Source organism: Euleptes europaea, chromosome 14, assembly GCF_029931775.1.
Source record: "Euleptes europaea isolate rEulEur1 chromosome 14, rEulEur1.hap1, whole genome shotgun sequence".
Classification (NCBI taxonomy): Eukaryota; Metazoa; Chordata; class Lepidosauria; order Squamata; family Sphaerodactylidae; genus Euleptes; species Euleptes europaea.
The window spans coordinates 55,255,289-55,369,063 of record NC_079325.1 but is presented as its reverse complement, the minus strand read 5'-3'; the positions used below and the strand labels follow the sequence as shown (position 1 = coordinate 55,369,063).

At 45.8% G+C, this 113,775-nt stretch overlaps 1 protein-coding gene across 1 annotated transcript; it reads right to left on the bottom strand.

Moving 5' to 3' along the window:
- Positions 1-35,619: 35,619 nt before the first annotated feature.
- GPR107 (G protein-coupled receptor 107) lies at positions 35,620-112,009 on the bottom strand. The gene is given in 20 exon segments (XM_056860188.1): positions 35,620-35,916; positions 44,921-45,045; positions 46,639-46,722; positions 48,152-48,201; positions 60,132-60,175; positions 61,094-61,224; positions 62,628-62,745; positions 64,766-64,839; positions 65,765-65,840; positions 70,100-70,233; positions 72,103-72,201; positions 73,491-73,547; positions 76,336-76,376; positions 77,547-77,677; positions 86,858-86,943; positions 87,229-87,279; positions 88,928-89,029; positions 109,850-110,010; positions 110,013-110,074; positions 111,978-112,009. Coding segments are annotated over 20 exon segments (1,755 nt in total). The 3' UTR covers positions 35,620-35,819.
- Positions 112,010-113,775: the final 1,766 nt, after the last annotated feature.

The following is a 113,775-nucleotide window of genomic DNA, read 5'->3' as shown; positions in this document are numbered from 1 at the left end:
AACGTGTCTTGCCAATGTTCTCTCTGGTCTACATACAGTGCAAAAGCAATTTTTAAAAAGGCCTCTGATCTGCATCTCTCCCCCCCCCCCAATTTTGTTCTTGCAGATGGGCTTTCTCGTTGCTTCAGAGAGACAGCGCCCAGGCAGCCATTTTAGGAATTGTCCTTTTCTTCAACAGATACCCCCTCACCATTTAAAAATTAAATGAAAATTGAAAGAAGCGCTTAAGAGTGGCTGAAGCAGCCCCCCACCCCCACTACTATGACAAAAATAACTGTTCTCAATCAAGGATACATAGACCCATCCCAGAAGCAGCAAAACACAACAACCGCAGCAACCAAACATGCAAAAAAACCTATTTCACATGAACACATGAAGCTGCCTTCTACTGAACCAGACCCCCTTTGGTCCATCAAAGTCAGTATTGTCTACTCAGCCCAGCAGCAGCTCTCCAGGGTCTCACGTAGAGGTCTTTCCCATCACCTACTTGCCTGGTCCCTTTAACTCAGTGGTTCCCAACCTTTTTTGACCAGGGACCACTAGGACTTTTTTGTTCGGTGCAGGGACCCCAAGGTTCAAAATAAAATTTCCGAGAATTTGAAAATAAACTTTAATCATAACTGTTAGTTAAACATTAAACTTGTACATTTGAATATATATTTTTATAATAGAGAACTTTTAATTGAAAATATTAATTTATTATGGGTTTATAACTTTGTTTCGTGGACCTTTAGTTCTCGTGGACCCCTGGGGGTCCGCGGACCCCTGGTTGGGAACCAGTGCTTTAACTGGAGAGGCCACTGGGGGTTGAACCTGGGACTTTCTGCATGCTAGGCAGATGCTCTAACACTGAGCCACGGCCCCTCCCCAAGGAACAAAGAAACATAGGCACTACCCTTTCCCATCGTTCCATTTCCAAAATACAATGTAATGATAACATAGCTGAAAAGTAAAATAAAACAGAGGCTCAATTCCCACCCACCCCAAATGTAAGCTGGAGCCAAGCAAGTATGTTGGGCCCATCAGACACCTGGCAGTCTGACTGTTGCTACCCTGAAAGGCAGGGAGGGTGGCCAGCTCCGGGTTGGGAGATACCTGGAGATTTTGGGGGTGGAGCCTCAGGAGGGGCGGGGTTTGGAGAGGGGAGGGACTTCCATGCCATAGAGTCCACCTTCCAAAGCAGCCATTTTCTCCAGGGGAACTGATCTCTGTTGCCTGGAGATCAGTTATAATAGCGGGAGATCTCCAGCCACCATCTGGGGGGTTAGAATTCAAAATATGGCACCAAATAAATGTTTCCAATATAGGAAAATAACCATGCAGTTTTTGCAATTAGAAGAATATATTAAGGATATAGAAACAGATACACTTCTAAAGCAACAAATGTACAACAATGGGTCAATAGGTCCCAAAACAAACACAGTTGTGAAGATATACCGGCGAAAACGCTCAATTCATATCAGTTCGATATCGATAGAGTTCGTAAATATTATATCATATGGCAACGGAAACAAGACGTGGAGCAATGGAGATCCGGTAATATTCCATTTCGTGTAAACTTTCTCAAGCCTTCAATTTTTCCGTGCAATGACGTGGCTTGTTGAGTGAAGTAGACGTCTCACTTTTGTCGTCCCAAGACATAGGAAAGGTACATTCCTTCATTTTTTGAATGGTATGTTCTTTTAATTATTTATTTATATATATATATTATTCTATTTATTAGCACTTTACAACGGATAGCATATTATAGAGCTAGGCATTTCTCCACAGAAATTTGCACGGAAAAATTGAAGGCCCATTGTTGTACATTTGTTGCTTTAGAAGTGTATCCGTTTCTATATCCTTAATATATTCTTCTAATTGCAAAAACTGCGTGGTTATTTTCCTATATTGGAAACATTTATTTGGTGCCATATTTTGAATTCTATACTCCTGCAAGCACTTGTAAAAGCCGTTTGTTTGATTACTACCACCTGGGGGTTGGCAACCCCACAGCCAGGGTTAAGTTCTGAGCCACTTTGTGTGGGCCACAGGCTCAGGCCTTTTAAAGGCAGTCTATACATTCTTAATAAACGCACAAATACATACCAGCAAAAAGGAACAAAGCCCCAAAGAATCGTGGACATTGTAATATGACACAACAGGAAGGTAGGGCAGTCCTGTGCTTCAGCTGCCGTTGTAACTGAGCCCCTCCTCATGTGGGCAGTGGTTCCCCAGGGGGGGCTCAGCCCCCGGCCAAATCCTGGGAGGCTTGAGCCCCTCAGCCCCCACCCCAAAGTGTATGGTTTCATTCCCCCCTCAGGATTTCTTTCTTCCTAGGATTTGTATTCCATTTGGCTCCACCTTCTGAGGCAGCCATTTTGGGTTTGGTTCCACCTCTTGGGGCAGCCATTTTGGGGTGGCACTCACCACCCCCTCTCAAAATCCCATAGCCTAAAAAAGGTTGATCTAGACCAGCATCCTATTTCCTACAGTGGCCAACAGACTTATTTATTTACTTTATCATTCATATCTCCCACCAACTGAACCTTGGGGCTTTGGTCAGGCTCCACAGCAACTTCAAGCTTCTAGTCCTCATTTGCAAGCAGACACGTCGGTGTTTCTGTGTTCCGTGACGGCATTGCGCAACAGGGATTTGGCATCTCGAAACCTCACTTTGAGAAAGCATATTGCTAGGCCTCAAGGAAAGCTTGGAAGTATATGGGGGCAAGAACTAACATACTTGCAGAAGGCTTTCCAGTGGGAGAAACAGCCCCTGCAAGTAGGGTTGCCAACCTCCAGGTACTTAGTCAACAGAGGTTAGCCTGCTGTAGGCTAATTAAGAAAACAGAAACAGCAGAAAATTGCAGAAATTGTTATGCTGTTGTAGAAAAGTAGGGATCTTTAGTATTCATATCAAACTACATATATGTAACATAAAACATATGATACATCAAATAAAGCACAGAATTAATCCTTATACACAGATATACATAAGTGAGTTCATATAAGAACAAGTGCTAGTTGCATTGAATGCAATAACAATGGTCATGTATAAAACATTTGCCAACAAAAAATGCTGTTCAGTGTCTTGTGGTTCCAAGGTTCATAGGGTGTGGTTTCTTGTTACAATGGTCCGGTTATCGCTCTGTTTCGGCTAATGAGCCTTCTTCAGTAGTAACAGCTAGCGTTGGTCCCTGAAGAAGGCTCATTAGCTGAAACAGAGTGATAACCGGACCTCTGTAACAAGAAACCGCAGCCTATGAACCTTGGAACCACAAGACACCGAATAGCATTTTTTGCTGGCAAATGTTTTATACATGACCATTGTTATTGCATTCAGTGCAACTAGCACTTGTTCTTATATGAACTCACTTATGTATATCTGTGTATATACTAAGGATTAATTCTGTGCTTTATTTGATGTATCATATGTTTTATGTTACATATATGTAGTTTGATATGAATACTAAATATCACTACTTTTCTACAACAGCATAACAATTTCTGCAATTTTCTGCTGTTTCTGTTTTCTTAACCTCCAGGTACTAGCTGGAGATCTCCTGCTATTACAACTGATCTCCAGCCAATAGAGATCAGTTCCCCTGGAGAAAATGGCCGCTTTAGCAACTGGACTCTATGGTGTGGAAGTCCCGCCCCTCCCCAAACCCCACCCTTCTCAGGTTCTTTCCCTAAAACCTCCCGCCGGTTGCCAAGAGGGGCCTGGCAACCCTACATGCAAGGGTGGCTTCAGCTTGCTCCCGACTGAAACCTACTACTTCTCCATCCCACATCCCCGATTATGAGATTTTGCAGAGCACTGAAAACCTCCCCCCTGCATGACTGAAAAATCTGACCAGGCCCTCCCCACAAAACCGAGCTCCGGAGATTGTACTGGGTGTTGACCAAGGTATGGCCAGAAGGCCCACAGAGCAGCCAACCTGCTGGAGCAGAGCAGCCTGGACCTAGACAGCGGCTGCACAGCTCTGGAGAACCCCTCTAGGCCATTCTGAGTCTCACATTGGAAGAAATGACAGACAGGCATGCAGGCACAAACTTCCAAGCCTACATTTGCAACCACAACCATTAGAAGCATGCTTTTTGGCTCCAAAAATAACATCTCAGTAAATTACAGTATTTTTGCAGTGGCACTGCAGGACAGTGAAATGCATACAACCTTGACTTGGAGATAGGATTGCCAGCATCCAGGTGGGGCCTGGAGATCTCCTGGCATTACAACTGGTCTCCAGATGTCAGATGTAACTTCCTCTGGAGGAAATGGCTACTTTTGAGGGTGAAGTCTCTGACATTATACCCTGCTGAGGTCCCTCCCCTCCCCAAATCCTGTTCTCCCCAGGCTCCACCCACAAATCTCCAGGAATTTTCCCAACCTGGAACTGGCAACCCTGACTGGGGCATGCATTTCTAACCAAATGGACAGATTCAAGCAACTGTTACCACACACTGTCTGCCAAAATTGGTGCAAAGCAGGTGTGTGATCAAACCGTATCGTAAGTCTTCCGCTTTCAGAAAAAGGCAAGATAGAATTTGCAAGAGCAGGAAAGCACAGACAGGGCGTCACCAGAATCTGTGAGGTCCTTCTCCAGGACATCAGGAGACCGGATGAGGCCTTCCCTCTGCAAAGTCACATTCCCTGAGGTTAGGTGGGCAGGGACTTGGGAGAAGGCCTTCCGAGCTGCCACCCTCTAAGCTGTTGAACCCCCTACCCCAGGAAGTGAGATTCGCACCGTCTCTTCAGGCCTTTTGCAAAGATTAAAAACTTTAATTGTATAGTTAAATTGTGGAACTCCCTGCCCCAGCATGTGATGAAGGCTGCCAACTTGGAAGGCTTTCAGAGGGGAGTGGACATGTTCATGGAGGAGTATTCATGGCTATTAGTAAAAATGGATGCTAGTCATGCAGCATACCTATTCTCTCTAGTATCAGAGGAGCAGGCCTATTATATTGGGTGTGGTGGAACACAGGCAGGATGGTGGTGCTGCAGTCGTCGTTTGGGGGCTTCCTAGAAGCACCTGGTTGGCCACTGTGTGAACAGACTGCTGGACTTGATGGGCCTTGGTCTGATCCAGCAGGGTCTTTCTTATGTTTACTTGCTCAAAGTCCTTCATTGGTGATGGGCCATTCACACATGCAGGCGATCACCAGAACTTGTAAGTCAATCTGTGGAGCTAAGAAAACGAGGATGAGTCCCAAAAGGATGTCCTGCTTCGAATGAGATGTGCATATCAAGATACGTTCAAATGCACAGGCACTAGACCAGGGGTGGGGAATGTCAGGCCAGGGGCGTTTAAGGCCCGTGAAATCATATGGTCTGGCCCTTCGTGGGTCCTGGCAGATCTCTAGCTCAGAAGGATGTAAGACTGGCGATCCACCCGCTCCAGCGGACAGGAATAGCCTCTATTCAAGGTGGATATGAGTTTGTTTTGCCAAGAAAAGGAACCTTCCCCCCCCCGCCCCCTTGCAGAAGAGTCGTTAGCTATGGAGCTGCTAGGACCGCCCAAGAAACTGTGTTAACCCTTTCCCACCCGGGCCGTGAAGAAACGTATTCCCTCTGTACTACAAGAGGGCTGGGGGCAGAAGTGGCGACAATGGAGAGGTTAAAGGGGGCAGGGCCAGAATGCGTGTGGGGGGGAGCGAGTTCTTAGCCAGTGTGTCCTCCTTTCATCCCTGCAGGCGGAGAGGGAAAAAAATCACCCTTCACATATGCTATTTTAGCAGTTTTTACAACAAACCAGTAAGGCAGACAAGTGTTATAACCCCCTTTTGCAAAAGGACTAATATTGCCTTGTCTAAGAACATCTGGTGAGTAAATGGTTGAAGCAACACTAGAAAGGAGGACTTCTTGGTACAAGATTGAGCCCTGAGCCACTACACTCAGCCCGGCTGCTTTTGAGCATATCTTGGCTTCTCACATTTCTCAGCATCTATTCTTACCACGATGGTTTCTCCTTCCACACAGGCAGCAAAGAGGAACTTGGTATTCTCAATGAGTAGCAACAGATCACTCCAAGCTACAAAGAGATATTCGAGCTCTTCTCACGGCTCAGCTTCCTTACCTCACGCCCAGTACGAAGAAACTGTTTGCAACTTAAGTCCACAGACCTTCTGTTCAACATACTGCAAGCTGCTGGTGTGAAAATGCATATGCGCACATTCTGTCAAGACGGGGTACAGCAGAGGGAGAGAACACTGGTGCTTAAAATAAAAACTGCGGGTGCCGCAGAGCTGGTCCCAGGCCCGGTGCGGCAGCAACTGCAGCCTGCCCTTGGCGTTTCTCTGTGGGTCCAGTCTGGGTCCAGGCTCAAGGGGCCTCGGCCACCATCACAGGGACCACTTAACTCTGCTTGCTCCTGGCCATCAGCACCCCACCAGGAATTTCCCCAGTAAGTTAAAGATCTGGTCCAAAATCAAAGAGACACCAGCAGAAAAGAATAAAGCCAGCCAAGCCAAAACAACATGGGAACTCCAGGTCTTACTGTAGTGCCTTAGTAACTTAGTTTATAGGGAAAACATATATGCTGTCACATATATGCATATTCACATAGCATAATACACACACACATATATATATATATTCTTATGTAGAGATCTAGAATCCTTATGCATGATGGGTAAAATACAATTCTTTGGTCAAGAGACATTTACTACTGGGTCAGAGTGACCTGCACACTGTTTGCAGGCAGCTGACTAAGTGAGATCATTATTTCGGATGTGTGTTTGGATGGTACAGTCAGGTTTCTTAATTAAGCCTGGAGCTTTGATTTAAGACAAGAAGTGTCATCCTGGAATGTAAACTTGTGTCTCCTCATTAACCATTAGGCAACGCCTTGAAGAGCATTTTCTATTGGATATGCAAATAATTGCTTATACGTCCAAAAGGTTTATTGGGTAATCGAGTCTTACGTGTGTATTACGCTTTTGTAACCACCCATCATCAAAGTCTACATCCATGCTTGCAATCCTTTGATGTGTGTGGAAATTGCTCTGCGCTTTAGGCAATTTTCACCAGCATTTTGCATATTGGCCAATAAAACAAACTGCTTTGAACCTTCAACTTCCAACTGTTTTATTGTGATTGAATATTGATACAATAAGACAGAGACATTACATTACCAGAAGAGACATTTCTAAGGCCAAGGACTTCTTTTTTGTTTTGTTCAGAAAGTGTTCCATTTGAATCCAGAAAAAACATTAAGGTAAGAATACTATGGAATGAACACTATGGTGCATTCTGGCATTTCATGAAAAGTGAGATGCAAATTACCTTCGTTTGCATGCCCCAACAATCGACAAATGAGCTCTCTCGATAACTTCAGGTACGGTTTGCAGGAGAAAGGCTGAAAGCTGCCATTTTCCCTTGGGGTGTTTATTTTTTTGTTAAGGGTTAGGAGAATTACACAGGACGCTTTAATCCGAGCACAGAAGTCTATTAATTCTGAAACTACATATTTCATTACAGGTATGATGAGAATGCCTGAACAGGAGACCGTCTGAAGGACTCCTTATCATCTCCCTCACACATTTCGCCTCGTTTCAATTTAAATTTTCCTCTGCCAATTCATTATTAACACTTCTACTCATTCATCACAATATTGGATATTCTTCTTTGGCTCTATTAACTTTAATATCACAATACGAATACTGGCAGATGTTGCTTCCTTTATATCAGCACTAAGAACAATTCAGCCCCAATTAAGCATTTCTATCCGTGCAATCCTAAAGAGAATCACTCCGGTCTAAGCACTGTAAGTCCCCAAATTTAAGCGCCCTTTGATCTCAGTGGGGCCTAAAAATGTTTGGCTCTGGCATAGTGCACCCGGATTTTTTGTTAATTTAAAATATTCCAAAATTAAAGCCTGTATTTATTTTTTTAAACGGTGTCTTTGACATTGTATGCAGTTTGCACTGACAAACAGATGAAGTTCTTACAGAGCCAGCGTGGTAATGCGGTTAAGAGCAGTGAACTCTAATCTGGAGAACCAGGTTTGATTCCCCACTCCTCCACATGAGCGGTGGACTCTAATCTGGTAAACCCGATTGGTTTCCCGACTCCTACACATGAAGCCAGCTGGGTGACCTTGGGCTAGTCACAGCTCTCTCTAAACTCTCTCAGCCTCACCTACTTCACAAGGTGTCTGATCTGGGGAGAGGAAGGGAAGGCGATTGATTGTAAGCCTATTTGAGACTCTTTAAAGGTAGAGAAAATCAGGGTATAAAAACCAGCTCTTCTTCTTAGACAATTAATGGGGGAGAGGTCCATTAATAGCAATTTGCCGAGATGGCTGAATGGAACCTTCATGTTCAGAGACAGTCTACCTCTGAATGCCAGTTGCTGGGGGCATCAGCACGGGATGTTTACCCCCTGTGCTCTTGGCTGAGGGCCTTCCTTACCAGAGCATCTTGCCAGGCACTGTAAGAACCAGGATGCCAGACTAGAGGGACATTTGGTCTAATCCAGCAGGGCTTTTCTGATGCTCTTGCAAAGGTTGTGCGCAGTTAAAAAATAGAAAATACATCATTATAATCACTGAAAAGCAGTACTATCAAATACATTAAAAATACCCAATCTCCAAAAATCTTAGTAGCTACCACCCAAAGGCTAATTTTAACACAAGTTCAGAAGTTCACAAGGTTGGAAGAGACCACGAGGGCCATCCACTCCAACCCCCTGCCATGCAGGATCCCACAATCAAAGCACTCCCAACAGATGGCCATCCAGCCTCTGCTTAAAGACCTCCAAAGACGGGGACTCCACCACCCTCCGAGGCAGCGCATTCCACCATCGAACAGCTCTAACCGTCAGAAAGTTCTTCCTAATGTGTAGGTGGAATCACTTTTCTCATAGTTCAAATCCATTACTCCGTGTCCTAGTCTCTGGAGCAACAGAGAACAAGCTAGTTCCCTCATCAACATGACATCCCTTCAAATATTTAAACATGGCTATCATGTCCCCCCTCAACCTTCTCTTCTCCAAACTAAACAAACCCAACTCCCTGTCCTCATAGGGCATGGATTCCAGACCTCTGACCATTCTGGTCGCCCTCCTCTGGACACGCTCCAACTTGTCAACATCCTTCTTAAATTGTGGAGCCCAAAACTGGACACAGTATTCCAAGTGAGGTCTGACCAATGCAGAATACAGTGGTAGTATTACTTCCCTTGATCTAAACACAATTGATGCAGCCCAGAATTGCATTGGCCTTCTTAGCCGCCATATCACACTGTTGACTCATATTCAGTTTGTAGTCCACTAAGACTCCCAGATCTCTTTCACATGTACTGTTGTCAAGCCAACTATCTCCCATCCTGTACCTGTGCCTTATGTTGTTTCTGCCTAGGTGAAGTACCTTACACTTCTCCCTATTGAAATCTATTTTGTTGCTTATGGCCCAGCTCTCCAGTCTATCAAGGTCATTCTGAACTCTGACCCTGTCCTCTGGGGTATTAACTACCCCTCCAAACTTGGTGTCATCTGCAAATTTGATTAGCATTTCCCCTATTCCATCATCCAAGTCATTTATAAAAATATTAAATAGTACCGGTCCCAGGACAGACCCCTGTGGTCTGTGACCCCACTGGTCACTCCTCTCCAGGATGAAGTTGTGCCATTAATGAGCACCCTTTGGGTTTGGTTGGTCAACCAATTACCAATCCACCTAACAGTAGCAGTGTCCAGCTTACATTTTACTAGCTTTGTTTCAAGAAGATCATGGGGGACTTTATCAAAGGCTTTACTGAAATCAAGGTACACTACATCTACAGCATTCCCTTCATCTACCTACTTGTCTATCAAAAAAAGATATGAGATTAGTTTGGCATGACCTGTTTTTGAGAAACCTGTGTTGACTGTCAGTGATCACGGCATTTCTTTCTAAGTGCTTACAGTCTGTTTATTTATCTGCTCTAGTATTTTTCCTGGTATTGATGTCAGGCTGACTGGACGATAATTGTTTGGGATTTCTTGTTTTCCCTTTTTAAAGATGGGGACCACATTTGCCCTCCTCCAGTCTACTGGAACTTCTCCTGTTCTCCAGGAATCCACAAAGATTATTGCCAATGGTTCTGAGATCACTTCTGCCAGTTCTTTTAACACCCTTGGATGCAGTTCATCCGGCCCAAGAGACTTGAATTCATTAAGAGTAGCCAGGTATTCCCGTACCATCCCAGTGTCTATACTATGCTGTAATCCCTCTACTGCATCAGAAAGGTTTTGCTATGTGTCTAGAACAGCATGACAGAGCTTGCCTTCCTCACTTCTTCTAGAGGTTGCTTCCAGAGCGGGAGTATTGCTCCTCCAGAAAAAAGCCTCCTTTTAGCCCTCCCTACACACAAAACTTTGCCTTGCAGAGCAGATATACTGCACCCCCCAGCAGAGTCCTTCATGTAGGGCATCCAATGAGGTTGATGGGCAGTAGATTCAGGGTGAATAAAATGAAATACTTCTTTACTCAACAAGTGTTTAAAATGTAGAATTTGCCACCAGAGGATGTAGTGATGGCCACAGATACAGACAGCTTTAAAAGCACCTTTAAGACAGAGAGGGGGCAAGAAAGCCATATTTTTAAAAGCAGCCCAACCGAAGACCTTTCTCCTCCAACGTGTTAATAGGAGACAAGAAGACAAACATTTAAAAGTATTGCCTTCTGGGTATTGCAAGGGTCTCCAATGTGGTGCCTGTGGGTACCAGGGGACCTGCCATTTCTGGTGCCCGTCAGGTTCTGGTGCCCGTCAGGTTCATGGAGGACAGGTCTATTGGTGGCTACTAGTCATGGTGACTAAAGGGAGCCTCCACATTCAGAGGCAGTCAACCCTCTGAATCCCAGTGCCGGGAGGCAACACCAGGGGAAGGCTGAGCAGGGGCCTAGGACAGCAGTAGGCTATGTGAAACCGAAAGGCCTTGGGGGAGGAGTGCCCTGGTCCAGATGGGTTAGGGAAAGAGCAGAAGGATGGAGTCTGGGGATACCAGAGGAGAGATTGGGCGTTGCAGAGAGCTGCACCCAGTCAGGAACTGTGAAGGAGAATGCAAACATATTGATTTGAATTAAACAGCTGAAGCTCTGGCTGCAACCTCCAATTTTTGGGGTTTTCATGGCAAGAGACTAAGCAGAGGTGGTTTGCCAGTGCCTGCCTCTGCACAGCAACCCTGGTCTTCCTTGGTGGTCTCCCATCCAAATACTAACCAGGGCCGACCCTGCTTAGCTTCTGAGATCTGACGAGATCAGGCTAGCCTGGGCCATCCAGGTCAGGGCAAACTATATCTTAAGGTATTGGTTCTTGTAGGTTATCCGGGCTGTGTAACCGTGGTCTTGGAATTTATCTTGGAATATATCTTATATGGTCTTGGAATATATCTTAACAAGTAGAAACAGCGTCAGCTCCTGGGAGCGGGGGATCAGCCCCACAACTCATCTGGGCTCTCAAGAACAAATTCTGTGTTTAAATGTTTCAAATAATCCTTATCGTTTAAAATTTTTAAAACCTACACCCCATACATATTTTAGACCAAGATGTGTCTCTTGGGAAGACTGCCCATCACAGGCCACACAGGCAAATGACAGATCTGGAAAATACAAAACAGCACACAATTCGAGAGTCACTCGGGACAACAGACCCAAATACGCAAAAGTGAGAACACCTCTTTTCCCCTCTCACACACCCCTTATCTGGGAAAGGGCGACTGGGTCTCTACTGATGCAGCCATCTTGCCAGGGGCAGACTGGGCAAGGGAAGCAGCAAGATGATAGTTAAGGTCATTTGAGCACAGGTACTTGGACTCACGCTCTCCCCATCTGACTCGATTATTCCTTGGAGTTCTGCACAAGTTTTCTGTCCACTTGAAATGACCTCGCTGCCAGACCTCGCAATGTCCGGGTCTTCCCATTCCTCTGTTAACCCAACTCTTCCCTCTCCCCTGAGCAAAGCCCGGGTGAAATCCCCATGCAGAATGCAAAGTGTGGGACACAGAAGCTTGGTTTCTCTCACAGCCAATCACAAAGCAAGGTGCAAACAGACGAGGATTCAAACGCTTCCTGCTTCCTGGGAGCTCTTTCTGAGCAAAAGAAAAGCTATTTAAAAGTGAGGCTTGGATTTCTTACCCTGCCCCTTTCACATTGCTCCCGTTTTTTGGTTTTTGTTCTTAAAATGCTTTTTTAATGCAGCAATTGGGGTTTTTTTTGGGGGGGGGGAATCTTCTCTCACAGTAAGCACTACAAGTAAGCCAATTACAAAGCAGCATTTAAAGGGGCAGGACTTAATTTGAGCTTGGAGGCTGCTGGTGCAGATTCCCAACTGGAAAGTGTAGGTCCAGCCAGCAACGAACCTCAGGTAAAACTCCCATGCATAAATGACCTAAGATTAAACAGCACTGAAAAGCAGATGAACATACGAAACTGCATTATGCAAAGCCACACCTTGGTCCATGCACTAATCTGACTGGCATCGGCTCTCCAGGGTCTCAAGCACAGAAAGAACCCAGCACCTGAGGTACTTTTGCCTGGGTTTGCCAAGGATTGGCTCCAGGACCTTTGGCACTCCGTATACTACGAGTACTGATTCGCACCATTGATCCCTCGGGCCCAGGACACTCTCCTCTGTCCAGAAGTGACTTCTCACCGCATCTGCTAGCAGAGATGCTTTTTAGTTGGAGAGGCTAGGGCCCTGGAGGTCCTTCCCAACTCCATGTTTCTATTATTCTATTTCAGCAGGTCCATCCGCATGCCGAGCAGGCACTTGACTCCTGAACTGTCCCCTGGGCAGCATATAAATAAGACCACTGCTAGCATGTCCTCTTTTAAAACCACCTCATTATCATTCTAGAAACGTTATACAGGCAAGCCAGTTATCTGGCTTTGAGTTATCTAATGAAAAGGGCTTCATGCTTCGGGCAGGCACGGCTGGTACCCAGGGCCTTGGCTTTCCTGGAAGATCAGTTTGAGGCGGGAGGGTGAGAGAGGGGACCAAAACCTGACCTCCTAAGGGCACTGCCAGCGAGTTATGTTGCCGCATCTTCTGCCAACAATTTAGCAACTGGGAAGGAGAGGAAGGAAAGACCAGCTGAAGCTAGACAGTGAGAGATTCAAAACAGATAAAAGGAAGTATTTCTTCACACAATGCATAGTTAACTTGTGGAACTCCCTGCCCCAGGATGTGGTGTTAGCTGCCAACTTGGAAGGCTTTAAGAGGGTACTGGATGTGTCCATGGAGGAGAGGGCTATTCATGGCAACTAGTAAAAATGGATACTAGTCATGATGCATACCTATTCTGTCCAGGATCAGAGGAGCAGGCCTATTATATTTATTTATTCTTTGCATTTATAGCCCGCCCTCATTCCGGGCAAGCCTGGCTCAGAGCAGGTCACAACATTATATTCGGTGCCGATTTTGATAGGAATCACGTAAGTGTGTGCAGAACAGCGGGGGGGGGGGGGACGGGGGGACAGGCGTTGGCTGGTTTCTGGTGGTCTCCTCGGCCCCTTATGGTTGCTGGGATTCAGCTGGCCTGGCACACTCTGCCTCACACATCTGGTCTTTTTATGCCAGGCTGCATCCCCAGGCCCACTGAAACAGCCGAGCTACACAATGCCACAACCTCCGGCTTCACCCTCTCTGCACACGACAGTCAACACAGACATCCCGGACCTTCCTGCTTATCCAGCGCCCTTTCAGACAAGTCCGGCAACCTCCAGATGGTACCCAGGAAGCTTAAAAAGCAGATTAATAGTGAGGACAGGCCTCCCAGAAGTAAGTTCATTGGAAGCACTTGGAGGAACCTCCACTTTCAGGAGCAGCATGCTGGTTGCTGCCCTGTGCTTCCTGGAAGCCTCCACGTGGCCCCTGCTGGAGACAGGATGCCGGATTAGTCAGGCCTACGCCCTGGACCAGAAAGGATCGCCCGGGGCTGCGCAGCTTGGCCCGCCGGCCAGCCCCACGCGCGCAGAAGAGCCGAGCTGCCGGAGGGGCTCTGCAGGTGGAGAACCTGCCCACCCTCTCGAGAGGAAGGAAGGAAGGAAGGACTCCCACAAGGGAGAGAGGAACGACCCCAGCTGTGCCAGCCTCCCAGCTGCAGTGGTTGTGTGTGTGTGTGTGTGTGTGTGTGTGTGTGTGTGACGAACCTCAGGCCCAGGCCCCGCTGGATCCGAGCCAGGCCCACCAAGTCCAGCAGTCCGTTCAACGCAGTGGCCGACCAGGGGCCCCCCAGGCAGCCCCCAGGCAAGACGACCGCGGCAGCCCCCTCCTGCCTGCGTCCCCAGGGCACCCAATGTCATAGGCGTGCTCATAAGAACACAAGGAAAGCCACGCTGGATCAGACCCAGGCCCATCAAGCCCAGCAATCTGTTCACGCCGTGGCCAACCGTTGCAAGCAAATGTGCAAAACTGGAATCCACCACCACCAGCCGTAGCCTGAAGTTGTGCCCACCTCATTCTCCAGGCCGATAATGCATCACAAAAGGAAGCTACAAATAAGTAAGGTTAAAGTCATCAGATCAGAACAATAAAAAAAACTATGATTCTAATCTGTCAGCACTTAAAAAACCAGCACTTTTGGTATTTTTTATTTTAAAGGACATTAAAAGCCAGGCAGCAAAGTCTTAAGGAGCAAGTTGGTGCCATGTGACCATCAAAGTGCAGGACTAGAACCAGGGAAATGCTGGTTCAAATCCTCCCATCTGACTAGCAGCTGTTCTCCCAAATGTTTTTGAGCCTGTGGGCAACTTTAGAATTCGAACACAGGGCGATGGGCACAACCACAAAATGGATGCCCAAAGAGGCAGAGGCAGGCCAAATGTCAGGGAGTGAGGTTACGCACACCTCTAATAGTAACTTCAAAATTTCAGCTTTAAAAATAATTTCCTGCATACAGATTGATTACCTTCAGTCACACCGTGAAGATCCTTGTGTTGCAGTGTCAGCTGCTGCCAAAGCAGTGGTTTTTTAAAATCTGCACAGCCAGTCCGAAGCCCTGAGAGACAAAAGTCCCACCCACATTCTTAAAACACTTAGTGAGCACTTCTCATTGCTGGCCAAGAGATGCTGGGGCTACTGAACCTGGGACCTTCTGCATGCAAAACACATGCTCTGCCACTGAGTTACAGCTACTGCCTACAAGCTGCGCATAGTGAGCAGTGGTCTGTCCCCATAACCTAGGCACGTGCTGCTTTATACTGAGTTTCAGAGCTTTGGTACGCAGCTAGCACAATGCTGTCAACTCTGTGTCAACATCTAGCACCAAAGGTTGTCCCCCCAAATTTGTGATTCAGAGGGGGGGGGGAAAGTGTGGCTCAACCAATCAACTTATACTTTAAAAGATCATAGTAGCCCCACTGCTCTATATCTCTGCCTGAGTCACTGTTCTAGGCATGTGTTCTAACTGGAAGGTGACTTATGCAGAGGTATGAGGGGCAGACTCTTCCAAGAGAAAGTACCAGTAGTTTCTCTACCGCTGGAGTGATTGGATGATCTACTCACAGCTGATACAGGGAACTGGCAAGATTTTAAAATTATATTTTATTAGGTTATTTTGAAGGAAGGTATGCATATAAATGGATGTTCATGTATAAAGCACAGCCCCTTATTATAATAAATAGGCAAAATGGCTTAGACAATCACAACAAATTAAATTCACAGGCCACATTTGCAGATATATTGCGCTTTATATTTGACAATAAATAAAAAATAATTCCAATTATGGACAAGCTGGTTAATAGGTCATTTATATGTTTGATAAGATGGCCTAGGTGTGTAATTTATTTTCTCATTCTGGAAAAGAAGAAGACAGACAAAATTCTTTGATACTTTGCTGAGCAAATTCTAGCAGCTTCCGTCATGTAAGAAAGTCAACTCACCATAATTAAACAGCCTGTTTTTAGTAGAAGAGTTGGTTTTTATATGCCAACTTTCTCTACCGCTTAAGGGAGACTCAAACCGGCTTACAATCACCTTCCCTTCCCCTCCCACCCTGTGAGATAGGTGGGGCTGAGAGAATGTGACTTGCTCAAGGTCACCCAGCTGGCTTTGTGTGTAGGAGTGGGGAAACACATCCAGTTCACCAGATTAGCCTCCGCCACTCATGTGGAGGAGTGGGGAATCAAACCCGGTTCTCCAGATCAGACTCCACTGCTCTTAACCACTACACCACACTGGCTCCCAAGTAACAAGTTTGCATAAATACCTTTGCATAAAGACTGTTCAAAACTCCCTGAAAATAGAAAACCAGCTCAGCAAGCAAGGAGAGGGGATAAGACCTTTTCCTGCTGCACTGGTTAGCTGTTTGCAGGGAGGTTTTTTTTTAATGCAAGGGAATGTTGAAAACTGGAATCCAGCATCTTCAGTCTGAAATGGTGCCATCTCTTCCATCAACTCGGGGCTCTGCCGCCTCAGTCTCCCTGCATGTCAGAGCTAAGCCTGAGACTCAAAGAACACCCTGTTCAAAGAAGAGAGCTGAAGAAACTGTAGTGAGAACTTTAACATTAGGCTGCTTTAACTAAGTTTTTAATTGCTGTCCAAATCTACAAAGTAAACCTTTTGAGCACATTTTCTCGAAAGATTCTAGGCTCTCCAGTAATCCAAAGGTATGCCCAGAACAGTAACTCACACAGAAACACAAAGGTGCGCTCCTCTCTAGGCAGTTTATTTTTGCTCTTAAAACTAACCCTTTACAGGACAAGGGAGGGGTTGTTGGAAAAGGGCCATTACCCCAGGTCATTTATGCATCTGTACTTTCACTCACGTTTGCCCCCGATCTGTCTCGGTTGTTCCTTGGAGTTATGCATGAGTTTTCTGTCCATTAGTCATTAGAGATGACCTTGCAGCCAGCCCGCACAAATCCAGGGACTTCCTGTTCCTCTGTTAACCCAATTCTTCCCTGTCACCTGAGCTCAGCCCGGGTTAAATCCCCATGCAGAAGGCAAAGTGTGGGACACGCAAGCTTGGTTTCTCTCACAGCCAATTACAAAGCAGCATGTAAAGAGGCAGGGATTCAAATGCTTCTTGCTTCCTCGGAGCTCTTTCTGAGCAGAATAAAGGCTTTTTAAAACCAAGGCTTGGATTTCTCCCCCCACCCCTTTCACATTGCTCCGTTTTTTGTTCTTAAAATGCTTTTTAATGCAGCAATTGGGGTTTGGGGGGATTTTCTCTCACAGTGCGCACTACAAGTAAGCAAATTACAAAGCAGCATTTAAAGGGTGGTACTTTGAGTTTGGAGACTGCTGGTGCAGAGATTCCCAACAGGAAAGTGCAGGTCCAGCCAGCAATGAACCTCAGGTAAAACTCCCATGCATCAGCGACCCCAGAGAGTTTTCCCCCTACTGCCTCGAAGCACTGTTGATGGCCAAAACACATTTCTAAAGAATGCAGTTGGATGAAGTAGCCACCCAACTGTTCTTGGACACCATGGCTAGCCTTCCAGTAGACAAAAGTTCCCTTCAGTCTCTGAAGCACAGCCAATCGATCAGCTCTAGAGCGGCAGATGCCAACAACCAAGAGGGTTATTTTAAGATAACCTTGAGGATCCAGTTCCAGCCGGTGGCAGGGTTTCTCGACTACCATGAAGAAGCTGCTAGCAGAGAGGGCCTCTTTTGGAAGGGGATGCCACAGAGTCAAAGTGCTGGTTTTGACTTTTTAAACCCAGAGGATTTGGGGGCCATTCCCTGAAGGATGGCCTTCTCCAGAATCAACCTACACCAGTGATGGCGAACCTTTTAGAGACCGAGTGCCCAAACTGCAACCCAAAACCCACTTATTTATCGCCAAGTGCCAATACGGCAATTTAACCTGAATACTGAGGTTTTAGTTTAGAAAAAACAACTCCTACATTCACATATTTTGCGTTAAAAGAAAAACACAATAACAGAGCTTTCAATGATGCAAACTTTTACCTATCAATAAAAAGTTGTTTGTATTTGGCATGCATCTCTCCAGGACTCATCCTCTGCTCAGCCACTGGACATTATTGCTAGGGTTGCCAGGTCTCCAGCCACCACCTGGAGGTTGGCAGCCCCAGTAGAGGAAGGGAAGGGGGAGGGATGGAGAAAGGAAGGAACTGGGAAAGGAAAGAGAATGAAGGAACTGGGGAAGGAAGAAGGAGAGGAAGGAAGGAAGGAACTGGGGAAGAAAGGATGAAAGGGAGGAAGGATGGAAGGAAGGAAGGATGTAAGGAAGAAAGTGTCCTGGGTCGGGCCTCAAGCCCCACCCAGGACTTGCTCCAGGGCGCACACCCGAAGTTCTCCCCCCCCTTACCAGCAGCTCTGGGGAGGTGGCGAGGCGACGGCGTGGGACGGCAGAGACGTTGGGCCCCGGCGCGGTGGCATCGGGCACCTCCCAGCTTGCTGTTGGGGGCAGGGGAGGAGGGGGCGGTGAGGGCGAGCGCGCCAACACTTGCGACCCTGCCAGCCTGCGGGCGACCTTAGGGGGCGGGGAGGGAGAAGGCAGAGGCCACGCAGGCACGCCCGAGCCGGAGGACTCGAGGGTGGCTCCGGCTACCCCACAAGCTTACCGCAGGAGTCAGGGACGAGCGCGAGTGGGGGAGAGGGGGAGGATGGCGAGAGACGGCAGGCCTTTATCTGGTGGATGCGCGGCTGTTGAGGGGCCGCCTGGCCCTCCACGAGCACCCTAAGAAGGAGGAGGAGGCGGCGGGTGAAAACGGCCGGGGGAGAGGCGCCCGAGGAGGAGGACGATGGCGGCGGCAGCCTGGAGCTGGACTTTTGGGAGCCACCTGAGGGGGACGAGGAGGAGGAAGGTGGCGAGGAGGAGCTACTGCTGGAGCCTGGAGGAGGAGGCCTGGCCTCGTTGCTGCTGGCTTCCCCGCCGCCTGTCAGCTGTTGTGGGGCAAGAGGGGGGGAAGAGGAAGAAGCCAGCCGTGTGCGTGCGAGGCAGGAAGCTGACGCGCCAATGCACGCACGGTGGGGAAGAGCTCAGCTGAGAGAGGGAGGGGCACAGACGACCTGGGAGGCCTTTTGGAGCTCACCCGCGCGTGCCGGCAGAGAGGGCTACGCGTGCCGGAAGTGGAACGCGTGCCATAGGTTCACCAACACAGACCTACACGGACACCAAGCTCATATCACAAGGCGCTGCCTGGCACTCGGCCAACTGACTTGGATGGTGATGCGTGGCAAACCGAGATTACGTAATACTCTCCCCAACCATGCATGACCACCTCCCCACCTTTGCCATTTTCAGAATGACCACCCAAGCCAAGTAATTGGTTTAACCAAGGGCTTTTAAAATGTTAATCGCCGCTTCTTTCTCTGACCACTGTTTTCCGATTTTATTCTGTGCTGTAATAGTATTATATTGTAAGTAATGTATGTCTAGAGTAATTGATAACGACTTTTAAAAAATAACATTCTGAGCTAGAAGTAGGACATGCCAAAAGGTGTAATGGGAATGTTTAAATAACGTGTCGTCGTCTCCTAAGAGCCAGCGTGGTGTAGTGGTTAAGAGTGGTGGTTTGGAGTGGTAGACTGATCTGGAGAACCGGTTTGATTCCCCAGTCCTCCACATGAGCGGCGAAGGCTAATCTGGTGAATTGGATTTGTTTCCCTACTCCTACACATGAAGCCAGCTGGGTGGCCTTGGGCTAGTCACAGCTCTGATAGAGCTCTCTCAGCCCCACATACCTCACAGGGTGTCTGTTGTGAGGAGGGGAAGGGAAGGTGATTGTAAGCCGGTTTGATTCTGCCTTAAGTAGTAGAGAAAGTCAGCATATAAAAACCAACTTGTCGTCTTCTTCGAAAATTTGCCAGGTTTGGCAAGTGACCAGTTTTCAACAAGAGGGACTTGTGATGGAACATGCCGTCCAAGTCAACAGGCTGTACCAGGTGAATTTCCAGTTCTGAGCATTACAGACACAGCTGCCTTTGCTGCTACTGTACTCTGAAGTCAAAAGGGCCTCTTTCTCTTCCTTTAATAAGTTCTGGGAACTTGTGTAGATTGCTGCTTTGTAACAGGGCCATCAAGGTACTTACCAAATTGACAGCCAGCCAAGATTTTAATGCGTCATTTGGGAAATCTGCAATGGTTTTGACCTGTTGCAGTGCCAGGGGTTTCAGTTATATCACATCATGCTAGGAAAAGGGAAACAAAAACATAGCAAAAGAGAATACTTAGTGAAGACGTTTCTGGACTGCTTATGCTGTTGAAGAATCAGCCACCTTGGGCATTTTCAAAATGTACCCTAATAAAAACAGACTTAAAAAAAATTAAAGGCTCAATTAGCAGCAGCAGATAACCTACATTCCAGTTAAAGAAGCAGCAAATGAAACAGTACCAGTTTGATTCAGATAAATCAGAGCGGCAAAATAAAAGTAGCTGCCCTAAAATTATTAAGAAACCACTGGTGAATGATGCAGCAATAGGCAGAATACACCTGGGAATATTTTTAATAATTTTGCCTGGTAGTGCCTAATGCTCAACAAGCAGATTGCCCACAAACCATCGCAGGAAAGGAATTTTCAAATAAAGGTACCACCACCCATCTCTGGTCACACTGCACCACCAACCTCAGCACACAGAGCAAGGCCTCTATGGGAGATCTTAACTGACAGGGCTTTAAAGCACAGGGGATGGCAGATTTCAGCCCTGAGTGTCTTTACACAGTGGGTGTGGCTTTATACGTCCTGCTCTGCTCACAGTGGGAGTTAAAGCCAAGAGGCCGGCAGAATCTTCTTTAAAGAAGGGGCAGTATCCCTTACTCCTGTGAAGATCAGTTCAACTTAGCTTGCTTCCTGTTCCTTATTTCAAGGTATCATTCTTAATTTCAGAAACACAGCAAAGAGATGCACCAAAATGGCAAGAAAAACAACTTTACTACGACGTGTGTATGTGATCTCCCATTAAGTCGTTTCTGACTTATAGCAATTCTATAAATTAATGACCTCCAAAACATCCCATGGTTAACAACTTTCAGGTCTTGCAGACAGGAGGCTGTGGCTTTCTTGATGGAGTCAAATACAAATACAAATGATGGAGTCAATCCATCTCATGTTGGGTCTTCCTCTTTTCCTGCTGCCTTCAGCTTTTCCTTGCATTATTCTCTTTCTGGTCTTCTCATAATTTGATCAAAGCACAATAGCTTCAGATTAGTCATTTTAGCTTCTAGGTGAAGTTCAGGCTTGATTTGATCTATAACCCACTTATTCATCTTTTTGGTGGTCCACAGTATCCCAAAAACGTCTCCAACACATTTCAAATGAATCAACTTTCTCCTGTTGGCTTTCTTCATTGTCCAATTACAATGATGGTATGTTCTAACAAAGGACTGTCAGTGTTCCAATGCACACAATAAATGGGTGGTAGGACCTAGCAGTTGGCGCAAATTGGTAGTTGAAGATTTTAAATGTCTGTTTAGAGTTTTATTGAATGCATTTGAGTTTATATATATGTATATTTTGATGGATGTGAGTTGCTCTGAGCCCAGTTCAGGCTGGGATAGAGAGCAGGGTAGAAATCAAAATAACAACAACAACAAGTTATTTTCTTACCATTTCACAAGGCATTCCTTGTTTTGGAGCCCTTCAGGAAGGAAACCCTGCTGTTAAACATGTCAAGATGTTTTTTTTAATTGTTGTTGTTGGGGAGAGAACCTGCGCAGAAGGTGGTCTGTCCCTGATCTCCTTACTGATATCCCTTTTCAGACCATTCTCTCCCAAAGCAGCTCCAGGGACTCAGGACCTGCTATAGAGCGTGCAAAGCAAAAAAGGAAGCCAAGGGAAGCAGGGAGGAGGGAAGTCAACCTTACAAGGCTTTAGAGCTACTTTGGCAAGTCATCCTGTACTGGTGTGTTTTCTAAGGCTGAGATTGCTTGGAGACTGAGCAGGGACCCTGCAATTCTCGGGCCTCTGATGTCTTGGAGCAACTGACCGTTCTGACATTTTATTTCCTGTAGTTTTGGAACAGCAGATCAAAATAAAATACTGGAAAAGTTTGCCCCAGAGGGGGGGAAAGCCCAAGAAAAAATCATTACCTAATGAGAAATAACTTACCCAAATGCTGAATCCAGGTAACAGTTGCAAAAGCTTGCACACAGAGGAAGATGGCAAGAAATGTAACCCACCTAATAAAAATGTCGTCATGGAGAAACCTTTCTCCACCACCTAAGAAGCCAGTTCTAATGAGCAAGAAGGACCCCTCATCCTATTCCATTTTTAAAAAAGCTTCCTTGGGGAGCTGGGGGAAGATGCTATGGTTCATTAGCAGAGCAGGGGGTGAAGATGTTGGGGTTCTCATGTTACCATGCATGAGTTTTTCCAGATCTGGCCTCTCTCCTAGTTGTCTCTGGCTATGTAACCTGTAAACCCACCCAGACGCCCAAACTGCCAGCACACTCTTTCCGTTGTGAGCCTGTAGACAGATCGCCCGCCTAGGAAGCCAGCACAAGACAAGCAATTGCCAAGTAAATGGATAGCTGGCAGAAAAGGGGGTGTATGACAGAGGTAAATTATAGTGCTGCACTAAGGACATCTGATTAGCTGCTGGCTACAAAATTCTCAAATGGACCATTTTCCCACTCCCCCTTCTCAGCCCCCATAGCCTCTGGAGCACCGTTACTTGTACCTGACACCAGGTAACCTAATTAAGTCTACAACACATCCTATATGTCCTCAACACACTTGTGGGCTCCTCTGTTAGGCTGCAAGACATCCCCCCTCCCCGTCCCGGTTGTGCTAAATTCCCCACAACTCCACATGAGCGGTGGACTCTAATCTGGAGAACCGGGTTCGATTCCCCACTCCTCCGCATGAAGCCTGCTGGGTGACCTTGGGCCAGTAACACTTCTCTCTAAACTCTCTCAGCCCCACCTACCTCACAAGGTGCCTGTTGTGGGGAGGGGAGGGGATCGTAAGCCGCTTTGAGACTCCTTAAAGATAGAGAAAAGCAGGGTATAAAAACCAACTCTTTTTCTTCTTCAAAACATTCAGCCCGGTGAATCCTGGGGAACACGAATTCTCGCCCAATGCTTTGATCTTTTTTTAAATTTGCTTCATTTGTACCCCACCCTTCTCCTCAAGGACCCAAAAGCAGCTTACACCCTTCTCCTCTCTGACATTTTATCACCCTCACAACAACCCTGTGAGGTAGATTAGGGTGAATTTGTGTGACCAGCCCAAGGCAAGCTTCCATGGCAGAGCGGGGAATTGAACCTGGGTTTTCTAGATCTTAGTCTGTCACTCCAACCACTACACTGCATTAGATTTCTCTTGTGGTTGGTCCTGCCAAAATGGTATATATACGACAACAATCTTGGATGGGGAAATAGTTCCAGGGTGTCCCTGTTTTCCCCTGAGAAATGCTGCAGGGTGTGTATTCTGGGGTGAAAAATGCTTACTGGGTTGTTGTTAAGAGCTACAAAAAGAATAAATAGGAAGTGCTATAAGCACTAAGCACAAGTGTTCTGTCAGCGAAGGTTTTCCTCCACCCAAATTATCTACATTACAGGGACAATGATTCTGACCTACCTTACAGGGTTGTCGTAAGGATTAAAAAAAAAACAGAAGTAAAGCGCTTTGAACATTCTAAAAAGCAGTATCAAAAGGTCAGCGTTCTTACTGATACGGTTTGGATTACTGTGATGTTTAATCTAAGGCCTGGCTCCCCCCTATTTGTTCAGCACCCGTTGCTAGGAACATCACATATTTACTTCTGAGAAAGATGACATCTAAATATCCTACTCCAGCCTATTTGTTACAATTTTATTGAAGTGGGAGGGGGGGGAGAAGGAGCCTGCATAAAAGCTGCTTTTTCTCCCAGAGTCTCTGGGGTGATAATTATTATGCAAATACAAAAAGCTCCAGAAGATTGGTTGGAGGGAGTCAGCCGTTTCAAATGCTTGTTTGCAGAGATTGGGTAGGAAACATGGTAGCTAAGGAAGAGTGTCAGATCAGACAGAGGGAGGGGTTTGGGGGAAAAAAAGGTATTTATAGCTGACAAGAGGGGACCCCTCTATCTCCTCCCAGTCCCTAATGGATCAGACACACATTCAGAGAAAGTTGGCCTCGGGGGAGGGGGGGGGAACACTGCTTTGACTCTTCCACGACAGTTATCAGGGCAGAGAATTAGCCAAGCCAGAAAGCGTATCCAGGGATGTCTCCAAGACAAGATTTGTCATTGAAGACAAAAGCAGACAGTTGTACATCTGGATTTTCAAGGGGGCCCTGCAGCTTGGAAAGGTTGCCGTAGATGCAGCAGTTGCATTCGAAGATGTGCGTGCTAAAGGTTTAAGGAGCAACACAGACGACTGCAAACACAACCATACATCATATATACATCAAACCTTTAATGGCATAAAAGAAGCAGGTTAAGGCAATACAGAACTTATCGGGTTCAATAAAATACAGTAGTAAAAAGGCGTTATAAACACAGGTATCGTTTGCAATAGACAAGCTATTGCTTGACAGTGCAGAGATTCATAGATAAAATTTTTGCCAAATATTCGGCAACTGCTTCGGTCATGTAGGGGCACTTATCGGCTAATAAGAGTTGGGCGGTCCTCTTCATGGGGCCAGGGAAATTCATAGTAATTGGGTCTATGAAGCGATTTCTTAGACTAGAAAAGAAGGGGCAGAGCAGTAAAATGTGAGTTAAAGAGTCAGGTTCAAGGAGACAGTATTTGCATAATCTATCTTTAAATGGGATATTATGAAATCTCCCGAAAAGGACTGCTGAGGGAAAGACATTCAGCCTGGCGAGCATAAAAGCCCGCCAATGGAGGGGATTGGTGATGTTTTGAATGTAAGGGGCTCCCCCTGGAGTATAGGTCGACAATCCGTGAAAACTGGGGGAGCATGTCGTCCTGGAGCCTGCCGATATAATCTGTTCCTCGGTGTCCCTTATTCTTTGCCGGATGATAAAAAGGATATGGGACTCACAATTAGAGTCTAAGTTAATTCCTAAGGAATTAATTTTCAGCCGAATGTGCTGATACCACAGGGAGACGTAAGAATCTGTTAACATGTCGTACAATAAAGTGGAGGGATCAGAGCGGAGGTGGATACGTAGCCACAGCTTAACGGTGGCAATCCAAGGTCTTGTGGATGGAAGATGGAGGCCAAACTCTTTGCAAAGAGTGTAAAGGTTAATCGAACTGGGCAAACCCAGTATTCGCAGCAAAAAGAAGGTCAAGCTGCGATCAACATCCAAAGTAAGGGCTTGGATCCAAACGGGGGCTCCATGGAGTAATTGATTGGAGACTTTCGACATGAAAATCTGAATAGCTGCAGGAGCAAACTGGTGTTCGTCTTTATAGTGAAAGTGTGCCACCGCTTGGGATTGACTTCTTGCTGCAATGGTTGCTGCTTTCCGGTGGTGCGACCAATTGAGGTTGTAATGAAAAAGGAGGCCCAGGTATCTGAAGGACTTGACTTGTTCGACTGAGTTACCGTCGATTCTACATATATGGCGCTTCCAGATTTTAGAAAAAATCATAATCTTTGATTTCTCAGAATTGATGATTAAGTCATTCTGTGAACAGAACACAGAGAAGGGGGATAAAAGCTGTTGGAGGTAGGGCTGGTGAAAAAAAAATTCGGTAAAATTTGGATTTGGCAAAATTTGGCCCGTTTTTATTTAGGAAATGCCGAAGTCCGAACTCCCCCGCTTCGGGTCCGTGCAATTTGGCATGAGATCCGGAGTTCGGGGGAAAATTTGGCCGAATAAAGCCATTAAAAACACAATTGCGCCTTTCCACGGCTGGGGGGGGCATTTGGGGGGGGTAGAAGTCCCAAACTTTCAGCGTAGCTTCAGGGGACCCTTCTTGCAAGAACCCCCAAGTTTTGTGAAGATTGGGTCAGGGGGGGCTGAGATATGGGCCCCGAAAGGGGTCCCCCCTCCTTAATGTGCATCTCTGACAATGGGGGTTTGCAATTAGCAGAGCTTGCCCCCCACTCCCAGCCCCAACAAACAGCTGAGCTGGGGGGGAGCAAGGGCGGAGCAGGTGTGAAGAGGTTTGCAAACCATGCAAAGCAACACGTTTGCAAACATGCAAAGCAACATGTGACGCCTGGGAGTTTGCAAACCATGGAAAGGGACAGAGGCACGCTAGCTATGCATAAGGAGCAGGAGGGGGTGGAATTTCCCCTTTTGCATCGGACTCGGGACCAGGCAAATGCATTCTTTAAGTCACAATTAGAAAACCAGTTTTGAGCAAGCATCAAAATAGACCTAACCGATCTTATGAATGAGGGAAAACCTGAGGACACACAACTGAAGCCCCCCCTCAAACCAGGGAGAGAGAGACTCAAGGGGCACACATACCCCAGGCAGAACGGGCGAAAGCCCCTTTGGCTCCCCCACCCACCCACAGAAACTGCTCCCTCCCCACACACACACACACAGGCTCTGCTTCCCCCCATACACACAGGAGAAAAATTTATAGAGAAAAGCCCCAAAATGGGTCTTACTGTGGATGTCTTCTGTTCCATCTTCTTCGCACCTGCCCCGCCCTTGCTCCCTGCAGCTAAGCTGTTTGTCGGGGCTGGGAGCTTTGGGCTTGGGAGGCAAGCTCTGCTAATTGCAAACCCCCATTGTCAGAGATGCACATTAAGGGTGGGGGGACCCCTTCCCGGCCCCATATTTCGCCCCCCGATCCAATCTTTACAAAACTTGGGGGTTCTTGCAAGAAGGGTCCTCTGAAGCTATGCTGAAAGTTTGGTGGCTCTACCCCAAAAATGTGCCCCCTGCAGCCACAGAATGGTGCGAATGTGTGCTGTAAATGGAATAAAAATGCATATTAATGGGGGGATCCCTTCCGGGGCCCATATTTCGCCCCTCCCTGATCCAATCTTTACAAAACTTGGGGGTTCTTGCAAGAAGGGTCCTCTGAAGCTATGCTGAAGGTTTGGGGGCTCTACCCACAAAAATGCGCCCCCTGCAGTCACAGAATGGCTCGAATGTGCACACGCACCCCCCAAGGGGGATCTCTCTCACACACAAACAGATACTCTCTCTCCCCGGGCTGCGCAGCAGCTGGGCTCATGGACTCAATCGCGACTGATTGGCCAGAAGAAGACCCAGCTTGGCCACCGATTGGCCGCGGGAGAATGCTGCTGACAGTTATGCTGTTGCGCCGAACCCCGAATTTGCCGAATTTATTCACCGAACACCCCGAACTCGCTGAATTCGGCTCCCCGTTTTCCCGCCTTTTTTGAGTTCGGTTCCATCCGAACTAAAAACTTCCGAATCAGGGGAAATTTGGCTGTTTTTCGGTTTGGGACGAACCGAATCGACAGCTCTAGTTGGAGGCCAACTTTAGTGATGGATAGGAGAACGGCTTCGTCCGCATAAAGCAGAAGGAGAACTGGTAAGGAGTTCATCCTAGGTGCAAGATTTTTGGACGTAGATAAGTAAGATGGTAAGTCCGACAGAAACAGATTAAATAAGGCCGGAGCGAGTAGGCAGCCCTGCTTCCCTTCTTTGGAGATGGGGAATTTCTCAGACAGTTGGCCACTTTTGTCCAGCCTAACTCGGCAATTGTTCCCTGAATGGAGTTTGCATATCAGAAAAAGTAGGTGGCAAACACAACCAAAGAGCTGATCTTGGTACAGAACCTTTAAAAAAAGGGGGCACACATGTGTCCCCAGCCCTGGGTTATAACCCAATCCACACATGCACATCCTCCTTTGGTGACTGCAACCTCCATTGTTGCATGCACGTGTGAATGTGCCACCATGGATTGATACCAGTTAGATTTTGTGAAGCGTCCCAAACAAACGGCTTCCTTTGCAGCAGGAGCCAATTCATATATTCCACAGAGGCAAGTGTGAACCTGCCTCCACATTTCTTGGGTTAGAATCTACCCACTTTCCCGCTGACACAGAGGAGAGAAGCGGCCCTGACAGCCCCAAAAGAAGTGATGCTGGGGACTGAGGGTCCTTTGTGCATGGGGCTCCAAATGACAAAGGCAATTGGGCGAGGTCACCACTCTGCCCTCCTGGCACAAGTAGGGAAACTGGCAGGATGCAACCACGTCCCTAAAGCAATGCAGCATATTGTTCTGCAAGGGCTCTCTCCAAAATGTTAGATTTTCATAAATAAAGGGCAAATCTCTAAGTGATATACACATGCACATAAAGCTTCATTATACTGAATCAATGCCTTCGTCCATTGGAGTCAGTATTGTCTACTCAGACTGGCAGCTGCTCTCCTGGGTCTCAGGCTGAGGTCTTTCACATCACCTCCTACCTGATCCTTTTAACTGGAGATGCTGGGGATCAAACCTGGGACCTTCTTCATGCCAACCAGATGTTCTACCACTGAGCTGGCCAGAGAAGTCCAGCTTTGCCACTCCATCCTCACAAGGACAGGCACTGCTGCCTACCCATTCCATACCAACTGTACTTATTCCTCTCCCTGCCGTGCTTGTCTCTTTAAATTGCTTCCTCACATAGGGCAAAATTCCCTCCTGCTTCCATTTAATTACTCCACCCCTCTCTACTGCTACTAATTTGGCAACTGCATCCCACTAGGAAGGTGCTGTGACATGAATCCAATGTGCCTTTTGTCAGGAAATACAAAGATCAATACTGGTTGGGTTTTTTTCTTAATAGCTCAGGATGAAGCCCAGCAAAATTTCCAAGCACATGGAGCCCCTTCCCCAAACAGAATGGTAACAGAAACATAGTTCTTAGCACCAAGCCGAAAAAGAAGAAATAAGTCTGTGGCATGCTGAAGAAAAAGGGAGATGTACCCAACTGGTTGATATGAAGGCATGAAGATGGAAGGGGGACTCTCACTAGACTATGAATAAAGACATTCGGAATCTGAAGATCGCAGCATTGGTGTAGTGGTTAAGAGCAGTGGTTTGGAGCAGTGGACTCTGATCTGATCTGGAGAATTGGGTTTGATTTCCCACTCTTCCACATGAGCGGCGGAGGCTAATCTGGTGAACTGGATTTGTTTCCCCACTCCTACACATGAAGCCAGCTGGGTGACCTTCAGCTAGTCACAGCTCTCTCAGCCTCACCTACCTCACAGGGTGTCTGTTGTGGGGAGGGGAAGGGAAGGTGATTGTAAGCTAGTTTGATTCTTCCTTAAGTGGTAGAGAAAGTCGGCATATAAAAACAAATTCTTCTTCTTCGGGGGAAGTTACTAATAGTCCCCACGGTGAAGTGGTGGGGGGACACAGAAAACTCTCGGTGGTCCCCATGACGCAGCAGCAGACCTGAAAGAAGCACAGAGCAGAAAACAAAGAGCAGGATCCAAAACCATTACGCCAGTCCTGCCCCTTAACCTCTGGCCCATTGGACTCCAGATCTGAGCCGGCTCTTCTCACCATAGGCCTACACTGCAACTCTTGTCTTTGACCCAGGTTTTCTCTAGGCTGCATGCAAATAAATGGTTTTTGTTTGGCTGTACCACTTCAGGAGAGAAGTTTCATGGCTGGATGGACCCCTGCCCCCACCTCCAGGCATGCCAAAAGCTAGCAGATCAGAGGAAAAGGTTCAGTCCTGCCCGCTCGCATGACATTTTCCTGTGCCGATTCTCTCCACCCACCCCATGAGGTCACATTCACAACCTGTGCTGACTTCTTTTATATTCTATAAATAAAAGTGAGCTGCTCAGCCGGCCCCTCCCTCCAGCATTCAACCCGGTCCCCACACTCAGTAGGGAAGCCATTAAAACAGCACCGCAGACAGAAGCCCGGTCATCAAAGTCTTTATTGTGTACACCTGTTCCACCGCAGGAAAGCCACATTACATAGCCAGAAAGCCCCTGATTGGTATTGCCCCCCTGCTCCCCTTCACATAAATACTGTCATTTTTTTTAAAAAAAGGAAATAAAAAAGAACTAAACACACTGAGAAATTTACTTTGCACCCCCACCCGTCGCCAACAAGGAATACACAGATGTTCTGATGTCCCCACAACGAGAACCTTGCTTTCTAAAAAGCTGTATTTTTATTCAGGTCCTGCTAGCATAGCTGCAACTTTGCCCCAAAAGCTCTTTAAGACGACTGAACGCTCAACTGGCTGAGAGAACAACTTAACAGTGCTGCCTGCTGACACCCAGGGCCTCTGGCTGGAGAAAAGGTTCATACAGAAACCAGCCAGCCTCCTCTGTTTCCAGTCTTCCTGTAACACAGGAATCCCCAGAATCCCCCAATGCAACTGTGACCCAGAAACATATCTCAAGTCCAGAAGTGCAGAGAAAGGGGGTGGATCCTAGAGCACTCACATTCGGTAGTTTGTCTAAAATAGGGAAGGAGGATTCCGGGGGCCCCTCCCTCCTATACAAAAAGAACAGGTGCTTAAAAGGATGCTTTTTGGAAAAAGAGAAAATGAAACCTCTTAAGAAACTGTAGATGTTACCTTTCCAAGCTCAGAAAACAGCAGGATGCTTCGCTTGACAGCGTACCAAAAAAAACCACCCAGCTGCTAGAAAGAGCCCCAGAGGCAGCAGTGGTGATTCTGCAAACCTCCCTTTCAAAACAGCCTGTGAAGTTGGGCCAGACAAGAACGTATTTTCATGGTGTGCCACATCCACACATCGTATAATCTCAGCATTGGAGAATAAGCGGAACTTGAACAAAAGCCAATGGGGTCAACGTGCGCAAATCAAAACGCTGTTCTGCCATAGGCTGCAGAATGCTTCTTTCTACAGACAACCTGATCTGCCCATTAGGTCTGTTCCTCTTGTTTCCTAACCCCTCCCTCTACCCAAGTAACTTTCGGTCTTATAGACACTTTTTATCTACACAAAGTGCTTAGGCGAAGCCAGTCATAACCAGGGGCTGTTCAAATGTGCATCTCAGGCAGGCAGCCAAGGAAACCTCCCGCTGAATTGTTCAGGACCCCCAATTACTGCAACTTCAAAGGTCACAGGGAAGAAAATAGCAACTTAAACGTGGTGCTAAGACTAAGGGAACTCAATTTACAAAAGTATAAAGATGTGGGGGGGGGGGGGGAGAGAAGAAGGGAACCAACCATGTCTACAGCCCAGAGTGAACATCAGTCGGCTTAAAGATGCTTCAAAAAATTAAAGGCCTTCCCCAGCAAGCATCCGCCCCCTCCGGTTTAGGACTTCCTTCAGGGAGCTCAGCCAACATGCTATGGCTCTGGAGGCTGGAGACCTGTGCCCCGATGGCCTTCTAAGCTTTTCAAAACACAGTGGGCTAAGTGGGGCAGGCGTGGTGATCGGAATGGGTCTCCAGGCCTGATTTGCCTGGAATGCTGGAGGCCACAGAGAGGAATTCATGCTTGCAGGTGGCTGAGAGTCAGCAACCAGGAGGGAAACTGGAGCTAGTCCACAGACGCACAAGATGTGTCGTCATGTAAATGGGTGGAAAGCAGTCCAGGATGACCCACTAAAATTACAGCTACATTTTTCTGGGCAGACTCGGTGGCAGAGTGTGTCCAGGAGCAAACCCAGCCGAGAGGCTCTCTGGCACCGGCTCACCCATTACCCGGTGAGCGAAACTATGCCTTGATGTCACCACGGCTGTCTGCGAGATCCAAGCCAAAGGACCCCTACTGGGCTTGGTCCTGGCTTCCAGGAAACCCCTTCCCACCCCCAGCAACAGTCCTTTGGGAACTTTCCTTGTAAATTACAGGGCAGGCGTGCCTCAGCCTGCCAGGATCGCAGGAATGGCTATTCTGATGGCACCCAATTCAAGGGCCAGGGCCCTGATCCTGAAAGGAAGATACATGGGACTTGCAGGCCTGTATGAACCAGACAGTAGGCCTTACATACAAGTTGGGACACAGAGTTTCCATAGGCTGTCTGTCTGGTATCATAGCACAAGAAGGGCACCCAGGGAGAGCCGGAGCCCCGCCACGTGCGGGGCCCTGCGGGGTCTCTCCCTGCCACGTGCGGGGCCCTGCGGGGTCTCTCCCTGCCACGTGCGGGGCCCTGCGGGGTCTCTCACTGTCCCTTGGCTCTCCCTTCAATCTGCAGGAAGGGTGGGTGGGTCAGAGAAGAGACTGTTGCAAGCAGAAGTTATGAGCCAGCTTCTGGAGATTGATGCTGGAAGCGCAGCCAACCTCTTGCGAGGGAGGTGCTGACAGCAACCCTTGAGAGGCCCTTTTCTTACACTCTGAAATCAAATCACGGCTGCGAGTATTCACTGCCCAAAAGAGATTGTTAAAAAAATTTCATGCTTGGAAGGGGGAACAGGTTGCCACATTTAGAAGGACGGCAGGCGCCAAAGAGGGTTTCTCATCATCAGTTGCTTCTGCCCATTTCAGAGGGGAACCAGCAAAGAAGGGAAAGTTAAAAGAGCTAAAGACACCCCGAGGTCCCCTCCACCAGTGTCTGACTCACAGCGCCAGAGCCCTTTATGCAAAGAGGAATGTTCCATAGAGAATACACAGTATGCTTTCACACTATATATTGTTTTCATGGGGGGTGGGGAGAGAGGAAAAAGAGAAAGAGAGTGTTTTGTACACATGAGCACTCTGAAAATGCTGCAATGCACCAAATTATTTTACAAACATGCTCCCAGGATAAGTCTGAGACATGGGATGAGGGACAAAATGTGGATGTGCAGCGGAGATCTGCACGATAGATAATGCAGCTAGGAGCGAGAAGGAAGAGGGGACAGGTGGAACTCTCTGAAAGGAACACAGTAGTATACTAACGTAAGGAGTGCCGGCATTCAAATACTGCCAATGATTCTTCCTAAGGATAGAGAGGATAACCCATACAACACCTGTCCCAAGCTGCAAATCCTTGCAAGGAAACTAAAAATAAATAAATATCGTCGGAGGCCTGTGCATGGCCTCACTTGATGGGAAGGCATCCTCTAAGCCACTGGGAACGCTGCGGCTGCCATTCCCAGACAGAAGCAAGATCTGGAGTGAGAAGGTTGGAGAGAGACGAGTGAGCGGCTCTGTTACAAAATGAAGCCATACCTGGGACTGTTAAAATTAAGAGAGGTGGTACAGGGAGGTTGGGGTGTAAGGCAGTAGTAGGCCATTCAGAGGCATATCAGACTAGTGATGTCTTGCCCCCCAACTTTATCATATATGCCGGATGGGCTTGTAACAGTTTATCTACTTGATGGTTTGTCTTGGGATGGGAGAGCTGGGAAATCTCTTCTCAACCAGGCACGTTCTAGACCAAGGAATTCTACCGCAACTCTCTCCTATCCCTAAAGATTTGCCGCCGACAGCCAGGACAACTTCCGGGTCTGTTCTCGGCCAAGCGACATGACGCTTTTGGGGACCTGCCATCTGCTCTTCTGATTATCATGTTAACCTAAAACGGAGCCGCGAGCCTTGCCCCCTCCCCAGTTTGGATTGGGGCAAGCTTAAGCCCTTTTGGCCCTTGGCGTTTCCAGCAGCAGCTTGCAAATGGGGGTGGGAACTTCTGCTACCTTCAATGCAGGGAGGGAACTGAAGAGAAAGGTACGGGTACCTGTCTCACCCTCCTGGGCTGTCAGCAACGTGGTAGGGATGGGGTCACAAATTCCAACTGAGAAAACAGCATGGGGGGAAGGGTTAACCCCCACAGCCCCATTCCACCCCTTCCCCACCGCTTTTATCATTAAAAAGACAGAATCACGAGATCTAAGGGGAACAGGAAATACCGCCTATTTACACTTTTAAGTCTTATAGCACCAAGAAATTCCCCTGCAGCTGATTTGTTATTTGCTGCCAAAAAGCTTCAGGATTGCTAGGGAGGCCCCCATGAGGACAAGCCTGAATGCCCATAACCCTTTGCAGCGAATAACCGAAGAGCAGGACAGACTGGAAGAAGCCCTGCTGCTGAAGGAGAGTGTGTCAATGGAAGAAAAGGGTCACCTTCCCCTTCCAGGGAGCCTGGGCTGCCGGGGCTTTCTGACACCTTCGGCTGCCCCAGCTGCTGGGCCCAAAAATGTCTGAGAAACAGTAACACTTCCCCGTGCTCAACATGGTCTCTAACAATGCAGAGCGGCTTGGCTGATGTCTTCTTCAAGCCAAACACCTTCCAGCTGCCCTTAGGAGCAGGGTGCAACAACTTCAAGCCCTGCAGAGGCGGTGGTCTGGGGAGGGCCTGGAAAAGCCTAAGGCCCTGGGTGACAGGATATTGGAGTGGGGGAGTGCAAAGGCCAGGTGAAGGAGTGGTCTTACTTCCTCTATAGGGAGGGAGCTCGGTCTGGATGCATGAGGCGGGGAGAGCTACCTCGCTGGCTCCTGCCAGGCGTGCATGGTGGAAAGACCTATTCTAGGACCGGCCTTTCATGATAATGGTGGCCCACAGGGGACAAAATGTCTGCTTCTCAGGCACCTGGCAGCCCACTAGAAGCTTTGGTTTAGCCTGCTCTGAGAATCCATCACCTGCAAGGGGTGGAGAGGCGATTCAAAAATCACACTTGGGTAAAAGCTTCACCTTAGTGGACTGACCATGTACAATTAATCCCCCCCAAACCAAACACACTGAGTCTTTATTCAGCTCCCAGTAAAGAAAGTCACCTCGTGATCTTGCTCTCTGGAGCTGGCAGCTGGGTCCCCTGGCCCAGGTTTGCAGATTGGGTTCCCCCCCCCCTCCCTCAGGGGCCCGGCCCTTTGGACAGGAGGCTTCCCTTTACCTCCCTCTCCTGCTGAGCACAGCCATGACAGGCCTACTGCTTACAGGGGGGCTACACTTTTACTCTACAACCCCCATCTACTCTGGCCAACAGGGTCTGCAAAAGGTTCCCGGAGAAGACCTTTGCTGTCCAAAAGCATCCACAAACCTGTGCATGATCCAAACTACTCCTCTGCCTGAGGAAGGTGGTATTTTGAAAACAATAAGCAAAAAAAGGTGGCTGGGTGAATTCCTGCTGCCATTTCTTAACCTCTCCAGGAAGTCAGTTGGCTTGTGGGACTTTGACTGCGAGATCCAGAGCTTAAACTCTCAGATGCAGAGCTCAAATTCTCTGGCAGCACGGGCTCCCTTTCGACAGCAGGTCAGCGTTCTGGAGAAGCTGGCCATCTCCAGGAACACGACTGCTTCATTGATCCGCTAGCTAGGAAGCCTCGGGTCAACTGATTGTGCATTTTTCTTTAAGGGGGCCCTCCATTTGGGGAGGTATTAGACTGCATAAGCTCTGACTTCTGTGCCTTCCAAACCAAGTGGGAAAAGGGGGGGGGACATAATTCAAGCTTGATCCCATTTGATTGCACATATTCAAAAACCCTCCCGGTCAATGCATAGAAGAGACGGGACCAAATGTTTGATTTATGCAGTTTAGGAGCAGAAGGAGAGGTGATTACATCCCCCTGCTGTCCAGGGTCTGCTTGGTCTCAAAAGTTCCTATTCACGAATTGGGGTCAGAGCTCTCCCTGGTCCCTAAATAAAAATGGTAAAAAAAGGGGGGGAAGAGCACGATGCCTTTGCTCAGCAGAAGTTTACAAAAAAAAGTCATGAAACATCTCATGCCCTTCCCCCCCACCCCCCATAAAACGTCATTAACTTCCCAGCACGCAATGTTACATAACAGGGTTTGTACCTCAAGAAGCGCAGCTGATAAAACATACACACAAATCTATTGTTTCACATTTGGAAGCCACATCCCCCAGCACCCAAACAATGCTTTCGTTCCCTCCGGAGTAAAACAAAAAAGAGAAAGAAATCAGTATGTTAATAAAACTGCCACCACCTTCCCCGCAAAAGCTCCTTTGCCAGCATTAGGAGAGCCCGGATTCCTCAGAAACGAGGCAGAAGAAGGGCTTTTGCTCTCTGTAGAATGTCGCCCCTGCCTCTCCGCCGCCTCCCCTGTTTCATTCTCCAGTTTCGATGTCAGGAAGCTTAGCAAGCTCCCTTTCCGTTGAGAAAGTAAAAGATCAATAAATTAGAGTTTCTCTGAAAGTGCTGCCTTGTCCTAAGGGGCAGGGGGGAGGGGGCGGGGAGGGAGAAAAAGAATCCATCCATCATGCGGTGCTTTCCCAATCCCCTCGGGACTCCGCTGAGCCGTTTACCACCTTCTTCACTTTCTTCATGCCCTCCATGACGCCTGTAGTCGTCACCCTGAAAAGCAGAAAGGGAGACTTAGCTCAGAACCAACTGTCAGCTCCATCAGCACAGTCTACAAGAAGAAGAAGAGTTGGTTTTTATACCCTAAGCAGCTTACAATTGCCTTCCCTTCTCCCCCCACACAACAGACACCTTGTGTAGGTGGGGCTGAGAGAGTTTGGAGAGAACTGTGACTAGCCCAAGGACACCCAGCAGGCTTCATGGGGAGGCGTGGGGAAACCAACCCAGTTCACCAGATTAGAGTCCACTGCTCATGTGGAGGAGTGGAGAATTGAACCCAGCTCTCCAGATTAGAGTCCACCACTCTTTACCATGACACCACGCTGGTTCTCAATACTACGCTGGCTCTCATGCCACGCTGGCTCTCAGAGTTACGTTCCATTTAAAATAATGGGACTTCTTTCCATACAAACATTGGTAAGTTTGGTCTGGAAGACTGCAATCCTGTGCACATGTAGAAGAAGAAGAGTTGGTTTTTGTATGCCAACTTTCTCTGCCACTTAAGGGAGAATCAAACCGGCTTACAATCACCTTCCCTTCCCCTCCCCACAACAGACACCCTGTGAGGTAGGTGGGGCTGAGAGAGTGGGACTCGCCCAAGGTCACCCAGCTGGCTTCGTGTGTAGGAGCAGGGAAACAAATCCAGTTCACCAGATTTACCTCCGCTGCTCATGTGGAGGAGTCAAACCCAGTTCTCCAGGTCAGAATCCACCACTCCAAACCACCGCTCTTAACCACTACACCATGCTGGCTCCTTACTTCAGCCTCTTTTTTCAGCCTCTCTGAACATGGTATCATTTGCTTCACTGTAAACATACATAGGACCAAAGTATAAACATTCCACAGATTAGAGTCCGCCGCTCTTAACCACCACACCATGCAGGTGGAGGGAAGGAAGAGGGAGAGAAGAGGTGCTATCCAGTCACAGGAAACTACTGAAGGGCGTGGAAGAAATTAACCCAATAGATAAATTCAAAGGGGGACACCACTCTTCCCCTGAGGATTTATTTTGTTTCATCTCAGGAGCTGTATGAAAAATAAATTCATGGTTCTTGATTCCTGGAGGAGCTAAAGCAGGAAAATCCAAGGGCTGCTGTTCCTACGCCGGAGTTTCCTTGTACCATATTTGCATAGCATTGCCCCCCCCCCCCCCGGGGCTTCCAGATTTCCAGGTAGCCACAATCTAAGCTTTTAAGAGGCTCAAACTCTTGGGCCTTTCCAGCTGGTACTCTGCCTATAGACTGTACCAGGAGAGTATGATGTGTGACAGAAATGACAGGTATAACCTGAAAGTCCTTCCAGGTTGAGCAAGCTATAGGGGATAGAAACACCATTTTGCCAATTCAAGAACGCACCGGGTAGACCAGTGGGTGCTTCAGTTTTAAGGACCAAGCCACATAGGGCCACCGCTTCCCAAGGCTGACGCTGGCTGACGCTGTGCCACACAATCAAGTTTGAAACTTTTCTCTGTCGGCCTAAGGAGTCTTCCTCTGATGCAAGAGCTTCTTCTGTTGAATTAAGGCTTGAAGACTGGCTTAGCAACATGGCTGGGATAAACTGCAAGAAACCTGTCTCCTATCCCACTACATAGTTGCCTTCTATCATGTCAGACTTCTACCATGTCAGACTGGTGGCAGCTCTGCAAGGCAGAATCATAGAATCCAGGCCATCTAGTCCAACCCCCTGCTTAATGCAGGATCAGCCTAGAGCATCCCTGACAAGTGTTTGTCCAGCCTCTGCTTAAAGACTTCCATCTCTAGGTAGCGGATTCCACTGTTGAACAACTCTTACTGTAAAAATGTTTTTCCTAATATCCAGCTGGTGCCATTCCACCCGCAATTTAAACCTTTTACTGTGAGTCCAAATCTCTTCTGTCAACAGGAACAACTCCCTGCCCTCCTCTAAGTGACAACCCTTCAAATACTTAAAGAGAACAATTATGTCCCCCCTCAACCTCTTCTCCAGACTAAACATTCCCAACTCCCTCAGCCTTTCCTTGTAGGGCTTGGTCTCCAGGCCCCTGATCATCCTCACTGCTCTCCACTGCACCCGCTCGATTCTGTCCACATCCTTTTTGAAGTCTCAGGCAGAGAAAGGTCTTTCACATCACCTATTACCTGACCTTTCTAAGTGGAGAAGCCAGGGACTGAACCAAAGTCCAAGCATGAGATATCCCATCTAATCTATGAACGAATCTCAGGATAACGGCTAAGAGCCAGGAACCCATCGGCTTCCTCCAAACAGTCAAGCAAAGCAATCTATCACCAAACCTGCCCTACTCGTCACATCTCTCCCCCAACCCCCACTTCTTCTGTACTCTGAGATAAAGTGCAACCAGATTCATCCACCATTCTTTAAAAAACCTTCACACAGAAATTTAAAGCCATACAATTTAAGAACTATACAGCACAAGTAAAGCCACTGCTACCCCCACGCCATTCTCTCTGATCTCCAAATGTCTGATGCAGGTGGATGGGGCCTTGGATACTTTTTGGATTTTCCTGATTACTGGAAGCTGACCTGAATGGAGACAGAACTGGGCTACACACATTTTAAGTTCACACTACGCTTTTAAACCATCCTGCATGGTCAGTTAGGTGGAGAGTGTGCAACTGATTGGCCCAAAACCAAGTAGCACCAGTGTGGTGTTGTGGATAGAGTGGGGGACTAGGACCTGGGGTGACCCAGGTTCAAATCCCCTCTTCTACCATGGAAGCTTGCTGGGTAACTTGGGCCCATCAAAAACTCTGGCCTACTTCACAGGGTGGTTCTTGCAAAAAAAAAATGGAGGAGGGGAGAACAATGTTCTAAAAGCCGTTGTGAATCCCAATGGGGGAGAAAAGTAGGATATAAATAAATGAATGCAAATAAATGCTTTCCTGACAGAGTGGGGATTGGAGCCCGTCTTACCCCCCATCCTGGCCTGGCCTTCAAACCTACGGCATCTCCTTTGCCCTCCTTTGTCTGCTCTGCCACCAATACTATGTTCTGCGTAGCCCTGAACAATTTCCTTTTAAAAAGACTTAACCGGGGGAGGGGGGGAAGATTTGGACTCCGATACTACTTGAGAAACCCACTTTTTAAAATAAGAGTTACAAAAAGCAAAGAATGGTGCTGCGTTCCGTGACGGGTACCAGATTCTGTGCCTGCACAGCCATCACTCAGGGCTGCATTCATGCGCAGCGTCCTCACCGAGCACGACTGGTTTGCTGCAGGCAGCGCAACAAGTGGGGCCCCCTGGAAATTTTAGTGCTTTGTTCCGTTAAAACAAGCAGGGAGGGCGCCGCGCACTATCTCCCAAGCTGTGTTCAGGCATAGTGCTTTCCAAGCCTGTTTTCAGACCCACACCGACATCAGCGATACTCAAGTGGAAACATGTTTTGACACGAAAAGGCACTCTCAAGCAAAATGGCACTCAATCTCAGTTTTGTTCACAACAGAGGAGAGAAAAATCACTCACCGAATAGGAAGGGGTTGGGGAGACGGAGAGGGGGAGAAAAGGAAAAGTATCTCCCCCTTCCCCGCATTTGTGAGCCGAGAGGGCATGCATAATCAAAACACATAACTACTTGAAGACATTAAAGTAGAAAGGCCAGTTAAAAATTTTATAAAGCTTCTTGCAGGCTCAATGGGGGTGGAAGAGGAGAAAAGAGAAGGAGGAATGGGTAATTATCAACCCGACTGAAATGGCCTACAGCATCAAAGTTAGATATTGAAACATTTAATAGCGTCTGGAAATTCAATAGTCAGATTACAATTTTGTTCAGCCATTAGCTGAATATTAAGCGGTTCAGTAGTTGAAGGAAATTTAACATATACCCAAAATGGGTCTGGACCCTACTCCTCTGGTTCATGTGGCAAACAGGGGACTTCAAGGGCTGCCACATGGGGCTGAAAACCTCTTTGGTCCAATTCACGGCACCCGGGCAGTGTGGGAGCCACTGAAGAACAGCTTCTACACGATTGTTTGTGAGGAGCATATTAATGGTCAGTTCTCCCAATGGAGGGATGTGAGCAGTGGGGTTCCTCACAGATCTGTGTTGGGACCGGTGCTTTTCAACCTGTTCATCAATGACCTGGAGTTGGGATTGAACAGCGAAGTAGCCAAGTTTGCAGATGACACCAAATTATTTAGGGTGGTTAAAACAAAATTGGACTGTGAAGAGCTCCAAAAGGATCTCTTCAAACTGGAGGCATAGCCATTAAAATGGCAAATGAGATTCAATGAGAGCAAGCGCAAAGTGATGCATATTGGGGCAAAAAAATCCCAACTTCACATATACACTGATAGGATCTCTGTTGGCAGCGACAGACCAAGAAAGGGATCTTGGGGTGGTAGTGGATAGCTTGATGAAGATGTCAACCCAGTGTGCGGCTGCTGTGAAAAAGGCAAATTCCATGCTGGACATAATTAGACAAGGAATAGAGAATAAAACTGCTGCTATCATACTGCCCTTGTACAAATCTGTGGTGAGACCACACTTGGAATTACACTTGGAATACAAATCTTGTACAAATCTGTGGTGAGACCACACTTGGAATACTGTGTACAACTGGTCACACCACTTAAAAAAGGATATTGCAGAGCTTGAGAAGGTACAGAAAAGAGCAACCAAAATGATCAGGGGGCTAGATCAACTGCCCTATGAGGAATGGTTAAAATGCTTAGGGCTGTTTAGCTTAGAAAGAAGGCAGTTAAGGAGAAATATGATCGAGGTCTATACAATTATGCATGGTATGGAGAGCGGACAGGGAGAAGCTTTTCTGTCTTTCTCAGAATACCAGAACACAGGGTCATTACTGAAGCTGGAGTGTGAGAGATCCAAAACACATAAAAGGAAGTATTTATTCACAAAACTATGGAACTCCCTGCCCCAGGATGTGGCTAACCATGGCTACTAGTCAAAATGAATACTAGATGCATACTTATTCTCTCCAATATCAGAGGAGCATGCCTAAGGTGCTGTGGAAGACAGTCAGGACAATGCTGCTGCAGTCGTCTTGTTTGTGGGCTTCCCTGAGGCCCCTGATTGGCCACGGTGTGAACAGACTGTTGGACTTGATGGGCCTTGGTCTGATCCAGCAGGGCTCCCCTTATGTTCTTATGTTCTAATGGTAATGCTCACATGATTCAGCCAGAAAGGGCAATGTAGCGTGCCAACTTCCTCATGTGATTGGCTGTGCTGGTGACTGAAGCTGACTGCTGCAGTTGGAGCAGTGACCCCATAACATGATTTTGGCACAGGCAAGTTGGTGCATACATGATACGGACTTCACCAATTCATTATGCAATTTTCACTATTCTGCATAAGCCCTACATCGCGCTTCGGATTAGCTCCAGCTGAGAGTCCCCCTCCTCTCAGTTAAGGACCCAGAGGGTGAAAAGGAAGCGGCAAGGTGCCCTCCTGTTGTGCCTACACCGGATCCTCCTCCTGTGGGACAAGGAAAGAGCTTTATGAGATACCCTTTGACTACACGGCCGCAGCTGCTGTTATTCCATTTTGCTTTCAGAGCTGATCCCCAATTCTCCCTAAGTGTGTCTAGCCCACTTTTAAAGCTACCTATTAGACTAAACATCCCTGACCTGATGCCCCAGGCAAGCCTGATCTCATTTGATCTCAGAAGCTAAGCAAGGTCAGCCCCGGTTAGTACTTGGATGGGAAACCACCAAGGAAGTCCAGGGTCGCTACGCAGAGGCAGGAAATGGCAAACCACCTCTGTTTTGCCAGTGTGGAGTAGTGGTTAAGAGTGGTGGTTTGGAGCAGTGGACTCTGATCTGGAGAACCGGGTTTGATTCCCCACTCCTCCACATGAGTGGCGGAGACTAATCTGGAGAACTGGATTTGTTTCCCCCCTCCTATACACAAAGCCAGCTGGTCGACCTTGGGCTAGTCACACTCTCTCAGCCTCACCCACCTCACAGGGTGTCTGTTGTGGGGAGGGGAAGGGAAGGTGATTGTAAGCCGGTCTGATTGTCCCTTAAGTGGCAGAGAAAGTCAGCATATAAAAACCAACTCTTCTTCTTTTGTCTGTTTCCGTGAAATCCCTATTTGGGGTGTGTGTCACCATAAGTCGTCTGCAACTTGAGAGTACTTTCCACCACCACCACTGGACCAAATCATATGCCTCACACCACAGCGTAATTTCTTCTTCCCTGCTTCTGCGGAATAAGTCATGTGCCAACACCAGAACAGTCAACAGTGAAGGACATCCTTTTTCCTACTACTCAGAATTGGGGAATGCAGTGCAGACTACATCAAACCGACTGAGGAGGAAGCAGGAGGAAGAGTTGGTTTTTATAATGCTGACTTTCTCTACCACTTAAGGAAGAATCAAACCAGCTTACAATCACCTTTCCTTTCCCTCTCCACAGCAGACACCCTATGAGGTAGGTGAGGCTGAGAGAGCTGTGACTAGCCCAAGGTCACCCAGCTGGCTTCATGTGTAGGAGTGGGGAAACAATCCAATTCACTAGATTAGCCTCCACCACTCATGTGCAGGAGTGGGGAATCAAACCTGGTGCCCTCCAGCTCCACCTGCTCCTGTGCTAGGAGAGGCTCTGGCTGAGGAGCTTGGCCAAGGGCCTAATTTGGAGGACCAGATAAGGCCTGCGGCAGCCGCCCTCCCCAGTGCAGCTGAGCAAGCTGCCAGAATACCACCTTCTAGCCATCGGTGGAGGTGGTGATGAGTGGTATCCAGACATCTATCCACAGCTATCTCTGGACAAGCAACTACAGCAACTGCATGGAGGGGCCAATAAGGTTCCCGCAGGCTCCCGCGTGCCTGGCCTTCCATACCAACTTGACCGCCAGTTGGTCCACAGACTTGTCTGTATTTCACTGCCTCTGCCATCGCCAGCCCGACACCAAGCAAAACCTGCACAGCGGGTTTTGGGGAGGGACTGTGACTCAGTGGTAGGGCTTCTGTGTGGCATGCAGAAGGTCCCACGTTCAATCCCAGGAATCTCCAGTTAAGAGGATCATATAGGAGGTGATGTGAAAGACCCCTGCCTGAGACCCTGGAGAACCAACTGCCAGTCTGAATAGACACTACTGACCTTGATGGACCCCTGGCCTGATTCAGCATCAGGCAGCCTCACTTGTTCATGTTGTTTAATCCACTCACTGGCCTGAAAACCGAGCCCCTCAGAGCCATTTTCATCCAGGGAAGGGAGCTGTCCTTACTGCAGAGGTGGGAACTTTTTTGGGGGTGGGGTGAGGGAATATGGCTACAGGATTCATAGCAGACTAGTAGAGTGTGCCATTCATCTTTACGGTAATGTTACAGTCAGAAGAGACGGATCCGGGGCCTCGCCTCCCCCCCAAACAATGACCCTGTTAACCTCAGCTATAGTTTTTATTATCTGCAGCTGCTTCAGCATTCCTGGAAAAAATCCTAAGAAGTCAGCATCTCCAGGAGTTCAGATTTAAAGTGTCTGCAAGACAGCTGTGCTGCTCAGATGTCTTGAAGGGTTACCTACCCTCCTTTACAGATTTAAAACTAGCGAGTAGACCTTTAGGCTACAGAGAAACACACATGCAGGCCAGAGTTCAACAGTGTTTCACATTATTCTTTCTGTGGTGGGGTGGGAACAGAAGAGTCCAACCAGTGGACAGGAGACATAGGAGCCAGTCGGTGTACAGAGCAGGCAATGTAACATCCCTCATCAGGGATGTTATAACACCCTGCGCTGACATGAATGGCCCAGCCTAGCCTGGTCTCATCATATCTTGGAAGTTAAGTAGGGTTGGCCCTGGGTAGTACTTGGATGGGAGACCACCAAGGAAGTCCAGGGTTGCTACGCAGAGGCAGGCAATGGCAAACCACCTCTGAATGACTCTCGCCTTGAAAACCCTATGGGGTCGCCATAAGTTCGCTGCAACTTGTCAGCAGTTTCCACCACTACCAGAGGTAAAAGGGGAAGCTTGGAGGATAATAAAATGAGGTAGTTGGAAAGCATCTTGCTCCCAACTGACTACTGTACCCTGCCTTTTTGTTCAAAAGAATATCCAAGGTGACTAGGAATCAATATAAAATACAATAACCAATAACATCATAAAAACAATGAACAAGATTAAAACCTCAAGGGAGCAAATAATTCCATTCAAAGACCTTCCCAGAATGGGGACCTTCTCAAACTATGGCAAATGACCCGCAAGGATAGTACCTGTTGCACCCCTGGGAGAGGGAGTCCCACAGCTTCAGGGCAGTGGCAGAGGACCAGATACTCCATTCAGAGCAGTGGCGCAGCAGAGAACCAGACCCCAACGGAGCCCTGCTTTTGCCACCCAAACAAACCCATTAAAACGGGAGCTGAAAAGAGCTCACCCCTCTCAAATTGCTCGCCTCTTGAAAAAGGTATTTTTCAACCCAAAGAGGCTTCTGAAGCAGCTTGCAGGTATCAGAGATCCATACTGGCATTCCCTAGCAGGGGGGCTCTCTCAAGACAAGCTAGATCCGAGCACAGAGGAAGGGCAACCACCTGGTTGCTTCCTGTTGCCTCTTCCAGTGCTCCCCCTGATCATCTCAGTGGGGCTTTGTGCAGGTGAACATCCCAACAGGTTGCCCGTTGTGCCAATTAGTGGAGGAGGAAGAGGGCGGTGCCCAAAAAGCTTCCCGCTGCTTGCAGGAGACTTGACTCCCTCCAAGAACGACTCGGCAGCCAGGCTTTTTCAACTGTGGTGCTCAGGACTCTTCAAACACACAGCGGTTCTCAACCCAGAGATCCTGGGGCCGGTTAGACGCAGCCAAGGCACCACCCAGAGCTCTGAGGCACAGTAGGGAACTGCAGGAAGACTGGAGCAGTCTCCCCGGCCTGGCCCAAGAGACTGCAGAACGAGGTGCGTGGCAAGGCCCGGGCCATGAAAGAATTCCCCTATCAACAAGCCTCGTTCCACCTGTGCTGAAGCCGCCCGCTGCCACCCTCCTGCGACCTCACACAAGCCCTTCAGACTGTGCAGGATGTGGCCCAGAACCCAAGACGGCAAAGGTCCCTTACACGGCCTCCATGTCCAAGTCGTCCTCGTCATCCTGAGAGAGCTGTAAGTAAGGATTGTCCGAGGCAGGCCGGAACTTGTATCCAGTTAGGATGAAGAACACCAAGGTGGCCATTTCATCCAGGACCTGTGACAAAACAAAGAAAGAAAAAGGAGACTAAAAATAAAAGTTGCTCTGAAGACCACTCCCTCCTGCCCCAGTGGGGTTAAAATCACAAAGTTGGAAGGGTCCATAGAGGCCATCTAGTCCAACCCCCTGCTCAATGCAGGATCAGCCTAGAGCATCCCTGATAAGTGATTGTCCAGCCTCTGCTTAAAGACTGCTAGTGATGGGGAGCTCACCACCTCCCTAGGTAGCCAATTCCACTGTCAAACAACTCTTACTGTAAAAAATCTTTTCCTAATATCTAGCCAGTACCTCTCTGCCTGCAATTTAAACCTATTATTGCGAGTCCTATCCTCTGCTGCCAACAGGAACAGCTCTCTGCCCTCCTCTAAGCCCTTCAAATACTTAAAAAGAGCAATCATGTCCCCACTCAAACTCCTCTTCTCCAGACTAAACATTCCCAACTCCCTCAGCCTTTCCTCATGGGGCTTGGTCTCCAGGCCCCTGATCCTCGTCGCTCTCCTCTGCACCCGCTCGATTCTGTTCACATCGTTTTTGAAGTGAGGCCTCCAGAGCTGCACATAGTACTCCAGGTGCAACCTGACCAACCTGACTATGACATCTTGCGATTTGGATGTTAACAATCCAGCTGCCAAGAAGCCATCGTGAATATATGAAGTCACCCTCTATTGAGTCAGACCATCTCTCTACTCCAACTGGCAGCAGCTCTTCAAGGTATCAGTCCCCCCCACCCCCGTCCAGACCTGCTACCCAAGATCCTTCAGCGGGAGATACCAAAGACTGAATATCAGACTCAGAGCATGCAAAACAAGTGCTCTGCCTAATGAGCTACAACCCTCTCCATTTTTCTCCTCTCGCTTTAAAAAAAATAAAGGTACAGCCCCCAGGACTGCATTTAGGCGGCAAATCTGTCCCAAAGCCACAGAACGTACTACCAAGCATGGACTGCAGTTTCTATTTTTATTACCCAAGATAAAAGCAAGGTTCTAGCTCTCATGGTATCAAAATTTTAAAAAAGCATTCGGGCTAATCTCTCAAAAGGTAGAGGACACGCTGATCAAAGTTGTCAGTCATTGGGGACGAGGCTTCAGCGTGTGCTGCTTTACCCCCTCTGCCCCACAATTACCAGAACAAGAATAAACCTGTGCAATACAGTAAGAACAAATAGGAAGCCGTGGCAAAATTATTTCAAACTGGAGCAGGAAAAGAGCTTGTCCCCCATCTTAAGACTGTCTTCTATCAAAAATGGCATTTCTTACGGCAAAGAACTAAGCGGCCAGGCTCGACAGGACCAAGCGCAACAGGAATGCTTAATTTTACCAGCTCCCCAGGGCTGCAGTTCCATGGCCGTTCCCCGGACTTCTGCCGTGTGTGTCCAAAAATCAATAAAGCAATTACTTTTCAGTCCGTGTGGATATATGTCATCAAGGAGGGGAGGGAGAATCCTGAGCCATCCACGGCAAAAACCCTACCTTTGGAATATCTGGGCTAAGAATGGCAAGCTTCTATGAAAGCTAAATTGGAACATGCAGCCCGATAAAATCTGGGTTTTTCTTTTTTCCCCAAAGAGAGGAGTGCAGCTGATACCAATACCTGATAAAGCCATTTCCATTGGAATGGAACTGCGATCCTGATGAAGATGGCAATGATCCGTGTGAAGTAAATGTAACACACAATCTGTGGGCAGAGGAAAAGAATAGGAGTGAATGGTCAGAGCCTTCTTGCGCACAAACCATGTTATTCTGCAGAGAAATTAGATCTTGCGACGGATCAGCTAGCCAGGAATGTTTTGCAAGCCTCACGCCATTTTGTGAATATTTAGGGCGGAACAAACGGGGACACAGATCAATATTCATTGGAGCATCTCAATGAACAAACCTGTTACTTAAAGTGACAGAGCTTCTTACGTTTCTGTTGTGATCCATCCTCTGGGGCAGAGGAAGAAGGGAAGCCAAGTAACTAAACCCCAAAGAACAGGTTGCCCGACAGGCATATTCTTCTGTCAGAAAGGGACTTTAGACTATCTGATCTGAATCTTTAATAAAAACCCACCTTAACTCCCCTATTTGGTGTACTCAAGCAGCCTGCCATCCAGACCAGGGCAGGACATGTGCTGCTTTACCCTCCCAAGATTACATCTAGATGCACTGGGCAGGCATCTACTCATTGCAGGAGCTTTCCAAGATATCCCCATGATACAGGTGAATGCATCATATGCAAATACATCCTGGGATTAAGACCCCCCCCCTCTTCCTTTTCAGTAGGGAAGTCGGGACCCCAGTGAATGAGGTGTTAAGTGCGCTTGCCGTGCTGTCTGGACAGACGTTTTTGAGAAACATCAGCCCCCACCCTGGTAATAGCGCACAATCCAGGAGGAAGAAATGAGCCAGAGTGGGCAAGATCAGGTATGGAAGGACTGCTAGCAGCAACGGAACCACAGGGCACATGACACGGGAACTCCGCTGGAGCCAAGCAGGGCTGGGCCTGCGCAGAGTCTGGATGGAAGACCTCCTTGGACCCTCCACCCCAACTCCCCTCACCCCAGGCCGACTTGAGTTCCAAAGTACACCATGACTGGATATGAACCGAACAAACAGCAGGGCAAGAATGAAGCCCAGCTCGGAGGACCAACAGAATCAAGTGGTATCGTTTTTCCTGGATGAGGGGCTACAGTTTGGGGTTCCCACGCCCTGTATGCCGGGAGCTTGGGTCGATGCGTTCACAGATTGCTGGTGGAAAGGCTAGCTGGAAATCTGGTCTCCAATGTGCCGATCTCTCGGTGCTAGGGTCTGTTTTCATGAAGGCATGCAGATGCCACCCAAAGTGCTTTCCTCAAAAGGTATTGCTGTGCTCTACAATTTAAGAAGCAATGAGTTGTCATTCCTGGGGAGGAAAAGGGCATCCTGGGACAGGACAGAGCTCTACTCTGCTAGCCAGTCAAGATGTATTTAAACAAGGACCCTTAATTTTGCTCTGTGGCCCACTTTTCAAGCAAAAACAGCACACAGGTGGGGCAGTGGCTGGACTAACAGTGCTCCAAAAACTACAACCCCTTCAAAAAACAAAAACAAAAAAAAGCCTTGCTCAGAGCCAGGTAGGTCCTTACCATGACGTAGTAATGTCTAAACAGCTTCAGCTTTGCTAGGTTAATGGCAGCTGTAGAAAGAGAAAAAAGAGCACCCGGAACAGAAGGTTAGAGACAGAAGAAGTTATTTGCAAACACGGCAACATGCTGGCTGCAAAAATTAGCATTTACACAGCACATTTCTAATGTTCAAAGGGGTGTGCGTGTGTTATCTGGGGGCTGACAGGCATATTGTACAGAATGCAGTAGTTGGATTCTGGTCTGCTTCAGGGAGAAAGGGGGGCCTTAATTTCTGACTTTGTGGTATAGTGGTTAAGAGCAGTGGACTCAAATCTGGTGAAATGGGTTTGATTCCCCTCTCCTCCACATGAAGCCAGCTGTACCTGTCACAGTTCTCTCCAAACTCTCTCAGACCCGCCTACCTCACAGGGTGTCTGTTGTGGGGAGAGGAAGGGAAAGTGATTGTAAGCCAGTTCGAGACTCCGCAAAAAGGTAGAGAAAATAGGGATATAAAAACCAATTCTTCTTCTCCCACATCAGACACTTTGCATAGAGGAAGCGAGCGCCCCAGAACAAAAAGGTTAACGCAGCCCTTTCTGTAATGTGTCACCTGACTATAAGCAGGGAGTCTTTTAAAGCAAGGGGAGTGTTTTTTTTTTTTAAAGACACTCCTCATATAGAGGAGGGTACTGAGCTGTTTTCTGTTGCCCCAGAAGGTAGGACCAGAACCAACGGGTTGAAACTAAATCAAAACAGTTTCCATCTAGACTTTAGGAAGGACTTTCTAACAGTTAGAGTGGTTCCTCAGTGGAACAGGCTTCCTTGAGAGGTGGTGAGCGCTCCTTCTCTGGAAGTTTTTAAGAAGATGTTGGATGGCCATCTTTCAGCAATGCTGATTCAATTATCTTAGGCAGATGATGAGATGGAGGGCATCTTGGCCATCTTCTGGACATGGAGTGGGGGTCACTGGGGATGTAGGGGGGAGGTGGTTGTGGGTTTCCTGAATTGTGCAGGGGGTTGGACTAGATGACCCTGGTGGTCCCTTCCAACTCTATGATTCTATGAATCAAGAATTCTGCCCCCCTCCAATTCTGTGCAATGCGCAGAATGGATCCCAGTAATCCATAGAACAGGCTTGAAGTTAGTTCAAAATTAAAAGTAAAGGTAGTCCCCTGTGCAAGCACCAAGTCATTCCTGACCCATGGGGTGACGTCACATCCCGATGTTTACTAGACAGACTATGTTTACAGGGTGGTTTGCCATTGCCTTCCCCAGTCATCTACACTTTACCCCCAGCAAGCTGGGTACTTATTTTACCGACCTGTGAAGGATGGAAGGCTGAGTCAACCTTGAGCCGGCTACCTGAAACCGACTCCCATCGGGAATGAACTCAGTTCGTGAGCAGAGCTTTTGACTGCAGTACTGCAGGCTAGCCTGATCTCGTCAGATCTCAGAAGATAAGCAGGGTCAGTCCTGGTTAGTATTTGGATGGGAGACCAACAAGGAAGTCCAGGGTTGTTATACAGAGGAAGGCACTGGCAAACCACCTCTGTTAGTCTCTTGCCTTGAAAACCCCATAAGGAGTCGCCATAAGTCGGCTGCGACTTGACGGCACTTTACACACACACACACACTGCAGCTTACCACTCTGCGCCATGGGGCTCTCTTAGCCTCCCCCAAATTTGCAGATTTTTTGGGGAAGGCTGAGAGATCCTGGCTAGCCCAAGGCCACCAAGCAAGACTGTGGCCAAGGTGACATTAGAACTGGCAACTTCCCTGGCATCTTGCTACGCCAGTTTTCAGTTCAGAATCCATCCCAAAGGTCAAGTGTAAAGCTTTCCTTATGAATAACTTAGATGCTTCTCCATGAGCTGTGGGGTGCAGCAAAGACTACCAGGCTTCTGTTAAGCAACTTGCTCTGCCAGAGATCCAGAGCCCGGTGACTTCAAGGGCAAAGACGGGGTCTGTACAGAAAGTAGAGATGGAAAAAGATGCAGCCTGCAAGGTTTGTGTCTCAAGGAAAAAGAAACAAAGACACCCACACAGCAGGCCGAAGGGAGTGAACGGAGGACAAAATGGCGGCTGGCGAAGGGCTGTCTGTGGATTTCGAGAGTCCCAGTTCTTCATGGCAGCCACAGGATCTCTTTGAAGATGGCCACACTGTCTATGTTACCTTATAATCCCACCCACAGGGCAACACACGACTCTCTCCTTCATTTTAGCCTCAGAACAACCCTGCAAGGTATGTGGGACTACTAACACTGGCTCACAACCTAAGATCATGCAGTGAGCTTCACGGAAGACCTTAGGCCCAGATTTTCTCAGCCTTCTTAACAACAATTACACAACACGCTCCATGAGGCATCTGCACAGTAAAGCTTATTTATTTTTCTTTACTTAATTATAGCCTGTCTTTCTCATTGAGACTCAATGCAGATTACAAAAATGTGTATAAAAGCCAGCTCAGACAGCATAGGACACCCTACAAACAATGTATTAAGACCAGGAGTACAAAGCTGGAAACCAGTGCACGTAAACAAGCAAAAAAAGAAATACCTGCTTAAGGCATGACATTCCCTAATGCAGGAAGTGCACTGTGCAAATTTCACCCCCACCTCAGCAGTATCATTTGGGATAACTGTGCAAATCCTGTCACACAAGTTGTGACTTTACACCCCTGCTGGAGATCACTATTAACCAGATGCACCACCCTCAGCTTCCATGAATATTCCACAATCTTTGCTCCACTGACGCATATGGAAAATGCAGACCCTCCTGCTATCAGGTGAAGCACTTCTCTGCGCAAACCAAAACGACCAGCTTGCAAACCACCAACACAGAACAAACTCCATTCTCTCTCTTGGCATGTTAAAGTCAGGCTGGGATCTTCCAAGGCAGGTTTTCAAACGTCACGTGAAATCCCACATTTGAGGACCCCACCAGCCATTTGAAAACCACCATGTCACTATTTGGAAAGAGGCCAACAACAGAACTCTTGTATATTTTTTATCCCTGCAGGTGGGAAAACAGCTGGGTAAGGGGATCCAAGTGGACAGACAGCAGGACAAAAAAGATTAATTTGTCCCTCCCCCATTTTCTGGTTCCAATGCTGCTTTTCAGAATATGGGGGAGAGGAGAGCATCAGGAAACCCTCCATACATTTGTGTCACATTTAGCTTGGTCACAAATGTCACAATTTAGTAGGATTCCCATTACCTTTGGCTAGAGAAAAGTTCATCCTTTTTATTTGTTTCTATTTCAGTCCTGAATACGGGTGCAATACTGGGCTGTTTCATTGTTTTCTGCCACCCCGAGAAACAGTTTATCAGGTTACGCATCTACTAAACATATATATGAGTAGTCAGCAAGAAAAACAAAGGGACTTCTTGATTCAGCTTTACCTCTTGAGATTTCCTACTGGGAGGACACACACACAAACAGCCTTCCTAAGGCCCTCTAGATTGACAAACCTTTTAAAAACCCTGTCTCTATAAGAGGTTCTGCCAGTAGCCATTGGGGGTTGCTCTGGGGCTACAACATTCTGGGGAGGGGCTGTGGCTCAGTGGAAGAGCCTCTGCTTTGCATGCAGAAGGTCCCAGGTTCAATCTGGTCCAAGGTCACCCACCAAGTTTTAGTGGCAGAGCGGGTTTCAAACCCAGATCTCCCAGGTCATAGTCCAACACAGTAACCACTATACCACATTCTAAACTCTGGCATAGAATCCCTGCTTGTGAGGGGAAAGGAACTCCAATGAAGCCAGCACCTGCATTGGTATGCCATGGGTAATGGGAGTTCATTCTGAACCAGAACCCTGTCATTATGCTCTGCGTGGAAGGAAGGAGGAGGAAGAACAAGAGTTGGTTTTTATATGCTGACTTTCTCCACCACTTAAGGGAGAATCAAACCGGCTTACAATCACCTTCCCTCCCCCTCCCCACAACAGACACCCTCTGAGGTAGGTGGGGCTGAGAGAGCTCTAAGAGAGCAGTGACTAGCCCAAGGTCACCCAGCTGGCTTCATGTGGAGGAGTGGGGAATCAAACCCGGTTCTCCAGATCAGAGTCCACCGCTCTTAACCACTATGCCACGCTGGCTGGAGGAGCCACTCTGCGCAAATTCAGGCTTAATATGCACCCGTGATGTCTGGGTGCCGCCTCTTCATTACAGACAACCATGGGCAACATCATAACCATGGGCAACATCATAAAAAGCAATCAGGTTCCCTGCAATACAGCAAAGCCACGGAGACCAAGGGGCCTGGACTTTCAATGCTCATTTCCTAGAAAGGTTATGCAGAGATTTCCTCCGAAAGCTGCAGTATCTTGACGGGTACGAGAACAGCAAGCGTAAGCAGATGGAACAGCTGTCAAACTCAGTTTGCGATGCTGACTCGTGCAGGTGGTGCGGGAACGAGGAGCATGGCCTCCTGTTGCCCTCGTGACCTTGCAGAGGCCGAAGGGGCTGTGCCGCATTAGCCACCCTGGCAGCAGGCACACCACTGCAAATGTGCTTTCAAAGCAGCCAAGACCTTCTCCACCGGTTGCCAGGAATGATTCTGGGAAGGCTTAAACAAGCTGCATGCAGCTTGCTTTGCCTGTGCAAGAAAAAGAGCCCTCCGGGCGGCATGCGTCAAGGAGACAGAGCTCACATGGCAAAGATGCTTAATTGCAACACGTATTCAAATATCCTGCCTCAGCATCACCACTCCAGGAGACTTTACAGACACGGTTAACATGCAAACACATCAAAACCAGCAAAGTGAAGATCCAAGCGAAACAGGTGTCTAAGAGTTTCAGCATCCCAAGTGAAAGCACCACAAGGGATCAGGAAAATCTGGGTTCAAAACACACACACACCTCTGTGATTCACTGGGTGACCTTGGGCAAGTCAGGCAGGCCAACCCTGGACTTGATTTCACCAGAAGGGGACAACCTGGAACCCCTCGCTTGCCCAAATGCATAGTTCCCCCAGGCAAGAAAGCACTCAACGGCAGCTCTTCATCTTCCTCTAAAGCCCATACAAGTGATCCATCAGGACTTTTCTTTGCAGAAGGCATTTAGCAAGACTCTAAACACAACAATTTAACATTTACCACTCCTGTATTTACCTACAGACTCAATAAAAGTTCTCATGGGGAAGAAATGTTCTGCATCCAGTGGGAGGGGAGACTAGAACTGTGAAGGTAAGAAGAATTGGGGGGGGGGCATAGAAAGATGCAGTTCAATGTGTGAACCCGTTTCCTCTCTCCCATCCAATTAGCAGTGCAGGGACCGAGTACTGGGGTGTATGTGCGTGTGGGGGAGATTTTTCAAACGCCGGGCTTTTGGAATGGAAATCAAAAGAGAGGGAAGAACGTCACACAGTCCATTTATGACTCAAAGTTACCAGCCCAGTTGTTAGAGGAGTTATTTATTTTGGGAACTGAATGGGTCATGATTCATGGGGCATGGTGGGGGGGAAGTGACATTAATGCTTCATCTGCCATTTTAAAGATCTCTTTTTAAAGGGCAATTTTGGTTTTCCAAAGGAGCCCCTGAAATGTGGCTTTCCCACTTCAGTGAGTGAGTGAGTAGCACAAAACCCATCAGACAATATTACCCCTTGAAAAAACGGTGGAGGGGAAACATCACCCCAGCAGCAGGCCACCCAATTGATCCTTTCCCAAGGGTGGAGGGGTTTTTGAGAGTTGTGAAGGACGGGTCTTGGCCCTTTTCCAATCTAGATGTGACAGACGTGCACAAAGAGATTTGTACATACTATTAATTTACTGCATTTTCAGCTTACTGTGCTGAAATCACTTTACTTCCTCTCCCACCACCCGTTCCACTGTGCTTCTACTCAGTCACCTTGGAAGGTACATTTCCCCTTCCTGGCTTCTTCTGTTTCGCTTCCCTGACACCTCCTTTCGGTTTTATAGCTTGCGCTCGCAATGTTCCAGGCAGAATTGAGCGAGGACGGCAAAGTTGTGGAAACCGAAGTAAGTTTCCCACCCCCACCGGCCACTTTCCAAAGGGCCTACCATGCTAATTTCACAACATTGCACTAAGACAATGGTAGAGATCAAAGAGAGATGCAGAGAGAAGCGAAAAAGAGATCAAGGTGTTAATCTACGTTTGCTTACTTGGCAGGCAGCACTTGCCAGATAAATATTCTGGAAAAGGCCAGATTTAAGCTAAGTTATGGTAGGGCTGAAGCTTAGTGTTGGGGTGGGGAGAAAGCAGCATTGTGCATAAATCTGGTAAGTCCCCATTCTCGTAAGGACACACTGCCCTACAGCATATTGAACCGATGGTCCAGCATGGCCTAAGCCAAAGTACCCCCAGCACATGAGCTGGAAGGCTGCTTGACACTGAAGGCCCTTGCGCCACCTCAAAAGCAGGGGCAGAGGGAGCCTGAGCACCAGAAGCAGGGATGTCAAACAAGCCTCTTTCTGTGCCCCCTCACCCCGTGCCAGCAGCCCAACCTCACCAGTGGATGCTATGCCACACTAGCGCTTCATGTGTTCCAGGGGTAGACATGGGAGGTTGCCAACTGCACATACGGGACCGGTCTGATAAGCAGACACTTTTGCTACCACACAGCACCCCCCCACACTGCCACTTGGAGCAGCTTCTGCAACTAGCACAATTCTTGATCTCTCTTTCACACACACCCTTTGCCCGCCAATACACCAACATGTTCTCAGGCAGATGCAGCACTTCATTTGGCACCCAGGGACCAAAAAGGCAGCAGGCTCATGTTCTGCACTGACAGGCAGCTGTTCTCCAGGGTCTCAGGCAAAGAAAAGGTCAGTGCAGAAAAGCTGGTAAACTGCAGACAACTGGGAGCTGAGCTGTACTGCAATTCTTCTGGCAACTGGAAGCCACAAATACCATCCACCCAAGAAGGAAGTCTGGATAGAGCCTTTGGCAGGGCAAACACCCAGGGCCCACACTTCCCTAGGAAAGGAAGGTCCCGTCATCTCATCATTCCAAGTCACACAGAACTTGCCTTTTGTACTTCATTCAGAATCTAAGAAAGCTTTTCTCCCACTGTCTAGCACAAAGCATTCTTGCAGCATATTAGAGATAACACCCTATGGGCTGAAGCCCGTGGATCCATTCTGCTAGTGGAAGTGATTTCCACTGGTGGAAAAAGCTTTCCCCCACCCCCCAACTCAAGAGGCTCTTCTGAGTTTCACATGTCAGGGGAATGATTCTGGCATCAGAGGAAAGCACCTTTGCTAGTGGAACAGATCTGCAGGGTCCAACCCTGCATGGTAGCTGCAGAATTAAAAAAGGACCACCTGAAAACAATCCAGCATGATCGATTCTGTCCTTCTTTAAAAGCCATCTATTATCCCCTTGAACCAAATGCCTGCCTAAAAAGGAATGCCTGAACCTGCCCTCTGAAGGTCAGGAGGGCACCAGAGGGGCCGGTGGTACCACACAGAGGCTGCTACTCCTGAAGAAGCCCTCAGCTGGGTAGAAAGTTTGCTGGGTTTCAAACGGCAGGGGCATCCTAAAGGCAGTCTTCCCCAGAAGACCTTAAAGTGTCAGGGGAGAAGAGGACATGTGGAAGGAGGCATGCTTTCACCTGTGCGTCTTTTTCCCTGGTGAAGGAACCAATAGCAACACAGGGAACAGGTGCTCCACTCTGGCCACGAAAGCATATATGGCTACAACCATTCCACTGTGATGGCCAGGTGCCTGGAAATCAGCAGGGCTTTTGGCTGAAAAGCTATTCTCCCACTGTTTCGCACAAAGTGTGGTGTAGTGGTTAAGAGTGGTGGTTTGGAGTGGTGGAGTCTGATCTGGAAAACCGGGTTTGATTCTCCACTCCTCCATATGAGTGGCAAAGGCTAATCTGGTGAGCTGGATTTGTTTCCCCATTCCTCCACATGAAGCCTGCTGGGTGACCTTGGGCTAGTCAAAGTTCTCTCCAAACTCTCTCAGCCCCACCTACCTCACAGGGTGTCTGTTGTGAGGTGGGGAAGAGACTGATTGTAAGCTGGGTTGATCCTTCTTTAAGCGGTTGAGAAAGTCAGCATATAAAAACCAACTCTTCCTTTTTTCTTCTTCTTTGAAGGATGCTATATTTGCAGCTCCTATTTAAAGGCGAACTGCATTTTACTGGGTTGGTGCATCCTCTGGCTATTGCAAGGGTCGTTCACCTACAGCACACAAAAGTGCAGCCCTCTGGATCTCACGGCTTACTGTGTGTGTGTGTGTGTGTGTGTGTGTGAATAGTTCGTGACTCAGCTGCGCTGCATTTTGTGGTGTAGCCTGCAGAAGGCAGGAGGGGAAGCAGAACAAATATAAAAGTGTGCAGATGGTATCGTTGCCCCCAACTGGGATGCTGGTGAGGTCTTCACCCAAAAGCATAAGTAAGGGTGCCGCCTACAGTCACTATAAATGGAGAGCATGGGCCCCTTTGCTCTGCGCACCCACAATCCTCCCGGGCAGAAAAACCAGGCTGGCTGAAGGACCGTCATCAGCAAACAAAACTGCACAGGAGTCTAGGGAATGAGACCAGGCATTCTTTGCACACAGCTCCCCAATAAGCCCCTCTTTAGAAATGCAAGCAAAGAACCCTGTGGTAGCTGTGGTGGAGACCTGACTACTTAAATATATTACAGGGATGAGATACATCAAGGTGATGAAAAAGAAGCAGCAATAGGAGAAACATTTAGAACCAGGAAAAATGAGACTTACTCGTCCACTACGGTGGAGGAAAGGCTTATCTAGGCGAGACAGATTTCTAAAAGGGCAAATTTTAGGCATTTTTTTCATTGCAGTCTCAAGGTATTCAGGATTATTATTTTTTAAAGCCCTGACCTGGCTGGCCCCAGGCTAGCCTGATCTCGTCAGATCTCAGAAGCTAAGCAGGGTTGGCTCTGGTTAGTATTTGGATGAGAGACCTCCAAGGAAGGCCAGGGGCGTTGACGCAGAGGCAGGCAATGGCAAACCACTTCTGAATGTCTCTTACCTTGAAAACCCTATGGGGTCACCATAAGTCAGCTGTGACTCGATGGGACATCGATGGGACACACACACACTCAAAATCAAGTGTAGTACAATAAGCTTAGCTACCTGTGTAACTCAGGCCCCCAGTGAGCTACTGAAATAGAAATATCTTATAATGCTGCTGAAATACGCTCTGGCGAACTTCCCAGGGAAATGAATGTATGTAAAAAAGGTTCTATATAAACAGAGCAGCAACACAGTCACCACCTCTGCTTGGCTTGGATGGTAAAGGTAGTCCCCTGTGCAAGCACCAGGTCATTACTGACCCATGGGGTGATGTCACATCCCGACATTTACTAGGCAGTCTGTGTTTATGGGGTGGTTTGCCATTGCCTTCCCCAGTCATCTACTCTTTACCCCCAGCAAGCTGGGTACTCATTTTACCGACCTTGGAAGGATGGAAGGCTGAGTAAACCTTGAGCCGGCTGCCTGAAACCGACTTCTGTGGAGATCGAACTCAGGTCCTGAGCAGAGCTTTGACTGCAGTACTGCAGCTGACCACTCTGTGCCACGGAGCTCTTCTGCTTGGGATACAGACACTATATTGTAATGCCCTGCCTCCATAATTTTCCAGTGGTGTGGTGGTATACCCTGGGGTTCTTGAGAAGCTTATCAAAGACTCCCAGCAAGAAGATCAGAAAGGGTGGTCAAGTTTGTCTGGAAGGCCTTCCTTTACCAGCTTTCCCATGCAACACGATTGCGTTCCCACTTCACGCGGGGTCACCAGAGAGTCTCAAGAGCTACAGCAAGTGGGTCATGCAAGCTGGGCACCACACCATCTTCTCCAAGCCACAGAGTTTGCCGGAAGTGGAAAAGTCAAAGGACTTGACTGGTCCTCTGCCCTCCATCCTGGAGGACCTGGGATCAGGCGTTGGCATCAGGCCTGCCCTGCCCCCCTCCTTGCAGAGAGAGTTGAATGCCCAACCCCGGAGATTAACCTTCCCCCAGTGTGCATGTGAAGAGGAACGGCATGATAGAACGTCAGCCACTGCCTGCTTCCTTTGGAGATAATCAATAAAGCCAAGACAGGCACGTGAGCAGGGTGCCCACAGGTGCCAAGAGGTCTCTAAGTGTTAAGACTGGGGAGGAGGGACAGGAATGAGAACTCTGCAAAATCCCCCCCCCCCGGTGTATTTTCCAAGGGAGGAGGAGGGAGCAATTTTGAAACAGAAACCGTAAATGCAATGCGCAGCAGCACTGCTGTGCCTCCCTTCTCAAAGGAGGAATGCAAACACACACCCAATGGCACAGTGATCAACGGTGACGGCGGCTCCAAGCCGTGCTGTAATTGTGCTGTGTTTAAGCAGCAATGTGCTAGAAAAGCAACTGTGCTGCATGACGGCACTGCTCAAGCCGCCTCAGGCTGCCGTGGTAACTGCGCAGGCCTCAAGGGGCTAGCACTGATGAGGTGAAGTCAGGGTCAACAGGGGCATGAATGCCCCCAGGATGGGGAACAATGGCAGACCGACCACGCATATTATCCTTTGGGGCCTCTACTTGTTACTGCTGAAGGGCACAGAAAATCCTTACACTGCCCTGAACACCCACCCCCCATGCCCTACCCTCCAGCTGGTCCTGGTCCAAAGGCATCACTTCTGAAACCTGCCTGGCAGCCAGGCAGTGAACTAACTCCTCCCATGATACACCTGCCAGTTTGGCATCCCAAGTGACAGCTTGGGCATCACGTCAGCTGCAGATCCAGCCAGGGTGGGAAGAAGACAGGGTTAAAAGCCCACTCATCAAGAAGCTGACTGGGTTATACTGGCCCAATCATGCTCTGCCTAGCCTACACCACAGGGCTGTTGTGAGAACAAAAGAGAGGGGAGAATCATGTACACTACCCTGATCAAGGATCTGAAGTCGCACACAAATGTTGTTACAGAAAATTTGATCAGGGTAGAGTAGAACGACTGTCCCTGACATGCTAGCCTTCTATGTGCAGGGTATTGGTTTGTTTAGAGGAGCGTTCGGCCAGAAGATCCCCAACCTGAAGTCTGAAGGGACACAGCTTAGATCCACTTGAGACAACTAGTCTTTAATTTTATTAAAACACATTTATATCCTGCCTTTCCTTCAGGTTCAAGGTCGCTTACAATAATAGTTGAAAACACTTTCAGTGAAAACCAAAAATAAAATAGCCAACCCCAAATCTCTGCCCCCTCCCCCCTTACAAGATTCCTGCAAACAGCCCTGCGAACAGGCAGACCTTGCGGCACCTCCTGAAAATGCTTTCACCTCTTCAGGGAGCCCATTCAAGAGAGTCGGGGCCACAAGGGAAAAGGTCTGGGCGATGGCTGATGCCAGATGGGCCACCCTACGTGGTGGGATCGCCAACAAATGGCTGCCTGATGACTGTAGTTGGAGCACAGGGACATGTGGAAGGAGACGGCCCTTACAGCTGTGCAGCTGAGCGCCTCTGCCACGCAACTCAGATTCTGTCCTGCATTTTGCACCTGTCTGCTCTCTCTCCACCCCCATCCTGCTTTCCAGTGCCACAAGGACTCCGCTGTTGTCCTCGGCTCTACTAGTTCCACCCTCTTCTGCTTCTGCCTGGACTCGCTCTCTGGAACTGGCCACAGTTGCCCTCTCCAGTTCTATCCTGGCCCTCAGTCAGGTGCGTTAGCCTGATCTCGCAAAAGATCTGGAGATCCTCCCCTCCTTTCAAGAAGTCCCACCCCACAAGAAGGGGCAGGAGCCCTCTAGTTCACATCATATTAGCATACTGTTTTGTGGATATTTATCTCCTCCATCAAAATGAAAGATTGAGGCAATAATTTCTGGGGCGGGGAGAACCGATTCATGAATTGATTTCACCATCCAGCTGCAGCGTAGGCAGTCAAAGCTGGAAGTTAACCCCTGCCCCACTTCCTGCTTAGAAGAGCAAAGAAACTGAACTATGAACACCAGAACTTTCTGGTCCCTTGTGAAGTTTCATCTGCCTTATGATTTTAAACTATGCACATAAGGAGCAAAATTGAAGGAAGAGGATTCACTTGCCTTTGCCGTCTGTTGCAGAAGCCTCCTGTAAGTGTCTTATTGACCTAGGGAAAAAATTAAGTGCAAATTAGTACTGAGGGTCTTTAGATGCTAGTCAAGCCTGGGGCGCCCTCTGCTGACCAGGAAGATTGGCTGCCAGATTCTAGGTAGGGGCCTCGGGTATCTTGCATGCATACGAACTCCACGAACCAGAAAGTAGAGCTTACCAAATCCATGCAAAATGTGTTCGGAAAGGGTGTGATATGGACAAGCCTGTTTTGATTCATTAGACAAAAATTTGTGTGGTGACACTGCAAAAACAGTTAACGGCTTATCCTAAACAGTGCCAAAGAATGTCACAAGAGAAGGAGGGGAACGTGGGGATTCTTGAGATATTGCAATTTGATGGTATTTCCAAGAGTCTTAAATAAACATATGAAGCTGCCGTATACACAGCCAGTCCATCTACTTTAGCAATGGCTGCTCTGAGTAGCAGCAGCTCTCCAGGGTCTCAGGCAGAGGCAGAGCTTTCGGGAGAGGGGCTGTGGCTCAGTGACAGAGCAACTGCATGACATGCAGAAGGTCCCAGGTTCAATCGCTGGCATCTCCAGTTAAGATCAAGCAGGAGATTATGTGAAAGACCCCACCTGAAACCCTGGAGAGCTGCTGCCAATCTGAGTAGATGATACAGATCTCGATGGACTGATGGATGATTCAGAGTAAGTCAGCTTCATGTGTTCAACTAATTGTTAGTGGAGCTTCAATCCCCAGCCCCTTTAGAGAAGCTGGGGATTGAACCTGAGACTTTCTGCATGCAAAGCAAGTAATTTATCCCTTTTTCCCTCCTTGAACCATCCGCCTCCACCCACACTGCCAACAGGGAAAAATTCTCTTCTAAGCAGAAACCAAGATGGTCTCATTGGCCTGGATGGATGTTTGCCCTTTGCTTCTCCTCCCAACCCAGAAACTTCTTGGCAACTCACCATACGACTGGAAACAGGATGGCCCCACAGCAAAGCAAGTCTACTAGGAAAAGGATCTCTTTCCACAAACTGTATTCTGTCGTGCCTTCTTCTGTTGATTCTATGATGATGTAGGCCACATTTGCCAAGACCTTGTGTGAGGAAACATGAGGCATTCTAAGTATAGCATTGGGATGCCAGGTTCAGGCCCCAACTTGGATGGCCCAGGCTAGCCTGATCCCGTCAGATCTCAGAAGCTAAACAAGGTCGGTCCTGGTTAGTACTTGGATGGGAGCCCAACAAGAAGTCCAGGGTCCTTGTGCAGAGGAAGACAATGACTAATCACCTGTGAATGTCTTGTCCCTTGAAAACCCTACTGGGTTGCCATAAGTTGGCTGCGACTCCACAGCACTTTACACACACACTTCCACAGCACTTTACACACACACACACACACACACCCCAAGTTCAAAGAAAGGAATACAAAGGCTGAAAGTGTACAGCAGTTCTGCAGGAGCAGAAGATGGGATATTTGGATTAGAATTTAGGGTGCTGAGAATCTGTTTCCTTAAGTTTCTAGTCCTTATAGACACAGCATATTCCACTGTGTAGAAACAACACCTAATGACATCTTAGAAGCCAGAATAACTGCTGTGAATAAGACTTCTGGTTGCTGGGTCTTTAGTGCCATGCATAATTTCCCAGCCCTCACCATGGCCCCAGATAGCACGATCTTGTCAGATCTTGGAAGCTAAGCAGGGTCAGCCCTGGTTAGTACTTGGATGTGAGACCACCAAGGAAGTCCAGGGTTGCTCTGGATAGCAATGGCAAACCACCTCTGGTTGTCGCTTGCCTTGAAAATCCCATAAGGGCTCGCCATAACTCGACTGACTTGGTGGCACTTTTCACCTCTGCCACCATGACTACACAGAACCGTACAATGCAAAGAGTTATGGTAAGTTGCATAATAACTTATAGAGGTCACAGACCTCTACTTTCTGTGGTGCAAAATTTGGAATGCCTTCTGCACGGAGAATGGAAGGCTCTGGCATACTGAACCCATTTGCTCAATGACTTACAGACTTTATACTTTCAAAGAGTGGATTACCCTGCAATGAGCCCCCATGTCTATACTGCAAAGAATTCCAGGGCTGTTCTAGGGTACGTGCCCCATTCAGGCCTGGCCACTGCCCTACTCTCTCCCTTAGCTTTGCCCTTGGACCTCTGAATTGGGGAAGCTGGATGTGACCAACTGCCCACAGATTCAGCCTGCATACAGGAACTTGTAAGGTGCAGAAGAGAGGTTTTAAACAATGCTTCTGACGTTTCCTGGCTAACACCCCCACCCCCCGCCCGCCGCCTCCACACACACATCAGTATTCTGGACTACACACAATACTCACACTGGCAACCATGTACTGCACATGAATTGCAAAAAGACGACAGCGCCTCAATCGACCTACCAGGTACCCACGCAACCGGTGCCCCCTTCTTGAAATGAGGGAGCGGGGAAACCTGCAACCGAGGGAAACGCAGGAAGTAATACCGGCCTCACCTGCAGCGGGATGACAATCATGAAGATCTTCTTGTCCTTGTCCGAAAGGATGTGCTTAATAAAAGCCCAGCCAGTGCCAATGAGGGCGATGGTGATGAATAGCAGGGCGCCCTTCAGTCTGGTTCATTAAAAAAGAAAAGAAGAGTGTTGCTTGGAATCGTTTCATGTAAAATGTTCATAGCCTACCCTTTTACAGGCCAGAGGCCTCTAAGGCAGCTCTCATGATGTAAAGGAACCCATTAAAGTGACTGAACACAACAAAGAACCAAGAGTCAGAAGGGTTAGATTCCAATAAATCTACTCCGCTGGCATCTTAATTCATAAGAGTGCCTAAGGAACCCACCTCCACTACAGGAGAAAAGTACTGGATTCCAATCTGACATACAAAGAAAACAGAGCCGATAGCCAAAGAGTTAACTGCACTGAACATAGAACTCGAACAGCTGCCAAAGGAAGCCAGGAAGGATGTTTTTAAGAACTGGGTGCCACCAACAAAAAGGCCCCGCACCCTTGCTGCCTTCAGAGGCAGGAGCCTATGAGACAGGGTGCGTGTGGATAGCCCTCAGGTAGCAGGCTCACAGGGCTGTTCTGTCCCCCACCTCTTATCAGCAGGTCAAGTTCTGAACTGCATTTGCTTGGCTTGAAGAGCACTCAAAGTGTCTTGAGGAAGCAGGTACCATGAAGGGAAAACCTAGTGAACACGTCAACCTTGGTGTTTATTAAATACTAGCTTAATGCTCATCTTTGTAACAGATAAGAGCTTGTATGTGTGGAAGGAGGAGTGCTAGCGTGGTGTAGCTGTTAAGAGTGTTGAACTAGTATCAGGAAGACTCAGGTTCAAATCCCCAATCATCCCTTGGAAACTTGTCACTACCTTGGGCCAGTCACGCTCTCTCAGCCTTACCGCACAGGGTTGTTCTGAAGATAAAATGGAGTAGAGGAGAATAATGTAAACCATTTTGGGTCCCCAGTGGGGAAAAAGTGGAGTAATTCTACACACTGTGAGGCTGGGGAGAGACCAACCACAACCGCCAAATATGAAGGCTTTTTAGGTGTGTTTTTTTAACCAGTGAATCCATTTCCATTACAAGTGGCACTAGGCCAAGTCAATACTTGATGGGAACTGTGAAGTCAGCATCACGCCTCCCTGGATCTGGCCTGCCATTTGGCCTGGATACTTATAGAATTATACAGTTGGAAGATACCACCAGGGTCATCTAGTCCAACCCCCTGCACAATGCAGGAAACTCACAACAACCTCCCCCACACACACCCTGCAACCCCTACTCCATGCCTAGAAGATGGCCAGGATGCCCTCCCTCTCACGATCTGCCTAAGGCCATAGAATCAGCATTGCTGACAGATGGCCATCTAGCCTCTGCTTAAAAACCTCCAGGGAAGGAACACTTACCACCTCCCGAGGAAGCCTGTTCCACTGAGGAACCGCTCTGTTAGAAAATTCTTCCTAATGTCTAGACGGAAACTCTTTTGATTTAATTTCAACCTGTTGGTTCTGGTCCGATCTTCTGGGGCAACAGAAAACAACTTGGCACCATCCTCTATATGACAGCCCATCAAGTACTTGAAGATGGTTATTATGTCCCCTCTCAGTCTTCTCTTCAGGCTAAACATACCCAGCTCCTTCAACCTTTCCTCATAGGACTTGGGTCTCCAGACCCCTCACCATCTTTGTTGCCCTTCTCTGGACACGTTCCAGCTTGTCTACATCCTTCTTAAATTATGGTGCCCAAAACTGAACACAGTACTCTAGCTGAGGTCTAACCAGAGCAAAGTAAAGAGATACCATCACTTTGCGTGATCTGGACACTATGCTTCTGTTGATGCAGCCCAAGACCGCATTTGCCTTTTTAGCTACCGCATCACACTGCTGACTCATGTTCAGTGTTTGAACTACTAAGACCCCAAGATCCTTTTCACACACACTACTGCTCATACAAGTCTCCCCCATTCTAGAATTATGGATTTGATTTTTCCTACCTAAATGCAAGACTTTACATTTATCTCTGATGAAATACATTTTATTGGTTTTAGCTCAATTCTGCAGCCTGTCAAGATCATCCTCGATCCTGGCTCTTGTCTTCTACCATATTTGCTACCCTTCCCAATGTAGCACTTACAGGTGAGTGATGTAGTAGACCACAGCCCAGCCTTCAATGGGGAAGCCTTGTGTGGATATGTAGTGATAGTCAATCTGGAGGACAAAGCCACAGGTCAACAGAGTCAGCTCAGTTTGCATCAGGCCTGGCTAAGAAACAGCTTCAACAGGATGCAACAAGTCACATGGTCAGCCCTGATCGGGAAGTGTCCAGGCCAGGCTTGTTCTGCGCAAAAGGGAGAAGGGGCAGGGCTCCCCACCCTTTTTGATCCTGTGGGCACCTTTGGAATTCTGACACAGTATGGTGTGCGCAGCCACAAAATGGCTGCCACGGGAGGCGGAACCAGGCACAAAATGGCTGCCGCAGCTGATCTTCAATCACAAAGAGAGTATCTTTGTGTTGTGGTGGCAGCTGCTGCCAAAGCAGCATTCTTAACAATCTGCACAGCCAACCAGAACCCTTGCTGTAGACAAGCCCCACCCAGGCCCACCCACTTTCTAAAAACACTTGGCGGGCCCCAGGAAAGGTGGCGGCAGGTGCTATGGCACCCATGGACACCATGTTGGCAACCCCTAGAGGGACGGATGGCCAACATTGGGATAATGAGGGAAGAGTACATCAGCCCCTGAATTGAATTAGTTATAATCTCCGTCCTGTTCTCCTGTCATTGCCTACCATCCAGGGTCTAGCTGGAATCAGGAAGCACCAAACTGCGCTGGCGGTACTTAATTTACTGCTCTTCCACTGTGTGCACACTTCCACATTGCCAGAGGGTGCTGTGTGTTTCCACAGGGTCAACAACACAGTTGGATAACTGTATAGGGATGCTTGTCCCCCTTGCCTGGAACCCACGCATTTCACCAACACCTATACTGTCAGCATGATATCAGCAGAAATCCTTTGGAGGAAGGATTCCAATCGCATCCAAGCACACCCCACTTGCTGCCTCTGATGCCACCCACGACGCTGCCTCTCCTCGTGATGTCAAGAGCAAAAGAGATGGACCGAGAAGTTACTCACTGCATGGAAAACCAAAGAGAGGGACTTGGTGAAAGGAAGAGCAGCCATCAGCCAGTGAATCTTGAACACGTCAGCCCTGTAAACAGGAGGCAGCAGAATTAAAAGGTAAGCAGGGGCTCAAAAGGGTAAGAGCAACTCTAAGGTATGCCCTGCTCCTGAAGCAGGACATTAAAAGGCAAAGCTGTAAGATACTGGAGGTTCTGGAAGCTGGACACAAAAGCAGCCACCGGCGTCAACTGAAATGTTTGCTTACAACAGTACAGGAAATAATTTGCAAGGTACTCGCATTGCAACAAAATAATTTGCAAGGTGCTCACATTGCAACAAAGGATGCCTCTAGTCCCTTCTCAACCTCCTTCTCAATCACTTTGCTTCCTTCAGTGTCAACAGAGATTCTTCCTTTCTCCCAAGAAACCCAGACACCTTATAATGAGATCTGCACACACCCCCTGGCAAAAATGCTACTCCTTCGTGCTCCCCACCAGGCACTAACTAAATCATGTTTCCGCTTGCATTTGCAAACAAGCTGGATAATGGAGCCCACCAGCTCCCAGGCATTCATGCGAATCTTCCACGTTAAAGGTTGAGACTGGTCTTCTAGCTCGCCTGTGAACAGCATCTAGCATTACAAATTAAGCACTGAACGCTTGCATGGGTAACAACAGCTAGGTGTGTCTTGAACTGAAACACACAGTCAAAATATTCAATAGCAACTAAGACTCTCTTGCGATGGACAGCAGAAAACTTCGCAAGATCATCTGATGTGGTTCATACCCTCTAACACGCCCATCATCAAAAAGCCCCAGCAGCTTTCAGAATCAGATTTATTAGTATGGCATCTGCCAGTAAAACATCTGTATCATCTATACATGAGATAAAAGATTACATAAATTTTAAAAAGACAATAAAAAAGGTAAAAAAGAATACCTGGTTAAAATTCTTGACTAATATTTAAGAAACTAAAACTCACTAAATATTAAAAGGAAAATTAAAAAAATAATAATCTAGTTGCCATGACCCAACTTTAGCAAACAAAGTCCCGTAGTGAAAAAACTTCCGCCGGGTAAGGTCTCCTGATCCGTTCACTGAGGCGGCACTAGCGGCATGCCGAGCCGCAGATGAAACAGGTACCGCAAAGGTAGTTGCAGATCAATGTTGGCTATATGTAGCCGAAGAATTTCAAGCCAAAACTTGGTTTAAAGTATATTATAACAAAAATTAGAGCTGAATTGCCCTTTTCTTTAAGGAGAATTTCCTTTGAAATTCACTGTATAAGGTTTGATTTTTATGACTGAATTATAAAAAGTCTAATTGATGTTTCCAGTAGCGATCAGTGCTTGTTATTTTCCTTCAACTCTGTTATTATAGCACGAGGGACGATTTTTGAATTGTATGACCCAACTTTAAGCAGCAGACTTTATATGTGACTGCTAATCAGATTTTGAATACAGCGAAGCCATTAAATATTCATATCAGTTACAAAATAGAATTAAAAGATACAGTATCTAAAACTATGAGATATATAATTCTTAAATAGATAAATAAATTAGCTAAAAACTTCAGATTAAAATAACATTCTCCATTTTAGGCTAGATTGCCAGGCCCCCACTGGCGGATCTTGTATATTGCAGCACAGAATTTAGCTACCTGTTTCATCATCTGGGCTGACCCTTCCCATAGGAGATTCCTCAGCCTCCCTTCCTCAGAGCTGTCCTTTGTTAGATTAAGGAGAGGGGAAATTAGCTTAAATCTTGCTTTCTCATAGAAAGAGTATCTGAGGAAAACGTGCGCAATAGACTCGACTTCACCCAACTTACAGGGACACCCCCATTCTGATCTTGATAGCCTCTTGAATCTGGCTTCAAGAAGCACTGAAGGTAAGGCAGAACTTCTGGCTAACGAAAAAGCCCTTCTTTGTTTGTTTATTTCCAGGAATGACAGGTATTCTGCAGGCACCAATGTATACCTATTGCTTGTTGGGGCCAAAAACGCCTGAGAGCTCACAAGCTCGTTTTGGTGTTCCATGTCAAAAACTAGTTGCTTTGCATGGTCACCGTTGAGCTGTAACAGGAAGTGGGTGGAGAATCCCAAGCCTTTGACTTTCCTCTCAGTCTGTTGCCACCATCTAGATTTAAAGTCGTCACCAACAAGTAATGGCAGAAGGCCCTCAGTTGCCCCCAGCACTTTCAGCCAGAGATAAAGGAAAGATCAATCCTAGCCTCCATCTTAAACATTCTGATGTCCAAACGCACTCAGGAATTTGATACACCTGGTGGTATTTGGAGCATTGCTCTAAGGAATTTAGTGGGGCATAACTGGTCATAGAGGAACCCAGTTAGGTTCCATACAACATCTGGGCCATCGGCTTTGCCTGAAACAATCTAAAGGCAGCTGGAATAAAGCAGGCTCCCTTTGTACAAAAGAATTTTACTATATTATAGGACGATCTTTCAGCTAAATTCGCGGTCTGCCTATGATGTTCTATTTTTAGACAATTCGACTGAAAAGTCACCCCTAGGTATTTGATGGAATGTACCTGTTCGATTCTTTTCCCTTTTATATACCAGGCCCCTTTTTTACGATGTTTACCAAAAGCAATCACCTTGGGTTTTTTTGTCATTTATTATAAGCGATTTCCTGGTACAATTGTCAGCTAACCTGTGGATAAAGTGATGTTTGGTTTACTGAGGGGTCAATAAACACCAAGCAAAGCAGTTGAAGATCTTGCTTATCCAGGAAAGCTTTCAAGCTATCCTGGAGTCTGTCAGTCCATCTAGCTCTGCAACCAGGCTGGTTGCCCGATGGAAGACACATCAAAACATGTTTTCTGGAATGCAACTGGGGCAGCACAGGGCTTGTCTGTAAAAAAGGGGGAGATGATCTCCCTCTATGTAGGGCAAAACCTGGAAATTCTTCACCTCCCCCAGCAACCATGAGCAAACTAAAATGTAGTCTATAGTACTGGCCCTAGAGCCAGATACAAAAATAAACGCTCCTGGATGGTCTCTTGCTGATGTGCCATTTAGTATATAAAGCCTATGATGTAGGGCTAGTTTGGCTAAGCATAAACCTGCTAAGTTTGAGGTCTGATCTCTGAAAATTCTTGGACATGGGAAATATCTTAGGTCGTCCTCTGGGTCTTTCAATGTTACCTTATATTTGATTTCTAAGCTGGCACAATTAGGACCCAACCGTGCATTAAAATCTCCCAAGAATAGCAGTCTAGCCGCTGGACAGTCAAGTGTCAAAGCAGAGACATATTGCTCAAGATGGTCCAGTTACGCTCTACCTCCACTTTCCGCTTCTCAGAGGGGAGATATACATTACCAACTAACAACCCATTGTTTCCCCAACTCAAAAGTACTGCCATTGCCATTTTTTTAAGTGATGGCAATTCAATACAGGTGACATCCAATACTGTTGAGATCATAATACCCAGCCCTCCCCTTAATCTCCCAGGACCTTTGCCCGGGGAGGCATCTACTCTATAAACATGAAAGCCATCCAAAAATAATGGGACAACTGTCCAGATCTCCTGCAGGGCTATAATATCGCAATTCTTTCAGCGGGAAGGATGTCTGTGCACTCAGCTAGGCAACGGAACCAACCCAGCCATATTCCAGGATAGGATGTTCAGACCATTAATAAAGTCCTCCTGGCCAGCACTGTCTGCCACTCATGCATCAAAGTTTGTTCCTTGCTTTTCTAGGAGGCCGTCATTTTCGTCATCCCCAGTGTCAGAGGCCGCATCTGGAACGTTATCTTGCTAGATCTTTCTGGCTCACCTCCCACAGTTCTTGATCCCACACTTTCAGCACTACAGGCTCATAAAGATTTTTATTAGAATAAACTCTGTGTAGGGAAAATGAATCAACAGCAGCTTTCAAATCATGATTTGGAGCATCAAAGACAAGGAGAGGCTTGAAGACCAGTTCTGCTTCACCTGCAGCCAGAACAAAGCCCAACCCATCTATTGTGGCGTAAGCTTTCAAAAGCCAGAGCCCACTTTGTCAGATACATGAACCGTTTAATCTCTGCCAGCCACTAATCGAAGAAGGGAGTGTGTAGAGGTACTGCAAAAAGAGGCCTAGAGGCCCATCTTCCTCAAGACAACACATCCCCTTACAAAGCACAAACAAAAGTAAGATCCTGTCAAGAGAGTAAACAACCTCAGAATAGCAACAGGCCCTTCTCACTTGCTGATTAAGTAGCAAAAGCTGGATGCCTGAAAGGAATAACTGCTTTTTTGTACTAAACTACCTGAGTCCTAAAGCCACCCTTAGTCCAAGCCTGACAGCCATCAAACTGGCGCACGGATTCCGCAGCAGTGTTCACCTGCGTTTCCGAAGGATGTGGATCCACACTACTCCAGAGACGAAGAAGAAGAGCGCCATTGAAACATAGAGCTTGGGGAGAGGGATTTCTCCTGCAGAGAGGTAGCTGCCAGGGTTCTTCTCCTGAATCTCTATCTGAAAGCAAACATAAACTAGGAGTTTTTGAAGCACCTGAAAGACTAACAAGCCTGTATTTCAGTTTAAGTTTTTGCAGACTAGATCCCACTTAGTCAGATACAAAGATGAATAAAACATAAAACCAAGAGGTTTTATTAAGGGTGCATTCAGATAGTACACTGCTTGTTGGGAGCACTCCTGTTCTAGGAATAACCAGCATTCCTCTCTCACACCATCTTAAAGCAAGGACCTTCTCCTCTTTGCCACAGCTGTGAAGGATCACAGCAAGCCCTTGCTCCCCAGACTGTCAACATGCAAAGCTAAAGAGAATGAGGGCTTTTGTAGGTGAGAACCAGATTGCTAAAAGGAGTGTTTAACCTTTTCCGTGACTGAGAGCTCCCATCTCATTCTACTCAGCAAATTTTGGAGTCCAACTTGGAAGGGGGGAGACCACTAGTGGAAGTGAGGGGTATATCTGAAGGGAAGACTTGTCAGGCAGGAGTCCCCTCCCCTGCATCTGGCTTGCCTGCAACAGTTTTTTTTGGAGGAGGGTGTGTGAGAAGCATACATCTAAGCTAAACTCATGTTGCAACCAGGTACAATGGCTCATATTCCTTGACTTAACCTCACAAAGCCCGTATTCCAGCTGCCGCCAGCAACTTCCCTTCAAAAGGAGTTCAGCTAGGAGACAGGCTTCAAAAATATCAGGATGCAGCATTTGGATTTACATTTTGCCAATGGAAGGGGGGGCTCATCTTACGAGGGAAAACATGGGTTGGGAAAAGCCAGGTTTTCCTTGGAATGTACAGTTCTGCGGCCACACTCATCCCTTTGGTGGAGATTCAATAAATTTTCCTGGGAGCCAACTGAAGCACAAAGGTATATGCTACTCTGAGTTCTTTGCAAACTGGGTGTCCTTTGTAGACTGGGGTTCTTCTGGTGCATAGAAATGCTATTTTTCAGCAAACGCCACCTTTCCTTGCAGGAAGGTAAAGGTAGCCCCCCATGCAAGCACAGGGTCATTACTAACCCATGAGGTGACATCACATTGCAACGTTTACTAGGCAGACCACGTTTACGGGGAGGTTTTCCAGTGCCTTCCTCAGCTGGGTACTCATTTTACCGACCTCAGAAGGATGGAAAGCTGAGTAAATCTTGAGCCGGCTACCTGAAACCGACTTCCACCAGTATCGAACTCAGGCCATGAACAGAGCTTTGACTGAAGTACTGCAGCTTACCACTCTGTGCCATGGGGCTCCTGTTCCTTGCAGGTAAAAAGGTTAAGGTAGTCCCCAGTGCAAGCACTGGGTCATTATTGGCGTGTGGGGTGATGTCACATCCCGACGTTTACTAGGCGGGTTGCCAGTGCCTTCCCCAGTTGTCTACACTTTATCCCCAGCAAGCTGGGTACTCAGGAAAGAGGCAAAAATTAGAATTAAAACTCTGGCTTCTGAAAAGGTACCACAGCATCTCATGAGGGCTAGAAACGTGATTTTTTAAAAAATTAAAAGGCAGATACTTAGGAAGTTGTATTCAACCACCAATACTGTGCTCTGCAGTTCCACACACCTCCAGCTTCTGAGGAGCTCTCAGCAAGAAACCCCCCGCCCTGCAGTGGGCTGGGCGAGCAAGTGATGGGGACTGAGCAGAGGAGTGAGCCGTCAGCAGCCATGGCTCTTTGTGGCTGCTTCTCCGCTCAGGAGGGTGGGCATGGAGCAGCAGAGTTGGCTCCTGGCCCTTCCAAGCACAATGGCACCGCCAAGCTGCCTGAGGATGCTGACCCCCCCTTTAACACTAGAATCTTGACAACCTTCGATCGTTTCTCAGCAAATGGTTACCAAGACCTAGTTGGAAATACATGGTTAGAAAGGGGGACTGCCAACTCACATCCAGGCTGAAGGGCTCGTTCAGCGTGCTCTTGGCAACGCATTTGTGGAAGTAGAGGCTGTAAAGGCCCTCTTGGGTCTCCGAGACGTTGAAGAAAAACTGGAAAGCAGGCAGAGGAACAGTCAATGGCTTTGCTCAGCACCCCCCTCCAAACATGCCCCCCTCCCGACTGTCTGGTAGAAGATGTAGGGAACAGCACTTTGAAGAGACCACCGGTTGCTAGCTGGTTGCCAGGCTCAATTCAAAGTGCTGGTGCTTATCTTTACTGCCCCAAACATTCCAGGACTAAGGCTTTCAAAGGTTCATCTGCTCCAATCAGAGCCCACCCGACAGTCAAGCTGTGCTGAACACATGAAGCTGCCTTATACTGAATCAGACCCTTGGTTCATCAGTCAGTATTGTCTACTCAGACTGGCAGCGGCTCTCCAGAGTCTCAGGCAGGGGTCTTTCACATCACCTACTTGCCTAGTCCCTTTAACTGGAGATGCTGAGGATTGAACCTGGGACCTTCTGCATGCCAAGCAGATGCTCTATCACTGAGCCACGGCCCCTTGTTCGCAGAACAGTGACCAGAAACAGGCCCTTTCTGGTGATGGTGCCATGACCTTGGACTATCCTCCCTGCAGCTGAATCCCTGCTGCCACGTTCATTATTCTTCGGGCCTGTGTAAAACTTTTTTTTCCTTTGGCATTTGGCTGCTGTCTCTCCTCCCCACCTCCGGCTGTGTCCGAATCAGGCATTTGTTTCTGGCTCTGGCTTTGGATCGTTTTTAATACAACTGGCATATTTTCAAGACCTTTCCTCATTGGTGTTGCAGAAGATAAAGATCTCATTCTCTTTGTTACTGCTTAACATGGTTTACCTGGCGCCTTCCCAGATTTTACTGAGACACACTTTCCACAACATGTCATAAGCCACCCTCTGTTTGTTTGTTTTACTGGAGGGGCAGGGCATACATATTCTAAGTTAACAAAAGAAAACTCATGGGTTCAGAAAGATCATTAAGAATTGTGAAGTGTTGTAGAAACAGGAATAAAAATTTAAGGAATGGAGGAGATTAGATTAGGAGAGCCGGTGTGGTATAGTGGTTAAAAGTGTTCTAGTATCTGAGAGACCTGAGGTTGAATTCACCCTTGTGCCATGGAAGCTTGGGGGTGGCCTTGGGCCAGTCACACACTCTCAGACTACCCTTCCTCACAAGGTTGTTGTGAGGCTAAAATGGAGGTGAGGAGAACAATGTAAGCCGCTTTGTGTCCCCACTGGGGAGAGAGGCGGGGTACAAATGAATAAAATAAGAAACAAAATTATGGTGTGGAGGGGCAGAAGGGATGTGTTGGGACCCTCTGCAGGTATCTCCTACACAAACCACAGCCAAGAGGACAACCCACCTGGAAAGAAAGGCCACCGGTTAAGTTCTGGAAGGGATGCGACTTCTCAGCGGCCACCTGAGGCAAGACAGCAAAGCAAGATCCCAACTCACTGCAAACAGGTCAAATAACGTGGAGGACAGTTAACTGCACAACAAAAAGAAGACTGCATTTCCAAATGGAGGCCCTAGACTCTCCACAAAGAGCACCCACACACCCAGCAGGTTCCTTCTTGCGCATGCACATCCTCTGCGATGGCAGTAAAGATGCCTCTGGAGGGGAGTGCGCCTTCTCTCCTCCTCGGTCTAATGAGGTAAGGGAGTGGACAGGTCGGCTCGCCTGCTAGCATGGCACAGCCTTCATGCGTCTGGACAGGAAAGGAGAAACCTTCACTGACCGAGCAAGGAGATGGCTGTAGCCAGGGCTGGCGGTAGAGAGGAAAGGCCGGGGATGCAACCAGGGCAGGCGTTTCGTTCAGCAGTCCAAAGGAGTGTTACACTGTCAAAGGGGTGATGCTGGCCATTCTCTTTATTGGCAGGTTTTCTTTTTAGTAGGAGCCCTAATCCGAACCAACTGGGGGGTGGGGAGCCACCTCGGGCTCTACTTGATGCAGCTCAGACCAAGTCTCTCCTCTGCCGCACGAGAACCAGCCACAGCAATGGCAGAATTCTTCCCCTGACGCACTTTAGCTATTAAGAGGAGAATCTCTTTCAGGCACCAGGTCAAATGGTTTATGTTCACCCAGGATTTAATGACAGGGCTGATCTTTAATACTTACTGTAAGCTGTCAATGGCCCTGCTTTTATGGTTAATGTTTTTATGCTGGACTTTTTAATAGTTATTTTAATCTCTCCACCACCACCATTTTTTCAAAAATGTTGTAAGGCACCTTGGGCAGATTCTAAATGCAAAATGAATAAACTCTGCTGGCTTCCCTGCTGTTCACACCAGGGTTGGGGAGGGAGAACCCTTTGCTCTTATCCCCATTCCCAGAGAAAGCAGCTGAAGAGCATGTTAGGGCAGTTCTTGAAACCAAGCGTCAACTGGGAGGGGCTGGATTGAGCCCCCTCGTGGCCATTTATCTGTGTCAGACTGTACAGATAAGGAAGCTGGCTCAGGGCATGCAAAATGTTCAGCGTTCCCAAGGACATGTGCATCTGTAAAAACCCTCGGCTTATAAAAATGCATTGGTGCCTGAGCTGGGGGTGGCTCCCCTCTCCTCTTTTTCTTCAGCTGCTGCAGAAAGCTGGCTGGCTTTTTGCCAGGCATTAGAAAACACAAGCGCAACCCCTTGGAAAGGGCTATAAGTAACACAATTCACATGGCTTTTACAACTTGTGGGGGGGTTGGGAAGAGAATGAAATAGAGTGTGATAGTTTATAAACTAAGCAGAATTTGGATCCCAATTGTAAGACTGACAATGAATTAGCTCACAATGTGCAGCCGTGTTAGTTTGTCACTAGCAGTAGCAAAGAGCAAGAGTCCAGTAGCACTTTAAAGACTAATCCAACTTCTGGCAGGGTATGAGCTTTCATGAGCCACAGTATCTGAAGAAGTGTGGTGTGGCTCACAAAAGCTCATACCCTGCCAGAAATGTTGTTAGTCTTTAAGGTGCTACTGGACTCTTTCTCTTTTCTACTCTAATGAATTAGTTTCTATCAGAAAACGGCCACATTCAGACGTCATTCAAAGCTGCAACCGAAATCCAACTTGCTGCATCAGGAGCAGCTGTGGCTTGAATATGCAGTCATGGCCAAACTGACAAATCTAGTGAACAGATGACCAACAGAAGACTTTCAGAAGAATTGGAAGATGTATTTTGATTATGTAGCAAAATAATATACATGCAGAGGTCCAGCACATGTAGTATGATGTTAGATCACTTTTTCCTATCATACATTCATATAACATATATATCTCAAGAATTATTAGTAAAGACGTTGATTATATAAGCTGTCATGAATAGCTATAATTGTTGGGGATGAATGATAGCATAAAATTGTAAATGCCAGTATAATCGAAATTAAGATAAATAACTTAGATAAAATAAAGGCCAGAGAATAATTGCTTATATATCTATTTAATTACAGAAACAAATGTTTGTGTAGACTGAAAGAATATCAGATGAAAAATTTATTAGAACCGCTCTACTGTATATTGGAGGATATGATTGTTGCAGATATGATGTATGAAGCGTGTGTGATGCATGTGAGTTCTTTATGTTTTTTAAAAAATAATTTTTTTTTTAAAGGAGCAGCTGCGGCTTGTCTGGTGTGGCTGCAATGTTGCCCTTGCCCTGCCCCCACCCTTTCACACAGAGCATGAAAACAAGCATTAATGGAAAACAAACAGCAACTGTCAGTAGTGTCCAAGCCCAGGAGCATGGCAAAACTGGAGTCCCCCACACCCACCCATCCAACACACTGGGACTGAAAACCTGGGCTCAGGGGAGGCAAACCCCAGCTTGCTTGGGCAGCTGCATTCGGACCTCAAAATAAATGGTGGAGTTCTCACTTAGGGGAGGCTGCTTCTCAGGTTCCGCGTGAGACAGAGGAGAAAGGAGGAAGAAGGAAGAGTGCACAGAGATGACAGACAAACTACATCTGTGCCAGCTGCAGCGAACAGGAGTCTAACTGAGGTCTGGCACGGCATCTGAATGGCCCAGTCCTTCGGCATGCTCAGCCTGGCCTTGTGAACTGTGAGCCGATATATGCCTGGTGGCATCAACATTTCATCATCTGAAACACCATAGAAGTTCCCTTTTTATGTTCTGAAAAGGCTGCATTCAGTTTTGCTTTTGAGTTTTCACTGATGTGTAATACTGAATAGTATATTAATAATAATAATAAAGCTACCCATCTCTCACCTGAGTTGCTGACACATTTTTGGAGGGTGCCTGCTTCGTCTCTAGAGATACACACACAAAACCAGAGTCAGATGTTCAGACAGGATGGCCTCTATTCACTGTGATTTCTTAGAACATTTACAATCCCACCTTTCTTCCATCACCACACAGGATCGTGAGAATGTCTCCCACTCAGGCACTAGATCTGCTTAGCTTCAGAAAAGGTGGTTCACTTTCAGGGTGCACCTGAGCTGAATCTTATACATTTCACAACATCAGCTTGGAATCCAGTCTCTAGGGCAGATCTGGACACCAATTTATCCAAGGGAAACTTACTGCAGAGAGCTCATTGCTCCATCAGGATCGGAGCTTTGCACCCGATGGCTTCTCAAAAGGCTGAGAACCAACAAAGGAAAGACAGGAATCTTTGGCTTATACGAGAGGGGAAACTTTAAGACCTCCACCTCTATGTTGGAGGGGTGGGAGGTAAGGTGACAGGGAAAGGCAGAAGCAGTGGACAATGTTTAGGTTTTCACATTCTCTTAATTATTGCAGAATCAAGATCAAAGTTTTATTTTTATAGACATATTAATCTTAACTACTACTAACACCCCCACCCCAGAAACACACAACAGTTACTAGCCACTGTAGGGCCTTCTTGCATACTAAGATAAAAACATGAAAAGTCTCTAGATTATCTGAATAGGCCAAAACATCATTACTGCTATGAAAGGGAATCAATACACAAAGCCTGCTCTTTCCCAGATTTTCCTAAATCAGCTGTATGGGAGAGAAGGGAAAAAAACCTCCCCCCCCAATATTTAAAGAACTGGCTACAAAATAATGAGGCCAGCTAGGTTGTTAAAGGACGCTGAAGGATAAAGCAGTCCTTCAACTCAACAGGGCTAGAATGTGCAAAGCATTTTGTATTATTGGTAAGTTATCTATGCAACTTGGCCATACGTGCAGTATCCTCCCAGTTCTTCATGCCAGAGGTATACTGCCTCTGCACATGGAGCTATCACAACATATGGCAACCCACAGACTACGAGCTTAGTTTCCATTTGAAAGTCGGTACAGTCAGTGACTCCGACCCTCATCTTGTGGCTGTCTACTGCAAAATTAAAATAGTCTAGACAGGTCCAGAAAGAAAACAGCAGACTTCCACAGTGGATATGAAAACGGCCGGTCATTCAACAGCAAGTTAATTTTCAATCTGGAGACCGGCTCACCGCTGTTCTGTGGCGGCGCCTCCTCCGCAGACGCGCCCTTGGCAGGAGCAGTCCCCGACTGTGCAGTCCCGTTGACTACGAAGACTATTCTGGGCAGCTGGGATGTTTCCATTTTGGGCTTGATTTTCACACTGCACAGACAAAATAATGCACAACTACATTATCTCTCCAGTATGAGAACAAGTGGCCTAACCCTAAAGAAGGAAGCTTGGCACTGGCTTTCTGAATCTGCAGCATCAGTGCCGTAGAGAGAAGAGCGGGAGAAGAGTTATCATTCTCAGGCTAGAATGGGAGGCAGAGGGAAAGAGGAGGAGGAAGAGGGGGGTTGGTTTTTATACCCCAATTTTCTCTACCTGTAAGGAGTCTCAAACCGGCTTACAATCGCCTTCCCTTCTCCTCCCAACAACAGGCACCTTGTGAGGTAGGTGGGACTGAGAGAGTATGGAGAACTGTGACTAGCCCAAGGTCACCCAGCTGGCATCATGTGCAGGAGTGGGGAAACCAACCTAGTTCACCAGATTAGAGTCCACCACTCATGTGGAGGAGTGGGGAATCAAACCCAGTTCTCCAGATTAGGGTCCACCGCTCTTAACCACTACACCACGCTGGTTGAGAACAAAGGCTACAGTAAAAATGTGCGTATGGAAGGAACAGAAGGTCCACACACTGACCACCAGGCATACATGCTTGGCATGCAGAAGGGTCCCTGTTTCAATCTCTGGTAATTTCAGCTGACGGTCCTGGAAGCTAGGAAAGAGCCACCACTAGATGTGTTTATAAAGAATAACACAGAGCAGAGGTCTGACTCTTTGGAGTAAGCTGTGATACTGACAGGCTCATGAGATTTAGGAGAGTTTTTTGTTTAAAAACTCCCACCACAACTGAGAAAGACCTAATTACGAACTGGGAGAAGCTAGAGGACTTTACATGTTCAATTCTTTAAAAATTCCCAAACGACCACTTTTTTGTGATGGGTGATTTTAATGTCAGAATTGGTGAGAATAACAAAAATATAATTTCAAAATTAGGCTATGACAACGAAGATCTTCTCCCCATACCACTATTGTTACAGCATAATTCAAAAGACTTGGTTAATAACTGTTCAGGCTACAAACATTTTGACTATTGCATTGCCCATAACATGGTAGTTTTAAATGGACTCGATCAATTTACAAATTCAAATGATTTTACTTTTGTTACACCTAACAACAGAAGTGTTCTTGATTATAGTTTATGCTCTGCAGACTTTGATGACAGGGTTAAATGGTTTAAGATCGATCTGCGAACTGAAAGTGATCATCTCCCTTTGACAATGGCGATTCAGGAGAAACCAAAAATAATAGGTAATCATCTTATAAAACAAAATTCTGAACCCGAGGAAGGAAATGTCCTACGAAGAGTCAGATGGTTCCCAGCTGTAGAGAAAGAGTTCTATTCCTTAAATATTTGAGTCGGATCTGATGAATAACTTAAAACTAAAAATGTTTAATGCTTCTTCTCATGAGGAAACCATGACAATATATTCACAAATTGTAACACTCTGTAGTGCCAAGGCAAAACCCTTGGGCAAGATCAATAGTAAGCCTTCCTCTTGGTTTGACCAAGAATGTCGTGAAGCCAAGACTACCCTAAGAACATTATTTCAGATCAGTAGACACACAGTGGACCCTAATAATGTAAACAAATACTTTAATCGTAACAAAATTTACCAGGAAATGGTTTGTAATAAGAAAAGAACCTTTTTTCAAAACAAATGGGACCAACTGCATACTGCGGTTAAAACAAATAACAGCAAGCTCATCTGGAGAATAGTTTCCGGCGAGATGGGTAACAATTCAGATAAACTGGAACCCTCAGTCTTGCCAGGAGCATGGACTGATTATTTCCTTTCCTTTCCTTTTATCCCTTAGAAGCTCCTTGATCAATTGATTTTGAGCAGCATATATCTAGTGTTGGAGGGATGAAAGGACTGAAACAAATCTTGCCACTGACAATGTAGCCTTGGGGTCCCTATCGCTTAGTAAAAAAGGCATTATGTCAGTCACAGAAGCATTGGATTTGTATATTAAAAGGGGGGAAATATAGCGCGATCGAAGTTCCTCGTAAAAGCGGCCTTCCAAAAGGGCATGGGCTAATGAGTCAATAGAGCCAGAAGAGCAAGGGCAGATCCTGTCTGAGTAGGGTATATTCAGAATTCTGCCCTACATTACCATAGAAGGGTTAGCATTCAATCTAGCCAAGCAAAAAGCTCTACAGAGACGAGGAGTTGTCAGATAATATGTATAGGCAGGCAGAACACGTGGAGGGGGTATTCCGAAGAACTGGGATGAACAGACGCGACGAGCACGAAAAGTAGTGCTGTTATAATCGAGCTCTTTAATGTGCTTTTTAATTTTGGTAAAAGCTTCAGTTTTCCCAAGATCTAATAACATATCCTGCGAGAAGCCCAACAATGCCAGTTTCTCATCTAAGATTTTTTGCCATGAGGATTTAAAAGGGTCATGCTTCAGAGAAGCTAGGAACCCCTCAGTGCTAAAGCACAGTTTAAGGTGTAGTTTAAAGGCGGCCAACCACGCCCTAGCTTCAAGTGACATTTGGCCAAACTCGGAACGAAGAGTAACGCCAGCAGCACATCGAGGGGCATTTAGGAGTTTTCGTAAGAACTGAAGCAGTGGACGATCTATAGATTCATTGATGACTGTAATCCAGATGGCAACACCAAAGAGGATAATTGGGGTAATTTTCAGGTTAAAAACCTGAATAGCCCCTGGAATATATTTGCCACCTTTGGTGTGAAAAAAATTGACAATAGCACCAACCCCAGGTTTAATTTTGTTGGACACTGCTTTTTGATGGGCATTCCAATTTAGGTTATGGGAAAACAGAATACCAAGGTAAACAAACTCCTTGACTTGGTCAACCTCAAAGCCATCTAATACCCAGCAAAAAAGAGGCATTTTTCTCCTCTTAGTGAAGATCATAATCTTAGATTTATGATGGTTTATTTTAAGACCTTCCCTAGAGCAGTACTCAGAAAAAGTTTGCAAAGACCTTTTCAAACCAATTCTTGGGCGGGACAGGAGAACTGCATCATCAGCATAGAGCAGAAATGGGGTGGGATGACTTGCAAGCTTTGGGGGGTGGCAAAACTCTGAGAAATTGGTTGCCATATCATTCAGGTATAGATTAAACAAGAGAGGAGCAAGGAGGCAACCTTGTCTAACTCCCTTGGCCAGTTCAAAGGGCTCGGTTAGTTCTCCTTGGTTGCCACTGCGAACCTGAGCTGTGAGGTCGGTATGAAATTGCTGAATAAGCCATAGTAACCTCCTATCCATAGTAGAATGTGATAGTTTCAACCATAGCCTCTCCCTCGGGATGGTATCACAAGCTCCCTTAAGATCCATAAAACCCGCATACAGGGTGCCATTTCGGGGGGAGGAATATTTCTTGGCTAGATGGGAGAGCACTAAACAGTGGTCTGTGACAGACCAACCCCTTCTGAAGCCAATCTGTTCCCAGCCAAAGATGTCATTACTCTCAACCCAGTCCAACAGCCTCTTTAATAAGTAGGAGGAATACAATTTGCCTAAGCAAGACAAAAGGCTGATTGGGCGATAACAGCTTGGGTCAGAGCGCTGACCCTTTTTAAAGATTGGGACGATAATAGAATGTCTCCAAGATTTTGGATTGGCTCCTGATGCATTAATTTGTGTGAATACAGGAGGAAGAATGTTGGCCCACCATTCGCTGTTGACTTTAAAAAGTTCGTAGGGAATTAGATCAAGACCTAGGGCTTTGCCTGAGCGTAGGCGATCAATGAGCGGTTTAATTTCCTTAGGAGACACATCTGGCCAGGAATTCAAGAAAATAGAAGGTGCTACAGGTATAAGTCCCTGGTTGTCCACAGAGTAGGAGAAGAGGCTCTTGAAGTAAGCTACCCAGACTGAAGACGGACTGATTATTTCACCACATTATTTTCTGATAATCAAATCTCAACCCTTAATTTCACTGAGCCTCCCAAGTTAGATGTACCTGCATGGCCCCCTGTGGAGTCAGAAGAAATAACTAAGCTAATCAGTGGTTTAAAGGCAGGTAAAGCTCTGGGCCCAGACGGCCTTCTGGCAGAAATTTTCATCAAAAACGAAGATTGGTGGGCGCAACCTTTAGCCAAGGTTTTTACTATAATTGATCATTATGGGGTTGTACCCGATACCTGGCTAAATTCAATAATTATCCCCATCCATAAGAAAGGTGACTTTCACCCAATTAGTTTGCTTAATATTATAGGCAAATTATATGCCAAACATTTGGAGCTCCGGCTGGTTGAATGGGTTAAGTCCAAAGACATTATCGGTCCTGAACAAATTGGTTTTACTAACAAAAAATCCACAATAGATCATTGCTTAACACTATCACATTTAGCTGAAAAGTACTCCAAATAAGACAAAAATAAATTATACGTTGCCTATATTGATTTAAAGGGGGCATTTGACTATCTCAAGAGAATGTTTATGGGACAAACTATTATCCCTTGGAATCGATCTCCGGTTCTTTTTTTCTTATTAAAAAATTATACACTAATACTTCTTGCCAGATTAAATACTCTGACACAGGATGCCTAACTACTAAAATCCCAGTATCCAAGGGAGTCAAACAAGGATGTGTTTTAGCCCCTCTTTTGTTTAATTTATTCTTGAGTGATCTTCCCCAAAGTTTACAATCCATCAACGGCCATCCCCCTAAACTAAGATACCGCATAACTCCATTACTATTATATGCTGATGATACGGCCATCCTTTCCTATACAAGAATTGGTCTTCAAAGATATTTAAAAACTTTTCACCAATATTGTCAGACTAATAAATTGCAAATCAATTATTCTAAAATTAAGGTGATGGTTTCTGCAAATAGCTGTCATCCAGTGAAATGGAGTATCGATAGCACCCAATAGAACAAGTCAAAAATTATAAATATTTAGGCATTACATTTAATTATTGTCTGTCATGGATTGGACACAGGAAAAGGGTGCTAAACTTGGCCAAACATTCAACTGCACTATTAAAACACTTTTTTTTCTCCAAGGGCAATCAGAATGTTATGGCAGCTTAAAAAAAATTATATATATATATTTATTTTTATAACATAAACATATAAAATAATACAAATACAATAACAAAAAATAACAATAATAAAAAATACAAAAGAATATTTGTCTTATAATCTACTTAGTACATTCAAAATTGAAAAAATTACAAAATGCAAAATATCCTTTTGACCCATCACCGGACTTCCGGAGAAGTGTCTGAACAGTTTATAAATTACACTATTGATCATAAAATACAAAAGAAAATTAAACTTATTTCTATAACTCATTAACTAAAATAGTAAAATCCATTTTTGCCAGTTTATCCCAATATGTGACGGCCTTCGCCCATGTTTCTTTAAATTCTTCCATATTTTTCCCATGTAGGGATTCCGTTAATTTGGCCATCCTCATATACATCCATAATTTCTCTCTCCAGTCTCTAATTAGAGATTTACTTGTTTCCAAATTTTAGCTATTGTGATTCTTGCAGCAGCAAAACTATATTGGCAAATGACCCTAACTTTTTTGTCCATTTTTTCTTGAGGGATCCCCAATAAACAAAATGCAGGATTTCTTTTTACTCTTGTGTTGATTAAATTATTTGTTTCATTTAATACCTTTTTCCAAAACTTTTTAATTTTTTTACATATCCACCATGCATGCATAAAAGTTCCTTTTTCCTTTCCACATTTCCAACATAAATCCGTCTCTCCTTTTTTCATTTTACTTATCACGGGAGTTATATACCATCTATAAAACATTTTATATAAATTCTCTAATTTTGTTAGTTATTGTAAAATTAAATTCTTTCTTCCATAATTTTTCCCATATTTCCAAATCAATATTGTATCCTAGCTCCTTCATCCATTTCACCATTACTGGCTTAATTCTTTCTTGTTCTAAATTTACTGCAATTAATAACTTGTATATCCTTCCTATCAATCCTTTATTTCCTTTTATTAATATATTTTCTAGTTTAGATTTATTTTTATTAAATCCAACTTGCTTATCTTTATTAAATATATATTTTAATTTATAACACATAAATCTTTAATGTTAAGTTCTTCTCTACTTCTTAACACCCATTCTCCTCCCTTACAATCTATAATTTCTCAATAAACATCCATATCTAAATTTAATTGTATCCCTCTCTTCATAAATGCTTCTACTGGATTAATCCATCCGGGAGTTTTATTTTCCAAGAACCTTTTATATTTTTCCAAATTTGAAATAAGCCTAATCTAATAAAGTGAGTATTAAAATCTTTGTTTACCTTTTTTATCATACCACAAATATGCATGCCATCCAAAACGTAAATTGAAACCTTCTATTTCCAATATTTTGGGATTCTCTAATAAAATCCAGGTCTTTAACCAAACAAAACAAGATGCTTCATAGTACATTCTCAAGTCTGGTAACCCCAAACCTCCTGTCTCTTTTAATTCAATTAAATTATTGTATGCTATTCTACGTCTTTCTTTATCCCATAAAAATTTAAAATATCTTTTTTCCAAAGTTTAAATATTTGGGTCCCTTTTATAATTGGTAAATTCTGAAATAAAAATAGCATTTTTGGTAATATCATTTTAATTACCGAAATTCTACCCCATAATGACGGGTATTTTCCCCCAGTTTTTTAAATCTACAACAATTTGTTGCCGTAATTTAATATAGTTATTTTAAAATAGAATAAGGTTGTTTGAGGTTGACCAAATACCCAGATATTTTATTTTATGTTCAATAGAGAAGCCTGACCTTTTTGATAATTCTTGTTGCTGCAAAAGTGTCATATTTTTAACCAAAATTTTATTTTTATTTTTACTTCTTTTAAAACCTGCACGTTTTCCATAAACCTCAACCGTTTTATTCCATATAACTATTTGATTAATAGGATGAGTCAGAAAGCAAACTAAATCATCAGCAAAAGCTTTAACTTTAAAATGATTTATCCTCAATTTACATCCTGTTATGTCTGGAGTATTTATAATCTTTCTCAGTAAGACTTCTAACACTAATATAAACAATAAAGGTGAAAGAGGGCAACCTTGTCTAGTGCCTTTTTGAATTTCAAATTGTGATGTTAGATTACCATTAATCAGCAGTCTAGCTGATTGGTAAGTATAAATATTTCCAATAGCTGGTTTAAATTTTTTCCCTAAATCCATATATTCTAATTTCCCCCCCTAAATTTCCAATTTACATTATCAAATGCTTTCTTTGCATCTAAAAATATCATTGCTGTAGGAGTAGTGTCTAACTCTGCATATTCTAAAAGATCTATTACAATTCTAACATTTTGACTAATCAATCTACCTGGGAGAAATCCAGCTTGATCCTCATATATTACCTGATTTAATACTGTTTTAGGTCTATTTGCTAAAATAGTTACAAAAAATTCATGATCATTATTCAATAATGAAATTGGTCTGTAATTTTTGACATCCAATAAGTCTGAATTTGGTTTTGGTATTAAAACTATATTTGCTTGTTTCCAGGTTTGTGGGATGGATCCATTCTGCAAGAAATGATTCATCACCTTAAGTAAATGTGATGATAATTGTTCTATAAAAGTTTTATAATAAAATGCTGTAAATCCATCTTCGCCTGGAGATTTATTTAACTTACTTTTACCTATAACAATTTTGAGTTCCTCCATAGTTATTCTAGAATCCAATAATTCCTTATGCTCTGGTAATATTCTATCCCATTCAAATTGATTTAGATAAACATCCATTTCCCTATGTGAGACAACATTTTGTCTATATAAATTTGAGTAATAGTCTGTGAAGGTTTCCATAATTTTTTGTTTATCTGTTGTTATTTTACCCTCCTTTTTAATTTTTAATATTGGTGTTTTCCTCTCTTTGTGTTTAAGTTGCCAAGCTAATAGTTTACCTGGTTTATTGGCATGTTCAAAAAAATCTTTGTCTGTTAAACATTATTTTTTCTCAATTTCTAAAGTTAATAAAATTCATATTGATATTGTAACTTTTTTAGCCTCTCTGTTCTTCTATTTATCTTGTAATTTTCTTAGCTGTCTTTCTCCCAATTTAATTTCTTCTAATATCTTCTTCTTTTGTGCCTCCCTCTCTTTAAACCATCTTGTATTTTGTTGAATCAGTAGTCCTCTAACTACTGCTTTACCATGCAACCAGATGTTCTGTAAGTGACTGTTGAGGGTCATACTTCAGTTAGGGATCTCAAAAGTATAGCTCAGGGGTGGGGAACATCAGGCCCAGGGGCCGTGTAAGGCCCTCAAAATCATTTGGTCTGGCCCTTCATGGGTCCTGGTAGATCTCTAGCTCAGAAGGATGCTGCCCTGCCTGAATCTCTTGGGCCCAGCTGGGGACAGCAGAGCTCAAAAGCGAGGCGCTCTATGTGGCAGACACTCTGAGCCGTCTCCGGTGGTGCCTCTTGGCTAAATGTTTGACCAAATATAGCAGACTAATTTTTAAGTTGATAATTTTGTATGGCCCCCAAATGATGTTATAAATATCCAAATGGCCCTTGGCAGAAAAAAGGTTCCCCACCCCTGGTATAGCTAAATGCTTTGCTTGAGGGGAAAGGTGGGGCTGGAAAAAAAAGATGAGCAGATGTGTAGCTAGCAAGCATTTATGACGTGTAATGACTAGGTGACACTTCAAACAGCCTTAACATTTCTATTTGGTTCATGCACAGAACCTCTCATTTGCAGTTGGTCCTGACTTATTTTTTTTAAAGGACATACTGCCAACTGCTGGAAGAATGCAAACTGTCAACATCTTTCCTTCTGGTGTATGAAACTGGCTGGAGAACAGGAATGTCCAACATTTGATGTTCTGGGGGGGCACCCTTTCTCCAGATACCAGTGTAAACGCGTATTTTGGCAATAACACGGGGCCTCTCTTTGTGAACTCTGTAAGGAGATTGACACCCCTTAGAAGAGCCTTCCAGTTTCCAAGCATAAAAGAGCACAGCCTTACGTTAACGGTCCAAAAACCTTTTAAAAGAGACATGCTATATTGAAGAAAGAGGTCCCGCCCAACTTGAAAAAAACATTTTTTGTCTCCAAATAAAGACTAGGTGAGACCTTTTACCAGACCTTAGTTAACATTTTGCAAAGCTTTTAGGGCCAGTTAAAATTGCTCCTCTGTAGGCTTGATACCAGAGGTGAGATGGCCATCCCTAGGACATTCGATTAGAGAAGGGGGAGGCAAGCTGGGAGATATGTAACTAACGCTCTTACCTATAATCTGTGAAGTTCACAAGTAGGATTTTGATGGAAAAATCGGGTGACGTTTTATTCAAAATGCAATAATCCAATTTTTCATCCTGAAAGAAGCAAAACCAGATTATCTATTACTTTCTCTCTGCTCACCTACATAGAGATAAAAAGTCAACAACTTTGGGAGTTTTTAAAAGAAGTAGACATCACTTTTCAGGGGACAAGTATAAATTGAAAGGTGCTAAACACAGCCTGGCAAAGCTCAGGCCAAATCTGTGCTGCTGGAAAGCATCCTTCTCTATTAGTAGAAAGAACACAGTACAGAATGATCAATTCTAGTGATACTGATGAGCCTTGCCCAAACAAGAACACCCTTCCCTTTTCGGTCTTACCAGGTAAGTGGAGAATCCATCATTCCGTGTCCGGTCTAAAGTGAATCCCACCTAAAGGGATTGTTCAAAGAGTGAATCATTAAAAATTAAGGCAGTTGATGAATTAAAGATTTTTTCTTTTACACAGAATCAATCATTACACCACTTGACATTTAATTTAAGACCAACAGCATACTGCCAAAACTTCCAACATTAGTACTTATTTTGAGGATGTTTAAGAACATGTGGCAGAATTTATGGTTCAACAAACCAAAGCTACCGCTCATTTTTAGAAAATCCATCTTTAATATCGTTCACTGAAGTATCTCCAGAACCTTCAATAGCCACCCTCAAAAAACAGGATGGTGTTTTCAAGTTACCTGTCTGAATTTGCCTTTGCCAGTTAAGCAGCTAAGGATTAAGACTGTGATCCTGCCCCTGGTTATTTGGAAGTTAAAGCTCATATACAACTTTACGCAGAAGAACTGCGCTCCCTGTTGCTTTAAACTCTTGATTAAACTCCAACAAAATATGGACTCCAGCAGATCAGGAGAAGGGCAGGACAGGACAAGAACGACTATGCAAGTAACTCGGAATTCATTCCATGTTTAACAGGCAGAGGCACACACGCTGTGTTTACACAGCCACTTTACTGCTTGCTTACTTCTCAAACGTCATTGCCTCTGTGACAGCTCAGTATTGACTAAAATTTAGGGTAGGATCACCAAACATGGAACTCAACTCACCCCGGGACGCATCTTCTTTGTGTTCACCACACCAGTGGAGTGCCACCCTACAAGTCCACCTCATGTCACCCCATCCACCCTTCTGGCAGCCACCAGGTTGTGATGGGGATAGTGGGAGAGAGACAGACCACATGGAGATGCCAGATTTTCTGTAGCATGCTTGCCACATCGAGAACATGCACTCAGGTCCTTAATTACTACCAGAAAGATGCAACAGTGGCTTGGAGCAAGCTGGGGAAACCAATGTGGTGGGGTAGATGTGGGCATTCAAGACTATTTGCAGCTGCTGCCTCAGGAACAAAACCACCATCTGGGGCCAACCACAGTTCAGTCGTGTTACCATTAACAAGTTTGACCCTGGAGCTGTTGAGCCAATAACCACACACACCAAGGGGGTGAAAGGATAAGTTTATTTCTGTGCACACAAATAAGGTGCCCTGCCCCCTCAGCTCAAGGGGCTGCTGAAGAGAGCAGCACACCATTACTCCCAATTAAAGACAATATATCGCATCTCATTTCATCCTTTCGTTATGCATACTTGGAAAGCACGTTACTAATGGGCACATCTACTCATTATTCAAGCATGCGTACAGCTTACTACCTTGTATAATTAAACTCCCACTGGGATTGTGCAACCATCCTTTGACAAGGACCACTTTCTAACAAGACGTGTGTTCCGACCAACTTTATGTCACTAAGTAACTCCCGGTCACTTTGTACAAGGTCGACCTGAGCTTTTTGTGATCTTAGTAGTGTTTATGAAACTCCAGCTGTTCCTTATTATCTATCATTCCCTACCAAAGCTGTGAACACTAGACACATCTAAATTATGCCTCAGTCAAACCTTCAGGCATGCATTTTTGAGCCTAATGAAACCTAAATCTTTATTTAGGGCCAGGGTCTCTTAGGCCTGAGTATAAGTCACAATATATGGACCAGCTTGTGGGGCTTAGTACAAGCAAGAGGACACCTACCAGGTGGTTCCGGTCAACTGAGAGGTTGTGGACGGTGACCATCATAGAGCCATCCTTGAAGAAGCCAAACGTATTAAGATGAACTTTCTGCCGCACGTCATCCTGGAAGAGAGTAAGGGGCCTCCTTTACAAATTTGACTTTGCCACTTGGCTCCTCCCACCCCAGAACTGTCCCCTGAGAGCAGCAGTTTCACCTGGATGCATAGGAGGGAGAGGTGAAACAGTGAGGCGCCCCTCCACCAGCCAACCTGGGAGGACCAAGCCCTTCCAGAACCATCTGCTATAGTAGCCATCCCACCAGGTCATTACAGAACAGTTAAGTCAGGTATCTATAAGTCACTGCCTGAACTTGTTTGTTTTCTTTTTCTTTGTGCCCTCCTTTTCTATATATGTGCATGCATGCAAAAAACTGATTGGGGAGGAGTTAAACAATACTTACTTTCCTACGAAACCTAAACTTCTTTCACTAGCTTAAACATAAAATGCATTTATACCTTAGCATACATCATTTTATTATTTGGCCTATTTTTGGAACATAAAGATATAGATAGCTTCAATTTCTACAAGAAAATTTGTAAGTATGCCCAGTACTTGAGAAAGAGATGCAAACGTCTGCATCCTATGCTACCACAGCACAAGGATTTTTAACTGTTGCTATTTGAGAGGTAGCAAAAATAAAGGTGAAGGCAGAACACAAGATCTCTCTGGCCTAGTGTTTTATCATAGGTGTTAATTAGTATAATCAGATTTAATGGCTTTTAAAATAATTGCTTTTAAATGTTTATAATTTGAATTGATTGTCGGAATTTATGTATTGGATCTTTTAAAGTTGTTAGCCGCTCAGTCCAGCTCTGGTCAGGAAATAGAGCCGCTCTGAGTTCAGCTCTGGTCAGGAAATAGAGCGGAGTACAAACTGAATAAAATAAATAAACTAAATAAATAAACTAAAAGGAAGCGTATTTTTTGGAGACAAATGCTCTCATACTGACACAACAGGCAGGACTATCAGCATGACTGGATATTCAGCTAAGCTTTTTAACAATGGACCCCTTGATAATGAATTATAATTATTCATTATTAATTGTTGCCAAAATTATTTCCAAATATTCTTGAAAATGTTGTATATATTTGCAGAAAACATAAGAATTATCTGACACTAAATTGTCTTAAATTAATATATATATATATATATATATATACACACACACACACACACACACACACACACACACACCTTGTAGCCACTTTCCACCTGCTGCTTTCACGAAGGAAGGTCTACCTATATTCCTGCACATCAGAACTGTTTCCCAAACCACTGTCTGCACTTCAAGCAGGGTGAAATTATAGCCAAGACAGTCAGCCACTTGGTATTGTTGAAGTCTTTGCATTAAGTAAATGAACAGCAAAGGCACAACTCCACAATGTTTAGAATCTCTGCTCTCCTGCCCAAAGCACTGCAAATACCAGGCTGGCGCCTACAGCTCTGTCCCACCAACAGCAGTATACCCCGGCTCCCCGACAAAAGCAGACCGACTGTGTCAGCGGAAAAGCTTCTGGTACCGCTGCTGCTAGCACCTTTTATTAGGTCATGGATGAGATGACAGTGTCCAGCCACCAGCGAGCTGGGGGCATAGGAACACAGGAATTGCCAAGCATATGGTAAAAAGGAGAAATTCCAGAACTGGCTTTTAGTCCAGGGAGCCCTTGAGCACCTGGAATGCTTTTCAGCCTGCTGCTGGATCTGCAGCATCAATGTTTGATTAGTCCACCAGCCAAGGAAGCCGAAACCGAACAAATCCAGAATCAGTACCATGGACGGCAGGCTAGGTTGAGAGAACGCGACTGGCCCAAGGTCACCCACTGAGTTTTGTGGCTGTGAGGGGATTTGAACACAGATCCATTCTAATCCGACACTAGCCACTGTAACGCATTGGCTTTCCAGACTTTCCTGTTCCCTCTGATCCATACTCCGTCCCCCACCCCCACTACAGCTCTGTCCCCAACTCTTCGTCTACCTGCAAAATGAGTCACTGCAGTTCCAACTTCCAACTGCCTGGCAAATTGCTGTCTCTATTATGCCTTTCAGAGAGATGGAGGAAGCTTTTTTTTTCTTTTTAATGAGGTTGGCACAAACTGTTGAAGTTGCTGTTCTTCAGGTTTCAACCCCTTCTAGAAACTAAATCTTTTAACAGGGCAGGAAAAAAGAGCAACATACCTTATCCTTTAGAACACATGCCTATAATAAATGCAGACACAAATTCTAAGGAGATGAGAGCACCATTTCACGCACACAGTTTGTTGCGACATATTCCAGCTCAATCCTGTTTTTCGAGCATGCACCTTGTGCTTTTAAACAGCTTGGTATAGTGGTTAAGAGCAGTGGTTTGGAGCAGTGGACTCTGATCGGGGGAACCAGGTTTGATTCCCCAATCCTCCACATGAGCGGTGGAGGCTAATCTGGAGAACCGGATTGGTTTCCCCACTCCTCCACATGAAGCCAGCAGGGTGACCTTGGGCTAGTCACAGCTTTCTCAGCCCCACCTACCTCACAGGGTGTCTGTGGTGGGGAGGGGAAGGTGATTGCAAACCCGGTTTGATTCTGCCTTAAGTGGTAGAGAAAGTCGGCATATAAAAACCAACTCTTCTTCTTCTTAAAAACCCTCTTTGTGTTTTAAATTATAAGTGGGGAATCAAACCCGGTTCTCCAGATCAGAGTCCACCGCTCCAAACCACTGCTCTTTATTACTACACCACGCTGGCTCTCATGACACAGTTTTCCACAGATGCACAGTGGTTGGTTTGGAGCGGTGGACTCTAATCTGGAGAACTGGGTTCGATTGGTTTCCCCACTCCTCCGCATGAAGCCAGCTGGGTGACCTTGGGCTAGTCACACTCTCTCAGCCTCACCTGCCTAACAGGGTGTCTGTTGTCTGGAGGGGAAGGTGATTGTAAGCTGGTTTGATTCTTCCTTAAGTGGTAGAGAAAGTCAGGATATAAAAACCAACTTTTCTTTTTCTTCTCCTATCTGTGCGTTTACTGGGCTCCCAGGGTCACTAGTGGAGGCAAAACAATAACGGCTCTAGGCAACCTGGCTGGCCCCTTAGCAGTGATCAGGGAAACATGAGCTTTCTTTCCTCAGTCAGTGTCTCCGCTCTTGAGCTCAGTCTCCCGTTGGTACAAGAGGGACAAGTGGGATTACTACGCATGACTCTAGAGAAACAAGAGAAAAACGACCTGTGGGGTCCTCGCAGAGAGGAGTTCTGCTCTGCTGAGACCTGTAGATAATCCAGAGAAGAAAAGACATTGAGCACACTGTGTTACCATCCAGCCTTCAAAGAGCTCAGAGCAGTAGACATTGTTCCCCCTTCCCCATTTCATTCTAAAAACAACCCTGAGTGGTAGGATAAGCAGACATATTTCTCTAGGTTACGCAACAAGCGTCATGCCCAGAGATTTGACCCTAGTCCACCACAGGAATCCCCAACTTTTTGAGCCTTTGGAATTCTAACCCAGCATGGTGGGCACAGCCACAAAACAGCTGCCGCAGCTCAGCTCCAGTCAGTTAAGATCCTTGTGCTTTGGTGGCGGCTGTTGTTAAAGCAATAGTTTTTTTAAATCTGCACAGCCTATTAAATCTCCAATGGCCAATCAGAAGCCTCGATGGTAAAGAGCCCTCCCTGACGCCACCCACTTTCCAAAAACACTTTTGTGGGCACCAGGAAAGGTGTTCGCAGGTGCCATGGCACCCACGGGCATCATGTTGCAACCCCCTACCCAACAAGTATAGAGAAAAGGGATCTGGTAGAACACCAGTTCTACGGAAATCCAGAAACTCTTGGAACACCCAACCAAGGAGAAAGAAGACTGTAACATCTTTGGTTGTGGGAGAATCTTTGTGACCTTCGCAAGAGACCCCTGAACAAGATCCCTAGGGCAAATATGGGCCAGAAGTAACCCCTTCAAGTAGTGGTAGCCTGGGAGGCCCAAAACGGTCCTTACCTGCCCCCGTGTCCTCTCCTGGAAGACCAAAGAGCCTGATGGGAAAGCAAGGAGGTGCCACAACACTCCTCCTTGCTGGCCACACCTTGCCTGAGCCAACAAGGCAAAGGCAGGCACTGCCATGCTCTCACCTCCAGATGCCCTACCCTCAGCTGGCACAGGATGAAGCCTGGCGCTGCTATGACCATGCTCCTCTTGAACACAGTGTCTGACACTGAGAGACACTGTCCTTCAGTGTTACTCCTCTGAAGATGCCTGCCACAGCTGCTGGCGAAACGTCAGGAAAGAAAATATCAAGACCACGGTCACACAGCCCAGATAACCTATAAGAACTAAGTGGAAAGCTTTGAGTACTTATGCCCAGAGATTCTTAGACACCTATTCTACTTCTCCCTAGAAGCTAAAATGACCACACTGAGGCTACTGTACTTTAGTCACATCATGAGAAGAGAAGACTCACTGGAAAAGACAATAATGCTAGGAAAGGTTGAAGGCAGCAGGAAAGAGGGAGACCCAACATGAGATGGATTGTCTCTATAAAGGAAGCCACATCCCTCACTTTGCAAGACCTGAGCAAGGATGTTAATGATAGGACCTTTTGGAGGTCACTAATAGCACAGGGGTGCCGTAAGTCAGAAGGAACTTGACAGCACTTAAAGCACACTGTACTAGTTGAAAGCAAAGATATGAACAGGGGCAGATTTTGCACATTTGTAACATATAGCACCAGACCTTCTTCCTTACATCTCCCAGCTTGCAACCAGCACACAAAGACTGGGAAGCACCTCTGCCTGAAGAGCCGCACCCAAACAGACATAACGGGGGGCTCTGGGTGCAGGAATGAACAGTGGCGTTTCACACTGCCTCCTCTCTACGTGCTCCTCCTTTCTACCTTTTATGTTTACAGCCTTAGGTCGCAGCTGACCAGAGATGTTCAGAAGTGGTTTGCCACTTGGTGGACCCTGGACTTCCTTGCTGGCCCTGCCTGGAATGCAAACTGTAACAAGATCACTGCCTAGACAGAATTCTTAACCAGCTCCAAATCCTGAGAGTGAGGAAACTAGTTAAAGTGGGAAAAAGGTGAGAAGAAAATGAGATTAACTGCGGGAAAAGGAAGAGTCACTGGAGAAGACAATAATGCTAGGAAAAGGAGATGGCAGCAGGAAAAGAGGAAGACCCAACAGGAGATGGATTGACTCAACGAAGGAAGCACTGGACCTCAGTTTGCAAGACCTGAGCAAGGTTGTTAATGACATGTTTGGAGGACATCGATTCATAGTGTCACCATAAATTGGAAGCAACTTGATGGCAATACACACACACATTTTCCAAAAGCCACTCAGGGAACTCTTGCACTAGATGGCATACATTATACATACAATAGACCATAAATAAGCATTTCTACATTCCTCAAAAATATTGACCAGTAATTGAAACAAACTGACAGTGAGCTGTTAAAAACGAATAGTGTTTCTTGGGGTAGGGGGGTCACAGGAACAGATTACCAGATGCAGATTAAGACAGTGCTCTTTTGCCATTAGATCACTCTAATAGCAGCTACGGTTACAGCAATTACTTCGGCCACTGATGCGCTCCTGAATCCAACTCAAGGTGTCAGTTTTGGCCATTAAAGCCCTACTTAGCTTGGGACCAGGGTATCTGAAGGACCGTTTTCTCCCACACATTCTTGCCCGGGAATGAAGATTACAAGGAGAGGTCCTCCTGACTGCCCCATCAATTAAGATCATTTGGTGGGTACCAGAAAGAGCGCCTTTTCAGTGGCAGCCCCACGATTACAGAACAACTTCCCCAGGGAGGTGTACCTGGCCCCCTCACTTTTGATCTTTAGGAGGCAGCTGAAGACAATTTTATGCAGGACTGCATTTGATTAGAGCAGTACTAAATTGTGATTTTAAAATGTTGACTTTACGTATTTTTTATGCTGCCCTGACCTGGATGGCCCATGCTAGCCTGATCTCATCAGATCTGGGAAGCCAGGCAGGGCCAGCAAACAAGTCCAGGGTCCACCAAGCAGATACAGGCAGTGGAAAACCACTTCTGAACCTCTCTGGTCAGCTGCGACTTAAGGGCACTTTCCGCCACCACTGGCATTTTTATGTAATCTATTTTATTTATGCTGTAAGCAGGCTAGAGGCTCCATAAGAAAGGCAGCTAATGTTTTAAAAATTAAATTTAAAAGGTGATTTTTGGCATGTCTGGCTTCTCCACCCCCCTTTGCATGGGTCACAGCCAATCCCAAGACCCAACCTTCCACAAAACAGCAGCAGCAAGAGCCCAGCTGCTCTCCTTTGCCCCAGTCTACTAAAAGATAATAATTTAAATGGGATCCAGGTATGCAAGTATGAATTAAATGAGGATCATGGATTTGGTCAAGTCTGTTTCACAGCCCAAGGCTTCGCCTTCCTTTGTCTTTTCAGAGCTTTACATTTAGGATCTAAACAAACAAACACAAAATGGGAGTAAACTGTTTCAGGTTTTTTTCTTCATGTTGTTTCATGCTTCTCTTGGGAAGGTCCCAAAAAAGTTAGCCATTCTCTCCTGCTGGTCTTGTATAATCTAACCAGCCCATGTCTACACAAGAAAAAGCAGCAGCTGGTTGGAATGAGCCACCCATGTTCTTATCAGCAAGCGCCATCTCGCAGTTTTGGTTACAAGCACATTTCCAGCTTAAGGTTCACATTGCATTGGTCAATTGGTCATCCTCCGTGCCAACCAGGCATTATCAGAGCTCTGGACACAACAACTGGATAAAAATACAATGGAAGTTGCTCCGGTAGGTTCAATCTAGCTTCCAGATTCTGACAGTGGCCAAATGCCCACCATGGCAGAATGGATAACTAAAAGGCAGCTGTCTAGTAGGAGATTCGTTTTTTAAATACAAATGCTATGAACCACACACACACAAAAAATCCAAGTGTGAAAGAATATTGGCAGCTGTCTAAACTAGGTTATCCATTGCCTACAAAAATATTTAATTGCAGTCACAGATTTTTTTTCAAAGCAAAAAAACAGCCTGATAATTTTCTTTTTCATCACACTGGGCAACAGTAAGCTCACACTCTTACTGTCAACTGCAGCCTGTTTTTTCCCCAAATGCAAACAAGCTTAAAGCCCTTCAAGAACTGCCCAAGATCCAGGATTTAATACCTATTTGTGCCAATATCACAAAAGCATTGCCTGCTTCAATGGGCAGCAGGCCCTTAGCACAGAGAGGCTGCAAGACTAAGCACCCTTACTTCGGAGCAAAAGAATTTCTTTTTTTTTTATATATAAATTTTATTGGGTTTTATGATAGAAATTTTCCATTGCATTAAACAACATCTATAACAATATCAAATTTCAATTCTAACCTAAAGTTGTTATAATTCCATATCATATAATAAAAAAGAGAAAAGAAAAAAGAAAAAAAGAAATGGAAAATTTTTTGACTTCCCCTTCACCTCTATCTGCCTCTTAATAAAAAGTTCATCCCGTCATAGGTAATCTAATCTTAATAAAATATCAATACCGTATATAAAAAACCATAATCTGTTAGTAAATATAATTATGCTTATTCAATATAAAAAAAATCAAAAATAATCCTCTGGATCAGATTAGAAAATATTCTTCCATTCTTCCCAATTTTAACTCATATTCACAATAATGCATCCACGCCCCCCATTCCCCCAAAAACCGAACGTCATTTTCTTCATTTAGAATAGCTGTGAGTTTTGCCATTTCTGCCACTTCAAACATTTTAACAATCCAGTCTTTTTTCTCGGGAGTTTCTAGCCCTTTCCATTTCGCTGCATAAAGCAGTCTCGCAGCTGTTGTGGCATAAATCAAAAAAGTTCTTTGTGTTGCTAAGTCGTCTGGAATCATACTCAATAACATCATTTCTGGTGTTTTGGGTATATTCTTTTGTAGTATTAATCTCAATTCATTATAGATCATGTCCCAGAAGTCTTTGGCTTTGTCACAGGTCCACCACATGTGATAAAAGGAACCAATTTCTTTGTTACATTTCCAACAAGTAGGGGACATCGTTTTATAAATCTTTGCAATTTTCTTGGGTGTTAGATACCATCTATACATCATTTTATAAATGTTTTCTCGCACTGACTGTGCTTTTATTCCTTTTAAATCTTTAGACCATAATCTTTCCCATTTATTTAAAACAATATCATGTCCCACATTTTGAGCCCAATCTATCATAGTTGGTTTAATCGTGTCCTGCTCACAGTATATTGTTAAAAGGAGATTATACATTTTAGAAATCAGCTTTGTATTATTGTCTAGTAGAATCCTTTGAAAAGGAGATTTTTCTTTAGAGAAACCTTTTTTTGCATCTTGTACAAAAACTGATTTGATTTGGTAATATTGAAGCCATTGTAAATCATCCTTAAGAAGTTGAAAGTCTTTTAGTGAGCATTTCTTTCCTTCCCAATTAATTAGATCTTGATAAGTAATAAATTTGTCTGGTCTAAGTGGGCGCAGAGTTAGCTTTTCTTGGGGCGATATCCACATCGGTGTTTCTGGTTCCAAAATGTGTTTATATCTCATCCAGATACGAAGTAGAGAGGACCTGATTATATGATTACGAAATGTTGCTTGTAATTTAATTTTATCATACCACAAATAACCATGCCATCCACTTAAGTTATTATAACCTTCCAAGTCTAACAAACGTACATTTGACAAATTCATCCAGTCTTTTAGCCATACTAAAGCTACCGCTTCAGCATAGAGTTGAAAATTAGGCAGTGCTAAACCTCCTCTAATTTTTAGATCCACCAAGTATTTATAAGCAGTCCTTGGTTTTTTTCCTTGCCAGATGAAGTTTGAAATGTCTTTCCTCCAAGTTTCAAAATATTTAGTTTGTGATATTATTGGTAAATTTTGGAATAAGAAGAGCATCCTCGGTAAGACATTCATTTGGATCGTTGAGATACGTCCCATTAATGACAATTTTTTGTTTGACCATATAATCATATCAGTTTTAATCTTACCCCATAACTTGAGGTAGTTGTTGGTTAACAGATCTTTATTCTTTGCAGTAATCCAAATTCCCAGGTATTTAACTTTGTTAGCTTTCTCCCAGCCAGTATATGATATAAATTCCTGTTGTTGTATTTCCGATAAATTTTTAAATATTATCTTGTTTTTTTCTTGATTCACTTTAAAGCCTGATACTTTTCCAAAATCATCCAAAGTCTCCTGAAGTATATTCATTGACTGTGTTGGGTTTTCCAAAATTAGCAGTAGGTCATCCGCGAATGCTCTCAACTTAAATTCATGTTTTTTAATTCTTAGTCCGCGGATGTCCTCCATACTTCTTAGTTTCACACATAGCGGTTCCAACACCAACAAAAATAAAAGTGGAGACAAGGGACATCCCTGTCTAGTCCCTTTCGTGATTTGGCAGTTATCTGACATTGATTCATTAACCAAAATTTTAGCTTGTTGGGAGGTATAAATAGCCGATATACCTTTCTGAAAACGATCTCCAAAGTTCAATTTATCCAAAATCCGTTTCAAGAAGTTCCAAGAGACCATATCAAAGGCTTTTTCTGCATCCAAAAATACAAAAGCCGCAGTTTGTTGAATATTCTGGTCATAATATTCCAGTGAATCTAGTAAAATTCTTACATTGTCTTTTATTTGCCTTCCTGGTATAAAACCTGCTTGGTCCTCATGTATAAGATCCTTAATAAATTGCTTTATCCTGCATGCCAAAACCGAAGCAAAAATTTTGTAATCCACATTTAAGAGCGATATAGGTCTGTAATTAGATGTTTTTTCTGGATCTCTTCCTTCTTTGGGTATCAGTGATATAAATGCGTGTGACCAAGTCTCCGGGGATGTTCCCTCGTCCAAAATTGCATTGTAAAGTGAACCAAAAAATCCAACTAAATTGTCACTAAATGTTCTATAAAATAGTGCAGTAATTCCATCTGGTCCAGGTGTTTTATCCGTTTTTTGTCTCAGTATTGCTTCTTGTATTTCTTCCCTTGTTACTGGAGCTTCAATACATTCTCTCTGGGTCACTGACAAAGCTTTCATCTGTATTGAGTTTAGAAATTTATCTATTTTCTGTTTTGGAGTATTTTCTTTCTGATATAACTTAGAGTAAAATGAAACAAATTCTTTCTGAATTTCTGAAGTTGAATAAACTGGTCCTTTAGCAGTTTGGATTTTTGTTATAATCTTCTTTTGAAATGAGTCCTTCAGTTGTGTTGCTAAAAATTTTCCTGGTTTATTTGCATATTCAAAATACTTTTGTTTAGCAAGTTTCAGATTTTTATTCATTTCCTCCATTATTACCAAATTTAATTGGTGTTTAGATGCAGAAATCTGTATTTGAATTTCTCTTCTCTCCTCTTCCTGTGTTACCATTACCAGTTTCTGCTCCAATTTTTGTAAATTCCAAAGTATGTTGTTTGTAAATTGCATTTGAGTCTTCTTCCAGGCCGAGTGTTTCTGTATCATAAAACCTCTCAGAACAGCTTTGAATGCGTCCCAAACTGTATTTAAAGAAGTTTCCCCATTAAGGTTAATTTCAAAAAAGTCTTTCATTAAAACCTGTAATTCCTTTTGTATCTTGTTGTCTTTTAACAGTTTATCGTTCATTCGCCATCTAAATGCTTGTTTATTGTTCCAATCAAAGGTAACAGGATTGTGATCAGAAAAAGTTCTAGGTAAAATATGAATTTTACGTAGTTGCGTGAAAATTGATTTACTGGCCCATATCATATCGATTCTGGAGTGTGAATCATGTCTTGCTGAATAAAAGGTGTATTCTTTAGCTGTTGTATTCATTGTTCTCCAAATGTCTTGTAATTCTAATTCTGAAGCCATGGCAAAGAAAGTTTTAGGCAAGCATCCATCATTGATATCTTTTGCTTTTGATTTTTTGTCCAGAGATGGGAGAATAATTCCATTGAAGTCGCCCATCAATAAAATTTGGTCTTTTGCGTACTGGGCTATCAGATCATGTAATTTTTCATAGAAGGATTTTTTCCCTTCATTGGGTGCATAGATTCCAACCACTATTGTCCTTTGTCCCAATATTTTAGTTCTGATAATTACAATTCTTCCTTCATTGTCTTTATATACTAGTTCTGGACAGAGACTGGGGTGGGCATAGATTACCACTCCCTTTGTTTTAGTTTTAGCAGAAGCAATAAATGCTTGTCCAAGCACCTGTTTCTCCAAGTATTTTTTATGCTTTGAAGCTATATGGGTTTCTTGTAGGCAAATTAGGGAGTATTTATATTTCTGTAGATATTTGAAGATTCTGGCCCTTTTAGTTTTCTCATTCAGTCCATTTACATTCCAAGAAATTGCTTTTGCCATAATGTAGTGTTTTTTAGCAAAATAAAAAGTCTATAGTTTGGTACCACCTTCTGCACCCTGTACCTCTTCTTCTTCCTCTTCTTCTTCCTCCTTCTCTCCAGGTAATTCTTTAAGGTCCATTTTATATTTTCTCAGAAATTTCCCCACATCTGCTTGGGATAGAATTGTCGTTTTCACTTCCTTATAGGTGAAAGCCAGACCTTGTGGCATAATCCAACGGTATTTGATACCATTAGCTTTCAGTATAGACACAAAGTCTTTGTAGTTATTCCTCTGTGAAAGTAGGTGCCTTGGAATATCCTTCAATAGTATAAGAGAGGAATCTCCTGCTGACACTGGATTTTCATAATGAATCTTCATAATCTTATCTTTAACTCTGGTGTCATAAAACACTATCATCAAATCTCTTGGCTTAGATCTTCTCATTCTAGCAGGTAGTGGTATCCTGTATATTCTATTAATGGCTTGTTTTAATTCTTGTTCATCTATCTGAAATAAGTAGGCCAAATTTGGTATTGCAGATTCTTTATTGTCTCCCATCATATCTGGAAAATTGCGTATACGAAGATTGGTCTCTCTCACTCTCATCTCCATCATTGCCATTTGATTTTTTGCCGCCATCTGATCCGCTTGTATTGTTTCAATCTGTTTTTCTTGGCTTGTTAATTTTTTCTTTGTGTCCTTGTGCTCATCCATCACTTTCTTAATTGATGCATCCATCGCTTGCATATCTGTCTTCATAACAATCATTTGAGTTTTTACTTCTTTCAAGTCTCCAGTGACCACATCCAACTTCTGATTAATAGCTTGGGATGCTTGACCAAGATTTGTCATCATAGAAGTCAACTGTGCCATCTGTGTAGACATCTGTTCAAACTGTTTATTTGTTGCCTCAGTTTGTTTAGTTAGCATGTCCTGTAACTTTTTTCCCATGGTCGAGGTTTGTAAAGAGTCCCTTAGTTTAGTATAGGCAGGGCTGTGTAGTGAGCCAGAGCGGGGTCGAGACATTTACAGTCAAAAAAAAGCTGGTAAAATACATGTCTACCGACAGGGCCTTTAAGGTGCTGGTTAAAAGGTGATAGTTCAAAGATCAGCCTAATAATTTTTTCGGGTTGAAAAGAGTCGAAATTGGCTTTAAAATTGCATTTTAAAGTTTTAAAATACCAGTGAGTTTTTTCGGTCGCTCTAGATCGGGTTAATCAGGAAGTAAACAGGAAGTTGCTAGTACTGCAGACCTTCTATCGCCTCTTCTCGATGGTTATTCCTTCAGGAATGATTTGAAAGTAACTCGAGTGCGACGGATATTCAGTCCCGCGGCTACTTCCTGTTGTTTTAGTTCCAATGATAGAGAGGGTGTTATAGAGAGTCTTCCGTTCCAGGCACTCCCTTACTGCAAACGTGGCAGGAATTCGCCGGAAAATCAGGAAGAGAGATCACCCTCCCCTTCCTTCGGACCTTCTCATTGGTGATAATTCTTGTCAGTCTAAAAGGTATCCTTCCGACTCTTTGTTATGGTTTAGGCTGATCGATCCGATAAGGCTCCTGTCGCTAATCCCGATGTCTAACTCAGATCAAACTTTTTCAGTTCGGATTATGGAGGGGTGGGGGTCCCAGAAATATTCTTATCAGCCCCCCGTCTGTTCAAATTTCTAGTAAGTAGACGAAGAGTTCTTTTGTACTCACTTGGGTGTCAAGAGGTGAGGTTCTTTTCTTTATGTAGTCCTTATGTTGGTATTAAGGCGGTGGAGGGTAGAGCTTGCTGCCAGAGTTGCGTTTTGGCGATGTCCTTCCCTAGTGCCCTCGCAGGACCGGCGTCTAGGACTCCGAGGGGCTTAAAAAAGCCCCCTCAGAGTACCTAGGAGGTCAAACCGCGTTTGCGGGCTGCAGGGAGTTTCTGCTTTCCAACCCACTTGCAAGGGTCGGATTGGGGTATCTATGTACCCCAAAAATAACGCAAACTTGGATTTCTCCCAGGACAACCTGGGGAAATGGAGTGCTCTCTCCAACGGCACCACCGGAAGTCGGAGCAAAAGAATTTCTTTGAAGGATCAAAGTTGTAAGACTATGAGCAACTCTCCAAATCTTGCCTTAAGCCACAGACTGACTTGATGGCAGACAAAAGGAGGAAGGTGGAGAACAAGGGAAAATGCAGCCACCAGTAGCACAACAAATCCTGCAATATGACATTTTTCAATTGGCTTATTTTTCAATTTAGTTTTTAATTGAATTACAGTGCAATCCTAAACACACACACACACAGAGAGAGAGAGAGATCTTTCTAAGCCCACTGTATTGCAGGCTAGACATAGGGGAGGGGCCATGGCTCAGTGGAAGAGCCTCTGCTTTGCATGCTGAAGGTCCCAGGTTCAATCCCTGGCATCTCCAGTTAAAAGGACCAGATAGGAGGTGATGAGAAAGACTTCTACCCGAGTCCCTGCCAGTTTCAGTAGACACATGAACACATTAAGCTGCCTTATACTGAATCAGACCCTTGGTCCATCGAAGTCAGTATTGTCTACTCAGACCAGCAGCGGCTCTCCAGGGTCTCAGGTTGAAGTCTTTCACATCACCTACTTGCCTAGTCCCTTTAATTGGAGATGCCGGGGATTGAACCTGGGATCTTCTGCATGCTAAGCAGATGCTCTACCACTGAGCCACAGCCCCTCCCAAGTCTGATCCTGATGGATCAATAGTCTGACTCAGTATTAAGGCAGCTTCATGTGTGTTCACTGTGCACAGCACCATATATCAAGTAAGTTGTATCTTGCCTTTCTTCCAAGGAGCTCAAAGCAGCTTACATGGCTCTCCCGTTCTCATTTTATCTGCATAATAACCCGATGAGGTAGGTTAGGCTGAGAGCAACTGGCCCAAAAGCACAGTGAGCTTCATGGCAGAGCAGGGAACTGAACTCTCCCAAAGTGCTAGTCCACTCTGGCCACTATAAACCTCTGTCCATCGAGTTGCAGCCAGGGAAGGTGGGGTGTAAAATCTCTCCATAAACATAACCGCCAGTCTTTATCCGGATCAATTTTGAGCACTAAAATCAAGATTCTGGTAAAGCCAGGAACAGAAGACAGAGACATGGTTATCTATTGGTGAGGTGGCTGATTCATTTTAGATGGCATATCAAGAGAACATGAAGAGCTTGTTCATTACAAAGACCTCCAGCTGTTCTACCTGTAAGACAAAAGCTGCCTCTATTTTTCTGCTCATTTTTGGCACTGGGAAAACCAAGCAGTCGTAAGATGATCTTCCCTCAAGCCCCAGTGTTTGCTTGTTGTCAGTTCTGCCAGTTAAACAAAGCAAAGTGTAAGCCTTAATCGCACATTCATTTGATTAATCCCACTGAGCCATCAATTAAAAGCCTGCAGTCCTAACGAGAAAAGCCGTCTCCTGGCCTAAACCTACAATCCGCTGACAAGACAGCCACAGCTAGATGCCTTCTTCGCTATTTCAGGATAGATTCTTCCTGAGGAATTGAGGGCCAATACCCCAGAATCCTCTATACTGTGAGAGGGTTCTACGGCCAGAGAATCTGGCACAGGAAACATTTCTTGGAAGGGAAAAAACTAGTTCTTGCTATTAAGTGATGGTTTCCAATAGGGCACACCACGCCCTTTATTGTACACCTCATGCACCTCAGCTTGGTACCAAGGACCAGAGTAGATGCGATGGTGCAAAGAACGGCTTGGATTCCAAGCCTTATGCCGCACCCTCTTTCATTGCACAGGTGGGCCTCTGGTATGGAGCACAATTGTCCAGCATGAGGAGGAGCGTCCATTCATGCAAAAAAAGCATGGGGCGGCAGAAGACTGTCTCTGAAACAAAGAGGGGTTCAAACGGAAATAAGGCTTAAGATCCAAGTCCTTGTTTGCACACCTGCTCTCATCACCTACAGAATGGGGGGGAAAGGTTTAATTTTGACAAAGAAGGAGCATGCAGGTGGGAAGGGTCAGGCTCTCCCTCGCATATCCACCCCACCCACCATTGCTTCAGGGACTTTCCTCCCAGTCTGGGTGCGGGTAAATAGGAGAGAGATGAGCTGGGGGGGAAATGCCTGACCTGACCATCAGAAACCCACCACCTCCATGGCATTGCCTGGTGGGCTAAATTCCCAAATCAGGGAGCCCACTCCAGGAGGGTGGCTGCTTTGGCAAGGGAAAACAAACAGAAGGCTGAAGTTTACAAATACCCAAGAGCGACGGGTGTTTTTTTGTAGGGTTATGAGAGAACAAAGACTAAGTGAATTAAGAGAAACTAACAGGAAGTTTATTTTGAGTGCCAGCTTTCTACTTGGAGGAGCTCAAATGGCAATTTAAGAGCTTGCAGACCAGAAGAAATGGTCTGGGAAGAAGGTTGTTGCTCAACTGAACCAGGAAAAAACAAACTTTTTCATTTCCTGATCTTAACCAAAAACTTAGAAGATGCTGCACATTACAGGAGTTAAGCAACAATGAAAGCGCAAAGGGACAAAGAGAAGCTCATCACATGACCACAGATAACTCAAATTTAGAGAGATGTCAAAAGAGCTGGAACACAGGATATAGAAGGCAGAAGATGACATAAGGAGACAGAAGGAGAAAGCAGAAACATGCCAAAGGTGAGAAATCCACAGATTTGGAGGACTTGTTGCCTACCAGTACTTGTTCTGGCTTTGACCTGACCTCTCCAACCAATCCTTTGGTCTGTTCTTGCAGCAGGCCTGCAGAGTCTAAGTTTCAAGTCCCTCCAAGCCCAGCAAGGGGAGGAACAGGGTTATTCAGAGAGTTCTCAGCATCTAAGGAGTCCCTAACCTTTCTGAGCCTGCGGGCACATTTGGAATTCTGACACGACATAGTGCAAGCAGCAGCAAAATGACTGCCACAGGAGGCGGAGCCAGCTACAAAATGATTACCGCAGCATAATTTAGTAACACAGTGTTGATCTTGGTCAAAGAAATTAGGACCATGTTGTCTGCAAAATTGGGACTTTTTGTTGTCCCAAAGTAGTGGGGACAGACCGCGGACCTAATAGACTCCCAACCACGTTGTTTATATACAGACTGAATAATAAGGGAGCCAACAGACTAGCCTTAGATGTCGACACCTAATATCCAACATGCTTCAAAGCTTAAAGGCAGATGCTGTTCCCAGTTTTAGTCTGGGGACCAGCCACGTGCCTGGTTAGCAGAGGTAAGTAAAATTATTTCCTGAGAGAAGGATCCCCCGCCCCCATACACACACACCTTCAGCCACAGATGATAAACCTGTGGATGCATCAACAGGTAGTCTGGTGGGAGTATAGCTTATGGACCTATTTGCAAACACACACACCCAGCTTCTTCCTTTGTTTGTAGAAGGGAGAGCTGATATGCTACATTCAAAATCCACCGTGCATGGCATTTTAAAGACTAAGACAACTGAATAGCATGGTATATAGACACTACTTAACAGAGAAAGGCCCAACCTCAACATGACTTAGGTCCATACAACGTAACACTGTCTCTGAGTGATTTTAAATACTATCCCCCACACATGTCAGGAAGAGGAAAGAGGAAATTGATGGATTCCTCTGTGTGTGTGTGTCTGTGTGTGTTAAGTGCCGTCAAATCACTTTCGACACATGGCGACCCTATGAATCAATGTCCTATCTTTAACAGCCTTACTCAGATCTTGCATACTGACGGCCGTGGCTTCCTTTATAGAGTCAATCCATCTCTTGTTGGGTCTTCCTCTTTTCCTGCTGCCTTCGACTTTTCCTAGAATGACTGTCTTTTCCATTGACTCTTGTCTTCTCATAATGTCGCCAAAGTACAACAGCCTCAGTTTAGTCATTTTAGCTTCTAGGGTCAGTTCAGGCTTGATTTGATCTATAACCCACTGATTTGTTTTTTTGGTGGTCCACGATATCCTTAACACTCTTCTCCGACACCACATTTCAAAGGAATCTACTTTCTTCCTATCAGCTTTTTTCATTGTCCAGCTTTCACACCCATATATAGTAATAGGGAATACGATGGAATGAATTAACCTGATCAATTCCTCTCTAGGGCTCTCATTTTAAGAAAATTAAGGGGAGAGTGCCTGTGTACACCTTTGGGCCTTTCCACACAATACACACAGGCTAACCTGGGTGACTAACCCAGCACATGCTCAACAGAGTTGCAGCCAACCACAGCTCCCTGGTGAGAGGACCTGCATGAAAGAGACGTTTGCAAACACCAGCACAGCACCGTTCACATTCCAAGTTCTTAATACAGGAAAGCTCCGCACTCCCCATCTGTGCATCCCTTTTGCTGTTCCAAAACACAGCACATTGTTTTCTACACCAACGGGGGACGTTCCATATTTAAACACAAGGGCCTTCCTTCCTCTTCTGTAGGGTAGCCCTTCTGGTTTTCCCTCCAAGTGAGGCTGGCAGGTATCTTATTTACATACAATATCTGCTTGTTGCTTTCCATCAATAATGATTCTCTAGGAGGTGCTCACAACAATAAAAGTCCAGCAGCACTCTGAAGACTAACATTTACTTTAGTACGTTCAGTATGTTATTTTGCCACAACTACCTAACACAGCTATTCCTCTGAAATTACAGTAATAAAGTAATTAACATACCAAATAAAAGCAATTCAGGAACTACAACCTCTATTACAACCATACAGCAAAGCACCAAACAATGGAGTAAAAAGATGGAAATAGCATGGCAGCAGAGGAACAGAAAAGCCAAGTAAAATCAAACAGAAAAAACACAAACACTTTTCTTCCCTCCAAAAGGAAGGAGAAATAATATGTCAAGATGACGCCAAGGGGAACTGAAACCTCCACTTTAAGGATTGCCAACAAATGTACTCCTCTGGGTTGGGTCATCTATCAGGGGCCCAGTCATCTATCCTGTGTATACCTCAGGACCTTTCTGCATATTACACAAAGGCAACTACTGGTTTGCAATCAACTTCACACTAAACAGATCTGCAGCCAATCCTGGCACTTTGTCGACTTTTTAAACTAAATACACTTACAAAGACGCACTGGTTGTACTCACATTTTACACTTTCAAGCACACTTAGAATGATCTTCAGCAAATACACCTAAAATGTAATACGCGAAGTAGTAAGTTGGACCCAGGGCTGAGCAGAGGACGCAGCCCCCTTGCTGAAGCCAAGCAGGTCTGGTTAGTGCCTGGATGGGAGGCTGACTGAATACAGAAAAATACGTGGGATGCCCATGTCATAAAACCAAAAATAAATTACACTGATCAAAACAAGCAGAAATGTGAGGTAGTACAATTCATGTAAGACATCTCAGTTCAGAATCCCTCCTGCAAAAGATACCCCTGCTGGTGTACGACCAGACTCAATGCAAAAGGTGGGGTAACCTCTCTGTTGTGCCTAGCTTTCTATTTACAGCGGCTTTAGGCATATGAGAATATTTTTTATCAAGTGATCAACTACACAGCCATCCACTGTACAAACCCACCAGGTCACAGGAGGCAACAGAAGGGAGTGAGGTCCAGTCTGTACGTAGCAGCAGAATGAGATGGAGAAGGGCACTATAGATCTTCAGGAAAAGAATCACATTTTAAAAAAGCATAGTGGGCTGGGCCTGATCCATTCTTCAAATAGGCTACATCACTGCAAACACACAGCTGGAGTAACACAATAGCTGAACAACTGATCTACTTCTGCCATCAAGTCCCAAGGTGAACCTATGGTACCTTTCTATTTCTGTCTCTGCAACAGAGGGATAACAAGAGGTTTGTTGTAACCATTGCAGAATATATATGTTATTTACTTTAAAGTTGTGACAGTGTTTATTACTATTATGTATTTTTGGAATTTGTTGCAGGCAAGGAGTGTGGAAGTATTACAATACATGCAACAGTCAGAGGTTCATTCCACCACCTCATCCAGCTGCATGTACACAGCAGGTCTCAGAAAGACAAGTAGATAAGTTGAACACATGAACATATGAAACTGCCTTACAAAGAGTCAGATCTTGGTCAATCAGGTCACACCTTGTGTGGCTGGCAGGCTCTCCAAGGTCTTAGAGAGAAAGAAAGTCCTTTCAAAACACTTGCTATGCTTTAACACTGAAGATGTCAGGAACTGAACCCAGTTCTGAATGCACAGCATAAGCGCAGGCATTAAGCCACAGCTTGAAGCTGCCTTCCTCTGAACCAGAGATAGTATTTCCTTCAACTAGCAGCAACTCTCCAGGGTCTTCGGTAAGTGTTTTTCCAGCCCTGAGACCCTTTTAAACTGGAGAAGCCAAGGTTGGACATGGAATCTTCTGTATGCACAATCTTCTGTGTCCCTCTGGACACAGAAAAGCAAAACCAACTAGTTTTTTGTTTGTTTGTTTTTTGCTTGTGGACCAAAGGAGAGACTGACCATCACTTCCTTATTAGTGGGCTTAAAGATACATCTAGCAGGCCACTGTGGGAAATAGGTCATTAAATTACACAGAGCATTCACTGAATCCAGTAAAACTCTGATGGTGCAATTTGTCTTTATTAAGTTTTGTTTACTCTGACTGACAACTACCAACAAAATCTACCCAAGCTCCTTCTAAGGGAAAATGTCAGGGAGCAGATTTTACCACAAAGCAGGTGTCCTGACACACAGACACACTAAAAACAGGCTGAACTTCTGAAGCTGCCTTATACTGATGAATGGACCACCTAACTCAGCCTTGTTGTCCACTCAGACTAGCAGTGGCTTTCCAACTCCTCAGGCAGAAGAAGTGCTTTTCAGCACCTGCTACTTACCATCTTTCTAACTGAAGAAGTTAAGGAAAAATCCAAGGAATTAATTGCAAAGGTGCTCTCACCACTCAGCTGTGCCCTGCCTCTGTGATCCATGCAACAAGATTCCTGGTCCATCTGCTGAGTACTGTCTACTTTAACCAGCACTGGCTCTCCGGCCTCTTAGACCGAGAAAGGTCTTTGCCTGAGATCAACTCTGCCCGAGATCAACTGTGATCCCTTTAACTTAGGATGCCAGGAAGCAACCCTAGCAACATCCACCTGCAAAGTAAGTTCATTACCACTGAATTACAGGCCCCACTGACCAGTTACGGCCTTTTACTCAACAAAAACACGTCCCGCTCATTTGCAGATATATAGATACAGAGTCAGGCCACTGACCCATCTAGCTTGGCATTCTTTAGCTGCGCAAAGGAAGATTTCCCCCTGAGACGCCTTAACTAGAGATGCTAGCAACTAAATCCAGGATATTCTGCGTGGAAGTGAGAATAGGGTTATGGCTAGTGTTGGCTGCTACGAGTGGAAGCGGCTTTCCAGCGTCTCAGGCAAAAGAAGAGGACGCCTCTTTCGCAACAGCTGCTCCCGGAGATCCTTCAAGGAGAGACGGCAGAGACCGAGTCGGGTGGGAATATGGGAATGTGGGGTTGGGGGGGGGGAGATCCTGCACGGAAAGGAGATCCGCCGGCGCCGCCACTGGACTGCAGCCTCTCCCTTCAGGGTCGGAGTCGCCGCCGGCGCCAAGGGAAGGCCCTCCCTGCCCCAGCCGGGCGCCTGGCTCCTTCCCCGGCGAGGCAGAGGCCCGGCCCCGCTCCGCTCCCCGGCTACCTTGAGAACGAGGTGGTGGACGCGGGCCCGCGCCGAGCCGCCCCACAGAAGAGCCGCCAAGAGAAGAAGCGCCCCACACGAGGGCGCGGAACGGGAAGCGCGGCCGTCGCCTCCGCACGCCGCCATCTTTATTCCAGCGTCAACACCGCCCTGCCGAGCCCGCCCACTTCCGGGGTCGAAGGGCGACGCGGCCAGGAAAAACGGACGACTTGGCTGACGCACTTCCTAGGCGGAGCGGGGGAGAGCGCGCGGGCTTCGGCTAGCCAATGGGAAGATCGACCGCCGTTTCGAAGGACGCGGCGTGGGGCCGCTCTAAGCCTTGGTGTCTCTATCGTGAGCCAAAAAATTAACACGATTCCCTTCGCTGCTTTGGAGTCACCGTTTGACACCAGAAGTGTCTTTAAGGAAGGGGCTGCGTGATGTGACACAGCGGGAAAAGATGAAAGGACCTGTCAAGCTCACACAGTTCTTTACAGGCACTTCCGGTCGCAGACGGAACTGAATTGTCCGCTCTGGCGTTCCGTAGAATGGGTTTGAACGTAAGAGGCGCCGACGGGCAGAGCTACGCCACGCAGCCCCCCCCCCCACCAGAGATTCAACCCCAGACAGGTGTCCGTTGGATGCCGGAAGTGCAAACTGGCTGTGCGTCACTGTAGTTTTCCCACGCTGTTTCTGCGCAGTCTGCGCCCCGTTATAGATGCTGTCAGTTACGTTCACATCACCCCAAACATCTGTGGCTCTCAAACAACACGTAACAGAAAGGAAGGGGAATACAAATGCTATTCGTTTGCAAAAGGGGAGGGGGAACAAGTCGGTCCAAATGGCTGGTCCAGCCTGGGTGCAGCATGAATTCCCCAGGAGGCTTTGAGAAGCCACTCTCTATCTCAGTTTCACACACACACCCCATCTGCAATAAGGGCATAATAATATTGGCCTACCTTAAAGGACTGTCGTAAGCATCAGCGAAAGATAATGTATGTGAAACGCTTTGAACAATTAAAGCATTATGAATATAGAATCAGAGAAACAGAGTTGGAAAGTGCTTCCCCCCTACACACGCACACACACACACACACACACACACACACACACACTGACCCCTGCTCTATGCCCAGAAGATGGGGGGGAAACCCTCCAAAATCCCTGGTCAGTCTGGCCTGGAGGAAACTTGGCAATCAGCATTACCCTGGGCTTGTAAGAACGGGCCATGAGAGCGGAGCACTGACTCATCCCTTACCACTCTCCCTCACATAATCTGCCTAAGTTCACAGAATCAGCCTTGCTGTCAGATGGCTATCTGGCCTCTGCTTAAAAATCTCCAAAGGAGAGCCCACCGCCTCCCGAGGAAGCCTGTATCCATTTTTACTAGTAGCCAGGAATAGCCCTTTCCTCCATGAACATGTCCACTCCAGTCTGAAAGCCCTCCAAGTTGGCAGCCATCACCACATCCTGGGGCAAAGAGTCCCACAATTTAACTATGCGTTGTGTGAAGAAATACTTCACAGAATCATAGAATAGAATCATAGAATCATAGAGTTGGAAGGGACTACCAGGGTCATCTAGTCCAACCCCCTGCACAATGCAGGAAATTCACAACTACCTCCCCCTCACACCTAGTGACCAGAAGATGGCCAAGATGCCCTCCCTCTCATCATCTGCCTAAGGTCATAGAATCAGCATTGCTGAAAGATGGCCATCTAACCTCTTCTTAAAAACCACCAGGGAAGGAGAGCTTACCACCTCCCGAGGAAGCCTGTTCCACTGAGGAACCACTCTGTTAGAAAGTTCTTCCTAATGTTTAGAAGGAAACTCTTTTGATTTAATTTCAACCCGTTGGTTCTGGTTCGACCTTCCGGGGCAACAGAAAACAACTCAGCACCATCCTCTGTATGACAGCCCTCCAAGTATTTGAAGATAGTTATTGTAATGTAAATGCACTGTGAACAAAGCTCTACAGAGCCATGCATACCCTGTTCCGGTCGTCAGTCACCTCCTGGCTTCCCTCGCTGGGGGCCGACTTTTCGTGAAGCTGGACCTGGCCCAGGCATACCAGCAGCTGCCGGTGGACACTGAGTTGGCCAAGGCGCAGACGATCATCACTCACCGGTGTGCCTTCCAGGTGACTCACCTGCAGTTCGGGGTCAGCACGGCCCCTGGCATCTTCCAAAACTTAATGGAAGACCTACTCAAGTCGTGCTGTACTTTGACGATGTCCTGGTCACTGCTGGCTCCGATGAAGAGCTCCTGGAGCAAGTCCGCCGGGTGCTCTGCTGTTTCCGGGACGCTGGTCTCACGGTGAAGCGGGAGAAATGCCAGCTGGGCCTGCCTCAGGTGGAGTTCCTGGGGTACTTGATAGACTCAGACGGTATCCACCCCACTCCCGACAAGATCAAGGCCATCCACAGCGCCGCCCCATTGCAAGCAGGAACTCCAGTCGTTCCTAGGACTCCTCAACTTCTACCATGCCTTCCTGCCCAACAAGGCGTCGGTAGCGGAGCCTCTGCACCGCCTGCTGGACAAGTCCGCCCCGTGGTCCTGGGGCAAACCGCAGCAGCAAGCGTTCGATGCCGCCAAGGGTCTTCTGTCATCTTCAAGCCTGCTCATCCACTTCGATGAGCGTCTACCAGTGGTGCTGATCTGCGATGCCTCACCCTACAGCATTGGAACTGTCCTCAACCACCGGATGCCGGATGGTCGGGAGGCGCCCATTGCCTTCTACTCTCGGTCTCTCTCTGCGGCGGAGCGCAACTACGCCCAGATTGACCGAGAGGCCCTCGCTGTCGTGGCCAGCGTGAAGAAATTTAATGACTTCGTTTACGGGCGCCCCTTCGAAATTGTCTCCAACCACAAGCCGCTCCTGGGCCTCTTCGTTCCGGACCGGCAGACTCCGCAGGTCGATCTACATGATTCCGTAATCAGGAACTTGAGCGGGCTGATCGCCCTCTCCTTCCCTTTCCTTTTAATTCTTCTTGTTCTTCTTCCTCTCAGACTCCACTTTATCATGGGGGGGGGGCTGGAGCTAGACGCACAACTAAACAGCTATATGACCAAACAGAAAAATATACACAAACAAATCCACCCCCTCTGGAGTAGCAGATGTCAGAGATGTCCTTGTTCTGTCAGACAGACACATAACTACTCTATTAGGGCATCAGTTCACTTTGTCAGATGCATGAAACGTCAAGAAGAGACTATTACATTGTTTGATTCTTGTTGCTCTTTTTGTTGTTTTCATTGATTTGAGTTACTTTTCTTAATAGTAAATATTTTTATTTGTAGTTAAACGCCATTACAAGGTAAATTAAACTATAAAACAAGAAAATTATACAATAAAGACAAAATACAAAATGCCATATAAATTATGATAAAATACAATTAAATTATATCCTAGCTGGCCATCAGTTCTGGCTAGTTACATTCTTTGGCACCAGTTTAGTTCTTATCTTTCTAGCTGCTAGAGTGAAAAGTGACAGCCTGTAAGTGATAAATGAGTTGGTATCTGATGATAAAAATACTAATTTATTGGACTCAGGAAACTGTCAGGCTCCGGCGTTTACCCCTAGCATCCCTGAAAGCAAACTCATCCAGGCAGGTAGTCCTGAAGCAGTAATACTTTATTAGGAGCAAAAAGGTAAATAAAAGAACTGTCTGCCTAAGAACAGAAGAAGGCTGTTAATGGCGATATTGAGGTAGGGTACATGTTTAAAAGCATTCAAGTCTGTGAAGGCAAACTAGGCAGAGCAATCCCGAGATAAGGGTTCCCAGGAAATGTAGACTAAACATAATTACCGTTGCAGCAAACAGAACAAACAAAACTGTACACAGATCTTACAGGCATGTGAACCAAGGACTTGACAGGAAGCCAAAGGCTGGCATGTGAACCAAGGACAAAGTCAAAGGCTGGCTTACCCCTGCCAAGGCCTTTA